Below are 144,179 nucleotides of genomic sequence, written 5' to 3'. Positions count from 1 at the left end.
GTTCCCCACATTCATTTATTTTATGTAAGTCATTTGCCAAAAGACGCTAGGCAATAAACAAGACCAAATATTAATAATAATAATAATGGATACTTTATTGATCCCCATGGGGAAATTACTTGTTTTTCTCTGCATTTGACCCATTCACTCAGTGAAGCAGTGGGCAGCCCACTAAGCAGGCGCCCGGGGAGCAGTGTGTAGGGACGGTACCTTGCTCAGGGGTACCTCAGGGTAGCCGTTAAGTGGATTCGAACCGCCGACCTTCCGATCATGGGGCGACCACTTTACCTACTGAGCTATCCCTGCCCTTTATTATTGTTTTGTCCTAATTTTGTTCTTAATAATCCTGACTTTGAATTGTTTTGTCAACAATAATTTTGTCGTCAAAGATCTGATGTCTTCTGCTCAGCTACAATTTCACCCTGTCAGTGTATTGCAGGCTACTCTAAATCAAGCTAATACACAAATTGTGTTGCACTAGCCATTTCACAATCTTTGAGACTTGTTTATATGTTAAGTCCCCTTTAAAACCAGCCAATGAGACATCCAGTCATTTTTGCCACCCAGTCAGGGTTGTGGGATCAGTAGTCTAAACACAGAAGCTTAGACCTCCTTCACCCTAGTAATCTCCACAATCTTTTTCAGGGGGACACTAAGGCATTTCCAGGCCAGCTGAGAGAAATAATTTCTTTAGTTTGCTCTGGAACTGCTGGGGGTCTCCTCCTGGTAGGACATGCCAATGCCACACCAGTCCTTGGTGCCTAGGAGCCATCCTTTCCAGATGCCTGAACCACCTCAACTGGCTCCTTTTGGTGTGTCCAATAGAAGCTTTTCTCTGAGCCCCTTCTGAATGAGCAACGAAGATCCCAGACATTCATCAGAAGCGAATTTCTGTTCAGTACCCACAGCTCATGGATGATGGTAGGAACGTAGGTCGACTGCTAAATCAACAGCTTTGCTTTCAGGCTCAGCTCTCCCTTTGACAGACTGGTATAGTATCTGCATCACTACAGACACCACAGCAATCTGTCAGTTTCCTGCTCCAGTCTCCCTCACTTGTAAATAACTCCAAGATAATAATAATAAAAAAAAACCCTGTGAGAAAACATCTGTCAAAGGATATTGTCCAGGGACAGGGTTACCTGGGCCCACCCTGGTCCAGGCCTGGAAAAGGGAAATAAGGGGAAGCGTTTCATGGCTGACTTTTACCCCGTGGGCCCAACTGGGCCTACCCTATAACAGGCACATAGGTTGGGGTTGGGTGTTGAATGCATTATGGATTGGGCTGCAGTCAGATCCCCACCTGCCAAGACTGTTGCCCCTTTTAAAATAAGCCAAAAACTGGTTTTAAAACTAGCAAATTTCTTATCATCTCGGACTACTAATGTACAATGTGGAGGATATGTAAAGTAAACAATTGCTTGCAAGTTTAGCTAACGATCCTCTAAATTTAGATGACCAAAGACTATAAACTCAGTAGTTTATAGTGTAACAACTGTAGAAAACAGTCATATTTACACACATGCAGATAAGTTTGTACCTCAGGGTTATTCAGAATTAGCAGTGATCTCACACACAGAAAAGTAATCGTTTATCAGTACTGTGTACTGACAAACCATAATGATATACAGTAAATCTGAATTTCACTGCAGATCACCTTTACCACATGAATCCGTCGAAATGCTGACCTACAATAAGAACTGAAAATATTCATTATTGTGTTCTTAAAGCAGGAAAAACTGTATCTCATATCAGAAAATGTTATGCAAAACAACATCTGGTACAATGCTGAATTCCAATCTTGGGCTGTTATGCATAATGTTGGTCTTTAACGCTGATATAATTATCGGATTTAGCTATAAGTTGCACTGGTTGAACAGACACATTATATATGAAGAATGTTTATCCTTTGCAGCACCCCAATGCAATTAGTTTTTTCTCTCCCAAACTTTACTTCTTCCTCAGCTCTGCTCGCACATTTCTGCGTCATCTAAGAGACTGACCTCTTCAGACACTTAAGCAATCCTTTGAGCAGATTTTCCTAGCTCTGAAATAATTAGGGAAAACGATGTGAGGACGACAAAAGACAACAGGAAAATGAAATGGGCCCTCTCTCCGGACCCTTAGGGTCTTTGCAGCAATTCTAATTAAGCCCATCCAGAAACAGAGGAGCTGGATTGAGGCAGTTTCTCATCAGAGTCCCTCCATGAGCCTCTTTTGTCATGAACACACAGCCAATTACAAAGCTCAACAATGGAGTGGGGAAGTCTTATACCCTCCACAAAGACGAGGGACTACAGAGAGTTACAAATATCCATGAGCATGGAGTGACACTCTCACCTTCCTGAGGAGTGAAATCAAATCTGCATTCTTGGTTTGCTTGTGTGCATGTGACCCAGATTGGTAGACGTTCTCTGAAGTGTGCATGCCAGATTCAAAGGAGCCGTGCAGATCCAATAAAAGTGTTTTTGTTTTGTTTTTTCCAAATCTTCTACTAATTAAATTGAAATAAATTTCCACATAAAATAAAACTGGACAGCTCTCACTTCATATCAAGACAAGCCAAAGATAACCTCGCTTGTTTATCATATTTGCATATTAATCTCGGTGAATAATAATATGAGTGGCTGTGTAATCTTCGAGCTTGCCAGACCTTAGATTATGGAGCTGTCTCTCATTTTATTCATTGTGCACAGAGAGTAATTACCCAGAGATAAGTGTTCTTCTATCAGGGTCCAGTCGCTGCGCCCCGAAAGCAATCTCCTCAGACACGGGTCCCGTCCCAGGCTATTTGGGCGTCACGGAGTGGCAAGTGGGTGAGCTTTGTGGTTGCCTGCGCTCGGATGAGGCCTCCTGACAGTCACGGCAAGGTGGGCCAATCTTTCAATCAGACACCCTATTTACCATTGCAAAGCTCTACTGCCCTGCCTCATTTATAGCAGCTAAGGTTGCTTGTGATGAAAGCAGATAAGAGGGTACATTCAGCCTCCCACAGCTTTCCTCAGAGGGGGAGAAAACATCCTCTGCTAGGGAGGGAGGGTTTGGACTATTATTTTTTTTTTGCTGCATCAAGAATGAAAGCCCCATCAGATTTGCTGGGGAAATCAGGTGACGTGTCACAAAGTGCAATTAGTCACTGAAAGAGTGTTCTATTTTCTGTTTGATTTGTGATGAGGATAAGTGAGGCAAGATCAATGCTTCAAGAAAAAAAATCAATGTGTGGAAGAAAAACACACCCTTTGGTGTTGTGCATTTGTAGCCAGGATGTTTGAGGCAGGTGCACGCACAGCAACACGGAAAATCAATGTAAGGCAATGAAACAATAATCCTTCCTCCATATGACTGAGCGGACAGGTCTGCATAGATTTAAAAGACTGAAAGGAAGGTTTGACTTGAACGGGAAAAAAAAATGAAGGTGAAATGTCAGCGTTTCATCCGTGTCCTAAAAGGTTATGATTAACAATACGAATCTATTCCTCTCCTGTGTTTGCGCATATAACAAACCAATCGATCGATCGATCTGTCATTTTGCTCTGTGGATGGGCAATTTCATTTTTAGTTTGATTTCAGCAAGTATGGAAACAATATACGATGAGATGCAAACTCCGGTTGTCTTTAATTTCCATAACAATTGTGCATTTTCACCTCTTTCTAAAATCGCAGATTCAATCAGGCTCTAGTTCAGCTCAAGGCAAGATTAAAAGAGTTTTTATTCAAGTTTCACATCTTGTACACATAATGGTTCCCTGTGCCGCTAGGCTTCTTGTTGCCACCCTGTCTGCACCCACAGACATCTTGGAGTGGAGGCAGGGGGCTGCCCTGGCAGATCAGGCTTCAGTGTATGAGTCTAAATGCCTACTAGTCATGTTCCCTACCTCTTTATTGTTTTATTTGTAATAAGAAACACTACTTAATCTAATAACATTCTTAATTAAAAGTGTGTTATCAATAACTTAACTTATTTCCATATTTCCATCAAGTTCACTATATTCCTTTTCTTGCTGGCTTGGGTTTTGACTCTTTGGGTGTTATCACACTGCTGCGCTCTCTTCTTTCCTTCCTGTGGTAAAGATAAGAAAATGGGAAATTGTTTTGCTACATCAGTTATCATCATCATCATCCTTCCTAGCTGCGACTGGGGAGAGTGCCCGCCCTATGGAAGACATCCTGCATCGTCCCGGTCCCCAAAAAGAACCGGCCCAATGAGCTGAATGACTTCCGACCGGTGGCACTGACGTCACATCGTATGAAGACTCTAGAGCGGCTCTTCCTCAACCTCCTCCGACCACAGGTACAACATGCCCAGGACCCACTACAGTTTGCATACAAGGCGGGTGTTGGAGTGGAGGATGCCATCCTGTACCTCCTACACAGAGCCCACTCACACCTGGATGGGGGAAAAGGCACGGTCAGGATCCTGTTTCTTGACTTTTCCAGTGCCTTTAATACCATCCGGCCCTGTATGCTTCAGGAAAAACTGAACAGGATGGAGGTGGACCCCTGCCTGGTGGCTTGGATCTCCGACTACCTCACCGACAGACCACAGTACGTCAGGCTGAAGGACATCACGTCTGACACAGTGGTCAGCAGCACAGGAGCACCACAGGGAACTGTGCTGTCCCCTCTTCTCTTCACCCTGTACACCTCTGACTTCGGCTACAACTCTGAATTATGCCACATTCAGAAGTTTGCAGACGACACAGCCATCATGGGGTGTATCTGGGATGATCAGGAAGAGGAGTACAGAAGTCTGGTGAGGAACTTTGTCGCATGGAGTCACACAAACCACCTGCAACTCAACACCTCAAAGACTAAGGAACTGGTTGTGGACTTCGGGAGGTCTAGAGCAGGTCCACTGCCGGTTCAGATAGAGGGGGAGGAGGTGGAGGTGGTCAACAAGTACAAGTACCTCGGGCTGTGGGTGGACAATAAACTGGACTGGTCATGCAACACAGAGCACCTGTATAAAAAAGCCCAAAGCCGACTGTACTTCCTCAGGAGGCTGAGGTCTTTTAACATCTGCAGGAAGCTCCTGAGGATGTTTTACCAGTCAGTGGTTGCTGGAGTACTTTTCTATGCTGTGGTGTGCTGGGGGAGCAGCACAGCAAAGAAGGACTCATCCAGGCTGGAGAAACTGATCAGGAGGGCTGGCTCTGTGGTCGGCATGAAGCTGGACACTCTGGTGACAGTGGCAGAGAAAAGGACATTAAAGAAACTGATGGACATTATGGACAATGCCAGGCATCCTCTGCACACGGCCATAAACAACCAGAAGAGTCTGTTCAGTGACAGGTTGCTTCTCCCAAAGACAAGAACTAACAGACTTAAAAACTCCTTTGTCCCACACGCCATCAGACTGTTTAACTCCTCTCTGGAGGGGAGAGGGAGGGGAAACAGGAGGACAAAGGAGGGGGGAACAACTAAGCTGTAGTGCCTCTTCACCTCACTGTGCAATACCTTTTGTGCAATACTTTTGTAAATAGTCAACAGTGCAATAGACTCAATACTTGAAATGTGCAATTCACTTGTATTTTTATTTTTTATTCCTATTTATTCTATTTATCCCCTTCGTATATTTTATTTATATTGTCTCTGTATTTATATGTATGTGTGTGTGTGTGTGTGTGTGTGTGTGTGTGTGTGTGTGTGTGTGTGTGTGTGTGTGTGTGTGTGTGTGTGTGTGTGTGTGTGTGTGTATAATATTCTGTAACTCTGTAACTTCTGTCGGTGCTGTGCTTTTTTGGAAATCGAATTTCCCAGAGGAACCCACCCGAGGGATTAATAAAGTTCTATCTTATCTTATCTTATCTAATCTTATCTTATCTCTCTATTTGTATACAAGTAGTGTGGTCATATTGATCTTGAATTTCGTCTGATATATTTTCTCACTATTTAAGTAAACTTTGGTCTTTGAACATTGATGGAAACATAGAAGCAAAATTTTTATTGTTATACCGGATGGGAAGAAGCTCATTTAAAACCTTCTTGTGGAATCAGAAAAAGGGTTGTGGCACTTCATATCCTTGCACTAAATCTTAAACTACCAAAGCTTAGCATTAAGAATGGAAGTGACTGCTACTGTCTGGGGGAAAAAATGCTGCTAGTACCTAAGCTGAGCTAATCAGCTGCTAGCAGTGGTTTGATAGTTTTCCACAAAAGCATGTGTGTAATATCAATCTTCTCATTCCACTCTTTGTTAGGAGGCTGAATCAATATCTTGGACTCTTTGTTGTGTTCCTCCAGCTGTTCCTGAGCAGGTTTGTTTTCAAGATGCATGCATTATGTTGGGAAACTGCTGCTATGGGAGGGTGTGTTTGGTCTGCAGCAGTGATTAGGTAGGTGGTGTCAAAGTAAAATCTGCTTTCTGTTCTTCTAGGACCCAAAGGTTTCCAAGGAGAGAACACTGCACATTGATATTATTCACTTCTCCTGTCTGTGGTTTTAATGTTGTGGCTGGCTGATGTAGTTCCCGAAAGTGTTGAACTATTCCTTTAAATCTGATTCTTATATTTTGTGGAGTGTTCCTTTGTATTCTTTTCTTTTTACTATGATTGCCCATGATGCTCTTCTCTCTGGAGCTTCTTTAGGTCATTCATTTCTCTGAGCTTCGTCTATATGTAGTGAACAGACATAAGGAGACCGTATGTGCACCGTGTCAGAATCATAGAAGGAATTCCTTTATGATGCTCTTAATGAATAGCATTGAGGGAAAGCTTTTGATTATAGAAAATAAACATCCTACCTCCACCAACCGAGTGGAGTCACCCCAACATTTGGCTCTTGAATTCCAAACGGCACAAACGGCAAATCTGTTCCGCAGCCTTACCTACTGGTACATGTAAACATTAGTTACGGAGCAACCCATTTTAAATGGCTAATTCAAACTGTTGTCTACATGCAGCTAGTTACAATCTCTCCAAACTACCTGCTGCAGTGCTTCAGTTACATTGACAGATTACCCAGCAGTCAGAAAATTACAAAATTACTTACCAGTTACTTTTGTGGATCCGAAACAAATGGAAAGCTCCAGATGTTAATGTTCATCTAACTAGTTTTTTTTTTTTTTGCTCGTTTCTTAAGAAATTTCTTATCTGAGATTAAGAAGTTATTTTAAAGTGCAAATGCTTTCAAATCATAACGCAGTTTGAGAAAAACTGGCTTACATGAAGGAAATTTTTTGAAATAAGGTCTTTGCATTATAATTATGATTACATTCAGAAGTTTGGACACGCCTCCTTCGAGAGTTTTGTTTATGTTTGCTGGCTGTATAGCCGAGGGCGGGCAGAGGGCCATGCTCACTGAGATCAGTAAGCAAAGAGCCACATATCACACAACTGGATTAAAACATGAAACACAAAGTACTGAATTATGTTAAACTTTATAAAAGTGGTACAGATTGATGGGGTATTCGTCAACACAGAAGACCTGAGTCACTGTTTCGTGAAAGAAGATTTTTTTTAAACTATACTACAACAAACAAAGTGGCATATACAGTGAATACTGGAGTTCGGGATGTGACTTTATTGACTGAGGTGCGCTGATACATGTGGGTGCAGCCACAGACAATTGAAAGACTTCATCTCTGCTAACCAGAAGCACTGAACTGGACATCTTAGCCATGTGTGTTGTTGCTGCCTTCTTGAACAATTTTGTTATTATGTGGCACCTAATATGATGTCATGTGTAACAAACAACAACAACAGGCTTAAAAATTTATCGTGTAAAACCACTGAGTAATATTACGTCAATCTAAAGTTTATGGTACAGATTGACTGCAGTTATTCACCTGGAGATTGACTAAGACAGTGCTATCTTTTCTTAATTCCTCAAAGTAGACACTGTTGTTAACAGCTTTTTACAGTATTTTTAATCCCTGAGCAGCTTTGTGAGTTCATGTGGGAGGTTTTTAAGTTGACAGATGAGCCTCATCAAAAATTAATTTACTACTGTATGCTGTCTTGCATACTATGATCTAATTAGTGTTATGTATCATACTACATTTTCCAGTATTTCATAAGTAGTTTTTATGCTATTAAAGTCGGCTATATACACAGACTAAAAGCAAAGTATGATCCCTGCAACACAAAGAGCAAAAATGTAGGGGCTCAGTGTTTTCTGGAGAGAATGTATAATACGTAACTCGAGGCTTCACGTCTCTCCGAGCAGGATCAACACCCAGCTTCTCCCCTTCTTCAAAGTTAAAATCGGTTGTCTCAAAGTCAAAACAAGGACATTTTCTTTTATCAATCATTTCCTGTGTACTGCTGGGCTTCAGCTGATCCCACTGAGAGTCCAGCAGTCCCACTCGGGCATCCAGAGCAAAGACGTCTAGGGCAGCCATCCCTGTGGCTGTGTATATTTTTGCCTATATTTGTCATGGGAAATATTTTGCTAAGCATGCATGTTCTTTTCTTGCTCTCGCGACTGCCGACATCTAGTTTTTGCCCTCTGAGCTGCATTAGTGGAACAAATGGGAGCAAAATGGTTGTTTTTGGAGGCGAAAACATTACTCATTCCTTTTCTGCAGTGAGATTTTCCCAGCTGGCGTGCAGAGTCCAACACACACAAACCTACTTCAGGCTACCGCTGCCTCGTGAAAAGTTCACCCAAAACACGCTTTGTGCGTTTTAGCATTTATTATTGTTCTTATGTGTTCATTTACATTGCATCTTCAGTAAGTCCTGCAAATAGCCAACTGCTTTTCTCCCCTGCTGCTCCCATTCTGTCCAACCGCTTTCTGAACAGCATCATCACTTATTTCTCCTGCCAAGAAAAAGACGCTGCCTCTCTCAGACAAGAGAGTAACAGCACCAAACCATTTCCTGGTGTCAGATGTTTCAGCTCTGTAAAGCTGAAACAATTCTTTCTTTCATTACAATGAAACACGAGATGCCACATAATCTTATAAATATGAGTTGTATTTCTTTTTCTGCACTCCCGCTGCTCGGGAGAAAGAGGCAGACCTTTGTTTGGGGCTTCCTGGCCCACAGGAAGTGATTGCAGTGGGACAGTGAGGGACACTCATCTCTTGGAAAGGGGGAATGCTGGAAGACGTATCCCTTTTTGATCAAGGCTTGCTGACGGATCACCCGGAGAAAGGCAAATGGGATCATACCAGGGCCCGATGACAAGAGGCCAATTTTGATGTCCCTTTTCTCTCATTGCGGTGCTTCTCTTTCAAGCCAAAATCTGCTTGAGCAGCCTGGGAAAATGGTCTTTTACCCACCTTCCCGGTCTCACAGTTGACAGGACAGCTAAGCTTAATGGAATCTAGATGAATGTTGAGGCTGAAGTAAAATGAGTTCTTTAGGTCCGCGCGTTCTTTTGTCTTCACGGTCGCAGGAAAAAGCAGAAAATGCTGTCGTGAAACTGCAGAGAGAGCAAAGAGCGAGGAATAAAAGCCGTCTGCGAGCAAAAACAAGGGCGCTGCTTCGTTTCATCCCAGATTGTTTAATTCAAAAATGTTGACCCATGTGAGAAACATTATATCTGAGCAGCATCGAGCTCCATATTCAGTGTAACTAGAACCTCAAAGGCCACATGTTCTCTCAGTGTTTATAATGCATTAGTGGAACAAACTCTACACTGTACTCTCTTTACAAATCCCACCTGGCCATGTATTAGTTGCAGATGTGGCTCTCTAATTCATAATGAACTAATAATGGTTTTGTTAGTGCAAGATTGTTTTCCTTTCCTCCCTCGCGCACACATAGATGGAGCTAATCTGTGCTGGAGGTGTGGCAGGGCAGGAGGAGATATTGCTCTCTGCATGAAACACAGACTTTGGAATGTGTTGTTGCAGCTAGCAGGCTCTGAATTGTCTTAATATGACTCACTCATCGTGAATGGATCTGTATCATTAAGTAACCGCCGAGATTATAATGAGTCAGTGTAAGCTCTCCAACATACACAAGAGACACCGCACAAGTTCAGCACCTTGTTTTATTGAAAGTCTTTGACTATATTTGCTGCAAATTTAACTGCATGACACAGAACTGCAAATTAATGACTCCATATTTTGATGGTGCGCTGATAAAAAGGAGAGCTCAAGGACTAGACAAACGAGATAGAAGTACAACAAAAGACGGAGATCTAAAGGCATCAATTAACAGCCTGATCCAGCTTTTATGTCAAAGAGACTGCAATAACAAAAAAAACCCTCACTAACTCACTTGCAGCTGCTGAGATGGATTTATATCGACTATGCTAATGCAAATAAGTCTCACTTTTAAATTATGCTCAATCTGTCTTTTAATATGTTAATGATCTCAATACTACTTAATGAATATTATGAATGCTTCATTTGAATGATAACATATGGGATTCAATTAGAAGGTCCCACGACTGCACCTATAAAAATAAAAAATAAAAAACTTGCCTGTATAAATTTGGCTGTCACCACCTTCACGATTGTCCCCTTGTGCACCTCTGAACCATTTCCAAAGCAGCTGCTACCTTTAAACCCTGAAAGTCGCTTTCTCACCCTTTGCATGTGTGCTCTGGGAATTTTACCACAAAGAGAGCAAATTCCAGCTTCTGTGTCAAACCGACCAAAGTTACCTGGGTTTCCACTACAACTCAAATACTGGTCTTCAGTGGAAGAGTTTATGTTGTCATAGCCTGGAGGTCTCATATCAGGTCAGGAACATGAGCAGGATGTTTTGCATTGTGAATTCAACCCCAGGGTCAAGGGGTTTTTTTTGCCACACCAACTCAATCTTTGCCCACTGCATGTCATATTTGCCTGATCTGGCTGACTATGAGTTCATCCTCTTCTCCAGAATTACGAGTGATCATTTTGAGACAGCAGAGTGGACTCGATGGACGTCACAGATGGGCTAATAATCAGAACAGAACTTGTACAGACTAAGCTGAAAAGAGAAGTAGTTTTGGTAGCAGTTGGGAGGTGCAGTGAAACACAACCTTGAAGAATAGATTGGGTAAAAAGGTTTTTTTGTGTTTAAACGCAAAACACACGTTTGCTTAATAAAGGCTAGAATAAAAAACAGTACCCTCCAAAGTCTTCACATGCTGTTCTTACTGTAGCACCAGCCACACTGTGCTTGGCACAGGACGAGATCCAAAGCTCAACAGTCCTGCAATCAGTCTCTAAGCTATCTACTGAAGGGTCAGTTTTATGTCACATTCATGTCAGGATAAACTATCAACATGGAAATCCCTCCTATGGTCCATGCTGCCAAATGTAATATCAGTATATTACTCTTTAGAAAAAAAAAATCTGCTTATGATTTTAAAATGCCACAGACGATGATGCATTATGTATTGAGCAGCTTATTTTTGTGATTTATCTGTATGGATTTGGCCAATCGCCCCTGCTCGAATCGAGCTCTGAGGAAAATGGAGGGAAGGTCTGCGCGCTGGGTTGTGTTTTAAATTTATATGTAGTTTGTCTACAGAAAATGACTTCTCGTGTATCCAAACTCAGAAATAAAGCCTGCTATTTGAAATATTGGCGATCGTGTGTACAGTACAGCTAGTGCTACTAGAAGCCAAGAGGTTTCGTATTTTTCAGTGCACACCGAGGTAGCTGTGCAGGCTGTCTACGTGCAAAGAGAGGCCGTATTGTACTGAGGAGCGTGCTATCCTGCTTTCAGTTTATCAAAGGTTTGAAAGCGCATTAATGACGTGCAAAGAACAAAGCCGTAACACGTGTGGCGTGAAGTTATTAAATTAAAACGTCTTCCTGTTACTTCCCTCCAAGTTTTCACCTCACCACTTTGATGTCTGACCTGTGAGGAAGAATGGAATGAAGCCGCAGCTCTGCACTATACAGCGTATGTGTGTGTGCATAGAAGAGTCTCATTAGGGAATTTTACCCCTGTGAAAGATTTCGCAATAAGGTAAACAAGGGTGATAAAGAAAATGAAAGAAATGGAGACAGCAGGAGGAAATCCAGAGGTAAGGAGTACTGGGGATATTGTAATTAGTTGCACCTGTTTCCTTTAACCCAGCTCCAGTTTCCCTCTACAAACGTATGCAGATTACCCATCAAAGCCCCTCTTCACTGCCTCTGCTCAATGGTTCCTTTGTTGCCAGTTGTCAGGGAGGCGGCCCACAAAAGTATGTAACACAAGCAGGCCACATTGCTCTGGAGCTTACAGTACATGCAAGCCTCTGTCGGCCACCACAGGAATAAAAAGGGAGCGTTTGTAGACACAGAGTCTGCATCAGTCTGCATGGGAGACGCTGGTGGTGGCACTTTTTTTCAGTGTGACCACAACAGTTGCGTTGTCTGTCAACACTCTTAAACGGGCTTGTGTTTGCTGTGCCACACATGGCTGATGTCAGGAGTGGAAAGACGACTTTTTCTGTCTACATGTTCACAGAGACACATGCGTAGCACTATTACTGTCAGCAGCAGTGAACAATGAGGGACTAGTCCTGTATACTGTAGGGAGTATGCAACTGTTCAATAGCTAAAGCAACTTTTATATTTATATCTATCTATCCATCCATATATGTATATGTATATATATATATACATATGTGTGTGTGTGTGTGTGTGTGTGTGTGCGCATAAGTTTTGGCTGTTTGGGATCACTTTACTGATAAGATCTAGGTTTAGTTTATTTCAGGTTAATTCCACTTACATCAATTTAATTTTATTTATATATAGACTCCCATGTTAAACTATCCAACATTACGGCTTTAAGAAACACGTGTGTGCTGTTGGTGCCTGCTGTTGATTTTTAATGCAGTTATCTGACTAATAATGTGGCTTCTGTGCAGTAAACTGTACTAACAGATTGTCCAAGAAGTGTATGCCTGATTTTTTATTCCTTTATTTTTGTCTGTTACTCATGAGCAGATGTGTATGATACAGTTTATGAACATTTTATTCTTAGCACTTCCATCTTTCTTGTCACAAGTTGTTACCCAGATGATAAACCTGGATAATCCCCCTGTCTGAAACATAGAATTACCAGATTTTACAAAGTGAACTCAATAGTTTATTCAATATTCCCTGAAATGACCAAGTGAAATGGTAAACTCATTGGGAAAGAATTTAAAAAGGCCTAGTCATAAAGCTCTTTTCCCCATAGACTTCTACAGGCCTGGAAATCTTTTTGTAGCGACAGGTATCGCCCCCTGGGGGCCATTAAAAATGATGCAGGTTTAAGGCACTTACTTAGCTCTATTAATCTGTTGTTCCTTCCGTGACAGTAACTCTGAACTCCATTGGGTAACGTTGCGGTCATTATCTCATCTTTTTCTATTATTTGATGTGTTCAGTGGCTTTTTGGTTTGGTTTGTGCACCAAATCTATTTTCATTAAAACACACCCTGTTACAAGTGCACATTATAAGGATTCATTTGCTGTCTTACCCTGGTTTTTACCACTGTTCTACGTGCATTTCACAAAACAGATGCCTGCATGATATTTTGCTCTTTTTGTCATTCATTTTAAAATGGTTCCTAACAGCCTAATCAACCTGCCAGTAGGCAGAGGAGGGCAACACGGAAATTGATAGTAGCCATTCAATGGACTGATAATGTCCAGTTTTGTTGTATTTGCCAAGAAATCTGTGGCACAGTTGTTTATGGACATTTCTTTGACCCCCTTAAAATTGAAAATACATCTCTGTGATCCCGTTTTTAAAAATCTGCATTCTTCTGTAAGAAGTGGTGAGTTTGGGGCTTTAAATTTCACAAAGTATTCAGACAGACTGCATTGTTGATTTCAGCCTTTTCAAGGGATTTGCTGACAATAAAAAGAGTGTAAAATATTGCCAGCCTTAATCCTTAGGCAAATCTGACAACAAAGGGGGGGGGGGGGGGGGGGGGAAACTACAATGATAATAAAATGGAAGATTTAACGATTACATTTTTGTCAAAGGACCAGTAATCTGGATTTGTTTATTTCTTTGCTGTTGCTTCTCATTACAAACTCGTGCTGTGCAGCCAAACATTCAATCAATGTGTTAAAAGTTTATTAAAATCCAGAAAAAACGAAGAAGAAGAAATCAGATTAGATTGAATTTTGAGCATGGGTGCATAAAATAATGCGTCAGTTAAGAAACAACAACCCACCTCCCCCTGCCTAACAAATCCACCCTGGACTGTGGTTACATCTCTTGCAAAGTTGGGAATTAAATGTTGAATTGCATCATTCAAAGATCTCACCCTTAAAGTCCAGCTTCCTTCCTTCCTGTTTGTTTAAAAAAAACACCTAGAGCCAAAAATATTGATTTTCAAAGATCCCAAACTCTGTTCTGAGTAGTTCTGTGGCATGTTCAACCCATCTGTAGTTTTTGTCACTTTGAAAGTGGAACACAAATTTAAATAGCACTCTGAGTGTGTGGTTAAAAGATCTCAAAAAGCATCATGCCATGACCCATAAAAACAAAGAAACTATCTATCAGCTGTTTCTAAGGCTTTAGGATTTAAGTGAACTAGGGCTGGGCCATATCATACCATTCACGGTAATACCGGTATAATGTTGAGCTAAGAAAATGAAATATCGCGATAGAATATGGGTAAAACGCGCATGCCTTTGTTTTCATACGCACATGGCGGGAAAAAAAGCATGGCGGCGATGGAGAATGAGAAGGGCGAAAGCGGATCGTTGAATGAAACGGATGAACCAGAATTGGTTTGTAAAAATGCTGCAACTTCAGTGGTGTGGAACACAACAAAGCACTATTTTTGGTAGAGCATGCTAGCGGGCCGTCATTATTACCGTGTTGTTTGGAAAATACGGCACACTTAAAATCAATCCTTTGATTTTTCTGAAAATCGACAGTGCCCCTTATAATCCCGTGTGCCTTATGTATGAATTCTGGTTGTGTTTACTGACCTCGAAACGATTTTATGTGTACACGGCGCTCGAAAATCTGTCAAATGTTTCAGTACGACTTTGCTAAGCTACGAACCCGCACCGCTTGATGGATTGTCGGAGCATTACGGCTATCGTAGGCAGGAGCCTCGCGGAGTGATACGTACTGTGCTTCAACATAATATTACCGTATTGTGTGTGTGTATAACCTCTTTTTAAGTTTTGTGGATATTCTACATGGTTATGGTTTTCACTGGAAATGCCTTTTGGTTAAACTGTCAGCAAGGAATTTGCATTTGCACTGTTAAATTTTTATATAACTTTAATGCACATAAAAAACAGCTGCTTGTTTAAGTGAAAATACATTGATGGGGGGTTTTTTTGCACTAATAAAGTTGTGGAGTTGTAAAGTATTTTGTCTAGTGTCAATTTTATCGTCAGAAATATCGTTATCGCAAATTTTCAAATGTATATCGTGATAAATATTTTTGGTCATATCGCCCTGCTCTAAAGTGAACCACAGTGAAAGCCGTTATCCACAAATGGAGAAAACTGTGATGAGCCTTCCAAGGAGAGGCATGCCCACCAAAATTACTTAAAGTAATGACGGCTCATCCAGGAGGCCACAAAAGAACCCAAAGAATATCTAAACAACTTGCACATGCCTCATTAAAGACTGCATTTGCCAAAAAATATCACGATGGTTCCCAAGACCTTTTGGAAAATAGTCTGTGGCCTGCCCAGACAAAAGCTGAACTTTCTTAAAGGGTTGAGCACCATTAGTATCATGCACTCAGAGATGGTGGTTGCAGTCAGAGATGGGCAGTAATGCGTTACTTGTTACTGCCAAGTAAGTTTTTCAAGTAATGAGTAAGGGATTACTATTGCAAAAAAATGTAATTAGATTACTGTTACTTTCCCGTAAGCACGCTGCGATACTGCGTTACTAAAACCGTAATTTTTTTGCGAGAGTATCTCATGACAATGACGTAAGCAAGTGCAACGTTCATGGCAACAGCTGTGTGCAGATCAACAATGGATAATATATCGAGTGCGGGAGAGAGTATGAGCGTGCAGCGTTTAAAGCGTGGAAGTACTGACCTTACTTTGAGTTTGATTCCATAAAAAGTGACAAAAACATTAGCGTCGTTGTGCGTGGGAAGAAAACTTCTCTTTACAGCGAAAAAACCCCTAAACTTCCAAGCAAGCACCGAGTGCGCTACCACGGAATGGGAAGTTTACAGAGAAACTCGCAGATTCTTCCACTGACCGCTGCGGCACACCTGCACCAGGGCAAACCTCCGCCTACCGTAGTAGTAGTATAGTAGTATTTATTTATTGTCATTGTCAAGAACAATGAAATTGCGTTTGGGGCTTCCATACAACCCAAAAAAAGAAGAAAATAATAAATACCCCTTAAAACCCAAGTGTACATATTTAACCCAGTGTGACTCCAATGCAATAAGACAATCCTTAGCAATAATGTTCGTAGAAATTCAGACAAAGACCTGAGAAACATGACAAAATACAACAATGCAACCCATTCAATATTATTGTACTGTGAGATATGATATCAGATATGATAGTTATCTATTTAAGAAAGAGGGGGGGGGGGGCAGGAGGGGGAAAAGAATAAAGATATGATGCACCAATGCAGACCAGTTCATTGCTATTAAGAAGTTGGATATGGTTATTGTCCGTGAGAGGGGGGCAGAGAGTTCAGGAGCCTCACAGCCTGTGGATACAGGCTGTTGGCCAGTCTGGATGTTCTGGCCTGTATAGACCTGTACCTTCTCCCTGAGGGCAGCAGATGGAAAAGGTGGCGCGCAGGGTGATGTTGGTCCCGCAGAATACTGTGCACCCTCCTCAGACAGCGAGTGGGGAAGATATTACTGATCTCTGGCAGACTTGTTCCAATAATTCTGCCAGCTTCTTTCACCACCCGCTGGAGTGCTTGCTGATCGGCCTTGGTGCAGCTGGGGAACCACACTAGAAATCCATACGTCAGAACGCTGCTGATGGCACAGTTGTAGAAGTTCAACATCAGAGATCTGGGAATGTGTGCGCTCCGCAGTCTCCTCAGGTAGTAGAGGCGCTGTTGGGCCTTCCGTGCAACTGAGGTGATATGGTTGCCCCAGGACAGGTCCTCGGTCACAGTTACCCCCAAGAATTTAAAACTGCTCACCCTCTCCACCGCCTCACTGCCAATGAAGAGAGGCAGATGGTTGTTATGACCCCTCTTCCGGAAATCTACAATGATCTCCTTGGTCTTTTTGGTGTTTAAGACCAAGTTATTGTCGTGGCACCATGACTCTAGTTGTTGCACCTCTGTCCTATAGTTTGTCTCATCATTGTTGGATATAAGTCCGAGCACTGTAGTGTCATCTGCAAACTTAACAATGAGATTGGACGTGCAGGAGGAAATACAGTCATGGGTGAAGAGAGTGTATAGCAGAGGGCTCAGAACACACCCCTGAGGGTCACCGGTGTTGACCACAAGGGTGCAAGAGGTGTTCTTACCCACTCTGACACTCTGTCTACGGTTAGTGAGGAAGTCCACAATCCAGTTGCACAGAGAGGAGTTAAGTCCCAGTTGGTGGAGTTTGGGACGGAGTTTGTATGGCCGGATGGTATTAAAAGCCGAGCTGTAGTCTACAAAGAGGAGCCGTGCATAGGTGTTCCTGTGTTCCAAGTGCTTCAGTAATGTGTGCAGCACTGTGGCGATCGCATCCTCGGTTGACCGGTTCTCCCTGTATGCAAACTGGTGCGAGTCCAGGGATGGTGGAAAAGCAGCTCTGATGTGTTTAATGACCAGTCTCTCCAGGCATTTGGCGGGAATGGGGGTGAGTGCCACAGGTCTGAAATCGTTCAGACATGTGACATTTGACTGTTTTGGGATGGGAACGATGGTTGCTGCTTTGAAACAGGATGGTACCAGTGAACAGGACAACGAGGTGTTATATATAGAGGTGAAGACGTCCGCCAGGTCCGCAGCACAGTCTTTTAGCACCCGGCCCAGCACTCCATCTGGCCCGGCCGCCTTCCTGGTGTTAATGCTCCGGAACACACGCCTCAGCTCATGAGTGCTCAGGACTGGAGCAGGATCGGTTGAGGGGAGAGGGGACAGGACAGGGTCGGTGTTCTCCCTATCAAAACGGGCATAAAAGAGATTTAGATCCTCAGCCAGAGTAGAACTGTCGGCTGAGGGTGATGGTGTTCTTCTTTTGTAGTCCGTGATAGCCCTGATGCCCTCCCAGACCTGCCTTGGGTTTGTGTTGTTCTCAAACCTGGCCTCGATACGCCTCCTGTGCTGCTGCTTGGCAGTCTTGATGCCTCTTCTCAGGTTGGCCCTGGCAGCACTGTATGCCTCCTGGTCCCCGGATTTGAAAGCGTTGTTCCTTGTTCGAATAAGTTGTTGAACTCTGTGTGTCATCCAGGGTGGATTATTAGGGAACACACGGAATCGTTTCCAAGTTGTTACATTGTCCACACAGAAACAGATGTAGTCCAAGACAGTGGAGGTGTAACTGTCCAATGCGACACGATTGTCAGTGTCCTGCACCTTGAATACATCCCAGTCTGTGCAGTGGAAACAGTCCTGAAGCATCGGAATAGCATCCTGCGGCCATGTTCTCACGGTTTTGGTTGTAATCCCAGTGCTCTTGATCTTTTGTGTGTATATTGGGTGTAGCAGAAGGGAGAGATGGTCTGACAGACCCAGGTGGGGATAAGCCTGGGCTCTGTACGCATTCGCCATGTTGGTGTACACCTGGTCCAACGTTCTATCTCCTCTGGTAGCACACTTCACATTACGGTGGAAATTGTGAAGTACAGATTTCAGGTCCACGTGGTTAAAATCCCCAGCCGCAATAAAGACACTGTCCGGGTGTGCTACCAGGCTGTTATTGATGCTGCTGCTCAATTGTGCTAACGCTAGCTTAGCATTAGCATCTGGTGGAATGTAAACAGCGCAGATGTAAACGGCAGAAAATTCCCGAGGGAGATAGAATGGACGGCACTTTAACACCAACAGTTCTACCTCTGTACTGCACAGTCTTTCCGTTACCGTGACGTTCGTGCACCAAAAGTTGTTAATATAGATGCACAGCCCCCCGCCAGTCTTCTTACCCGAGTCCGCAGACCTGTCGGCTCGATAGGCGGTGCGGCCTGCTAGATCAATAGCCGCATCGGGAATGGCGCTGTCCAGCCAGGTTTCAGTGAAAATCATGCACGAACAGTTATTAAAAGTCCGTCGAGTGGCGATCTGCATACCGTAGTCCTGCTTTACAGGTGAAAATAGAGCAACAGGACCGCTAGTCTTTGATTTTATTTATTTTCTTCTGTGTTTTACTTGCATCTATTTGAAAGACTGAGTGTAAACACAAAAAAATTATTTTATTTTATGTGCTGGAATGTGCAGAAAATAGGTTTAAATGTTAAACAAATTTCTTCCAGTCAGAGAATGTTGCATATAATTAAATCTTTGCTTGATGCATAAAGTTAAAAGATTAAAACTAATAAAACAAGTTTTAAAAAGAGACTTTTCCATTTGATTACATTTTGTATGATGGATTATGCAGAAAAAGTATAATTGGGCTGAAAGATCTATTTCTTTATCACCTATTCAGGTTGTAAATTGTGTTTTCAAAAAGTAACTAAGTAATTAATTACTTTTGAAAATAAGTAATCAGTAAAGTAACGGGATTACTTTTTGGGGGAAGTAATCAGTAATTAGTTACTGATTACTTTTTTCAAGTAACTTAACCAACACTGGTTGTAGTCTGATGGTCTTGGGCTGCTTTAGCTTGCTCTAAATGATGGAACTATGAATTCTGCTCTGTACCAGAAAATCCTGACGTAATATCACTTAATGCTCTCAAGCTTAAGCACACCTGGTCTATGCAACGGATGCATAAATGCAATGGAATGGATGACTGAAGTCAAATCTGGACTTAGATCTTCAAAACTTTCTGATTGAGATGCTTTGGTCCAACTTTAAACAAGCTGTCCATACCCAAACCTCTGCAATGTGGCTGAATTAAAAGATTTCTGCAGTGATGTGACGGAAGCACACACATGCACAAAAAAAGTGAAGCCACCTCTTGTTTTCCTGGTGACTACATTTTAAATGGGTTTTATGCTAGCCAAACGATGGGACTTCATATCACTGTGAATTCTGGTTGTACTTTGCAAAGCCAGTGTTATTGTTGGCTGAAAACGCCCCAGGTCTACACATTCATCCATTATGACTGTGTCTGATTTAAAAGAAACAAAGGTACAAACACCGTGGCGGCAGCTGATATGTTTTGTATGAAAGATTTACTCTATATAAAATTTTTTCTGAAAGGTCTAAACTACAACTCAGTGCGCCAAGAAATATCACAGTTAAATTATCTGACTATGTGAAGTTTTTTTTTAAAAACTTCTTAATCTTTTTTGCTTCATTTTAGCTATTACTTTGAGATTAATGTGAAAATATTTATTTAGTATCAAACAGTATGATTTACTGTAGTTCCTTTTTCTTCTTCTACCCGTCTGATACGATTTTACTGGCTTTTGTTGATTTTAGAACTTCCGTTGATTCATTTAAAAAAGTTTAAAGCTTTCTAAATGGTTCAATCACTCAATTCTGTTCTCTTGTGACTCACTTGATTTTAAAGCATTTATGCAACTTTGATTTTTGTTTAATTTTTTACATGTTTTGGGAGATGTTTGAGATTTTAATTGCACTGTTAAAAATGAGAGCACGTTAGAGTTTTCATTGTTAGACTGAAAGCAATGAGTAGCAGGTTACATTGGTTTGAAAACTGTGGATAAAGACAGCTGGTGGCCATTGTTTACATGTTTGTCTATGGTTCAGTGTGAATCCAGGAGCCTCCGTATCATCGCCAGCTAAATGAAAACACTGAGGCATTTTGGTAACAGATCTCAGATCAGCTAGTGCTCAGCTGCTGCAGTCTAATTCACTCATTTAAAGAAACTGTCCTTGATTAGGTTATTATCAAAATCACTTGGCGGTTCAATAAGAGGAGTATGATGGCGATGTGGTGGTACAGTGATATTCTCTGGCATTGAATTGAACGCTGATAGGTTCACATGCTCACCTCATGGAATGCATCTGACAATGAACGGCACAGTGGAAGCAGGAGGTAAAAAGGGGGAGAGACCGTTCTTCATTCAGGCGCTAATTAGAAAAATTAGATCTATGAAAGGCAGGGAGTGATCGAGGCCTTCAACCTACGTCTGTGTACCGCTGTAGCAGCACAAAGAGGAGGCAACAATGAGCACTGAGGAGGAGGAGGAGGGGGGATAAATAATTTAATCCATTATCTACTCTGCAAAGCTCATCAGCACTGCTACACAATGGCCACGATTGAATTGCTGATTGCATTTCTCTCCTACCCTCCAGGAGAAAATGCCCATGCTCCACAATGTTCTCTCAGCCTGCCGGCACAACCAAGAGCAAGAGAAAGACGGAGAGGGAGGGAGGGGGAGAGAGAGATGGAGCAGTGTAGAGTGTCTTCCACCAAGGTCAAACTACAATACAGCAATCTAATTAAGAGTATCAGAGAGTTTCCTGTATGGGGTCAACCTCCCTGTTGTGCTCACTGGCTCATAATGTCCATTAAGAATTAGTTTATGTACTTCAACATGTAAATGACAGAAATGATTTTACTCTGATCTTTATTACAATACAATTTTAAATGTTACAAGTTTATCTATAAAAAGGCGCATAGCCATTGCCTGTTTAACAAGCGGTATGTTTGCATAGATTACCGTAGAGAGGTGTGTGTGAGAGCTGTACTTTAAACCATGTTAACAGCATGCTATATGAAGAGTCCCCAGAGGAGAATAATCCTTTTTTGTGTCACCATGGGGGACATTTGGGTTTTTAATATTTCAGCAAGTATTAGATGGATTGCAGTTGACTTCAGTAGTACTAGTCCCTCACAGTTTTCACTTTAATAACACATACACTCACTGGCTATTTCAGTCAGTCCAATGTTCAACTGCTTGTTATTGCAAATATCTCATCTGCCAATTACATGGGCAGCAACTCCACTGTTGTCAGACAGGCTGGTGTGAGTATTTCAGAAACTGCTCATCTGCTCATCCTACACATGCATCCGTAGTGTTTACAAAGAGTAGTCAGAAAAATGACAATGACCTATTGATGCTAGAGCTCAGAGGAGAATGGCCAGACTGCTTCGAGGTGATAGGAATTCAGCAGTAACTCAAATAACCACATGTTAGAACCAAGGTATGCAGGAGGGAGCATCTCTGAACACGCAGTAGGTTGAACCTTGAAGCAGATGTTCTACAGCAGCAGACGACCACACAGACTGCCACTTCTGTCAGCTAAGAATATTAAAATGAGGCTAGGATTCACACAGGTTTGCCAAAACTAGACAATATAAGATTACAAAACCGATCCCTGGTCATTCAGATTGCAGGGTCCGAACTTGGCACGAACAACATTAAAAGCATGGATCCATCCGGCCTTCTGTGCATACTTTTTTGCATACTTTGAGCCCCGTATATCTAACTAAGTGTTGTTTAAGGAAATCAGCCTACCTGAGTAATGCTGCTGACCATGTCCATCCCTTTGTAACCACAGTACACCCATCTTCTACTTACCCAGCAGGATAATACTCGCTGCACAAAGGTCGGATCATCTGAAACTGGTGTCTTGAACATGACAATGAGATCACCGTAGTCAAATGGCCTCTACAGTCACCGGATCTTGGTTAATGGATTTCCATTAGAGGTGAGTGTTTCTGTGCCTGCTGATACTTTAGGGGCCTTTTGGGTCTGCGTGGAGCAAACTGTCATCGAATGTTGATGATTTCCTGAGTTGACAGTCACAGCTCATTAGCCAATTAACCAATATCTCCAAAGCTATTACATATATTGCCATTATGTTTGGTACATTACCCTTAGAGGCTGAACCCTACTTTGGTGATCCCCCAGACTTTTCCTCCAGGTTATTCCAACTTTGTGCTTTTTATTAAATTTTTGAAAGTTTGATGTCTGCCTCGGAATGAACTCTAACAACCTTAGAGAGCCTCTTGCTAAAGCAAAGGTCAAAGCATCACCACCAGGCAAATGATAGACCTTTTATCTGATTCAATTTAATCCAGCCATTGCTCTATCAATCACTCGATAGAGGATTGGTATTTCTGTCAAATTAGATTAAATGTCCTGAATCATTTCTTTTATTGCATCATCATTTATTGCATCATGTTATCAGCAATAAAACAAAGAAACATAAATTTCAGTGTGGACCAAAGAGGTAGAGCAGCTGAGCTACCACGTCACCCCTAAACAGACCCACAGTGAGATATGATGAGACTTAAATAAAACTAAAAAGAAAAATGGTCAAACCTGAAGCACCAGAGACCGAGACCTCCTGACTTTTAATCCGTACAACGTCTCTCGCTCCAAACTTCTTGGGTCCTATACTCAGTAGCTAAATGTCTTTTATTTTAAGGACAATGGCAGTGACAAGTGATTATTTTCTTCACAGAGCTAAACGTCTATTACTGGTGATATTTAAAAAGTTTGGGGTATTCACCAAGAGTTATTGCTGTTCTGAAAGAATTTCTGAAACCCTCAAAGACTCCTCCAACCATCTGGATGAAAGAACATTTTGTTTGATGCACACGGCATCCATTCTCTACACGCCTTCCCTTCCCTGTCACCTGCTAGAGTAATGACATCAGGCTCGATTGCAACATACTGATGCTAGCATTTAGCTCAAAGCACTGATGGTCCCTAATTGGCAACGCTCTTGTATAAGTAAAACATGAGTAACACAAAACAATGATGTCCTGTTTTGATCAGCACTTACTATATTTTCTCACTGACACCACAGTAGGAGACATTTGCTTGTTCCTGTCATCCTGGGAGCTGTATTGTCTGGAGCAATAGCTCCAGGTAGGATCTCCCATGCCAAATAAGTCCCAGGGTAGGGACCAGACAAAGAGCAATTCAGAAAAGCCCAATGAAACACAGTTCTTAGAGCTAGTTAACCTCACTCGGGAGTGGAAAACTGGAGCCCTCACCAAGAGATGGGTGCCAGGCATAGTTTTGGGGTGTGGAGCAGCCTGGGCATGTCCCTTTGGATGTGTTCTGGGATGGCCAACTAGGAAGAGACCCCGGGGTAGACCCAGAACCTGCTGGAGAGATTATATTTCTCATCTGGCTTGAGAATGCCTCAGGATCCCCCGGGAGGAAATGGAAAGTGTGGCCAGAGTAAAAGGATGTCTTGATTACCATGCTTAGCCTGCTGCCACCATGAGCCGTCTTTGGATGTGGAAGATAATGGGTGGACTTTTTTTTGGAATTCATTTCAAAACGTTTAAAAAGTCTTTCTGTGTGATGAAAAGCACACTTAAATACAATTTACTCCAAAGAAGATATTTAAAAAAACAAAAAACAAATACCCAAATCAAACTGGTTCTTCCAAGTCTAAATAGTGAGGCTAGTCCAAGACTGTGGTAAAGCGACATTCTTTCTACAGCCAGCAGGGGGCGACTCATGGTTGGAAAAAGACGTCCAGGTAAATATAATAGAGAACAACCTTTTTGCTTTTCTGATGACTAAGGTTTAAATTACTGATTCGAGGCCTTATTAAATGCAACATCATGATAATTTTGTAATTTATGATCCTCATTAGAGGCCACCAGCAAGATAAATGGTATTTCTTACTGTGATTGATGTCACAGTATAGTTATGTCAATGTTTTGCATCCCTTCATTCATCCATTTTCTTCTGCTTATCCAGTTCAGTGTCACAGAGGCAGCGTACGCCCCGGACACATTGCCAGTCTGTCACAGGGCTAATGCACAGAGTCAGCCAACCATCTATGATCACATTCATACCTATAGCCAGTTAAGTCTATGATAAACAGTACAGTGTTCACCGTAGTCATGTTCACCATTTCAGTTTGTGTAGCATACTGATATTTTCTCCTTAGACAACACTGTTGCTGACGGGAATACTTTTCATTTTAGCACGTGTTTGGTGATGAACCACAGCACAGAAATTCTGGTCTGATGATACAGGGGTGAAAGGAAATTTCATGGCATTCAACAGTTTGAGTAAGATCTTTTTTTTTTTTTTTTTTTTTGCGTTGACACAATATATTTAGTGTGATGGTTATTGGTGTATTTTAGGATCACATAAGTGTTTTCAGGCAAGCAGTTTGTGAGTTTCCCCAAACATTACCATGTACTTCTCCTCCATAGAAATGGATGCTTAGCCCCGTGTCTTAAATGTAATGCTGATACTGGAGGGGGTAAACTATCTGTGTAGCCTCAAATAGCTGCTAGTGTGGCTGAAGAGTCTTTGTCTTGTTCAACTATCCTTTTCACATCATGAAATGTCAATGAGTAACAGGCCAGAAGGCAAGAAAGCATTAATGGATGAGTCTGGCGATGCTTTATGATGATGATGGCCTCCATCATTTTCTCTCCCTCCCATCAACTACAATCTATCATCTGCACCAGGCTCCAGTAAAATATCAGGGACACTTGAGGTTTTCTTGGCCCAGAGCCTCTGACATGCTGGCTTAATTTTACCTTCCACTGCAGCGTGGCGCATTTACATAAAACACAGAGAGAAGTAGTACACATAATGGTCCCCTTTGGCCAAGCGCTTTAAGGTCCTGTCCACAGTCCCAGCGAGGGGCAGTCAAGCTGCCTCTGCTCTGCTCTGTTTGTTTTATGGAGCAGTAGTGAAACCACTTTGAGGTCAGCTAGCTGCAAAAACTGTGCTGGGTCTCCTATGGTCTGCTGAAAAAGGCTTCAAAGCCAATCCAGAGGGCCATTTGGAGAGGTCCAGCCAACTTCCATTGACAAAAAGAGGTCATTATTGTGCATACATTAGATCATTTCACTTATATCAAAGCTGCTGATCAGTTCTTCTTGCAAAGGAAGAGACAAACCACTAAAAAAAGCCCAACGTGTTCCTGTTTGCAGGGAACTTCAGTCACACATCCTGAATTAATTTGAGTGCCGTCATTATGCAAGTACGGCACAAATTGTCCAAGACCAAGTGAAACTATTTATAGCCGTCACTAGGCCTGTGAGCCAAGTGTGCCTAATGGTGTAATTTGTATTGTTAATGGTAATGCACTGTTAGTTTGTTCCATTTGGCTTTGCACAGGTGCATTAATGTGGGCCTGTTGAAGCGTTGCAGTCAGTCCAAGAACCCATGCTGCTATGTGCAGGTTTTCAGCAGCACCACGGCTCCCTCTTGTGGATCAGAGTGCTTAGAACACAGGCTGGCTTCAAGGTTAAGGAAGAGCAGGTTATTTTTGCTAAACGAAACAAATGAAGTTTTCTTATTGTGATGGGAAGACCTGCTTTAAACCAGAATGTCAACCACAAACAGCTACAAGAGCAGCATAGACTTTTGAAAAATCGTGTTCCTATTTAACCTTCAAGCTCATCAGGCACAATCAATATAGAGTGTAGCCTTTTTTCCTAATTGAGATGAAGTAATTATCAGACTGTATTCATCTCATTAATGAAACAATGTTCCAATATGCCTGCAGCAAAACTGTTAATTGAGTTCTATTTTCTGAGACAGGCAGCCTCTCCTTGTGTCCATGGCCACAAAGCATCAAATGTGGGTTGGGGCCTTTGTGCTCGTCTCTGTGCAGACACAGGAACAGGCTGTGGACTGGTGGAGCATGGTAGTGCTCTCCCCCCACAGACACTTCCCCTCCCCACTGCCTATTCTCCCATCAGAGAGGAGGCAAGAGTTGGTAATACAGCTGACTTCAGCAGATCATCCCGTCCCAGTGTGTTATTTCACGGTTTCAGTGGTTAAGTGCTCCCTGTTGAGTAAGATATAGCGAGGCAATTATTCTGTAATTATGGAGCCAAAAGACGAGAAATAGAGTCAAGAGTTACTGGGCTCATGTAAATCACTGTAACGGATCTAAAAAGGGTGCAAAAACAGGTTGGATTGTCCACAAGTACAGTCCAGACCATAAGTATGTGGACAATTACATTTTTCCTTCCTCCAAATCAAGTTGGAGTCAGGTGAAATGACAGAGTTCTCTACTAAAAAATTTAGTAGCTAAGGATCCAGTTATTTCTGAACCTCTCTTGTATGGGTTTAACATGTTTAAAGCTCAAACATATTTCTATCCAATATCCATACTATCCCTGATCCAATAGAATGAAGGTACATAAAGCATACAGAGTATTTGAAACTGTATGCTGATGGATTCTGCAAAACATTTGGCTGCGAAACTCTCAAATATCTAATTTAACGCAAATTCCTATTAATGCGACTGTGAATGTCACTACACTCTACTCATCACCCAACCCACCCATGCAGTTGATACCTGCTCCTCCCCGAGCCAGGTTCTCCTGGAGGTTTCTTCCTGCTAAAAATAGGTTTTTTCTTTCCACTGACGCCAAATTTGGCTCGTGGGGTCTCGTCCATTCATTTGTCTATAAAACTACACTGATGCAGAATAGCAGACTGAGGTGACTGTTGTCAGGTCACACTATAAAAATAAAACTGAACTGATTCATTCACCTGGCGAATATCCCCAGATAGTGATCCAGCTGTTAATGCAGTCAAATGGCTGCTCCAAGATGCCAGTTTCTAAATACGCAATTAGGGGAAAAAACCATCGGTTCTACGCCAGAAGTGGAGAGTGGAAAGTTAGTATTATCCACTAATCCACAATAACCACATTACCAAAGAATACAATTGAAAAACCATGGAAAAATCCTTTATATACACAAGTATTAAGTGAATTTAGGTGAACCTTGATTTTTTTTTTCCTTCTTTTTCTTGCTTACTGGCTGCAAAGAATTTTAATCTCAACTGTTCCATGCCCCTGAATGCATGATCCTAAAATGAAGCATATCATTTTCTGGACATAAATTTTTAATAGATTTTAATTCTAAAACTATCTTAAACTCATATAAATATCAATTTTAATGAAATAATCAATGTCTCCAGTATTAATACACAGTCAACTTTCACAGTCTGCATTTTTGCAGCTTTCTTTCCTGGCATTTCATTAATACAGCAGCTCCTTTCTCCTTTCTAGCTTTACCATCCATAAACATTTACACAGAGCTTTTGCTGTTCAAGACACTCATACTGCTGATGTGTCTGCAGCAGCTGTGCCACTTTCAACGTGTGTTATTTGTGTAATTTCTTCATGCTACTGTAATGTTATAGTTTTATCTTCCTTTGTAAAAATCCCTCGCTCTGCTGTCAGTGGACTTGTCTACATCTCAGGCACACAGCCAACACCCCTTTCATATGAACGTGCTCATAGCTTGGATGGAGTTTATCAACACTTTTGTGTTACTGCTTATAGCTCGATTGCCACTGTTACAGTGTGTGAAATATATCCTGGGTATGTCGAAGTCATTTCATACTGTATCATTTGGTGAAAGTTGCATAAAACAAGTAAATCACCTTTTAAAAGCCAACCAAACTTATTCACAAAATTCATCACACAAACTTGCAGTTATTTGTTTATATTCAGAGTGTTACTGTGGAGAGTGGAAAACAACAGTAATCATAGAAGCAATGCGCCAAAATAAAAGGAAAGTGAATGTGGGATCAGAGGAAAAATAATATTAAAGAAATGTTCTATACATTAATATAAAGGCACTATCAGTTTCTTCTTGCTTGCAGTAGTACTGTACTCAAACATTCCAGCTGTTAGTCATTAGTACCTTTCTCCTACTCCAGGTTGTCCTTTCACACTAAAAAAACCCAAAAGAACAGCAGCTGTCTTTTAAGAAAAAACATGCACATTAATATCTGTGATAAATCACTGAAATAATGTGTGAAACATGTAAAAATTGAGAAGATCTCAGTGGAATAAAAAATTACCAGTCACGCACCAAAGGATGCAATGATCCAATCTGTTTTCTTTTGCTACAATTTGGTCCAAAAACATGTTAACACAGCATGTAGGAATGTAGCCGTGACCATCTGCACTAAACACTGTTTTGAAGCTGCTGAAGTAGTTGAGGTTTCCTGCTTTTATTTTGAAAGTCCACCCAAACATCAAACATGGTAAAAAACTCTTCTTGTCTTAAGGTTTGGGAAATTCTTTCTCACAGTATAGACTGACACCTTCGTTTTCTCAACAGCTGCTCTAGCAATAAAAAAAGTAGAAATTTCACCACAGTGTCTGAAAGGATTTCCCAACTAGACCCCAGTGAAACCAGCACTGCTTAATGTCTCGTACTTTCCCAGTGTACACGACTTGTCCCTGTGCAGCTTTGTTAATGCTTTTCTGTTGACACTTTTAGTTCACTTTGGGGTAGATCTTTTCATAGAAGAAGCTCTGTGCAAGGACAAAGAGTTCTCCGTCTTTTTCCCTGACGGCGTGGGCACGCACAAACTGAAACTGTTCAAGTGCAAACTCGTAAAATTCATTTTCGATTTTCCAGATGTTTGACTGCTGCAACTTGGCTATTGTCTCTTTGGTGGGGGGCTTCTTCTCTGTGGTCTTCCTAAGGTGGGATTTCTTTCCTGGAGGAACACAAGAAGGTTTAATGATTCCAGGTAGCATGTTGTTACTGCTCTACTAAAAAAGCATTCAGTCAGTTAAGTGTAAATTGAGACCAGGAAAAGGATTCGTCATATAAAAGTAACTCCAGTACTGACAGGGCTCGTTTTAAGGGCATCACAGCCACAAATAAGAAGTAACAGTATGAAATTGTGTTTTGTTGCTACCTGTTCTGTAGAGATCTGTGGCTCCCTTAAAGAAGCGTGGGAGTGCTGCCTCCAGGATCATGATGAAGTCCTCGAGTTCCTCCGTTACTCCCACTAACAGGTACTCGTTTACCAGGTTGTATTTGGCCTGTTCCAGAGCCCATCTACTGCCCGCGTTCCTGCACAAGAAACGGAGATCACAGTGTGAGTGAGTTTAATTTGGATCGCCTCATCTGAAGGCCAGGCTTTTCTTCTGTTACTTATCTACGTCTTTGACATCACTGCACAATACTCCCTAGCGATAGGTGGGTATTATGCAAAGACTGAGCAGCTTTCTTGAATTCTGCCGTTCTTATTTTCATGCTAGCTCTCTTCCAGCAAACTCTAAATTTTCTCAGTGATGAGCAAAGCCGTTGTTGCATTTAAGGAGCACAATGTCCAGGAATGCTGATCATTAAAAGAAAATGACTACATGAAAGGAAAAATGTCAAACTGCATGCATTAGTAACAAGGTTACTGTGATCACACTCATTTACTGTTTAATTCCTAATAATGAAAATGAATGACTCAGTTTATTTATTATTTATTTGAAAATAATCAAAATAATCTCCAAAGGGAATTCAAAGTCATTTCCAAACTGTACACAAGTTTTTTTCCTTCTTTTTATAACAGATGAGTAATTATGATTTTAGTCACATTTCTAATTTCACTGTACAAAAAGCTAAAAATATACATATTCCTATTGTTGAGGTGAAATTTTAGAATAATGCTGACAAAAAAAAAAATCTGTCTTTGGCTTTCAAAAGACATTTGAGGGTTATGAGGATGAATGATGAATGTTTTTCTTCTTTTGGAGGATAGGGAGGCTTTAATGAGAAGATCCTAGGTTGGACATATATAAATACTGCTTCTGCCACAGGCTGTTCAGTCACTAATGAGTCTGAGTACACAGATTGTGGACTATATATCTATATATGTGCTGTTTACATCGTCTGTGTAATATGTGATTAGTGAGGAGAAAAAAACCCTAAACAGAACTATACCATATCCTCATCACTGTTTACAAACAACAGATGGAGCCTTTTCTTTCACTCAGCTTGGAGAAAGAATAAATTGTCACACTGCGACTAATTCAAAACAGTCATCTAACATTTTATAACAGACACTGACAGTGAATTACACTTTAGTAGATAGTTAATTACATTACATTCAATTAATCCTTACATTAAGATTCTATTAAGATGTAATGACACTCCTCCATGACTCACTACCTTATTCGTGTTGGAGGGGTTTGTGTGTCCCAGGGGCTATCTCTGGGTGAGGGAGCAGACAAATAGCGATTCAAAAACCCCTATGAGTGAAAGATCTAGGAAACAGCTCACGCTGCCCGGGATAGGGTTACCAGGGACGAGTATTTCAGTACCCCTTCAGCTTGCTGCCACTATGTTGGAGTTTTTCCCAGTGAACAGGAGGGTTTGGTTCCCTGAGCCTGTTTCCCTTTCGTTTGCCCTTATGCCCCGAACGACAGTTTAGAGTACCAGACCTTCTTGGTATCCGTGGGTGGAGTGCTTGAGGGTGTTCCACCTGGGGGCTCCGTCGTCTCACTTGGAGACTTGAACGCTCATGTCAACAACGACAGTGAGACCTGAAGGGGCGTGAAGGGAGGAACGGCCTCCCAGATCTGAACCCTAGCGTATCCATAAGTGCACGTGGCATCACGACACCCTAGGCCACAGGTTGATCATCAATTTTGTAAATGTATCATCAGATCTGCAGCAGTATGTTCTGGACACTTGGGTGAAGAGAGGTGCTGAACTGTCAACTGATCACCACCTGGTGGTGTGTTGGACCCTGTGGCAGGGGATGATACTGGAGAGACCTGCGGGCCCCTAAAGGTATAGTGAAGGTGCGCTAAGAATGCCTGGTAGAGGCAATGCTGCAAGGCTGTCTTGGTTATCAATGCCTCTACAATGTTGTTGGAGGTTAGAGGCCATACCTCTGGAATGGATCTTTAAGAAGAGGAAACTGGACAGTGTGCTCCAACTATAGAGGGATCACAGTCCTCAGCCTCCCCAGGGAAATCTATGCCAGGGTGCTGGAAAGGAGAGTCTGTCCGTTAGCTGAACCTCGGATACAGGAGGAAATATGTGGTTTGCGTCCTTTTCACGGAACACTGGACCAGCTCTTTACCCTCTCGAGATTACTTGAGGGTACACAGGAGTTTGCACAACCAGTCTACATGTGTTTTGTGGACTCTGAAGAAGGCGTTTTACCGTGTCCCTCTGAGTCTTCTGTGGAAAGTGCCTCGGAAGTATAGGGCTTCTGGCCCATTGCCACGAGCCATTTGATCCTTGCAAGAGCTTGGTCCGTATAGCCGGCAATAAGTTGGACTCGTTTCCAGGTGGGTGTTGGACTCCGCCTTTGTCACTGATGCTTTTCATAATTTTTAGGGGACAGAATTTCTAGGCGTAGCCAAGTGGTGGAAGGCTTTCACTTGGGCGATCTCAGAATCTCATCTCTGCTTTTCGCAGATGATGTTTCCTGTAAAATAGTCAGATGTCTATTCATATTAATGTACAGAATTCACCTGCTTGCTGCTACTACTGCACATTCACCCAGTGTATATACTATATGTATGTATGTATATATATATATATATATATATATTAGGGGTGCAACGATATTCGTATCGATATTGAACCGTTCGATACAGTGCTTTCGGTTCGGTACGCATATGTATCGAGCAATACAACATTTGTAATTTATTTTATCAATTTTCCTTCTGGCGATGCTGTCTGTGTTGAGCGCTCAGTGAATCTGCATTCGACTACTCCGCCTAGGCTCGACAGTGCAGCCTAGGCGGAGTAGTCGAATGCAGATTCACTGAGCGCTCAACACAGACAGCATAGTCAGAAGGAAGAGCGCAGGGCAAGCTAGCGAGACAGAAGTTAAGCTCTCCTTGTAACAGGCAAATTGAACCTCATTCAGATCTGGCGTTTGGAACTATTTTGGTTTTCATGTGACGTATGACCCTGAAGGTAAGCGAGTCATGGACTAAAGTAAAACAGTATGTTGGATGTGCCATGCAATGCTCAATTACATTGGTGTGAACTAGTGTGTTAGCGCAGTTAGCTCGTTAAGTGTTGGCCGTCTAGCCCCATGCACGGAGCGATTGGCGGTAGCTCGTTAACGGAGATTTGCCGTGTTGTGGCGTTAAGGTCATTTCAACGAGATTAACCTGAAAGCACTAGTGGGAACACAACGAATATGACTGCACATTTACACCGACATCATCCTAGTGCAAAGACAAAAACAACAAGCATGCTACTAACTTTAGCCGAGTCATTTAGACAGCTGTTAGCACATGATTCTCCTTATGCTGCTGAGAATATAGCCCAGAAGAAGCGGATAGTATAGCTTTTATTTTGGAAAGAGCCATTTCTCTGTAATAAACTCTCTTTTCCAAAGATGAGTGATTCCTCAATCAGATACAGGGCTCGCAATATCGCTAGCCCGATGTCCCGGAGCTAGCGATTTTTTCAGTCGGGCTACCAAAATCTATCTCTTCCCTGCCCGTCGGGCTATTGTAGGAAAAATAAAGGTCAATGCTTTTGCATTCTTTCAGAAATGTAGCTGGGTAATTATGTCATTGGCATCGGTGAGCCACTGTCAATATGTGACATATTGAAGTCGCGTTTGAATTTGCGCTTGTTTTTTTGCTTTCACTTTGCAATCCTGCGAACTGTGTATAGAGAGCGACAGCACTGATCTGTGAGTGATGATAATTTGTGCACCAATTCCTCTGACATCGTCTTATTAATCGTTAGCTTACTATGCAAACATGACAAGTGAAATCTCCCGCAGCTGAGCTTATGTGAGTGCGTGTGTAAAAGCATTTCAGTTCTGCTGAGCCAAATAAGACAGGTCAGGGTGAAGAAGTGACAGCCAAAGAAAAGCTTACCAAAAAACGGAGAAGTTATGACAAATCAGACTATAAGGCAAAAAGAAAGTGCAGCTTTATGGCTTCATGGACAAAAGAATTTCTGTGGCTGCAATATGATGAGCTAAATAACCAGGGCTGCACATAAGTGGTCCGCAGGTGCGCATTCGCTGTCAAAATAAAAAACACGCACAAGGGTTAGGGTTAAATTTAAAAACTGTACTTTTGAGTTAAAATATATATTTATAATTTTAATAAATGACAAATAAAAAAATGCATGAACATTTTTTTTGTATCGAAAAAATATCGAACCGTGACACCAAAGTATCGAACCGAACCGAACCGTGAATTTTGTGTATCGTTGCACCCCTAATATATATATATATATATATATAAAATGTTCTTCCTCTACACCCCCCCCAATTTTTGCACATGTCGGGGAGCGTGTCAGGCTACATTTCACTGTGTGTTATACTTGTATAACTATGCATGTGACAAATAAAGAACCTTGAACCTTGAACCTTGGTTCTGATGGCTTCGTCAGGTGGTGGCCTCCAGCTCGCACTGAAGCAGTTCGCAGCTGAGTGTGAAGCAGTGGGAATGAGCAACTCCAAGTCTGAAGCCATGGTCCTCTGAAGCTCACAATTGATGGGAGCGGGCGATCGACAGACGGATTGGGTCCGTCGTGGTGAAGAGAGAGCTGAGTGTAAAGGCAAAGCTCTGTATTTACCGGCCGATCTACATTCCTACCCTCATCTACGGTCACGAGCTTTGGGTAGTGGCTGAAAGAATGAGATCATATATACAAGTGGCAGAAATTTGCTTTCCTCAAAGGGTGGCTGGCGTCTCCCTTAGAGACAGGGTAATGAGTTCAGCCATCTGGTAGGCCCTCAGAGTAGAGCCACTATTCCTCACTTTGAAAGGAGTCATTTGAAGTGGTTTGGGCATCTGACAAGGATGGCTCCTGGCTGACGTGTTCTGGGGATGTCCCATCAGGAGGACGCCCTGTGGCATGACCCGGGACATGCTGGACATGCACCCTCTCTACATTTATTTGTATTTCCCATTTTGTCCCTTCGAAACGACTTCTGCCCTGCGCCACTGCTGCATCCCGTTGATGCTAAGCTAGCAGCCTAAACAGGAGTTGTAGCAGTTCAGAGAAAGAGAATGATCGGGCTGTCAGGTGCAGCCCACTCACCAGCACTCTGAATAGTGACCACAGAAGAAAGGGATCTGCAACCACAGTTTCTCCGGAGCACAGTCAGACCCACCTGATGACACACACTCATCAAAGGTCTGAAACACAATGCGAAACGCTTGTCATTGTATTATCCAGACAAAAAACAGGTCATTCGAAAAGGATGCAAGCTGTAAAAGAAGCACCTTCTTGTCTCCTTGTTTCCTTCGTCGAAGGCCTGGTCTGTAGTCATCTCCAAAACGTAAAAAATAGTAGTACGATACAAGGCGCTCTATGGGATCACGCACCACATTGATGTACAGTGGTTTACCTTTCATGCCATGTCTGAACAAAAAGAAAAGGGAGGGCACATTCTTTAAAATCTTTCGAGACTTAATTTATACTTCACTGCAGCAGCACATGAAGCTGTGCTGCTGAATTTTATTGCATTCAAAAAGCATATTCTCCCTAGTGAAAGCATGGAGCAGCATCAGGGAGTGAGAGTGCAAGTTAACCGAATCTCTCTCACTGAGAAACACTTAGACCATTAGAATAATTACCTGTGATCACAGAGATGATAGTGTCAGGGGAGATAAGGACAACAATGCCATTAATCAACACTAAAGCACATGTTAGCGATCAATACGTGACCTCCCTTTATCTGCTCTGCTGGCTGTTTGTAACTAATCTGGATATTAATGGTATTACAGGAAATGAAGGGCCTTACTTTGAGAAGTCCAGATAAGCTACATGGCCGTGGTAGAAGCCGGGCTTCATCTCTCTCCATGAGGTGACGTTCCTGACAAAGCGCACCTGGAGACAAAGATAATGGAAACTAATTACGGAGCCGCGGGGAAACGGAGCCACAACAGAAATGTTTGTGCTACATGTTGCTACAAACTTTACTCAGTTACAGCGCAGAGTTCAAATACAGCAAAAGTGTCAACCCTTCCCAATGAACAAATGAGCATTTGCATTCATATTTATAACTGGAACACATTTTGATAATGAATAATAAATACTAATAATTTTTGGTCATGTGACAGGGTGGAGCCCTGTAGGTCAAAACGCTGTTATAACATGCAGGTGAATCCCAAAGAAGTACATGCCTGTCACTTCTTCGTCTGTTTTCAAGCACAAGCTCTGAACAAGCTGCAGATTTTGAGCACTTGAATTTCACATACAGCTCCAGTCACTAAAACATCCTTGACAGAGTCTTTCCTCTTACACTGCGCCACTGAATGGACAGAATATTTATCCATGCATGTTTTTGGTCTGGATGAGTCACAAAAGCTGCCGTTTAAGGAGAAGAAGTTCAAAGTAGAATGTCAAAGTAAAAACAAGCGTTAAGTAGCTAATGTCCATCCATTTTCTAAACCACTTATCCAATTTAGAGGGCTTGAGCCTAACCCAGCTGTCACAGAGCCAGGATACATACCGAACAGGTCGTCTGTCAGTCCACTGAACGGCTAACATAGAGAGACACAATCGCACTCTGATCTAACATGCGTGTCTTCAGCTTGTGGGAGGAAACTGGAGTACAGAAATTCTTTATCATAAAGATACTACAGAAATGAAACATGAGTATTAATGGTGTACACATTACATGATGATAACGTAATGATCTAAAACTCTGAGATTACTTAAAATGTGTTTATGTAAGCTTGAAAAGAAGTTCTTACTTAAATAAGGCACATAATCTGGTAACATTAAAAAAATTATTTCAATCAAATTCTGGCACCGACGTCTGTATAAAAGGTTCCTTAAGCTGTAACATTGTGTTCAAACAGTGTTCGGATGAAATGAAGATGATTAAATTGTGTGTCTACTAAAAGGTTTCTAAGGAAACTGCACATGGAGCACTAAAACACTGGAAAGTGGATCAGGTGGAACCAAAGCACAAATCACTGAAAATTACTTCATAGATTCATAGAATTTTCTAAATAGAGAACAAAAGCCTCTAAATAGAAAGAATACTGTCAAAGAAAGGCCGTTTACATGCTGAGAGGACGAGCAGCATCTGTGACCAAATGCTGAGGAGAGCAAACAAGGCCAAAAACTTTGAGAGGGTTAAGAAAGACAGATTTAGATGTGAACAAAACTTTATTACAGAAAAGTGAAATGTAAGGACACATACAGAATTATACCACAGCATATCAAGCCCACAGGGAAACAGGGTGATGGGAATATTGAAATCTTCTGGAATAAAACTGGTTCTTGAATGCTGCAGTCAGGAAAACAAAACAGAAGCAAACAAACACTAAGCTAATCTGAAGTTCAGGGACTTTTTGTGCCCAAGGCACAACACAAGACCTCATTCACATTTGCAATCATATCTGCTTGTATGAACAATATTCAGTATACAACAGCCCACAGTTGGAGTTATAAAACCAAGCATGACAGAAAGACTGCAAACATACTGGCGACGCAGACGGTGACGTGCTGAATCACAATATGTAAACACTCTTAGCATATAACGCATCTCTTATAAATGTATTTCATCACAGACACCAAAACCAGCAGTGTTGATAAATATAAACCAAATCTAACCTAATAAAAACAGTCTAATATGTATTACACCATCTCCCTATCACATCCACCACCTTCAGAGCAGAGAGAAGGCAACTGGACTGCGGGTTGATATCAAGCTGGTGGCAGGGTTCAGGAAAGTCTGGTTTGCCTTATATATGATGCTTATTACCTTGAAAGACAAATTACCGTAATGAATTTCAGAAAATTTGAGAGCACTGAAGAATGTTAGGGTCAGTTGGTTCCATCAGTATTTAACTGTATAAATGACCAGGATGATGTTAAGTTTTCTTTCAGATTCTGCAAACATGGCCTCTCCACGAATACACTGGATGCGCAGTGGCAGCTCTCACCTGCATATCATCACCACCTGCACATATCCACTGCCTGGTAATAGATGTTTTTATTATAATGCACCAACTCAAATAAAATACACTCACCAAATTACGGTGACACACATCACTGCAGTAAGAAGAACCAATGAACACCAACCTAAATATGATCCAAAGATATTCATGGGGTGCTTTGACCATTTGTGGAATGAGGGTGGTAAACATAAAGAGGTTTAGATATGAGGCTGGTGTAGATACATTCCCAGATGGACTATTATTATTATTATTATTTACAAAGTGGAATATGTACCTTTTTAAAATCTGCCTTTTATTTGCTCAAACTATTTTTGTTTTTTCTGCTCACGCTTAATATGGAGCCCATCCACTCTTTGATTAATGAGGCCCCTTGGACTTGCTTTAGGGTACACCACCAGTCTAAACCAGCGGACCAGTACCGGGCCGCGAGAGTTGAGGCTCGGGTGTGAAATCTATGGTTTTCAGGGTTTTTATCGTTAACTCTGTTTCCCTGGGTCTTTTCCCGTTGTTGTACTTCTCTGTCTTATTTTGAAAGAAGTATTTACGTGTTACCATAGCGACCAGAGAGCATTAAGGGGCAGAGAGGAGGATGTTAGTCGCATTTCAGGAGGACGCTGCTAATAAAGTTACACAATTACACTGTGAATTTGCATTTATTATTATATTTACAAATACCACCGTTTTTGTCTTGGTCGTATCATTTTATTATGTCGTATTTATCCACGATACCTTAAAGGCAGGTCCGTGAAAATATTGTCTGACATTAAATCGGTCCGTGGCGCAAAAAAGATTGGGGACCACTGATCTAAACTATTAAATAAATAAACGCCTTAGACGTTATAAACTTTTGCTTCTAGTGTAAATTATGCCACTGATCAACAGCATAAAAACAAAACACATTACACACATGGACAATATTATGGACAATTAATTATGACATTTGAAACACACACAGATTAATATCACCCTACACTATTAATAAATATCACAAAGTCAAACATACCTTGGCTGGACTGGATGTTTTAACTTGATACAAAAGTGTTCATATGTAAAAATGAATCTTGGCCGTGACGGGACTGCAGACTGTTGTTTACCCTCATACGTGTGTGTGTGCGTGTGTGTGTGTGTGTGAGGTGGGGGTGGTGAGTAGGTGCGAGCCTGTTGTGAGACGGCAGACAGGATATTACTTTGGCAACTACAAATAACACCACTATAGCTTCAGGGCATTTACACTGTGTGAACTGAGCTGCTCTCAGCAGTAAACATTCACTAAGAGTAACAGGATGCGGAGAAAGACACAGACAATTCTCAAACCAAAATATCATCAGGTTTCATTATTTTCAACGTGCAAACAAACACACCGGAGAGAGGGATTCATTAACAGACAACAGCCGCAGATGATTTTCCCTTCCACCACCACAGAGTACCTTTTTCATGAGTGATGTGGATCATCAGAATAGCGTGAAATTGGCAACTCTGTTTATTACAAGTGTTATTAATGAGAATAAGAGATGCAGCAATGTGCCAACACTGGCACAAAAGCAGGAAAGGGGATCGCTTGCAAGTAAACAAGGAAGCAAACAGGATACTAAATGTTAAAACACATTTTCTCTGACCTGAAGATTGCACATTCTTAAATATTCTCTCTAGGACTTCAGCATGTAAGAGTTGCAGAAATATGTCAAAAACAAAGTTAGCTCAACCTAGTGAGATGAGGGACAATAATGAATATTTCTAAGATACAGAAGAAACATTAGTGGAAAATACTCCACTGCGATCTGTCTAGGTATAGAAGCATAAACAGAGCCTTTAAAAATGTATTCCTGCGCAAAATATAATAAACGTTACTCTGTCATTTTGGCTGAGTGTGTGAAGTCTTACTTGGTCTTGTAGAGACATGACAGGGTTGTTCTTGGTTGTGTTGATGTGCAGAACGTGGAAGCGATTCTTCCCACACAGGTCGTAGGCGATGTTAGTGAAGGACGTGCTGGCTGTTTTGGGCACTCTGTTGTAGATGATGACCGTGTCGTCGTTTTCTACTATCGGCGAAACTTCCCGCCCACCCCCGTATTCGCTGTGACGCTGCTCTACTTCGGCCACCTCGTGTCTGGCTATGGTGCGTTCTGAACAAGCAAGTAAACACAGTCTGTTGTTAACATTTTAATTAAACAGCGCACAACTGAATAAGCACAATATTATAATATTCGATTTAGCACTAAAAAAGGACAGTCACTCCAGCTTATCACACCACCATGAAATAGTCAGTCAGTAGTTTTAGGGAGCAATTTGCATGCCAGGTAGCTGGATGTTGTTCGAAGAGATTTATTTAACCTTTATGTCTTCCTATTCGTCTTCTTTGTATTTGCTGATTAGCTAAACAGCTGGAATGAGTGAGGAGCAGGAGCAGACTGGCAGCTGCCAGATGAAATAAACCCTGAGATGAGATTCTCCCCTCCCACAGGAACATGGCATAAGGCCAGTGAAGCTTGTTAGTTAGCATGCCTTAATTAAAGAAAACAACAAGTCCTTCAAAGCACAATAACATCAAAACAAGTAATTAGGCTTTTGATGATAACATTGACAGGAGGCATAATTAAAGGTGTTTTCTCCCTCTTCTTTTCTCCACTGCAATGTTAATTAAAGACAATTACGCGAATGGCCTTGTGTCTCTTAGACCGGATGTGTGGCGCTCAGTATGCTGCAACATCCAGCAGTCCAGCAAATCCTTTACTGTCTGACACGATGAAGGCTGATGAAGCTCGGGGGGTGGAGGCTGTTTGAGTTCCTTTTGTCTCCATTTTAAGGCAGATGGATGGTCACTTATATTAAAGATTAAAGAAAATGGGATGTGTGCATATTTTTCTGTTAGGCGTGTGTTCCTGGTAACTTATTTACGGGTTGATTAAATGGAAGAAAAAATAGTCAGACCAGTCTTTAAGCAAGAACGACAGTGAAAGCAGTCCAAATTGAGCACAGTGTAAGTGGTGAGGTTAAACTAATGCATTTGTATTTAATGAGAGCCGCTTGAAAGCATATTTTGTATGACGTAAAAATGTCAAAATGCTGTTGAGATGGCTATGGAGCCGAATCTGGAACAAAATCTTTCTCAAGAAAAAAGATTAAACTAAGTACACTGGCAGGCGTCAGTGCTACTCAGCATCCTAGTAGATACACATATGACTTCTTGTTATCGAATTCAGAAGATTTTCAGGGAACCTTTGATGGCTGAGGAATAAAAATACTGAAACTACAACTTCAACAGTTTATTCAAACTAAAAAAAACATGTACAGTTATTTTTTCTGTGCTAATTTCCTGTAAGCATTAATTACTTTCATCTTTACTTTGATACAGTATAACTTTTGATATTTAAGATCATGATTTTTTCAGTTGGAAATTTTATGTTTGCAGATTTGGGTGTGTTTTTAGCCTTTTAAATCATCTTTGATTGATGAGTTTTGGCCTTGATCTCGCAGGGCGTCAATGTGGCATTAACTGAGAGAAGGGTGGAATCATGAGCGATGACTTCAGATATGTTGTGGAATGCACACAATGTCTGTGTAGGTTCTCAGTCATCCAGGTCATGGAAATTTAAGGCACTTGGAAAGAAAAGCGACTGGACTTCCTCTTTGAAGAGAAAGGAAACCTCAACATTGAAGTTTACCGGAAGCCCACACACCCAGATCAGTACCTATTCTTTGACTCCCACCACCCTCTGGAACACAAACTTGAAGTAATCAGGACCCTGCAACACTGAGCCAAAAACATTCCCTCTAAGCCAGAAGGGAAAGAAAGGGAACACACATAGGTAAAGAAAGCTCTTAAAATATTACACCAACTAAGGAGAAAATGAATGACAAACAGAACAATATTGTTATCTCTTATGTAGCAAGTTTATCAGAGAAACTCGGGAGAATCTTCTCCAACTATGACATCCCAGTATACCTCAAACCCACCAATACACTCAGACAAACACTGGTTCTTCCCAAGGACAAAACTCCTAAACAAAAACTAAACTACGTAATATATGCTGTTTTCTGCATCGAGGAGCGCTCAGACCTCTACAGTGGAGAAAACAAAGAGCCAGTCCATAAACACATGGCACAACACGGAAGAGCCACCTCAACAGGACAAGACTCAGCTGTACATCTGCATCTAAAAGACAAAGAAGACAGATGGACTGAAAGAGCCATCTACAGTGGCTTGCAAAAGTATTCGGCCCCCTTGAACTTTGCAGTTATTTATTTGTAAAAAATGTTTGGAATCATGTATGATTTTCGTTCCACTTCTCACGTGTACACCACTTTGTGTTGGTCTTTCACGTGGAATTCCAATAAAATTGATTCATTTTGCAAGCCACTGTATGTGCACAGAGGGGGTGGCTTCCAACACCAACTGTCTGCCACCCGCAATCCAGTGTTGAGATCCCTTCCGAAGCACCTTAACACCCACTCACGTCACTTGATCTCAATAGGTCACAGGACAGGGTGAGGCAAGGTCTTAAAATGGTTTCACCCAATACCTCTGTTAATAATGACCCACACCCTTTTTCATACCTTGGCTCATGTGATGAGTCTACGACCCTCTTAAGGGACAACTCCCAATACAGCTTAAAAAGCTGGGACTCTCTGCCATTTGGACTTAAAACTGAAGAAGCTTCTCAAATGAGAGGTGAAACATCTTCTATTCTATTGTATTCATTTGTATTATTTTAAACATTAAAATACTTAATTATCACTTCCACAACATCTGCTTGATTAGGCTTATAAAATGCAGATGACCAGGGTTAATTTTCTTGGTTGCCAGGGCGACACATCCCCTCTGAATAAATTTAGTCAAAAAAAATGTGATAATTATTATCCTTGAATATAAACTAATAAGATTTATTATAAGTCACTATTTCACATTTTGCTGTGAGCACATATTCCCGATATACACGTGTACAGCTCGCTTCAATCAAACTTTATTAGTAAGTGATGAAAAACACTGTTTGTGTTTATCTTAGAAGTCCATTGCACAAAACTACTACTAATCTTCTGGTTTCTAAACGGATATAGCCTCCAGTGTCAGCGTTTTTCAGTGTCCCAAATTTCTTCTAAAGTTGGGAAACGAGCTCAAACTTGCAGACACACAGAGCCAAATGAAGATCAGATCCTGCTGTAGATGATTTGGCCTCACAGAGCTCTGATCCAAACAAAATGATTCATGGCAGCATTTCTGTGTTCAACCACGCTTGACGTTTTGTGCTTGTAACCCAACATGGAACTTGTCTGTGTTTCCAGGAATCTTTACTGAATATTAATGTGGAATGTCTGGCAGTCTGCGCAGGTGATGGCTGCACTCTGTTTTCACATTTGAAAGGTACAAGTGAAAGAAGTAATTGTGCAGTAAGGAAACAACATGGCTAGATTACAAAAAATTGTCATCACTTGTGTGTACTTTTCTGCAATAAATGTTTCAAATTACTTTTGAAAAAAATGTCTATATATTATATTCTTATGTTGATGACCAAAGATTCTTTGGTGGGTGCCAAGTTTTTATTTATTTATTTACATAAACAGGGAAAACCCTGTGCTTGAAGGGATATACTTCTGATGGGTGGAAAAATATGGATTTCCATCAAAATCAAAATTAAAACATACTGGCGTTGTTTTCAGGTTTATCCTTTTCCAATTAGGTCAAATCCGTGTACACAATTAGCCTGGGGAGGCTTTGGTGCATAAGCTTATTGAGACTGGAATATCTATGTATGTGTGTCACATGTCTATGTTGATAAACACTACTCTTCTAAATTATCTTACAGTCTTACAATCTGATGATAATAACAAAGAGTATAATAAACACTGAATTCAATAATAAGCAAAGCCACTATGGAAACTAGCTGAAACCAAACTGAACTGAAAATAAAAATGAAAATAAATTGATCACAATAACGTCGATGTTTGAGGACTTTCAGCATTGTTATGTAAATGATTTTTAAGTTTTAAAAATCTCCTGACTTTTTTCCTATAATGTAATTTTTGGTAAAAACTTGTCCGAATGTTTTCACTTTTTATAAATTACAAATTCTATGTTGCATTGCCGCAGTTTTCAAGCCTCAATAAGCTGGGTTACTAGGTGAACCCACCTTTGCTGTGGTCTTACCTAGTTTGGCTCTGGACTCGTCCAATTTCTGGATCTGATTCTCGATCAGCAGCATCGCCACTCCGAATGCCAAAACAGCCAAAAGCTGGATCTTCGGCAGCATCATGATCCTTAAAATCCCCATCAAACAACCGAATGAATCATGCCGTGGATGCCGGTAGCTTCAGGTTTCACATCCACTGATAACGTTTAACCCAGCACAAGCGTCTGCTGCTGGAAACTGGACTGACTCGGATGTTTTGATTTATATATTGCAAATCGAAATCCGGACGCCGAGGTTAGTTGCTGAGCATCATTAGTAGATATAGAGCTCAGCAGCCATCCTGCAGGGTTAACTCAGCGTTAGCAAAACAAACTAACAGCAGCTAGCTCCGTGCTAACACTGGCCAACCTCACACCACCGGCATATTTCAAAACCAGCTTCGCTGTTCGTGTTTTATTTTGGACTTAACCTGCTTTGCCAACCGCGAGTTCGTGCTGAGCTCACAGACATGAAGGCAGTGAAACACAGGTGACTGCATGAAAGATAACCGAGTCCAAACTAAGCTTCTAGCAGGAGTGTCGCTTCTTCTTCATCCTGTGTTTTCATTGGACAACCTCAGAAGAACTCTAAAGGCTCATGTCGCCACCTACTGGACGGCAGTGTGTGCAACAATTATTCCCCACAATGCATAGAGAAAGTTCACAAGATGTTAGTGAGACAAGCTGTTTTGTATGATTTGGAAATGGTGGCGCTGACAAAAAGAAAGGAGGCTGAGATGGAGAAGGGTCACTGGGAGTGACCAGAATGGACAGCATTAGAAACATGTCAGAAGGACAGTTCAGGACAGGTGCTTACAGAGTTAGAGAGGCAAGGCTGAGATGGTGTGGACATGTGCACGGAAGAGAGAGCGCATACAGTGAACAAAGGTTGCTGAAATAGAAGCTGCCAGGCAATAGAAAAAGCAGAAGACCATACAGAAACAGGAGGGTGCTTGGGGTAGGGTGGGTAAGGTAGATGATCCATTCCTGCCCTAAAGGGACCAATCAAAAGAAGACAAGACGGAAAATAAGTAAAGGTTAGAACCACCATGCTTAGCCCAACAGTCCAATAGATATATAAAACCTTAATTTTGCTGTCTTTAAAGATGGTTCATCATCACTGACTATACAAAAACCATATTTAAATTCTTACACTGCTGTTTCTGTCACAATCTAAGAGGTATAGTTATGCATGTAATTTAATAAATGTAGTATTTGTTTAGTTTTTTAGAAAACAAAGTCAGTAAATAAACTCAATACAATAGTTCAGATATACACGATTCATTAAAACAACCCAACAAACATATTTGTGGTATGTAAATACACAGAAAGTTTTAAAGATGTGCAGAAACTTTGTTAAAACACATCTAATCTACTACAATCCAAGGGTTGATCATGTGACGCTCACACATTTTAAGTTACTTCTGACTAAAAAAAACACACTGTTGCAGTCTGGCTCTCATGTGAGGACACAGGACAACCCCAAAAATAACAGAAGGTTTGCTTTACATTCCATTATAAGTTCGACTATCAACCATGTGTCTTATTTTTGTATTTTTCTCTATATAAATAAAGACATTTCCTTCATAAATTAATGCAAAAAATGTACCAGAAATTAAGAAAGGTAAGTTTGACAAATTTCCACAAGGAAGTACTTGAATGAAAGATGCTACTCTGTTTTTAGCAATAACTTTTCATCTGATTTAAAGGTTTTTCTCCACTATGATTATGGTAGCAAGGTAGTAAACGGTTAAAAATATTATTTATTTTATAAAAGGTTACATTAAGCTGGAAACAAACAAGGAAAAAGAAGTTACTTTCCAAATCTGAAGAACTACACCCCTGAACCCTGGATAACTGCAACCTTAGCAAGAAGTGTATTTGCATAATTGCAACAGAGATCCTTCCACTTGAACCTGATCTTGGCAGATTTTGGGAAAAGATGAGAATTTTGGTATTTTATTGTTATTAGGAGGAGTTAAGAATCTATTTTTATGAAATGTCTTTATAAATCAAGAACTGTTTTGGTGGCAGTGATGATTTTAATCATTTGGGAAATCCATGGTTTAAAAGCTTGTAAAATATTTCATGTTATTTATTTAGTATTGTTTGCATGTTATGTTGTTACTGGCTGTGTATTTTGCTGTTTTATTGTAAGCACAAATCTTCTACAGATCTCTTAAACTGTTTGTTCTGTTTTAATCTCTTAACCTCATCCAATCTATCACCTGCTTTATGAAGATGTTTAACTTATCTCACATCTCCATCTCAAAGAGTTATTAAAATGCTGAACATGCTCTTAGTTCTCCACTACATTGCACAACTGACATAGTGTGGAGGCCTCTTCCCAATTAAACACAGAGGGGAATGAATGTAATTTGGATCTGTGGGTGAGTAAAGATGAAAAACCTTACAGGATTTTTGAATTTCAGGCAAAAGCCAAATATTTAGAAACTTGAGATGATTATAAAGAAACTCAAGTTTTTCACCATTGCAGCTATTCAGAGGTCTGACAACTGATTTCTGTAAGTGAATGCATGTTTTTGGTATTGTACTGATAACGTTGTCAGCAGAAGTTCAGGTTGCTGACGGAACTCGGGCTTAAAAAAAAGCATGCATGAGGTGGTGGTAACAGAGCTGATCCACACCTCAAAGGTCAAACAGAAGTCTCATTGCACGTGTGCTGTTCACAGATAAGTTAACTTCCTTGTCCAATGTGAGTAGGGAAGAGGGGGGAGATACCAAAGTGAGTTATCAGAGCATTGAGATGTATCAGGTAACCTTTAGTTTCCCTCATAAATCTGTGTTGTGAGTTGGATCTTGACGCTTCCTCTCAGTGAACACAGCAAACTCAAATTGTATAAGCGGCCATTGGATGCGAGCTTTGACCCTAGAAGATGTTTGAGAACAACTAAAGTGTAGTAAATGTATTCCAGCCAGTACCCAGGGTTTTAAACGACACCTCACTAGAATGATAAAAACAAAAACCCCTGCCACATGACAACATCTGCTCAGATGTTGATCACAATATTTTTGAGCATCTTAAGGATACAACTGAACCAGCCCGGGTCAGAGAGGTACCACCGCTAAAGCCCACAGATCCAGAGGTCTAACCTCCAACATCCTAATGCAAAGCAACCAGTTTCAGAGATCTGCTGTCCACTCAACGACTGGCTACAGCTGTTTTAGAGTTATGGAGAAGGTTTTAATATTGTGGCTGATCTCTCTTAATTATTTTCTACATTAAATAGTGTTAAAAGTAGTTATTGTTGCTTTTGAATTTTTACTTCTATTTACTTTTTTTCCCACTACAATTCATATTTTTTTCAACTACGGTGGTCATGTAGAGGTTCACATTTCTAGTTTTTAGACTTTCAATTAAGCTTAGTATTTCTGTCAAATAACTAACAGATCTTTGGCTTTGCTGGGACATGTTCTAGAAAAACTGCATCATTGTGCTTTGGTCGCAGCTGGACTTGGATACGCAGTAGAATCATTTACTGATTTCTTCATGGTAGTGCTCACCAAACCCACTGTCGCCTTATAGATGTGGAATGCCCCGTGCCTCATTTTAAGGATAAAGGTCATCACTCATAACAACTTCCTATTGATTTGGAGTAATACACTGGGTACATGGATTCAAATTATTTATACTTTTACATTTTTATTTTATGGTCCTGCTATTTTAAAATCAGGAGTGTTTGGATTGCACTGTCATACAGGGATGATTATTAGGCTTCCAACATTGGGAGAAAGAAAAACCGCCCAAATATTTTGTTTTCCTGCATTTTTTTAAGGAAGGTACTGTAGATAAGATCAGATTCTTAGAGTGATCAGGAAATAAGAACAACAAAAGGAAAAAAGATCTTCAATCGTGAATTTACGCTTCATTAAAAAAGCAGTGATGCTGAACTGATCCGCTAGGTGGTGCCAGAGGTCCGGGTATGAGGACATGTTTTCAGTAAAAGAGCCATTTTTCAAAGACCAGTGTGATGGAAACTGGGCCCTGTCCGCTGGACGTTACTGAAGAGCACTATGAAATGTAATGGGTCCATGCTCGGCCTTGTGGCCCCGGCCTTGCAAAGCTTTAGATTACTGGTTTTTGGACCCCCAATGGACTTCAGGCTAGAAATCCTCCAGAAAGGTAATATTTTTCATAGTGAACTTCAAGACTGCAGCCAGTCGTCAGGTGTATTTGTAAAACATCTGAATATGTGAAATCTGTCTGTGCATAAAATGTCAGAAAGAAACGAAAAACAGGGATTATTATTCTTTTAGTGCCAAATGAACCTATTTAGACATCTTTAGTTGTCTGACTAACTTTCAGAAACTTCCAAATGTGGAGTTTATACCACAGAAACATGCAAAATGATCAAATATTCACATTTAAGAAACTAATTTTCTGTCAAATAACTAATCAGCTAATTTATTCAGCTCTAGAGTAATCCCTGGTGCCTAGGTGTCGGTGAAAATATAAAAATTTTCATGCATTGTAAGCAAGGGGCAAGAAAAAAAAAGCAATACATTATTGTAATCATATTATTTGTCTAAAGAAACACTGTTCATAAAATCATTGCCCAATTTGTTATTATTCATCAAACAATTGTATCACTTTAGTTCAGGCCTTTTCTGTTGTGAGTGGCTGTGTGCAGACAGGAATAGGACCCAAGGTGCAGACTCCGGAGACAGATGTGAACTCAAAACAACTTTAATGTTAAACTCAAATATAACATAACTGGAAAAATCAAAATAAACTTACACCGGCAGACTGACAGAACACACAGCTAAGTAAACGGTAGATCACAACACAGACACAAAGAAACACAGGGCTTAAATACACAGAGGAGCAATCAGGGAATGGGTAACAGGAGGGAAACACAGCTGGGGCAAATCAGAACTGACGAGACAAGGAAGCGTAAACTGAACACACTGAGATAAGACAGAGACCTTCAAAGTAAAACAGGAAACACAAAACACAGACTGAACAAAAGACACAGACTCACATGCAGGCACTACAGTGGGACCAGGGCAGACACAGACACTGACTGGACACGGGGATATAGCAACTAAGGATACACAGAGATGCGAACTAGACAAGGGAATACAGCTGACAAGGGAGACAGAGCAACTAGAGAAGACAGAGACATAAACCATAAGACAGAACTCAAAGAAACCAAAGACTAGAAATGATAAATAATATAATAAACTCAAAAACCCTGGGTCAACGACCCAAGCATCCTAACATTTTCGTGTGTGCTTTTGCCATAATTGTGACTTTAGATCAAAGTACTGTGGATTTGCTTTGCAGAAAGGACAAGATTGAGATTGCAAAATTGCAGTGATCAGGTGTAACATATGAACACGCGAGGTTTCATACTGTTAATGTGCCACATTACTTTTCTTAGGGAGTTAATAAGTAATGCATGAGCAATACTTTGCAATCCCAACGCAGTTACATTTACTTAATAACTGGTGAAGCTTTAGGAAAAGAAAATAGAACATGATTCTGCTGTGCCAAAAATTGTTAAGCAGAAAAGAAGCTTAAGAAGGGTTGTCTCATAGTCTCAATAACTTCCTTTAAAATTAAATTAAAACAATTAATGACTCACTTTAAGAGTGATTAAATGTTATTAAATGTAACTACTACTTAATACTTTCATTAATTTCAATTATCAAGAAATGTGATTTCATGCAAATCACTGAAACTCTCTTTGCTGGATTTAAGGGCATAATCCAGCAGAGTAACAGACAGCTGTGCTGTCGTGGTATGAAAGATCAGTCCTGTTACATCTGAACAGTCAGCAAGGATTATACCAAAGACACAGCATCTATCTGAGGAAGGAGCACAGATTTTATTCAATTACACTGAAACAATGTGGAAGTAATTTTATTTATCATTGGGCGCTGCAGGGCAAGAGATAACATGTAACTGATGACCACTTGTTTTGATAACGCTAATAGGATAAACAACACAATAATCAATATGAGTGTTGTTTCAGATGGTTGGAGCATGACTTGTATGAAAGCAGAAATAAACTGTTTTGGCTTTTGATAAATGTAATTTCATTTTTCTCAAGATTTCTTTCAAGTACACATTTTACAAAGTGCAGAAAATTTAATCATGTTAAAACTTTCAAAGTATAAGAGTGTCAAAACTATGGTGCAGTCTTATGAAAAATCAGCTGTCCCTAAATTAATAACTACATTATATGTACATTTCACAAGCCTCTTCACACTCATTTTCCACTGGTTAGTTTCAAACTGTACAAACCTACTAAATGTCGCTGCACCATTAGAACATAACCAATGTCCTAGAAAGTAAACACTTCAGTATATATGGCTCATAGACCGTATGGTGAGGAGGGAGCTCTGGCTAATAAAGTCCTGTCTGGAAAACAGTAGCAGATCTTGGTATTTTATAACACTTGCTGAGTTGTCTATCAGATTCTGACTGAGATTATTTCTTTTTGCAACCAGAAGAGTGGCCCCTTCAAAATACATTTGCATTTGTTTTACTTTTCAGACCCAGAAGCTATATTCATGCTCAAGAGGAGAGTAAACTAGCCTCTGTAAAAACAAAGCCATTGTATTTTTATAGGTTGTAAAATAATCCCTAAAACAGTAGTTTTAGGTGGATAAAAGGCCTTAAGGTTAGTCATGTTAGAGCAGGTATGACTTTGCTGCATGTATGAATGCACATTAAAATAATACATTCATAAAATAAACTTTAATTCCATTTAACCAATAGTACCAACAACAACATTTGGTCAGTTAGGCAAGAATTAGACATGACATTTTCTATTTCTATTTATTTATTATTTGTTTATTTATTAAAGTATCAGGTTAATTTGGCAAACATGTTGTCTTTTCCACTCCAGTTCAAAATGGGGATGCATTAGCAAGCTAATGCTAATTTGCTAATGCTAACGTTGACTAAGCTAGCTGGCAACAGTAGCTGCATTTTGAAAAAAATAGTATGATGTTAAGGAAGGGTCCATAAAGAGACTCTGTAAGACTTTGTAAAGAAAAGAAAGGTTCACTTAAAGAGGCTCTCAGATACAATTTAACCGTGGTTCCACTGAGCTGATGTGTGTCTAAATTCCTCGAAAGGCATAGCAAAGGTTTGTCTATTAAGACTTTGACTGGAAAGCCCCAACCTGGAAACAGACCTTCATCCAAGTAAGTAGAAGATACGTTACTGACATAATATCACAAACAAAACTGTTAAAAAAAAACTTGGGAGCATTTAAAACAAGAGGTGGGTCATGTGAAAAAGAACGTTTTCGCAAGACTCTGTTCCTGTGAAAAACTAAACTCCACCTCATGATTCAGTAACTTGAATGATTTTCTGTATGACTCAGTCTCACGTTGTTGTGGAAGAATTTCACAACAACTCATCAACCTTCACACACCGTGCTGACGGATGTATGAACACCTCTGCTTGGAAGAGCCATACTTGTTCAGTGTTTTTCTAATTTAACTGTCATGAACTTTAACATTTACATAATAACTAAAGACTGTGGATTCTGAGATGTAGCTGCTGGAGTTTTCCAACATCTCTGAGCACTGTACAATCTGACCTTGAGGTGAATTTGCAGGGACATTATGTCAACACACGTCCGACAGCTCGAGACCAGCAAACTGCCAAAACCTCTGCTTTTGTAGAGGCGCTCACACTTGCTGATAATCAGTAAATCAAGTACATTTAATTAGCATATGGATTTCTTAATTTCTGTGGGAGCAGTAGGTAGTAGTAGTTGTTGTATTGCATCTTAGTGCTTCCCTACTGGGTAGATTTCACAAGAACCTGTGCAAATATCCCTTTGTTTTAATTTTTTATTTTTTATCCCTGTCAAACATGACATTTGCACATTCCTCCACTGAGTTTAATATATGCGTTATGTGTTGTGCTACTGAATTTAGTGTCAGAACAGGTAAGAATCACCTTTTATTTAACACAGACACACATACAAAATATACAGCACAGACTTTATAATTGTGATTACATTTGAAAAAGTAACATGAAATTAGGCCTGAAACCGGTCTTCCAAATTAAAGTAGAGAGAAATAAAAAATGAATGCTGAATGTAGAAAAGTTATCACAGAGCGTATTAAAACAGACATGGTTCTACACGTAGTCAAACCTCTGGTTTGTCTGCCTTTCATCCATACTCTGAGCTTTGTAGGAGTCGTTGTAGACGGGCCGGGATCTGGTGTCAGGCCTGTACATCGTGTTCTGGGAGGCAGCTTTGTAGGCCATCCCATCATACCTGAGGGATAGCGTCACATACATCAAACACTGAAAATATAATCTATGTGCGTACTGTATTTTGCCCTATTTTGCAGTTTTCACATCTCTGCTACTTTATTGTTCAGGAACAGAGAGGTTACTGTCCCTACCAATCTTTTTAAAGATCACAAATAGTTATAAATTACCGGTGTTTCTCTGGTGTCATTGCACGGCAGGCCAGGCACATCAAGATGCCACCGATGAACAAGATAGCGCCACCGATCCAACCCACGAAAAGTGCAGGGCCAAAAGTATACCTGAAAGATTATTAAGGTTAAACATTACCAAAATTAATTCAGCAGGTAATATATTACTATATATATATATGCTAATTTCAGTTTATCTTTACCTTGGCGTCAGAGCTCCCGTTAGTCCACCAACATTGCCTGTACTGCTGAATCCACTGGCAAATGTAGTGAACTGAAAACTTTGTACAATCAAATTAGCAAAGGCTGACACCCCAGCAATCCCACAGACACCTGAAAAAAAAACCGAATTAATGCTGGTATTATCGCAAAACCGTTCTTCTTCGATATCACCTGAGCATTGTTAGTGAAGTAACCTGCAAGGAGAAGCATGATCCCAGCCGACAGAGTCATGGTGGCTTTCAAGTTGTCCTCCATGTTCCCCATTTTCAAGCACTTCAGCGAGAATATGGCGATCAGTAAGCCGATAGCGCCAAGGACGATCCCAACAATCATCAAGGCTCGGACGGCTTGGAGCAGAGCTGAAAATCAAAGTTATGACATTTAGCATATGTTTAGGATATATCTGTTTGTGAGATTGGTATTACCTTGTAGATACTTTAAGATTTATCAAAAAGAAAATGAAAAAAGAAAAAGAAAATGCTGCCAATTAACTCAATGAGTTTAAATAAATAAAAGATATACAATATTCAAACAACCCAAACCTAAATATATTTCAAATGAGTAGAAAATTGAACTGTATTATAATACATAAGTTCAAATTTTAGGTTTAAATATTTCTGGAGTGTTGCAAGTTAAGCATGCATGTTAAAATATCTTCTTTTTATGGTTAATGTACTGCGCTGTATGTTTTAGAAGGCAACACTGTGCCTTGTACAGCTTCAGTTATTATGTACTAAAGGTAATATATACAAAAAATGTGATTATGATTTGACTACGCAACATTATATTAAAAGGTTTAAATTAACTTTTACTCAGCATCATTTATATTCATCCAGTCATAATCAGCTCTTTTTAAAAACCACTTGAAGTTTTGACAATACATTTCGCTAATTATATTTTTGTACTTTTACTTCTGAGTACTTCTTTGATCATGGCCACCATAATACAAATCACACACTAGAAACTAATTATAACTGTAAGGTAGCAGCTTCAATAGTTCAATATATTTTGTCACAGGAAAACGGCAGGTCGGCCATCATTAAAAGTTTCCGCTGAAGATAATATCTGGCATGAAAGAGACAAGAGATATCGTCATTAGAAACTGAACTTGCTTTTATTTTCGTAATTAGTTTGAAACCGTGGTTAAAATGAGTAAAATGTAATACAAAAAGAGATCAAGGTGTTTTACAGCATAATACAATCAACCATTATGCAAGGATTTCTACCTTCTTCTACATATATTATGGAAATATATGAATCCATAGACATACAAGAATAACTGGGCTGAATTACAAGTTTAGCAGTAGTTCTAAAAAGTCTCTGAAAGGGGATCAAAATCCCCGGCAATAATAAATATATTAGTTTTACTGATGCACATGTGCATCATGAATAGAGGCAGGAAAAGCCCGACACTCACGGCATTCACTTACAATTAAAATGTTTTAAAAAGGGAGAAAAAAAAGCACATTACAGTTATTTTCCAGCACTCATAAATCAAAGCAGCGTGTGGTGAAACACACTGAACTAAATGCCATCTTTCAGCGTCCTCAGATATTGTACCTGTATTATTCTAGATTTAATCCCTTAAGACCTTATATACAATATGCTCTACACTACATTCAGCTGTTAAGTACAGAGTGTGGAAATGTACTTTACATTGTGTGACACTCTGCTAAAGCTTGTGCTTGCTCAGCTAAGCTTTGGATGTCTCATCAAATTTCTATTTGATTCCGGAGAGACACCATCTTTTCTGCAGTCGACTGCATTTTTATTCCAGGGCTGGTCGGAAAAGTGGCAGGGGGTGGAAATGGGGGGGAAAATCTGCCCTAAAACCTCCCAAATATTCTAAAGTACCTTCCGAGGTCCTTTAGAAAATGTTCTCCTTAATCCGACATGTCGAGAAATATTTGATAAATGTCTTTTTCTCTTGGAGTGTAATTCTCTTACCTGGCAGGCCAAGTATGGTGAAATAAGGCCGACACTGTGTGGTACCGTACGTCGTCCCTACACACGACTTCCATAAACCAGAATAGGTATAAAAATTTGTTATTACTGTAAAAGATCGGTCTTGTAAGCTCCACTCGTCCATTGTTGTTGCAGCCGATATTAAAAACAGGCCCAACGTCGACAACATGAATCCTATTAACTGGGTCATTGTGGCAGCCATTTTAGATGTTCCACTCAAACTGAGTTACCACCAGAGTCAGACAGTCATGAAATGGCAGTGTTTGACTGCTGCCTGCTGTTATGTAGGCTTCGACATGGAACAGACCTTATCTGATGTTTACCCAAGACTTACTTCCAGGTTCCGGGAAACTGTGGGGAGCACATTTCCCCTCCTTTCGAAACAGGGTGTGAAAACACACGCCAAACATGGTTCTTTGTATTGTTCTTCTTTCTGAATTAATATTTAAACCACCTACATGTATTGCATAACCCCCCCCCCCCAAAAAAAAGTCAATTTCATTTTTTTGCCATGTCCGTTGGTATTATTGATTTAAAACATACCTGGCAGGCCGAGGATGGTGAAGTATGGTCGACACTCTGTGAAGCCGGAGCTCTGCCTAACACAGGACCTCCACAGGCCCGAGTACGAGTACACGGCTGTCACAACGTTGTCAAAGAGGTCTTGTGTGGCCCACTGGTCCATCCCCGTCGCGGCGATTATTCCCGCTATTCCTATCAAACTCAGAACGAAGCCTAAACCCTGACACAACGTGGCCGCCATGCTGCCGTCTTCTTTCTGCCGCTGGAAACCGTCAAGTGCTCTCAGCTCAGCCTTTCCTCAGCACTGCAGCTGTGTTTGAATATGATATCGTCCAGTATGAAGTCTAAAAGGACTTTACCAGTAACCCCGCGTGTTTGCACTTATGTACAGATTTGGGTGGAGCGTATCAGTATCAGTGTCGATTAATGTTGGTAAGGAGTGTTCGTCGTGTAGAGGGTTGGAAGTCTGTTTGTGAGTTTGTGTAAATGGTCTTTGAAAATCTAAAATGAGGAAATGATGATGGTCTGTTGGTAAATTGGTAAAAGGAGGTCATTCAGCTTCTATACCAGATTTGTTGGGTAGAAATGGTAAACAGACAGGGCCTTATATAGCGCTTTTCTACTCTTTTGGAACACTCAAAGTGCTTTATACAACAATCATCTGAGTGTTCGTTAATCTAAAAAGAAATAAAGTTAGACCACTTCATTTGATTTTAGATTAACAAACACTCAAGGTCATGTTTTAGTCATGCCATGAAATTGATCCTTTTACACTATTTTCTTCTGCTTTAAACACGTCACCACAATAAATGTGTCACAAGAATGACCTACTTCCTGATTCTGAACGAATCTGAACACATAGTGTGCAGACTGTTTTTTATAACTAAGTCCAATAGGTTCTTTCTACCTGGACTGTTCAGACTTGGTTTGGTCAGATTTGAGTGACAGTAGCTGGAAAATGAGGATCATACGTTGCTGTTTTATAAAAGTAAAGCCAAAGCCAAACAATCCAGAACAATACAAGACAGTCAGATTGTGGGGACTTGGCTCAAGAGGGGCGTGCTCACATTTGGACCTTGAAACTGCACAGTCAGGCATTACACAGCAGACTCTGATTGCAAATGTCAGCACACGCCTCTTGAAAGTTTCAAAAAACAAGCAGTCTTTTAATATTTAATCGTAACGTCATAAGCACTTTCTGCAAAGTTGTTAAGCTAGCCAACATGCTACCATTCAAAACTGACAAGAATCTTTCAGGGACCATTGATCCATCTACTGTTTGCTAAACCCTCAACAGAAATGGTCTCAGTAGAAGGGCGACTGTCACAAAAACAACCTCAAGAATATTTTAAGGAAGAGGAGAGAAAACGCCAAGAGGCCAAATTCCCCAAGAACTAAATTGAAAACCATAGCAACAGGAAGTGATGAGTATATGTGAAACTTTTGGATTGAATCATCACTTACACCCCCCCCAAGAATGATGCAGGAAAAGACAAATATTGGAAAAATCCAAATTTACAGTACAAACAATACAAAAGCTGTGTAAACAATTTCATATTGGTGAGATGGGATCCAAAGTATTTAGCTAATGATTACAAAGGTTTCAATGAAGTACGACCCTTTTTTGTTGTAACATAACATCATCTCAGTTTCTGGTCATATTTTTGTCCGAGATATGTTGTTATAGTCACGACATAACAAGAAACAATAACGAGAATGATATCATTAAGACAATCTTGTAAAGATGAGGACAGTTTTTCTGGTTTAATACGAATCAGATTATTTTTATTCTGTTATGTTATAATTGAATAGATCAGTTTTGAAAAAACTGCAATAAGCTGCCATGTACTTGGACTTGTTTTCTTTCTTTTAAATAACTGACAAAATTAGGTTATTTCAGAACAGGGCATGCGGGTTTAGGCCATGTCCTGAAGATGGGAAGCCCGGCGTGTCAGTAGCTGTGAGATGTAAATATGCTTCTCCCACTTACTGCCGATTACTTCTGTCTGTCATCCAAGGTAGCACTCAAGCATTTCACTCTGTTGATTCACTCTGAATCTTTCCCCAGGAGAGGTGAACAGAAACAGCGGTCGGAAATAAAGCATTAAAATGTGCTTGTACCCACAACAGTTTTGCTTTCATCAGCTTAGATGATTGCATTAACATGGTACTTTCAAGATTTATTTTGAGCGTAATTCTTCACTAAACTGTATGTTAGACTTGTAAAAATGATTTCAGTTTAGAAGCACAACATCTGCAGATTAAATATTGTTCTATGCCTCTGCCAGGCTGTTAAACGATACTGGATGACAGCATTGTTGGGGTGGGTGCTGCGTATCGTTGTGGCACCAGCAGCCAGTCAGGCGAAAGTAAATACTGATACGATTGTAGTGAACTGAAACCAATTTGCCTGTGGCTGATATGTCGGGGAGAACATTTGAGACACCGGGACTGAATCGAAACTGGGTTGGGGCCTTGTTCGGAGTAAAAACACAGCCTCTGCCGCTCAGTATTCACACATTTATATATAATTTCTTTACTTTTTCATCTTTTCATTTGACATTAAAACTGCTGTTGCCATGATTTCGTAATTTCAAAATAACCTAAACACAGTTTCAGCCCTTAGTCTCAGTGCAAGCACACAATTAATACACAAACTAAAATAAAGGAAATTAAACCTAATAAAATACAAGAGAAGAACATTGTTAAAAAACATTAAACTACACCGCCTCTCTGGCCTCTTTTCCCACACAAAAATTACTCCTGAAAGTTTTCTGAAAACAAGTCTAATGGCCCACCCAGTGAAATGTACCCTTACATAGGCGGCCAGATTTGATTAACATCCTTTGAAATACCAGCAGCTAGTAACAGGGTGTACTAATGATTTTTGCTGTCTGCTGGGCAAAGCCATTTATCCCCCAGCAGGCCAAACCTTAAGCAAATAACTTCTCTAGCTTCTGCTAGAACCACTGTTTACTTATCACGAGCTGCCCATGAAAATGCACATAAAAAGAGAAGGTACTTCACAGAGATTTGTTCACTGAAGGTGTTTGTTCTGCTGTGAATAAGACTGTAAGAAACAGCTGACATTGCCTCCACATGTCAGTAGGTCTGCAGCCACAAACTCTCACTGTACCACTCAATACTCAATACTCAATACTCAAAACCTAAACATCTACATTAATGCACAAAATGTTGATATTTTCCTTTGATCCATATATAGCTAAGCAGACAAAAGAGTAATTAAGAAACATGCATTTTCTCACAAAATAAACAGCTGTAAAAATCATCATACCAACAACTTGGAAATAAAATACCGGCTTATTACTATAACATATTTGTGTCCAATACTCCTTTTAGCCGTGTTTGGGTTATAGCAACTTGGGGAAATGTCTGAGGGGTTTAATGGCCAGCTACAAACTTCTTCTGGATTGAAACAGGGATGGAAACCTTTCAAATGTCGGAGTCGAAGCCAACTAGACTTGTTTTATAGCTTCATGAAGATGTTTCATCTCTCATCTAAGAGGCTTCTTCACCTCTAAGAGCCGAAGTGAAGGAACAGGTATTTAACACCTATGCATTTCAACCTTGGAGGTAGTCCTGAGACATGTCACATGATGACCTAGGCTGTCCTCCTGTGAGTTATTAAAGTCGTGAGTGGGGGTTGAATTGCCAGGGAAGGGATCGCAAGACTGAGTTATAGCTGGTCTCAAAGGCCACCACCTCTGTTCATTGATGGTGAACCATCACTACCTCACTGGGAGTGAAATTCTTGGTGCTCCCCATCACCTTTTAGAACTGATAAAGCCTCCCGGATGAGAGTGACACATCCTCATGAACCTGCCTTGAACTCAAGTATTCAGTATTGAGAACTTACACAGACACAGTTGAGAAGGTAGATTAAGAAAACCCACATGTGTCAAAATCTTTTTCAGTAAATTTAGGAACGAGTTGTACTTGAATACCTACTTTAGCACAATGTAGCTAAAGTAGCTCACGTTTACCCATATCTGGACCAATGTTTTTACTCAGCTAGTGCAAATTTGGTCTGAGGTGGTGGGTTGATAGTGTTTTCAGAGTGTGAAGGGCAACAGCTGCACTCCTTATAGACAGTCCTGGCTCCTATGAGAAATGATGGTGAAGACAACAAGCTGCAACTCTCCTGGGAAGAGTCCTCCCTGGTGAAAGTAAACGTCTCTCCGTCTAGCTGCAGTTGCTGTTAGCATTGCAAATCCTTGTTTGGAAAGACATGTTCGTGATTCTGTGAATACAAGAGGTTTTCTTGTGGTGCATAAAAGTCGCAAAAGATCATCAGAACTCATACTCTGTTGACTGTGAATGTTTTTCACTGGTTTTTGCCTGGATTCAAATGTTTAGTTGAGGAGTTTCAAAACTTGTATAATGACTCTTTGTTGATGCAGTGGATATATCTCATGTAGGAGGGGATACAGCACAATCTGCTGCTGTCATTTTCTATAACTTTTTTTTTAAAGGAAAAAAAAAGAGAGAAAGTTTGGAGACAAACCTTGAAAGAAAATTTCCACACCAACTTCTATTTTGAACTCCAGTCAAGAGCTCCATTACCACTCAGGCTACAATAAGAAAACACTAGAAAGAGATGTGCTGAAATGATGAAAGGCTGTCTCAGAAAATGGTAGAAAAATGGCCCATTTACTGTCCTCCACCTTTTGGGAGTCTAAATGGATTTTTATTCAGCAATCAGTGCACTGCCTCCTGACGAACACTAGAGGGCAGAGTGAGTGCAGAGAACAGAGGCTGCGATCACAGCAGGGAGCTAACTTGCAGGGAGTGTGATAAGGAGGGCTTTCACGTTACAGGGCCTGGAGTGCTGTTTCTCTGAGGGCATCGAGAACTTCAACAAAATATGAGCAGGTCAGAAGGAGGACAATCAGCATTTCGGTGCATTTTCCCTCCTGTGAATAAGGCGGCGCATGAGCGAAATCAGTATGAATTAACAGTGTTGGTTAAAAAAAGAAAAAAAGCAGCTTTAACAGGAGCCAGAAGGCAGTGTGAGTGGTCTAGCTGTGGTAAATGAGTAACACTCACCCACTTCAAACATCCTAACAATGAACGCTACCTGGGCAGCCAGGGAGATGAGCACAGCCCCCACAAATCTGCTACATTTGAAGAATGATAGAAAACTTCAAAAATCCCTGAGCAATTAACCAATCACAGTCCAGCAGGACAGTGTGACAGAGTGCACACATCATTGGTCGACAGGCTCACATCCGTTATGCTTTCAGTGGGGCGAGATCTAAATTAGAGAGCCAATTAACTCTGCTAATAGCCCTCTCCTATTTAATCTGGAAGACAATGGAGATTGAAGAAGAAGCTTTTACAATATCCTCTTTCTGCCACGATTCTGAGGGCCCGCGTTTGCCTCCTTGTTTTCACTTCAATTAGCCCAGTGCTTTCTATGATTAAGTACCTATAATTATTTTTCAATTAAGGCTTTGATCTGGTGTGTACTGTATACAGCTCCTTAGCGTGCTTGGAAGAATGAGGATGAAACAGTAAATTTGTTCTCTTCTGTGTTGTGTTGATGAGGGTGCAAGTGAGATTAAGCTGCTGAGAGCGAGTGCAGCCCCAGAACTCGATCAAGATTCTCACCAGCGTTAAACTTTCTTTGGTTCTTGTTCTTTGTTGGCATTTACGGAAGTAATGTAGCGTTTATTTATTTTTCCATGCTGGAAAAAGTGGAAATGGGGGAAAAATCAAATTCCCACAACACCATTATTGGAAAAAAAAAAAAATACGATTTATAAGCTGTTGGTGGAGAATGTTTTCTCAAAAAGGAGTAGAAGCAAGCAAAAAAAAAACCAAAAACAGAATACAGCCAACCAGATAGCTCCAGAAATAAGCTTGAAATTATTCAAAGTAAAAGTATTGCAAGTTTTTTTATTTGTTCCACAGAAACATTTGAGACCTGTGAATATGTGTAGGTTGTAGCAGCTCCCATGCATAGACTTACCTGAGTACCACCTTGTGTTAATTTGATTACTACTATCAATAATTCCAATTTTATAGAAACTTCATGGCTCAACCAGTTCAAATTTTTAAGGCATATGCAAAACAAAATAGCTCATTTAAGGGGAGCTATCTGCTTATCCAAAATCAAATACAGCAAAATCCAAAAGGTCAGAGGTCAGGTTAAAGGTGACAGTGCCACAGAAAGGAAAGCCGATCTATAACCACAAGATAAAGTAAGGGAAGTTACTTTATCTTGTGGTTCTAAAATCACTTCAGCATATTTCTTTTAAATTTTCATTATAAAATATGATTCATACTTTTTATTAATGATTAAGTACTAGTACATGAGTCAGGTATCAGATTAAATAAGAAATCATGACAAAACTCTAGCCTTTATGCGAGTGGTAGATAGGTACAAAACCATTATAATAAGAAGCAGTTTTATGGTTAAAGGATGTGTATAACATGGTAACTGGTAGGTAATAAAAACAAATAGGTTATTATTACAGTCATTTTATGCACTTCCTTGGATGCACGTTCTGTAACAAGCTATTTTTCAGGTAAAATTTTAACCTGTAAAGTAGCTAACCACTGTATAATATTTCCTTCTGAAATCTGGAGACTTTAAGTATGAAGTTGTATGAATGTTTTTAAACTAAAGCACTGTCTGTCTTAGTTTCCTGAAAGACCACAGTGTGCTCTTTGGTGTTGCATTATAGGCAGAGGTAAAGATCAATAAAGATGTCAGCAAAACAAAACAAAAAACAAGAAGAAGTGCTTGATCCGCTCATGCACAACACGGCGCTTAATAACACTTATTATAATTCCTCTGTTTACCTATAGCTACCTGACCCAGGAGGTTGATCAAAAGCGGCGTGATGTGCAGGGTAAAATGACAGTCTGGGTTAATTATCTGTAAAGCCGCTGGGATTAGAGGCATTCGCAGTAAAATGCAACCCTCGGGGTGGTGAAAAGGTAAAACGCGTTTTCTGAAGGGAAAGCCCAGGATCTACTCTTAAACACACTCGCCCAAACAGAGAAGCTGTGTTAGAATGACTGGATTTTATCTCAGCATAAACCAAAGATAGCACCATGCATTCATTGTGTGATATTGTATTTATTTATTTATTGCAAAAGTAATTAAAGCATCCTTAAAAATATTTTGTTTCATTGCAATGCTGCCCTGCAAGAGGGTCATGCAGTGCATGCCGAAACTCACCAGCATCTGTTATTATAGTAAGTAGAGTTTATTGATGGAGATGATGATCCAACATATTAGTAATTGTTACTAATTAGTTAAAATTTGCAGTAGCCAGTCACTGAAGAATTCAAGATGTGCACATTCGTTTTCTATATAAGTAACACAAGGCTTAGTTATATACGCACAGAATAAAACCAGTGCAGCTGGTAACATCATCACTAAATGTCTCCTTATTTCACATCATTTAAAATGCAAGCGCCTCTTCAGATGAAAAAATAAAAGTTTACATGTTGTTTAACAGTTCCTTAAACACAGTCCTCCCCCCAAAAGTACACAGGAATCTCACAAGTAATAATTTAAGATCTTAAGACGTGTCTGAGGGAAGAGTTAATACACGGACAAGGCAGCATGCACGCTGCCAGTGCAGCCAGTCAGAATAAAATGCAAATGAGGGAAAATCTTACATGGATTTAACAAGAGCAAGAACAGTTTTTCCCAACCAAAATCCATCGCTTACACAACATTTCAAGTTATTGATACATAACTGAGGGAGACCCTGAGTTCATAGCTGCGAAGCTCTGAGCACTCCAACTCAGCTCTCTGCTTCTTTGAAATGTTGCTTCATCTTAAGAACGTTTACATTACCTGACTGAGGATGCTAAGGGTTAAAGGTGTCATCGTTAACTTCAGCTTGAATTGACCTGTTTTTCTTTTCTTGCTGGTTTTGTTTTCTCCTCCGAGCAGGTAGTTGATGTAGATTTGAACTAAATTTAAGCTTTTGCTAAAGTGCCTGAAGTTTTATTTTTGAATCCTTGGGAGCAGAGATCCATTCATCTATGCGGAAATCATTTCCTAATAGATTTAAAGAGAAAGAAAAACTTTGACTAAAATTCTAGCAGTAAGAAAACACTCAACACAAGCAAGATCGAAAAAAAAGAACATCAATGGCATTTATGAGCACGTCAACCTCTTATTCTTACATTCAGGCCTACTTCCCGTGTTTCAAACTTTTCTTCTTGCTAACTGAGGGTGAGAAACTGAAATCCGCTGAGAGATGAGTAATTAACTCCTTTACTGTAATTAAAACACTAAAGTCTCTAAAGGGTGTCAGGCTCCTAATGAGATGTGACATTTTAGAGTCTCTGCGTACCCAAAACTGTACTGTCACCATGCACTACGTAAGGGAGAGGAAGTGTTCGCAGCTGGGCAAGGAGAGAAAAAAAAAGAAAAAAATAAATAAAAGAAGAGTGGAAGTAAGAGGAAGATGGGACGCTTTCATTACCCTAGAAGGGTAGAGAGAGGAGGAAATAATGAAATATCAGGCCTTTGTGAAAAATAGAAAAATAAAAATGGGAGGTGCAGGTAGCGAGGAGGAGGGGGAGAAAGGAGGGGAGGCAGGAATTGTGTCTGAAACATTTTGTATGACCTCCTCCCTCGCCCATCCATCAGGCAGGCTGGCTCATTATTCTAACTAGCCAGTTCTTTTCTTCTGTTGCGGGACGCCATCAGCTGCAATCTGCATGCCAATTATCGGCCAGACCCCCTGATACCCCTGCATGGAAAATGATCTGTCAAGGAAAAAAAAAGAAAGAAAGAAAGGAAACGAAAAAGCGAGAAGGCTCGTGCACTGTAGCCCCAATCTCTCTCCACCCGCCCACCCCCATCTCCCTCCTTTTACACTCCATTCCACTCGCTCTGCTTTCCTGTACAGCAGTGACAGGGCTTCCTAGAAAATTAATCTATGGAAAGAGAAGAAAAAAATTATAAATGTAGCTATTCTCCCACTCCGGCCGCTCAGTTCTCTGGGCTCCGGAGGGCAGGGGAAGTGGAGTTTGTGATAATTGCCAGGGAGAGGGGGGCGATAACAAAGGGACACTCTTCCCCTGAATGTTACACTAAGGGCAAGAGGAGCGGTCATGAAGCAACCATCATGATTTTTACGCTCCCAGGTATGCACTCTTCTTTTCCCCTTTCATTCCCTTCTATTTCATCATCAAATTACAGATGAGATGAGCAGCCATTCCTGATCACTCTCTTGATCTCTTTACTGTGCCGAATAGACAGAAACAAGAATAAAAAAAATCGGATGTCAATGGGCCGTGTTGTAATCGCTAAAACTTCATGAACTCTGCCCCCACCAACAAACAAAGCCTGAATGTGTATAAAGAGAACAACTGACCATTTTGTCGAACCCAGCCTCCCCTTAGGTCCTGTTTCTGCACCTGTCACCTTCATATTCTTGCACAGAACCATTTACATTCATAGCAGTGCAAAAGACTTTATAAGATCTGTGGTTTCTCTCATGTTTAATGTCTGCCTCGTTTTCAGTTGTTTGCTTTCCTATAAATGCTAAAGCTAAATATCTGATTTAAAAGATAGTCAGTTTTATAATTTTGGAGAACACCTGGCAGGTGCATTTAGGATTTTTTTTTATCAACATTTCCACCTAATTAATTTTAAACAAATAAGTTCTTAGATGCTTGATAAAAGATAAACTGAGAAATTCAAATACAGATTTATTTCTGTTTGTTGGACCTGCTGAAGCAAAAACAGGATAGTGTTACACTGAACAAGGCAAATGCCTTTGAAGAACAGTTTAAAGAATGTGGCAACAATGCAGTTAAACACTGTTTAAATCGTTCTATACAACTTTGATCTATCATTTTATATTGTAGGTTAAACTCAAACTCAGCCAGTATTGATCTGTTACAGTGCCACCGCAGAGATGCGCACTGCAGTGGCTCAGATCCTATTTGGCAGAGCGAACGTTCTCTGTGAAACTAGGGGAGTTTGTATCCTCTACTGCTTCTCTTCAATGTGGGGTTCCACAGGGTTCAGTTTTAGGCCCGCTTCTTTTCTCTCTATATCTCCTACCCCTTGGGTCTATTTTCAGGAAACATGGGATTTCTTTCCACTGCTACGCCGATGACTCCCAGATTTATTTCCCACTTAAAAAGATAAATGGCTTCTCAGTAGACCCGCTGCTCAGATGCCTTGATGAAATAAGGACTTGGATGGCTTTGAACTTTTTACATTTTAATGAACAGAAAACAGAAGTGATGGTTTTTGGTGGCGCTTCTGAGGCCACTATTATAGATCTTGGTTCACTGGCACAGTATGTTAAACCAGTCATCACTAATCTGGGAGTTAAAATAGAGGCAAATCTTAAACTTGAAAGCCAGGTCAGAGCTGTTGTAAGATCTAGCTTTTTTCATTTGAGGGAATTAGCCAAAATAAAGCCTATCTTATCGAAACAGCATTTTCAGACAGTAATCCATGCCTTTGTTACTTCTAGGCTGGATTATTGTAACGCACTTTATTTTGGGATTAGTGATGCGTCCATTAGGCGCCTGCAGGTTGTGCAAAATGCTGCAGCACGTCTTTTAACTGGAACAAAAAAGTTTGAGCACATTACCCCTATTTTAATTTCACTCCACTGGCTACCTGTACATTTTAGGATTGTTTTTAAAATTCTCTTATTTGCTTTTAAATCTCTTAATGGCCTGGCCCCCCCCTACCTCTCGGAGCTACTACAACCATATACACCTGCCCGTTCCCTTAGGTCCGCCAATCAGCAGCTCCTTAAGGTACCGAAAACTAAGTATAAATTTAAAGGTGATCGTGCTTTTGCTGTAGCTGCTCCAAAGTTGTGGAATGATCTGCCCTTGCATGTTAGGCAGGCCTCTTCTGTCTCTGAATTTAAAAGTCTTCTTAAAACATATTTATTCGCTGAAGCCTTTGGCATTGATTAGAGGGGTTGACTCAATTTGTTTTAACATGTTTTAATTTATTGTATCTATTTATTTTATCGTATCTCATTTTAATTTTCTTTACGTATGCTATTAACATGTACAGCACTTTGTGAAACCCTGGTTTTATGTTAAAGTGCTTTAGAAATAAAGTTGGTATGGTATGGTATGGTATCTGAGGAGAACAGAGCATCACCTTACTGCATGTCAGAAAGAACCAAAGGTCCAAAGTACCTGGAGGTTTTATTGTCATTCCAACCATGTGCAATGGTACACGTTCCTCCTAGACCACGGTGCTACATATGACATATACAGTTTTTTACAGACGCTAGGACACATTTCTCAATACTTAGGTCACGTTTGCAAAACACAGTGAGCACAACAGAAGTCTATGTGGGCTAAACTGAGGACCAGTTATCATTGTTTTGGCACAAAATGCATTCAATGACTACATCTCTCAAATTTCATGAATTATCTTCTCACTCAGACACAACAACTGCCAAAAATCTTTGTACGGACAGGACATTTTGCATGTGCTTACATACTGTTTTCAAAACTGTTAAACTTATGGCCAAAACAATAACACAATGCAAAACTTGAAAAGACAGCAAAATCCAACAGCAATATTTTATTGAAACATATTTCCAATCTAAAAATGCAGTTTAACCAGCCACAGCTGATTCTCATTGTAGATGAACATCTACACAGATGTTACTCCTTCAATTTCATTACAAAAGGAGACAACTGCTGAATAGGTTTTTTTGTGATGTAAACATGGACCCAGCCAGAAATGGAGTAGAATAGCATTACTATTGTATGTGTATCAGTGGATGGTGTGTATACAAATTCTTGTATTTTGGGATTACTTAGTGCAAAAAAATAAAAATACATAAACAAATATTAACGAATTCTGCATGATGTCTGATTCATTCCAGTAACATATATTGAAATTATAAACAGAGATGTGTCCTTGTTTTACACAAGAAAACACTGTGTAATGCTACATGTTGTTAGTGTTTTTTAGGTCATTGTTTTGTGGGTGACAAAGTGTATTTGTCGGCTGTCAACCTTTGCTAGTGTTCTGGAAGAATGAGGTTATTTGAGACCTGAATGAAGTGTTTTGGTAGTTGTAGTGCATTTTGAATGTGAAATGAACTGCTTTGCCAAGCTGACGGTCAGTTAGGAGGATTGTGTGAAGAGTTTTGCAAAAGTGACCTAAGTATTGAGAAATGTGTCCTAGCGTCTGTAAAAAACTGTAACACACAATCAACACAGAACTTCATAAAGTGCAATGTGCAAAAATTGCAAAAATACAAAGACAGTGCAAAACCAGACAGGACAGAACAATACAGACACAAGAGACAGTGCAGAAGCAACAGTGCAATCGAAATGTGCAAAAAACTGAGTATCGTGCAAAAAAAGTCACTTGGAGTATGAAGGTGTGTGTGTGTGTGTGTGTGTGTGTGTGTGTGTGTGTGTGTGTGTGTGTGTGTGTGTGTGTGTGTGTGTGTGTGTGTGTGTGATTCTGTGGAGAGATTTTAATAAACTAGCAACGGCATTTTGACGCCTTGGTGCACCTAAAGGCAGCAAGACCCTGTGCAGTAATCAGTTCATAGAACATTGCATCTAGCTAACACACATCTTCTGCATTTAAGTATTTGTACATGTAACTCATTTACTGGTATAGTCAGGGCAGTCCAGGTTACCTAACCTAGTTCTTCACTCTTCAAACCTTTGCTAGTAGCTGTGAAGTTTGTTTTAAATGTGACAGGCTGAAAGAAAACGCCCCAGAACGACATTTTCTTTCATTTAGTTTGCTTAGTGAGTGACCATCCTGTGACTGATATGGTCAAGAAAGAAAATGATAAATTTGCTTAATGTCCAACAAAATCATGTAAGTTTATAGATGATTTATAAATGCTGTGATTTTGGTTGCTACTTGTAGCTAAAGATTTGTATGAACAGCAAACCAAGAGAGGCAGTTTCATGACGAGACCTGATAATGTTTTTTTGTGAAGGAGTTTAATTACTGAGTCAATGAGAGCAATTTACAAGCAGTGTGAAATGTACATTCATTATAATGTTATGATGCTCTTGGCTACAGACTTGTAATCTGTTTTTTGAGTGTTTTGAATATTTTATATTTGATTACTTGTATTTGTTTAGTCTCGGCTCTCGATTGTCTTCTGGTGTCTTGTCGTCATGTCTTTGTCTTTGTTGCGTGATTCCCTGCTTGGTCACTACCTGTTTTGTTGGCCTTCTGTCTCTTTTGCCCATCATAGATGGCAAAACACATGTAGAAATCTCATTCACCCTCTTCATTCACCTATGCAGTGAGTTCTATGTAGAAGACTAACTGCTGAGGTCATCAGAAAGATGCTCAGACAAATCATGACAGATCGACTTACATCAAATTCTTGTGACGATGCTTTGACGCAATACGCTGCAATACCAAGCCTGCTCTTCATGAGGCATGTGCACTACATTTGTATAGCAATACTCACAATAAATTCAATAAGGGCTACACAATTTTAGACACAACAGCAGTCCACATGAGCGTATTATTCAGTCTGTGGTCAATTTGATTTGCTTTATGACTGTATTTGTATTGTCTTCTCATTGAAGCTATTTGTTTGCGAGACGATTAAGCAAATCATGACTTCTGAATGGATGAAGCGATCAAACAACAGGACGCAATCATGACAACACAAAGTTTACCGTCTTGTCTTAAAGCAAATCCCCGTTGTCCCTTCCTTAAGAGATGAGGCAATGAATATATGAGAATGACAGCGGAAGAAAAACACACATACACACACACAAAGCCAACCTGATCCTGATTTCTAGCACTGAAGCCAAGAGAGGAACAGCCACTCGGCAGAAGCAGCGGAGAATTGGGTTTGCTCTGTCTGCCTTTGTGGTGCATGTGTGTGAGCTTTGATTAAAGACAGAAGATTCTTTAAGCACATTAGGGCCATTTTGTCCAATTGTTTCACGCCCTCTTCCATATCCACCCGCACAAAAGATACAGACTGCAGCACAAAGCGATGCTCACCCTCTTTACTGTGCTCTATCACACTGAGCAGGCCCAGCGCAGGCAAGGACCAGAGGAATTATGCTCTTGTACTTACTAGTAGCAGCAGGAGCCTCAGTGTAATGTCTTATCGCTTTAAGGGCAGATGAAGTATTGACACACAACGCCAAAAGAAACCAAAGGTACCACGTAGCCTCATGTTACGAGCCAAAAGTTCTATATTCTCAACTAACAGCTCTAATCAGACATTTACATCTGATTAGAAATTCTCACAAGGAAAACTGTAATATATTGTTGTTAATACACTTGGTTGCACCAGCACTGATAGGGTCAGGTATCCTATAGCCTGCAGTGCACTTGTATAAAAAATGTGCAGCGTTAAACCCACAGCATGTGCATTTCATTTGCAATCATTCCCTAAATTCAAAGTCTCGGGGTCTGACGTGGAAACGCAGCGAACAAAACTACATTTCAATATTCACAGAGAAGAGGAAAAATGACTCTGTTAGCATACTCAGTAAGAGAGCTGAACCCCGGCCGGCCAGCCACCATACCCTAGAGTAATAATTAAGAATCCTGTCGCCGAGTTGTCAGTAGTCAATTACACCTCCTGTTCACTCGGGCGCACAATCTGACTGCAAGCAAAACGAAGACACTGGAGCTGTCATCAGAGATGGAGAAAGAAGGAAAATGACTGAAATGAAGATTACTGTGGAGTGGGGATTTTGAGCAGGGTTTAACAGCCTCTGTCAGGAGGTGAGTGCTGAATGCGAGTGACCAAACGCCCTCCCAAACATGAAACCATTATTGCCGATTACACAGAACGGGGACTTTGGTGGTGCATTAATTGAAGCTTTGGCTCGCATCAGTTTCCAATTACTTTTATGCTAGCCTACGGTTAATGCGGTGACAATGGATAGTAGGAAGACGCTCCACAGACGGAGGACTGGATATGAAATGAGGGAGGTTCTTGTTCTCTCTGTGAATATAGTCAGATTTGAGAGGCAGAAAGACTGCAGTGCTGCTTCTTTGCTGATGGCTATGAGAATATTCAGCATACAGAAATGGTTTAGGCCAAACACCAACAGCTTCAGCTCATGATGGCCCAATATCCTGCTGCACCAAACAGCTTCCACTTGAACCACATCCAATCATTTAAGAAAAGAGTCACATTATCTTTTTATTTAGTAGAAATTAAAATTGTTCTAATTTATCTCTGATTAACACAGTTGCACCACACAAGGTTGCTATTATGTAAAAATTGGTTTGAAAAGGTTTTCACCCACTAACTGCAGGTGCAACTGAACAGCAACTTAAAAACAAAGCAAAATTGGTAATGCATGACCTTTGCAGACATATGAGTATAAAAGATATTGTGAAATACAGTCAGCATATCGTAGCATTATAATGGTAATGAAAAAAGTAAAAACTGTTGGTTAGCAAAGTCTTACGAGCTTTATGTTCTTTCTTAAATCACACAAACAGCCAGTTTTAATATATGTATGCACATATAGATAAAAGAAAGTAATGCTTTCCTTTACAAAAAGTTTTAGTTGAGTTTAATCTATCAAAATGCATTATTTCTGGTAACAGTTACAGCTTGAGCTTTAAAGTTTTTACTAGCTCAGCACTTTCTTGTGTTTCAGCCGTGCAGCCTTTACACTACACTAACAAATCAGTGGTTGGAAACAGCATCACAATCCAAGTTTTTGCAACTGTTTACAATTAGTTTGCAAACTGGTTGACGGCAACAGTCAGCGTCAGTCTTCAAATAAGTTCTGGTGTCTCAAGATGGTGATAAAGGGCAATGAAAGGGTGCCAGTTTGCCATCAGTTTGTGACAGAATGGAATCAAGTTAGTAATTCCATGCAATCCGTTTGTAATGATATGGCAATTAAATGTGTTAAATCCACAAAAATTCTTTCCTCTACATAAAAAGAAATTTGTATTAAACAGAAATTGACATTCACTCTTTACGTCCAGAGTTGAGCCAGAACCTCATAGATTTGATACCAAAATTCAGAAACGCCTCCAGAAATGGCGATGTAGTTGCTGCACGAATGCAATTTAACCATAAAATAACACGGGCACTCAGCAAGCTTGATTTTATAAACAGAATACAACCAAGTGGCAACCAATCGAGTTGCTGCGCAGATGAGTTGCGCTCATCTGTTTGCTTATCTGAATTGGACAGCAATTATTTGTTAACCAATCTGAGAGTAACTGCAGTCAGTTTAAATCAGACCACGATTATTTGGGGCAAAGCTGTCTCCCATCACATGACCTGTGCAGTCGCCTTGTATCAGAAAGTGGTTGTCCAGAGGTTTAGTGCTGCACAGTCAACCTCTGGGCAACCAAATGGTAAGTGTTACTAACTGCAATCACCTGCAAGGAGGATGCTGTTTTATACTTTAGTGTCACTGAGCAGTTTGCTACATTTCATCTATAAAAGAAGCAAAATACTGGAAAAAACACCATACAAGTACTTCAAGTCTGATACCTTAAACTTTCCTCAAAATGTAGTTGTTCCTAATACACATAAACTAAGCAGCATTTTGCCCCTTGTGGTCTGAGCCAACCTGTTGTTTGTGTTCTTGTTGACACTCAGTGTACACTTTTCTTACTTGAAATCGTGACTTTTTTCACTTGTACCCAGTCTTCGTGTCTCAAATACACATGAGAAGCAGAAAACCAGGGCTAAGAGGCTGCTAAATACTCACTGGGGATTGTGTGCCTTGCTCATGGGTACACTTACAACACAAGTATAAAACATTTTTCCTCCCTGCCTGCAATATTTCACCACAGCAGAGTTTTCACACTGACCTACTTTTGTTCACTCTTTTCCCACTGAAAGATGAAGTGACTGTAATTATTACCACTGCAGAGGGCCACATTTATTGCCCTAATGTATTATTAGCTGGATTTGCTACAAACAGATTAAACAGAGGCAAGAAAGGCTTAGGTAATTTGATAATTGCTTTCGGCACCTGTGTTTTGTTCTCCTCTCCTCTGTAACCGAGCAGAAAGAATCCCTCAGCAGAGTTTTTAGCTTCGTGGCAAAGGCAAGGGAGGGTTGCAGAGGAGTGGCTCAGCACCCCGCTGTGCGATGCGCTGAAAAGGCTACGCTCTCACGTCTGCTCCACATTTGCCCCTGCTCAGCATGTCTTAGATTCAACCGCATCCAGATTTTTATCACAATATGAATTAAACCTTGATTTTCTGTCCAGTCAGCAAGTGAGCTCCACACCGCTTCCCACTCTGGACAGGCAATCGGCAAAGGTATGCAGAGAACCACAACACAAACTGACTACTTTTTCCTTCCTTTTTTTTGGTGATGGCCTCAAAATTGCTATAAAGGCTCTTGACAATGATTTATATTTATTTATTTCATTTTTCATCCATCCTCGCATTCAAAGCCTTTCTGTTTCGACCTGGTCTCTGTGGATTCCTGCTTGCAGTAGGGAAAAAAAAAAAGAAAATTAAAATCCATCAGCTAATGTGTCGCCTGGTAATGAAATAAGAATCTGACACTCTCTCACATTGAAATGCAAAAGAGGTGTCCTGGTGTTACCCTAGCAATTTATCATAAAAGCCAGTGAATTTCTACTTAATATACATGAGGTACAGTGAATTATTACAGGGCTTGCCATTATAACAAACTTCTCAAAGTGTACAGACAAAAGGGTCAAGTATATTATTTTCCCTTACGTCACTCGGATGGATGATCTAAATGGCTTTCTGAAGTTGGAGAATTTCATACTTTCTTTGAATATGTTTTATACTTTGTCCCATTTTGCACAATGCAACCCTTTTTACCCTCTGTTCCCTTTTTTGCTGGCGAGAAAATGGAAGAGAGAGGGAACAGAGAGGCAAGGCGAAAAATGTCACCTGCTAGTATCTGAGTGCTTTTCCACAGCTCTAATTCATCTCTGCCAGCAACGTGTCTCTGCTGCGTTCCTTTTCTTCCCAAACTGCACTGAAAAGAGTCCACCAATCCGCCCAGTCATCAGCCTCTCTGCTTCTGTTTATAAAACGCAAAAGTTGATATTAAGCACGGAAAAAAATCCCACTTCTTGCAGTAAAAACCCCTCAAAAAACTCTTGTGATTAATCATTTGTTCTTAATCTCGCGATTCCGCCTGTTTAAAATAATCAGCATTTAACAAAGCTTCTGATTGATATATGAGCTTACCACATTCAAAAAGTGGAGTCATTGAGGCACAATGGTGAATAATGCTCAATAATATCAAGTGTGCTGTACTGTGTCGTTTGATTGATGAGTTTTGTCAAGCGATGGCCTAAAACAGTTTATGCGTCTGTCAAATTAATGATAAATGAAAAGAAAAGCTAATATCACCTCAGCCAGGATTCGTGTTCATGTTGCCAACATCCTCCATCGTAGTTGTCGATATGTCCAGCTCATTATAGTAAAATAATGATAATGTTGTAACTTAAAAGAAATCCCGTGTATGGCTTGATAAAATCCAACAGCGTCAATGAAGTGTTATTCAGCTATAGTCAATTATACACATTCCTTTATGAATATTTAATTAATAATCAAAGACCACACTTGAGCACTGATAGGTTAGCTAACTGGAAAAAGGAAAATGCATTATAAGTGACAGGTCTAAGTGTTTTTCCTCCAGACTGAGAACTGTCACATCAACACATAGTGCATGTAGGCACTGTTAATGTATAATTTATATGACAGGTTTTCCGAGGCGGGTGTAATGGCATTATCATATTGGAGAATATCTTTAGTTCTCCCAGGGGGCATCTCAACAAATCACTGTGTCTCAAGCAAACCAGGGCCAAAGATTAATGATAAACATGACAAGGACAAATTAGAATATGCAGAAGTTAGCATGTGCGAGCCACGCAAAATATCCTGGAGCTGAATAAATAGACATGAGTTCTGATCTATTCCCTGTTGTCCCAATTTTATAAATATTCCTATGAATATTCCTGTTTATGAACTACTACAGTATGTGTTTTTAAATGGACAGGGGCTTCAGCTGTCACATGTAATAACACTGCAGACAGAGAGTGAATGATCAGCATTTACACATCCAGTCGTCAGCAGCACTACATCAAAACAGAAACATCAAGGCAGAGTTTAAGGAAGGGAGTTTAAGAACTAATGTTAATGTAAAAAAAAAAAAAAAACCCTCACAAATTCAGGTGGAAAAAGAGCCACAGACCATAAGTACTAAAGACATGATAAATAGAAAATATGACAAGGAACATTAGGAACATCAGAGGTACTGTAGGGTGGATGTTTGGTCTCAGTATGGGGAAGGACGCAAAAAACCTAGATTGACATGGACAATTGCACCCCATTTAAAATCGGTGCCTTATTACATCAACAGCCTTGTACATTAGCAAGAAATAGCAGAGCTAATCACCAAAATTGGCCGAGGGAGGCAGGAATATGGTTTATGTACCAAATCCATAAATGCAGTTGGTATTAAATTAGTGGTTGGGGACAATTTTAGAAAAGTGGTAGGGACACAGCTACACCATCCTTCCCATAAATGGCACCCATGAAGGGAACAAAAGCATTGAGATATCATACGTAATGTTAAAAAAGAAGAAAAAAGATCAAAACAAGAGGCAAAACAAAACCTGATAAAGGAAAAGCCATTACAAAGTAAAAGAAGAAACAGCTAAAAAATAGTCATGGAAATTCTGCAAAGACAGAAACACACATGGAGGTAGATACCAGGAAAGCACAAAGGAAGAAGAAAAGGACAGCTAAAGTGCACAGCAATGAGCAAACATAGTGAAGTGCTAACATTTTATATTATAGTAAAAGAAGCGGTTCAGCTATGCGCTAAAGTCGAAACACCAAACATTTTGCATTCGTGAGAAAAAATTAGCGCAATACTACCCTCATTTCAGTTTGGGGCTACAGCTAATTGAACTCTGTCCAAATAAACGAAAAATAATGCATGCAGGATGCTAAGAATTACATATTTACCCTTTTGCTTCATCTATGCAAAAACAAAATCTGTTTGCTTTCCAAAAAATATCTGTTTTTATATGGGTGGGCTGAGTTGAGTGGCTGAGTTGAGACATACACCATAACTATACAACACTGCCGTTTACATATGAAGCTAGCAGATATAAAAGATGACCACATAGAAGCAGCACAGGGGCATGCAGGCTCACTATCCTATCAGTTAAAACAGATTTGTATATAGATTCAATAGCATGCATTGTTTCAATCGTTATACCTGTATCTTTGGACAATCCTAGCTGATTCCTCCTGTTCCAGTCTTACACTGTAAGCTAAGCTAAGCTAGCTACCCTCTGAGCCTTGCCATATCATGAGAGTGATATTGATCTTATATACACTACTACTACTAAAAGCAAGTTAACAGGTAAGTACATTAGTACCAATATTAACTATAACTTATTATTTACATATATTTTTAATTTATTATTTACCACATTCCCTTTTTAAGAGTTGTTTTATCTAATGTATTGAATGAGTTGGCTCTTACAGCGAGACTCTACATCCTTGTGGTTGATTCGATTTATTGTTTCGGATGGGAAGTGTAAATCCCAATAACAATCAATAGTGAGTGTTGAGCCATTAGATCCTCTGAGTGACTGTCACATCCAGTGGAGAAGCCACTCCTCCATCTCCACCTGAGGCCCTGGAGATAGATGGCCCGCCACTCCATGGTGCACTGACTCATTTCTGCCCCGGTACAAAAGTCAGCACTGATTAAAATATCCACACTGGGTCCTTATTTCTATTACCAATTCACTCAGCCAGCCCAGACCCTCTCAATTAAAGTGCTTGAGCCCAGATGAATGGAGATGAGGGGGTGAATGGTAGCTGACAGAATTACAAACGCTCACAGTCACAATTTATCCTCCTGACAATTAGGAGCAATTTGTTTCATGCTAACTCATCCTTAAGGTTTCAGAAGGTCTTATTTGATATCAACAGGAGTGGCTGCAGCTGTCACAATCCCCTAAGTGCCGCTCTCTGTTTTGATTATACACAGTTGACTGCACTTTACAGTACATGTAACGGTTTGCTCAGTCCCGCTCTTACAGCTAAATTAAATGGGTTTGAAATATGTTTATACAGGCGGTGTATGCTAGTCAGGACTCCAGGACTTTGGTTCAGCCTTGTGGATAACGTACCTGAGATCTGTGCGTGTTTTTCTTTTAATAAACCAGATCTCGCTCTGTCTCATAGTAAGACCCCAAATAATTAGATTCACAACAGTAATTATTCTAACACTTTATAAGGCAGGAGATATATGTAAGCTTTCTCAACAACCTTTTAACTCCAGCTATGAAAAGTGAAAAAACGATGGCGACTTTTCAGCGAGAATGTCTTAGGCTCGGGCACAATGGGGAACAGCTCTCAATGACTGAGCCACTCTCTTTAGCGGAACCACTAAACTTCTGTGGCGATATTCTATTGTGCTTTGAAAAAGGGCTTTTGAAATGCATTAGCACTACACACTTTCTGAAGAAAGACGGAGCACGGATTTGAAACACTGCGACGCAACAAAGAAAATAATAAATAAATAAAAACGATATGCAATCTTTTTCTTTTTTAAAGATTCGCCCGGCCCCCTTTGAGATCTCCCTTTCATTGTTTGCTGACGACTTGATACTGCAAAGTTCTATCTATTTTTTTTCTTTTTCCTCTTCTTTTCTTTCTGCCGTAGCAAATTTGTTTTCAGGCTCCATAAAATAGCCTTTTCTTATTTCAAGCAGCAGTGTATGCAGTGGAAAATCTTTCACATAATATATCCTTAAAAGCACATTACTGTGTCCCATACACCGTTAAGAGTTAAGAACACAGTTAATATTTACAGCTGAAAAAAATGGGAGAAAGGGAAAGGATTTTGCCAAGGAATAAAACACCCCCACCCACGTATACACACTCACTCTCAGTGCAGCAGTTGAACAATTGCTATTCACAATCCTATCCTTAATGCCTAAGACCAACATAAAAGAGGGGAGTTTAAGAATATAGGGATAAGCCCTTTCAGCTTTTCTAAGTCTTAAGGCTGGTTTATGCTCCATGAATACTGAGCATCGGCAGCCAGTGCTGTTGCCACTCTAAATAGATATTACAATGATTTGGGAACAATGCATTCGACTGATTCCCTCAGACACAAAAATACATATATGTGTATATATAGTGAATAGGAGGCAAACATTAGCGCGCGCTGACAATACAAGCATTTTTGATGTAGAAGGGTAGAGCAAGATTAATGTCTGAGCGAGAGAAAAGGCGAGATACCACTTTGGGTGTTTGCTGGGAAAGCTGCAGCGGGAAGATGCTTTGAGAGTCTAAATCCCCCCCCGAGTACAATGCAGGGCTGCTGATACAACCAACAGACACGGGGTCACCTCCCCTCAGGGAGACAATGGAAGCACAACAACAAACTGGAGTGAGGAAGCACCGGGGACTGTGGCGGCACAAAGGCATCGAGGGGAAGGCGAAGAGGGGCGAAATAAAGCGGGAAAGAAAAAATGCAACGTGCCGGCGTTTTCCATCATGATTATTATTGCTAATAAGCGTCAAGGGCTGCTGAATGTCAGCAGAAGAAAGTGACCATTCTCCAAGAGTCTCATCCTTTCTGAATATTACAAGCAAGAAAATTAGACTTCGGGGCGAGTCTGCTTCTATGGGAGTGAATGACAACATGTGGAAGCATTTAATATGCTGAAAGATGGTAGCGTTGCGTGATTTTGAGGAGGGCCGACTCGCAGCACAAGAGAGGTGTGGATAAGCGGTCCTCTTTTTTTTGCCACTTAAGCTTTCCAAACGGCCTCAGGGCTCCAGAACAACTCCGACCCTTGTGTCTCCTCTCCCAATCCAAGATTAGCCTGTCTTCTTGTCTTAATCCAGCAGAAACGCTGCATCCTGACTCCAACACCTCTCCACAATTACTGCACTCCATAATCCCCTGCCTGCCTCCATTTTCCCTACTGCTTTAAGAGGGGTAAAGATCAGGGGTGAGCACTCATCCCCGAGCCCTCCCCTGCCTCTCACCATGGCAGTTAAGTGTCTGTGGAAATCATAGAATGAGTAAGCCTTGTGACAGCTTATTAATACTTCTCTCTTCTCTGGGGTTTACCAATGGTCAGTCCTTAAGTATACTGTACTGGATTAAAAGGATTTGCTTGTAGCTCAGGTTGGCTTCGGCAAAGAGGTATTTCAGTGCAATTCTGCCGCTCTGTTCGTACTAAGATGTCACTTGAAGGGTCTTGAGTCACATTGTGCGCCGGCCTGATGGTCTATGAGATATAATGTGGAACATGAGGCTAAGGTCTTTTTCATGGTCACTACCTCCTATGATTTCAAGAGCCACTTGATCCTCTTTGGGGAGCAAAAGCACTCGAGCCCAGGTCTGAAATACAGCAAGCAGACGAAGTGAGCGAGCAGCTCTTTATTCAGCAAACTTTGATAGTTTTTACTGTTGTTCCAAAGAATGACCACCGCAGTTCTCTTCCACTTAAAGCTGCTGTTCACTGCAGTGTACGCAGCTGAGCAACAATGACTGTGGCGCTTACAGAGATGTGCTTAAATGAATCATCCTGCTGGCTTAGCATAGCTTGGCTGCCTCTGTGCTCTGGATGTCTTTAATGCGTCTGTTTGCCTGCAGGCCCTCCGATTCTTTCTTCCCGCTTTCTCTGCTTTCTAGCCTGGATAGATTATATGTTTTTATATATATATATTTATTTATTTCAAAACCTAAATGGACTTGAATCGATCAATACTGCATTGTGTGTGTAACGAAAGCTGCACGGGAGGGGGGCACCCAATACGACAGATGTTACAATTCAGATTTTCTTTTCATTCTTTTTCAAGTAAACACAATGGCATATCGAAAGGCATTTCAAAAGCTGTTTTAAATTGATTTAAGTTAGCTCCTTGTCATAAAGCTGTGTGTTCACAAGTATCACAAAGATGACTGGGAATGGAGAAAGAGAGTAAAAGAAAGCTGCCTCCTCCAAGGAGTCTAAGCCATTGTAGGCTTCTACCCAAGCCTTAGATTTAAAAAGGGACCAAGCCTGGACAGATTTGCTCAGAAGTCTTTTCAGAAGATATTTTTTTTTTGAGCTGGAGATAGTCATCATGGAGAATAAACAACTTACTTTCAGAGAAGGGAGGAACATGAAAGAATACGGAGGCAAAAATGTCCCACTGGTAACGAAATCAAGGAAAATAGAAGGGCATCAGAATCCTCTGAGCTTCCATATCAAATGTCCCACCCGATGTGGAATTCACAATAAAAAAGACAGCACTTGTGCATAATGTAACGATTGACATGACATATCTACAGCTGAGGAAGTAAAATGGGGAAAGGAGAGAGCCTTTTATGTTCCGAAAATATGATATGATTAGGGCTTTTGATGCTGGAAGCTACTCGTATTTTTTTTCGGCATCAAAAGGTGAGATCATAAGTTTTCCATATTTCTAGTCCCCCATCATATCGTTCAATATCTTCAAAAATTATTACTGCCGCATAACTGAATTAATCGACAGAAGTACAATTGAGTCGGAACCTCAGTTGCCCTAGCTACAGGGACAATACCGGGGCTTTTCATCCAGTCTCATCTGTTCCATTTAGTCGACATGATTTTGGGAGCTTCTAATCCGCCATGCCTCATTCAGACAGAACGGTGACCACAAAATATGCTGCATCCTCAAACTGTGATAGATGGAGGAGGAAGAAGAAAGGACGAGCGAGTTTCTTGGAAGGGAAGGGGAGAGATGCCTTCCACTGTGCAGCGCCGCAGCCTCACAGAGAACAAAACATGCAATTAGAGCAGCAGTACACTGTGAAGTGGTCATTACTAGAGCTAATGAGCGCGCTATCTGTCCACACATTAAAGTGCTCGCTAACGAGGGCTTGTTCATCATCGAACAAACACAAGTCATCGCATAATCCTATCTCCTGTCCTCTCATCCCCACAGCAAGGAGAGAGGCTTATTTGGGCAAGCGACGGACAAAAAAATCCAAACAAGGGCCGAGGATTTGGTTCGGAGAGGGTGACTTCGACTCTTCAAACTTTGTCAGAACATTCATTTCTTGGTAGTTCTGCTGCTTTGCAGGCCTTTAAAACTGTACTTCAGAGAGATTACCAACATTTTACTCTTTAAAAATGTGTTTTAGTGTCTTAGTTGAGTACAAAAGGAGAGTTAAAGACATTTTTTAAATAACTGGTTGAAAACAACTTTAGTCATTGCTCTTTCTACTGACTGGAGAATCTATCTGAAGACCTCAAGGAAGTTTCAGCAACTGAAATGCCACCAGCCACCACAAGAGGGCACTGCAGCCAAGCATTTTTCCCTCTGACGTCTGCTCTTTTTGCTGCTGCTGCTGCTGCTGCTGCTGTGTGGCATCCCTTACTGTAAGCTGATAAAGGAAAGACAACCGATAGTTGCATCAGATAAAAGGGGAAGGGAACGCACTCCATAGGGTTCAGAGATTCTTAAACATTTGTTATCTGTTTGATTCATTCCTGATTGCAAAATATGTCAAATCCTCCCACAGGGTGAGCAACCTCTCGTTCACGTCCCCCCTCCACCCCCTCTGATAAAAGAAAAAAAAAGCACATCACCTCCCCCAACACAACACTTTGTGTCCTTCTATTTAGAAAAGAAAAAGAGGAGTTGGGTGTGTAAAAGAAAGTTTAGTCTGTCACTGTCTCCGAGCAGAAGCGGGAAATTTGTCACAATGAGAGCGAAATCTTTGCCATTCAGCATCCCCAAACAGTAAGTACAGCTTTACTGTACAAAAAAATTCAAGACGGGTATTTTTTAAAAAGAGTGACTGACACAGGACTGAATGCATCTGTATTCAAATAAAAGAATGAAAGAAATAAGGAGATGAATTTGGATTTATTTTTCCTTCCCGCGTGTTTGTTTCCCTCCTGTCTCCACGGGGCAATGTTCTGGCAGTCACAATCGGATGAACAAGTTTTTTCCTCCACCATTGTTGAGCCTCAAACGCTCCGCTGTGACTCATTTCATACCCTGTAATTATGTTGGGGAGAAAACAGACTTTAATTCTCTTTAATTGTGTAAAGCTCAAACAAAAACTGCTGCCTGACACAGAGTGTTTAACCTTGGGCAGCGATATCCCCACATAAACCAGAACTGCTCCACACCTTAAGATGAAAGATAGAGAAACTGGAAATACATAAAAAAATGGGTTTTTTTCTACTTTGGAAACATCTTCTGATTTTAATTTTGATTATCTGAGAAGAAGAATCCAGGTCAATTTGAATTTCTTTTGCTTGACATGATACATTTTAATGAGAATAATACTATTAATAAAACCTAATTGTTATAAGGCACTGTAGCAGGCCCTGTGGAGAAAGCGTATCTGTGGTGCATCTCAAGAGTGCTTCTGATTACTTCCTCCCTATTCATCATTTTGTCGTCTGGCCCCAAGGCATCAATAAACAACTGTCATGGATCCAAGTGAAGGCAAATCAGTCAGCTCTCACTGCACAAAGCCACTAATGCAATTTTATTGTTCATTACTTTATCATAATATTATATCTAGCAGCCAGATTAAGAAGTCTCGTGTTTGATTATCTCGCGAGTTTCTCATAAAACTACATTTCCACGAAGGAGATTTGCATCTCGCAAACCCGCTGCTATCTCAATCTGGGTTTTTTTTTTCTTTTTTTGGTGGCATAATAGCATGCGATATAGTACATCAACTGCACCTTCGCAGTGTGCCGATGTGTTCGCGCGTTGTATGCATAGACAGATAAACACAAACACACAGACACACAGTGTGATGTGTGATCAGAAGCATCAGAGGGTTTAGCTGCAAGTAGCATCGCCCCCGAGGGACTGCTGCTGTGCCTGTGCAAACATGTGGACCTCGCTCTGCCACCTGGGAGCGCAAAAAAAGGGAAGACAATCAAGATCGGCCGGCCAGATAATCTCTGTTTAGGACACTACATGTATTTAGGCTGAAATGTGAGACTGTTTTTGATCTGCACATGTTTGTTCAGCATCTCTATCAGACAGCGACTGGTATTAAGGCGCACTGGCCAGAGAGACTAGGAGAGGGGGTGGGTGGGAAGGAAAACTAGAACTTGCAAACAAGCTGAAGTGGGTGATTTTAAAGTGAGCATGCATATTTGGTCGATTGAGCTCAAATAAATTCACTGTTTAATAGGACTCCAGACAAAATCTGTGCGCAGAACCAATTTCAAAGCGCCCATTTCAGGGTCAGCCTCATCTCAGCTGTGCTGGGCAGCAATCATGCTTCACGCACACAAATGATGCTTAACCACAATTAACCTGAAGGGTGTGCCGTGTACACCAGGACTATTCAATCTCACTTTCATATCACCAAGAAGTTAGAAGTTGAGAGATTGTCTTGGCGCCTCTCTCATCAGGCATCAATAATTGATTGAGGCTTCTGGGACACATTGCACATTGTGTCGTTCAGGGGCGATCGGCAAGCGGACCCTCCGGTGCTTTGCTTGACCCAACCGATCCTCTATTATTCATTACAGCAAAAAGGATCCTGGTGGACGGGTTAAGGAGGTCAGTCCACATTTAGTGCTTCCTCGATGGACGTCCGTGCAGTTTAGATTAAGCATTTCGCGCTACGCTGCCTCTCCCACACATGCCCTGATTTGATATTAATATCAATCTTCTTTTAACACTTTTCTTCATTGAGATTAGTACCTCTCCCTTTTTTCTCCCCCTTTCTGACACTCATTTTGGTCTAATAGGGACACTGTGAAACGTACTTTGCTCTGGAAGAATAAAATCCTAAATTGGTATTTTGGTGAGGCTACACGAGTATGCAGATTAACTCTTCTCCCACACACGAACACACAGAAGATTCATATTTCTTCTTGCAGCCATCAGTTGAAGCAATGTTAGGAATAAATACACAGTTCATCAGCAGTTTCAGTTTTAAGCCCGATTTGAGTATTCTGATTGGTGTTTTTTCTTTACTGACAGCACAAAGATTTGACCAAAGGCCTGCGGCATCGGCCTCGACCACACCATATCAGTCCGCCCTGTCGCACTGCCATTGTTCAACACCGACAGCAGCATCCCACTCAGACACAAGCAGGGTCAAAGTTCAGACCTCCAAACACTTGTGCAGACACTAACAAATGGCATTTAAACGTGACCCTGGGCCCCAAGGCTAAACAATGAGGTGAAACAACATGGTTTCTTCTGTGTAACAATTCTCATGTATGAAAAGTTAGACCTGTGAAATAATGCATAAAGTCATCCATCAAAGGCTAACAAAGCTGAGGCCAAAACGCTGCAAAGAAGACAGCGAGAACAAACCTTTAAGTCTCTTATCAGCCGATGAAGGAAATTACACGGCTGCGACCCTGAAACATTTAATTAGCAGTTTATGTACTATCTAGCTGTATCACATCTCTGCCACCACTTCTCTACAATCACCCTAAATGCCTGGAGCAGTTTGCAGCAGGTTTGATATTGAACACTTCTTTCAAGTCTTTTGTTTCTGCTGGCGTCTGGGTTCTGCCTCTGTCCCATTGTCAAGCCTCAGATATCCTTGTCTGAAAATACCACAGAAGCCGCAACTATTACAACAACTGTGGAGACACAACAAATTAAATTCACCAACTGACAGATTTAGAAGATGTTCCAAAAGGAATATCCCTTTTTTATAGCTTTCCTCTGCGATCACAATCAAAAGTGTGTCCGCTGTGCTGTGTGACTGTGTGAGCGGCTGGTAAATTTGTCTTGCCGGGTCACCTTGAGCATTGCGGTGCACATGGCATGAGGGTCCCGTCGCTGTCTGTGGCGCGCTTCGCTGAGTACTTCCTCAAGCGCGACACTCCCACTCCAGCAGGGATTTCCACACACCAACGGTTGAATCTTCCTCTGGGCCTCCATTGCTAACCATTAGCGCTGGATTAGGAGAGCGGGTAAACGGAAAAAGAAGGGCCCCGGGGGCTAGCTATCAGGTGGCTTTCATAACCGACTTCCTCAGATGACCAGTCAGGGCTTCGGGTTTAAACTTGCAAATAAAGCTGTATCAATTCGAGGTGTACAGCTAAAAAAACAACACTCCTCAGGGTGAAAGTGAGCAGCTTTACTCTTGCAGTCTGCCTTTCCACTCAGCATTTTACTCCTATCCTTGACAGTGTCAATACATTAGCAGAGCATAAAAGCAAAGTGGGTGGCAATTGATGGTCAGGGTATCGCCCCATTTAACAAGTAAAGAGTCTTCACTGGCTTACTGACACTTGGCTTCGTCTTAATAAAAAAGCAGTTGAGACAGAGCCATAAGATTTTATCACTAGCGACTGGTAAACAACCCGATATAACTCAAGTTCTTCTCAGACTTTTAATCAAGAGACTGAATAACTTAAAGCTTTTTGAAAGAAATCAGTTGGGACAGAGAAAATGATAAAGACTGACTTCAAATATTGAAGGAACCTTCAAAAAAAAAGAAAGCACAAATCGTCGCAAAGACCTTAAAAGTAAGTAGCAGTGAAGCGGTAGTTGGAGCTTTTTATTTCATTGTTTCTTTTAAGGTGTGAGAGCAATGTTTAAGCAATTCTTTTTATCATTATGAAGTAAATGCTTTTTGTGCAACGTAGTAGAGGTAGAATATTGACCCCTAGGAAAATTAAAGTTGAAATGAGCAACTAAAACAATAAAGCTTCTGCTTTCCCCTTTAGCTTTAGCATTTCCCAGATGAAATGACTTATGCTGGAACAACTTTGGAAAGAAGAAGGAATCGTGCTCTTGGAGGAGGCAAATAAGGTGATGGGAGGCAGTCAGAGACTTTATTTAGCCGAGACATGGCACTAAAAGTATAGTGAATAAAAATCTAGAAAAGACCAAAAGATGGTACGTGTCCTGTCACTACCCCCAAATGAGCCAATCGACAGATGAATCGGGAAACATGTGATCCAATTATGTTGGGACTCTGAACAGTAGAGTTCAACTGAGTACTTGTAACTATGTGCAGTCATGTTTGGAATAAAGATGTAAGCATACGTTTCCTTTTTTTTTTTTTTTGCTTCATGCGTAACATGAATTTGCGTGACATCTGGTCAGTGATCTGTTGATCTGATGAACTAACACTGATTGTGTTTGTGTTGGCACTGAGTGCAGAGACTTTAGAAGGTTCATTTAGTTATTTTTTCCACATCTGAAGACAGTGGCACTAAAAAAAAGGAGGCTGAATTGAAGGTGGCAGTGCTGGAGATGTTAAGATTTTCGTTGGGAGTGACCAGACTGGACAAGATTAGAAAGAATACATCACAGGGACTGCTCAGGTTTTAGTGGTTTGGAGGCAACTTTAGAGATGGAAAGGCCAAAAGTTTTGAAGCCTAATCTAAGCAGATATTTTAGCAATTTTTAGCTGTGGTTTGTTAAAACTCATGAAAGCTCTTTATATCCTGTGTTATGTGTTCATCATCTAGTTCAAAGGCTGGGTGCAGAGGAGTCAACTTATGGTGGGCTTGCTCTAAGTGTTTGAAACAGCTCTGTTTCACTGTTTAAAAAAGACTTTACGTGTAGTTTGCAATTTATGAATTGTTTACAAATTTTAAAAAACCCTATTCATTTCAGAAAGATCATTTCTTCAAACTACAATGTTCAAGATTTTGCAGATGATAATGCATAAGTGGTTTTCAAACCTGTCGACTGATCAAAAACCCAGGTCCAAGAGCAAAGCTGTTGCTGCAATATCTTCAGCACAGACAGACATTGTGACTACAGGAGCCCGCAGGTCTCGCAGCTAGAGGCCACTGAGGTGCAACCAAGCGAATCTGAACGTTGAGCCTCTATTTGTCAAGGAGACAAAAGTCTGGTTTTCACGCTGAGGTCACAGTTGCATGGAGAAGAAAGCCGGACTCCACCAGGTAAATAGGACGTTATTGTGCCATAACAAAAGCATAGTCTTAACCCTGTGACCTCATCAGCTTTGGGGAATGCTTCTCTATTCTCAGTCAGTCATCAGAAGAGGGAGCTTGGCTCTTTTCAAGACACTGCCCAGATACCACAGGTATTAGTACCCCGAGGGCCCACTGGTACACTTGTAGAATGGGATACAAACACAGCAACTTGTGGCAACACGAGCTTTTACTTTAATGGTTCCAAAAAGGAAGCCGTTAAGACACCTCACCTATTATTGAAGAACATGCATTTATGGAAAGGTTAATTCCTTGATGTGGTAATGGTATTTCTCTGTCATATATCACCAGTTTAAAGAGGAACAATGTGCGGGCTGCAAAGAAAAATCTGCACTCAAAAACTTTGAGCTGCATCCATCTGATTTCTTGTTCCTTTACAGCCCCACATTTCCTTCAAAGCCCATCAAAACGACTTTCAGAAAAATGCAGTATCACTTGTTCTGTGATCACGCTAATCTGAACGCTTTAGCAGATTGAGAGCTTCGAGTGCTGAAAGCAAAGGCAACTCAATCTTAGAATTTAAAAGGCTTTTTTTTTTTTTTGCCTCATACAGCCTGCAGCCAAATGGCACTTGTGTTCTGACACGGCACATAAACACACACAAAAGAAGTTATTAGCGTAGATGCAAATCAAATTACTAGCAGTGTAAACTGCTATTCCTCCCTGCACTTGGGCCTGTAATTACTCTGGCTTATAGGACTATAATGAATGCTAATGACACACTACTGCAAGGCCATCAGCCTAACACTTGTGTGAGGTTGGCTGATTTTCACTTAAGTTACGAAAGCCCATTTTGGTCGACGTAGCTTCTCCTTTGCTCAGTGCGAGATTAAAGAGTACTAAAATTTTAGTGAGGAACACTTGCCTGGAATATGTTTCAAGAGCAAATCATTTAAAAATTAAAGGCCATAATTGGATGCATTCAACCATATCATATATAAAGCACATTTTTGCATTTCAAAAGGGATTACAAATTCAGCTACACAAAGAGTGCTTGTGGAAATGACAACAGTCGTGAATGCCTCAGAACAAGTATTTGCCAGTGTTCCTCATTGAATCTAATTTCATTGAGCTGATACTCATTTTTGTGGCTGGAAAATCAATATCCAAACAAACAGCAGTGATGCAACTACACTGCAAAGACTGAAACTTGTGCGTGTTAAGTCGTTACATTGCAATGTCCTGCTGAGAAATCTCAGATCCTGGCATTCACGTGGCTGTTACAGCATGTATCCCCAGCCTAAATGTTGTTTTAGATCAAGCCCACACAACCATGCTTAAGTTTCAGTACCTGGTTTCTCCCTTCTGTTTGGTAGTGTTGGTATTAACTAATACTTTAAATACATATGCTAATCCAGGAAGTAAACTGGATGTTAGTAAACAAACAGGTCAATCAGATACTTTTTACTTTACTAAATATTTATAAATAATATGAAAAGGGCTTCTCATTTTTTCCCTAGTAATCCTAAAACGCAGTTGCAATCATGTGGTAAACTAATTCCACTCTTACTGTTTCCATAGGAATTAAGAGAGTAAGTAGTAGTCAAGTGCTGCTAATCAAATGTATGTAATGCACTTGTACTGATCATCAGCCACTGTGACTATCTCTATAACAGTAGACGTTTTAGCAGTTTGCCAGTGTGGTGTGTGTTAACACAAAACCACAATCTTCGCAGGAGAGCATGTCCCAGTAAATTCACTACAAGGTCAGACTGTGCAATGCCTCTTCTTTGTAAAAGGATGTGGCAGCATGGCTTAGGTTTGCAAAGTTGCATCTGAACAAACAGCAAAACTCCTGGAACAATGTCCTCTGGACAGAAATGGAGATCTCTGGCCATAATGCAGAACACACCAAACACAACATATCAACACAAACAATTTAAATCTATAACAAAATGGCTGAAAAATTCAAGAATCAAAGTGTTGCAATGAACAAAGTCAAGTTTCGATTTACTCAAATTAACATTGATCACTTGATTCACTTAAATCAAATAAAGCTTGGAGTTATATTTTTAGTCTTTATACCTGAAGCCATGTAAGGAGAACTGGGTACAAGATGGTGCCCTTTTTCTTGAAAGAAAGTTCTTCACCCAGCAAGGACAAACATATTTTTCCCCGTGTGCATTAATATTTCACTTATCCACCACAGTTTCTTCTGAAATTCTGAAAATACAACTTACTTTTCCAGATGCTACAGAGGTTTCAGCAATATAAAAGAGACAAAAATCACACTAGAGAGAATAATTTAAGCCTTGATTGCAGTTGGAAGGTTGTTGTTTTTTTGTCACATGGTGTTATTTAGGGATGTTACCAGAACCAACGTTTTTGATACCTTGCCATAAGAAAAATCTGAAAATGAATGGTAATTGTTTTTGGTTTGTTTGGGGTTCTGGAACTGACAGGGGCAACATAGACTGACTAGCACGTGTTGTAATCTAGCCTTACATCGTGAAGAAGAAATAGAACCCCAACAACTACAGGAAAAAACTACACATAGAAGATTGTGACTAGGGCAGCTGCTGTGACAGCTTCGGCCTGACTTATTAACAAGAAAAGCAGTGAGAGTTGAGTATGAAAGTACTTTGCATTTTTATCCTTAAGCACACCTAAATAATTTTTCTGTGAGATAACTGGCATTGCTATCAACCATAGGCCAAAATATTTGGAGGGGTTAATGCAATTCAAGTCAATTTAATTAAATTTTATTTATACAGCACCAAATCACAACAGCAGTCGCCTCAAGGCGCTTCAAGTAAGTAAGTAAAATGTATTTATAAAACGCTTTTCACAGATAAAAATCAAAGTTCTTTACAACAAAGAAAATGAAAAGAATGGAAATACAACAAATAATAATGTAAAACAGTAAAATACAACAAATTAATTAAAAGCTTGCCTATATAAAAATGTCTTCAGCTGCTTTTTTAAAGAATCAATGGAGTCTGTACAGCATAAAACCAGTGGAGAGAATTCCACAACCTTGGCGCCACTGCCTGAAAGGCCTGATCACCACGAGTTTTGAATCAAGTGCGTGGGGCCATCAACAGTCTCTGATCTGATGACCTTAGAGCAGTTTCAGCAGGTCAGATATGTACTGTGGGGCTTGACCATGTAGGGCCCTAAAGGTTAAAACTGAAATTTTAAAATGAAACCTAAAACTTACAGGCAACCAGTGAAGGGAGGCCAAAACTGGAGAGATATGAGATCTTCACTTGTTGCCTGTTAAAAGTCGTGCTGCGGCGTTCTGCACAGTCTGAAGACAATTTAAAGATGATTAGTTAAAACAAGTAAAAAGACCATTACAGTAGTCTAAACGTGAAGAAATAAAAGCATGAATAATCATCTCAAGTTCAGCCTTTGACACCATTAGTCTGAGTTTTGAAATATTCCTTAAATGATAAAAACAGCTTCGGACCAGCCGCTGCTCGAGCAACATCGAGCTGTCAAATGTGACACCGAGGTTTCTAAGGCTCGATTTTATATAAGGGTCTAAGAAGCTGATATGCTGACTAATTTCTGGATTCATATGGTCAGGAGCAATAATTAGAGTTTCTGTTTTATCAGAGCTTTATATTGTAAGGTAGACCCTACAATAATACATACCAAGAAAAACCCAACAATCATATCACCCCCTATGAGCAAGCACTTTGGCGACAGTGGGAAGGAAGAAAGAACCAGGCTCAGGGACGGGCGGCCATCTGCCTCGACTGGTTGGGGAGAGAGAAGGAAGACAGAGTAAAAGACATGCTGTGGAAGAGAGACAGAGATTAATAACAAGTATGATTCAATGCAGAGAGGTCCTATTAATGCATAGTGAGTGAGAAAGGAGACTGAAGAAGAAACAATCAATGCATCATGGGAATCCCCCAGCAGCCTACACCTAATGCAGCAAAACTAATGGAGGATTCAGGGTCACCTGATCCAGCCCTAACTATATGCTTTAGTAGAGATAGTGTCTGTCTCTCGAATCTAAACTGGAAGCTGGTTCCATAGAAGAGGGGCCTGAAAACTGAGGGCTCTGCCCCCCATTCTACTTTTAAATACTCCAGGAACAACAAGTAGGCCTGCGGTGTGAGAGCGAAGTGCTCTAACGGGGTGATATGGTACTACGAGGTCATTAACATAAGATGGGGCCTGATTATTTAAGACCTTGTATGTGAGAAGCAGGATTTTGAATTCAATTCTGCATTTAACAGGAAGCCAATAAAGAGAAGCATATTTGGAACATTATATAAATACTTAAGGTCTCAGCAACTTTTGCAGACAAGCTGGGCAAGTCTGTGTGACTGTGGGGATAGTCCCCATAGTCTTCACTAGTGGAGATAGTTACAAAGCTTTCTTCGTTATGAATTAGCGATACATGTTTTTATTGAACATTTGAAGATAAAAAAACAGAAACTCTTGTAGAGGACATCAAGTCAGAGATAGAAACGACAAGGAGCAGGTGCATCTAGTACAGGTAGAGCTGCTGCAAAAACCCACAGAGCTCAGCAGCCAGCGCGACAAATTCTGGATCCTTGGCTTTTAGTTAGCAGTTAGCATTAGCAGCACACGCTGCGTCGGATGTGAAAGGACCTTTATGCTGCGCACTGTGACTCACAGCAATGGTCCCGGGGCAGCCCTGACCTTGTGTTAAACTAATCCTAAAGTAATAATGGTATTTCTAACCACTGATATACCACAACTTTATCCTTTCAACAGCTGCTGAAAGTTAGGGGACCTAGCTGCTATCGGATATTTATATAAAGATCCTCCAGCTTCAAACTGTATTGAATTCAAACTGTAAGTCCACACACAAATCTTTTTTACGCACACACAAATTATTTTTACACATACAAATCCTAATTTACAACTACAAAACTGATTTACAAGTAAAAAATATTTATGACCACAATTTGAGCCCACACACATCCATCTTTTATATACAGACCATGGTGTTTAGCTCTCTTAATGCCATACTGAGGTCACACTGGCAGGTAGTTGTGTAACAAATACCTGACTATACTACAGACAAGTTGCATTGTGGGTAAAAAGAAAGTGTTTTGGAAAAAACTGGAGAAGAATGTAGAGTGACGTTGTTTCTAAAACATTACTTTAGACATTTGTTCCATTGTAAGTTCAACTTTATTATAAGGGATAAATAATACAAGTAATTCAATTACATGTTTTGTGATGATTATAAACCACTTTTTTAAATACGAAACTTTATTTAAATGCTTTGACAGTTAAAATATCTCGGCCTTTGCAACATTTCAAAGATCTCGTAACAAAACCTACACATCAGGTATTTTTACACACACATCTTGATGCCTAAACAGCACATTGGATTTGAATATACAGTAACATGTCTTCACCTTGCTCTGCTGACAATATGCTTATTGAATGATATCATCGACTTACTGGTATAACAGCCACCACCTCTGTAGATTTCTTAGCACAAACAGAAAAGCGAGCTGAAGCTCCCCATCAACTGCCTGAATAAGGGATTTCTCTTGACCCGAGTTAAAGGTCACCAGTGCAGAAGAAATGCTGCAGTAGAGGGAATCCAGGGTCTGAAATCTGTGCGGATCACCCAGAGATAAGGAGCGGAGGAGAAAGCGGAGAGGACAAGGAGTCAGTGAGCAATGCATCACAGGCTTGTTGGTGGCACAAGCGCCTCACAGGCGAGAACTGGAAGCTTCCCAGTTTCCTTCTATCGTGTTACTAAGAGCACTGAAGATAGCAGCGGCCGGTCAAGGAGAGGGGCTGAACATCTGAGATAGCGACGGCTAAGATTAATGGTACTGAAAACGTTCAGTTTTACATAAACGTGTCCACTTTTTCTTAGAAAAGATCCACATTTATATACAGTATCGATACAGGTATAACACATTTGTGCTTCTCAGTTGCATTTGTCTGGTATTTTTTGGCTGGTTTGTCACAGCATGTTCCATAAGGCTGTACATAGTATGAGTGATGAGAAATGGTAATCAATCCACTGTCATACAGATAGAGTGATAAATAGGTCCACCTACGTCCAGATGAACAGAATCAACCTTTTGGGGTGTACATAGGTTGCATTTTATTGTACTTGCACTGTCAGTTAATGCAGTGCAGTGGTTAGGACTGCTGCCTCACAGAAAGACAGTCCTGGGTTCAAATCCACCATTCTGTAGGTGCATGTTTTGCATGTTCTTCCTTCGTCTGTGTGGGTTCTCTCCAGGTATTCTGCCTTCCTCACAAAGACATGGAGTTAATTGGTGATTTCTAATCGCCCTTTCTTTTAAAACAACTTTAATTATCTTATTTTCAGATCTTAGAGCGGATTTATGCTTCTGTATTAAATATATACTGTAGGTACATAAGAAAAGAAAAAACCTCCTGAAACCCAATGCTGTAACTTATACTGCTGTAACCTGATGTGGACGTCCCATGAAGTGAAACTGTGTCACACTGAAACAGTTACTGTGATTGCCCCGTTCAGTGTCGTCATTCCTGCTTCTCTGGACATTTTAATTTTTTATATGTACTAGAAGAAAATGGATCGAAAAAGAAAAACTACACTGCAAGCTATTGTTTTGGCAGCAACCTTGCAGAGAAACACCAAGTATAAATACTAGGCATTGGTGGTTTGCACAGGCTACATGATAGGCTCCTCTATGATTCAATGTAGGAGTGTAAAATAAGCTTTAGATTCAACATGTTGAGTTGTGTTTGAACTCAGGTCAAGAAAAAAAAAACATGCTCTCTTTTTGTGACTGATTTTATTATATGAATTCCACATTGGCATTTTGATAATGTCACACCTTGACAAATGGAAAAACTATATGATTTCAATAACTGGCCTAGTTTACCTCAGACAGAGTTGATGGCAGGTTGTGGCAACCTAATATATGTAACAGTGTCTGAAACCAGCTTTATATTTGAGGGTTAAAGATCTTCTTACGGTTATGAAATAGTAATTGAGTTTTTCCTTTTTCGAAGCCACTGCTGAATTAGACAGAAAACGCTCCAGTGAAGTGAAAAAAGATGCAATTGGGGTCATAAAAACGGGCAATTTTCAGTGTAAATTCTGTGGAACAATGGCAGCATTCATCATAAAGAGAAAATATAGTTTCAGTTCTAGCCACAGAGGCAGAGAGAAAGAGACAGCGGTGAATTAAAAAGACATTTCAAGGTAAATACAGCATGGCCAGCATCAGACCCAATCACAAAAAATACATTCTCACATTTTGAACTTCAATTTTTTCTAAAGCATCACCTCTTATGAAACTTGTTCAATTAATTACTGAAAGCACAAAACCTTATTTAATCCAGCCTCATCTTTGTGCTGTGAGTTAACATAATATTGAGCACATTTACCTCGATGAGCATCCAAGGACAGCAGCAGCAGCACATTTCCTCTGTCACAGCTGAGGAACAGGGTGATTTTTCAGATCTCAGTGGACAAAGCATCCGCAGTAAATCTCAGATCAAACAACATGCTGAAAAGTTGGGTCCCAAAATAAAGAGCCACCGTCAAAGAGCCAGCGGGTAGGAAGAGGAAGGGAAGATTGTCTCAAATGAAAGACACTCCATTGAAATCCTATTGAGCTATTTTCAGTGAGAGGCCCCAAAAAAGCGAGAGAAAAGAGTGCACTGGTAAAGGTCAGCGTGAACCCAGATCATAGAACCTGAAACATGGCACACAGATAAAGAGCCCACTGAGAAATATCAATTACGCCTTGACATTTTCCAGGGAGACAAAAGAGGCTTGTATAATAACACAAGAGGGTGGGGCTGTGGCTACTATGTAAAAATGTATGCAACATTAATTCATTTTACATAATAAATATCCTCAAAGATTTTCTCAACTATCAAAATCTATAACAAATGTGGCGACATCACAGCATGATTTCATTTCCCGCTAAAACATGAAATGTATCTGACCTGCCAGTGAATCCAGAAGATTTGGCCATTTTGAAGAGGAAGTTTGAAGCTTTATGCACACAGAAAGATGTTTTTCCATTCATTACATTCTCACAGTCGCCCTGCAAGTTGCTCATCTCCGACCTACAAAGCCCTAAGTCACCGCAAGTTCATCTTGACAAAATGTTTTTCATGTAGTGAGGAACCTGCACTTCACTGTATGGAACAGTTATTCATCCATTCTCTTCCGCTTCTCTCCTTATCAGGGTCTCAGGGAGGCTGCACCCTATCCCAGCCGCTATAGCGCAATAGGCAGGTTACGGGGTACACTCTGGACAGGTCACCAGGCTGTCACAGGGCTAATAAAGAGAAACAGACAACCATTTGCACCCACATTTACACTTATGGGCAGCAGTGCTACCAAACACCCAAAAGATAAACTGCTTGCATTTGTGCACAGTTCTACATATTTGCACATTGAAGAACATATCCTGGTCAAAAATGGCTTCAAGATTCCTCACAGTGGTGTCCAAACCCAGGCCTCGAGGACGGTGTCCTGCAGGTTTTAGATGTGTCCTTGATCCAACATGTCTTGAAGTTCTCCAGACACCTGGTAATGACCTAATCATTTGATTCAGGTGTGTAGACCCAGGGTGAGATCTAAAGCCTGCGGGACACCAGCCCTCGAGGCCTGGAGTTGCCCAAGACATTCCTGTAGTTTAACTAACTGATGTGTCATCTGTCTTCAAGGATAGATAAACCTGGGTATCATCTGCATAGCAACGAAAATAATATGCTATGCCTTCTAATATTGCTGCCTGAAGGATGCATGTAATATAAATAAAATTGGTCCAAGCGCAGAACCCTGTGGAACTTCATAATTAACCTTAGAAGAAACTGAATTGTATTACATACAGCACAGTACCTTTGATACCTACCAGAGTCCACTGTCAGAGGGCGTAACATTGTTCATAATCTCTGGCTAATATGCTGTCAGGTCATGACACCACATCATCCATGAAAATCCAAATGTTACAACCTTTGCCTGTTGGTGGATAACCACTTACAACACAAGTACAACACTGTTTCTTTTCTTGCTTGTAAAATGTTGCCTCGGTGTCTCCTCCAGCTACAACCAAATGACATTTAAGAACTGTGGTGTAATTTTTTTCATAAATTTAGTATCATCTTTGGCCATGGGGCATCTTTATGATGCTGAAATGGCGTGAATGGTGCTTTTTTTTTTTTGGATCAAAACAAGACTACCTCATTATGCTGGCCATTTGCTCATAAGGCCATCCTCCACCTCTTAGCAGGAGAAAACCGCAAACTTAAACTAGACATGAGCCACCATTAAATAACACAAGGGGGAAAAGATGACTCTGTATTAATTTGGTGTGTCTTTATACCTGGTTTCCATCCTCCTGTTGGTATGTTCACGTCACACGTGGAGCTCCACACTCGATAGATTCTTTAGCAGGACAGCTCTCACAGCTTCCGTTTCTTTGGATCTCTGTTGGTTACGTGCATTTGCCCATGGCTTTCATTTGCATGTTTGTTACATGTATTCACTGGTCTCTTAACGCCACACTGTACTGCATATTTTTCTCATTCATTCATTTGTCATGCACAATATTCTTGACACACTTTCATCCCATTTTGACAGTCAAAAAAGAGCTCATTTATTTAAGGGGAGAAACAAGTTTACTATTAGAAACAACAATAATGAATAAAAAAAATAGTTTTTAGTTTGTTTTTTGTCATTTCAAGTACAATTTATTGGTTAAATAACATTAAATATTTAAAGTGAAAGTCCTTCTAGAAGCAGGTCACTGCGCTCAGCATTCATTTGGCTAGTTATCGTGAAGCTCCTACATTTCACAGGTTTTTGTGGTGTACTGCTAATTATGTGACAAGGAATTTCAGGTCATGTTACCAAGTAATGGTAAAGTAATGTAAATCATCCAAATTTACTATACTTCTAGCACTATCTTTAGCATTACTTAGTTCTCACACAGATTTCTTCGAGTGACATTCTCCTCTCGTGTAATATTGCTGGTAAAATAAACGTGACTGGGGAAGCAAATTACCTGAAGACACTACAGAGAATCAGATAGCGTGAGTCATCCAGGGCAACAGCATAACTGCATTCAGTGACATATTAAATAAGATAATACCTATTTCAGTACATCACATGGTGCAATTTAATTCGTATTTAACATGACACTTGAGCTCTGAAGGTTGTAATATGATGATTTGGACTCTTTTTCTTCATGAGGTCGTCCCTAGCAACAATGTAACAATTGAAACAATGTGAAATTAACCGTGCATCTTGTATGAAGCCCCCTATCATGTCATGTACTGGGAGGCACCTGAATCTTACATTATTCAACAATACGGAAAATCAAGCCTCTCTACAAGGCTGATATCTTATTCATCTGCTGCTCTGTGCTACCTCAAGTATTTGCTGGCATAATTAGTTGGCATAATCAACCCTGTACAGCTTTGTGGTGATAACAGTGTTGTACAGTGCACATCATTTTATGGTGAATGAATGTAAAGGGGGCACCTCTCATACAGACTCTTATTCCATTCCTGAGCCAAGGTAAATCAGTACAGCGGACAAAAAGATTATCGTATTATTCACATATAAGACTTCCTGCAAACGATTTAAATGGCATGCCGATTCCATCCTGGTACACTGGAGGACTTTGAAGCAATCAATGTGATTATAAATCACAGCTGTAAGGCACTCAAGGCCGTTCTTTTGGTTTCATCGGATGCCGTGGCTGCTCAGTTCAGGGTGTGTCAGGCCGTGACTGCTTGCATTCACTGGAAGTTAACAGCATGAATAGGCAAGGACAAACACGAGGTACAGTAGAGCAGCATGGTCAGGGTAAATAACAACAGACTGAATGTTTAATATTCTGCATCAGCCTCAAGTAACTCAACGACTGGCAAATGTTACAAGCCGGTAAAAGATCCCGTCTCCTCAAAGTTAGCTTAATGTTATAGAACATCTACGGTGATCCTATTAATGAGCTAACAGAAACTGATCCATCATCTAGACTGATTTACTGAGGTGAATGATGGGCAAGCATATGACGTTTAGCTGGAGGTTGGCGAGAGAGGGGTGGGGTGGGGTCACATAATTTAAGCCTGTGTTGGATTTCCTGCATGAAACCTCTTATAAAATATATGAATTAGAGATGCTAAATCAAAATAAAATATTTTCCAGGAAATCAAGATGTTGAAGATCCCAGTTTCAGTTAAGGAAAAATATTAGTCTGGACTATTCAAGCAGATTCCTGCAAAAAAATAACCACGATCTGTTTCCAAACACAACACAATCCTGTTAAGTGGGGAACACGTTCCCTTTGAAACACCATGCACAAAACAAAATGTCCCGATGACCCATGTATGACATAAAACATATCATCGCCTGCATTACTCAAGTGAAAAGTACTTTTACTAACACCAACCCAGAATACAAAAAAATGCCTTCATAGTGCAACACATGCCTGCCGGTACAGAAGCTCTTTAAGATGATTTTGGCACAGATTTTTGTGACCTTTGCACATACATCTGGAGCCTATCTGAGCATCCTTTTTTCTCTTTTTTTGGCTTTCCCCAAAATCAGAATCAAGTCATAGGTAAACCGAGGTAAATGCCACAGGATTACTGACACAAAAAGTCATACGCCTTCAATGGAAATCACACTCTTGTTCGAATGCTGGGTTGAGGAGCTGCTATTCGTAAAACATACAATGTATATAAGAGGAAAGCATTTAACCCTATTTGGTCATCTTTAGCAGATTATGTGACGGGCCTAAATGTCTGCGTGCGTTCAGATCAGCAGCTGACTGAAGCCTCTGAACCCCTTGATGGATTGAGAAGAAGAGAAGATGGTTAATCAGCTCCAAATGTCATATAAAAAACGTTTTCAGACGTTACATTTGCAGCGCACACATGCTGAAAATTCTAATTGCCTGCAGACAAAGTAAATTTCCTGACTTCAAGCATCTCCGAGCTGTCAATGCGAAAGTGAGCAACAAAAACCAATTTCAAATCCTTTGTTTAAAATATGTACCACAACTTTTAAAACAAGGCTATGTTGACTTTGGCAAAAATGTCAATAACATGATGCTAAATACAAATATGTAAACTGTGTAGTATAAGGTTTAACAATCTGGCAACTGATCAGCTAATCTGCAAACTTCAAACATTACATCATCGTCACATGTTACAAGCCCGGCTTCTGGTGTGGTCAAGATATCTGGTTCAAAACAGATACATTATTAAAAGATAATAAAAAGATCAATTTTTGTCAGACGATAGCTGATAGTGTTTCATTTTATTGAACGGCATCTGTCTTTTGTTGGATGAACTACTTAACTAGATGTGATTATTCAAAAGATACTGGAGTGGACTACAACTGTAAATCAGAAAACTACCAGAAACAAAAGTCTGGTTCTACACATTCATGTGCGCATCTGTTTATAAAGATTAGCGGTTTGACAGTGGGAACAGTGGAGAAGCGTGATAGAGTCACTGAAGTGACTAATGCTAGCTCAGCGTCTGCGGCATCTGTTGTTTGTTAGCCTCAGTTTCTGGTCAGACCATGAATTCAACTTTTAATTTGATAGAAGACTTTCAGTTTGCACTGATCTGCTTTAGCTGCCACGTAGGACCTGCTGCTATCCTGTACCAGAATTATACGTTAAAAGCTGTTTTCCAGTACTATCCTAATCATTTTTCAGTAGCATTTTACCCTTTTCTACATGTGCTGTCATTAGGATTTTCAATTGTTTGGAATTATTTTGTCAAACAAGCAACTCAAACTTGGATTAAATAACTTTTTTTAATCGAGAAGCGGAAGATAGACTAGTCAACTATCCCACATCCCTTCAAGAAATAGAGATTAATTTGAAGGTAATCATAAGTGTGAAAATTGCTGTTATCTTCTCACTATTCCTTTGACTGCTAACGGCCTGTCTGGCTCTGAAGTCATCCCGGTAATAAATATTCATATACCTTTCAGGGTCTTTGTTATGTTGACTACCTTCCATCAGTCTGATCTGCTGTGGCACGAGAAACAAATGGTGGAAATAAATTAAGAAAAAAAATCTAAGTAAATATATAAATAATAAAGACAATGAGTGAACGAGGAGGGGAAATTTGGAACATCAAAGGCTCCTCTATCTTTGCAGCATGTAAACAGTGCATGCCTTCAGTGAGTGGAAGAGCCCTTTTTAATGATTCCATGGAAGATTGCCACATCGACAAGCATTCCTGTAATAAATAAAATTAACAAACATTTCTGTAGGGTCTTTTCAAAGGGAAAGAGAGCCCAATGTTTTTTTTTCAGATAAGTGGTCTATACATCCCCTGCTCCTTCCTGATTAGTCTAATCCAGTGAGAAGTGCGTGCAGGGTTTTGATTGAGTCAGCCGTCGAGGACCCCGAGGGGAACCCTCCTGATAAGTGCCTTTACCTTTCACCTCCAGAACCCCACGCACATCGTTTCGCCATATCCCACATCCCTCTAATCTCATTTGGCCCAGGAAGACATGCTCAGGCACAAGAAGCTACGATTAGCATCCTCTTTACCGAGGGATTCCATTGGCTCGGACTGCCAGTGCTGCCCTCGACCTGAGTCGCTGAAGGCACTAAAACAGCCAGGTAGTTCTGTGTGTGTGTGAGAGAGACAGAGTGTGTATGCATTTGCATCCAACCTTCACAACTTGACGTCAGAAGCTGACTTTCTTCTGTTTACTTGCTTTGTAGTCAGTGAGCAGCAATACTCTCCTTTATTTTGTGTCATGAATGAGGCAACAATCAGGCTGCACTAGAGACCAGCCAAAAAAAAAAAAAAAAATATATATATATATATATATATATATATATATATATATATATATATATATATATATATATATATATATATATATATATATCAGGAGATTTACCCCATCTTTCCTTTTTTAAATGTGTTGTTTTTGTCTCTGCAATTCGGCTTGGTTGGAAAAAAATCTTTTGAGATACTTATGAACTCAGTAAATCCTCAGTGAGCTACACCCTGTGCAGTGGGACAAATACAGACCACTTCATGCTTTAAACTGTAATCAGCTGCTTTGGCCATACATGTACAGCATATTCATCTTTCTATATTCAACACTCATCACTTTTCATTATAGCGGGAATTGTTCTCTGGTATGACGTATCATCCGGTGGTGTGGCATGTTTCCAAAAGGGTATTTTGTAAAGATTAGCTGAGGAGATTGTTTGGTTAAAGAAGTAACCGTGATTAAAGAAAAGAGTCACATGAGCTCATAACAGTATAGAGGCCTCCACTGAACCGTGCACAGCTTACGCGAATTGAAAAATAAATCCAATGTAACGCAACATACAAGAATAACTGTTAAAAATGAAACAAATAAATGCAGTAATTTCACTGAAAAACGCAACTTTATTTATAAATAATGAAGGAATGAAGAATGCTCATTGGTCATATCAGAGTTTTTTTTATCAACTATGCTTCCATATATGTAACAAACTTACAACCTTTTCCTTCTAAAAAGACCTTCAAGAGTCTTTAAAAATAAAAAACATAAAAATTACATTATATAGAAACTGAGTTTTACCAAGAATTTGCAGTTTTGCAAAAGCAAAGGTTTATATCAAATATCAGAATATTTCAAAATTGTGTCATTTAAGTATAAGTTAGCTTTAACACTCCAGACTCTGCATTTTGTAATTAATGTTATATTTTTCTTATTGATTTAAAGTGTGATGTCTGAAAAGTCATCTCAAATATTAAAAAGCTCACATGCATGACTGGAAAGTTTATATGGCATGAACATTCAGGACAAAGACAACACAATGGCTTAAAAGTATCACAAGAAGCATACACACAACTGTGGAGGTGTGTGATGTCTCATTGTACATCACGACATCAGTGTATATGTAAGGTATCTGAGCATATGCATCGTCATCATTATAATATAATGATAACAAGGATGAATAACTAAAATAAAGCAGGTCACATGGCTCTAAAACAACAGCTCGTCTCAGCTAAACAGTCTATAAATCATGCAGATAAATAAAGAGAGAAAAAGAAGAAAATCAGAGAAACAAAATAAAAGACAGAAAAACGTTTGATGTAGAAATGAACCTGAAACAGTGGATTGCAACCATTAAATCTGAGAGGTAACAAGGTAGGAAAGAGGGAAATGTAAATCCAGGCAGACAAAATTTTTATTATTTTTTTCTGATCTGAGATCTTTATCTGATCTGAGATCATGAATTTTACCTCATTGTGTGTCTCACTCATTGACATATGCAGCATGAAACGGTGGTCAAACGTGATAACTTTTAATAAGTCAAATTAAAAGATTTATACACTGGCATGAATGAGATTTTTTAATGCTCTCATTTGGTGGCAAAAGTGTGCGATCCATGTCTGGGGGCATCTTTGAGTTGAGGAGTTTAAATTATGATTTGATTTAATATGTGGAAAAAATTATTGAGCAGTATTCAAATAAATACAGGAAATATTTCTGCACACAAATCATTTTAACGTAAAATAAGCACGAAATTTATTTCATTCGTTTATTTTAACTTCATTTATTTAAAAATAATTTAAGAAATTTAAAAAAAAAATAAGACAGGCAAAAATGAAGTTGTGGCTTTTGAGGGTTCCAGATGTTGCAGAAATTACAGGACGTACAAAATAAAAATGAAAACTATCCGAAAATGAAGGGGTTAACTGAGCGCAGAATAAACTTTCGCGCAAACTGTCCGCTGCACAGACTGAACCTGATGGATGCAGTTCGCTTCTGTGGGTGAAGCATAGCGTCCGTATCCAAGCAATCTGTATCCGATCATCTCCAGAAAACTGACCGCACAGGCCCACGTGCACGTGTGCGCGCCTGCATGTGTATATGTAAACAATAATGCAAAAGAAGAAGAAGAAGAACGCTCGCGCTGTCTCTCCATCAGTCGGGGGGAATAAAGTCTTGGTGTAAATCACTTTTCCGACTGGTGCAGCGCATTAAACAACCGTGCCATGATTCCTTTTCTCTCAGCTCAGCCGCCCCCTCCCATTTTTTTCTTTATCAGCTCGTTCACCATTTCATTTCTTTCAAATGAGAATTCAGGGACCCCCAAATTCAAGCCCCCGCGTCTTCAAACAACAAAACTGTACGGTTTTACTTTTTCTCCCGTCAAAATGGTATCCCAGATTCAATTTTAGATAGACCAGGATTTAGCCAGTGATGACTTCTTCCTTTTTTATTTTTTTAGACAATATTTAATATGCTGAAATGAGATCAGCTTTTACACAGACACACACACTCACTCACAAAAATGCTTTTTTTTTTTATAAAATGTGAAATCTCGCGTTGAAATAAAAATGAATTCAGCTGTGATAAGCCGATCTGTGTCTTGGCATATTTTCCCCTTCTTCTATCATCATCATCGTCATCATCACCATCAGAGAAGCAACAACAATGACACTACCATCATCATCTTCATCATCATAATCTTCGACCTCTGTTTTAGAAAATTAGCACGCCTAAATACAAAACCACATCCTCAAAGCCACTTATCAAAGTCCATTTCCTGCTGATGATTTCAGGGTGACATTAAAACACAATAATGTAAATGACCCATGACTTTTAATTAAAAATGTCCACCTCCTCACCTCCTCATCCAATTATTGTTTCGTCTGTTTTACTTCTTTTTTTATATACTTTATGTTGCTGAGAGAAATAAAATAATAATGAAAAGAAGTCAAAGCGCCTGCTTTACTCGGTGTTTCCCCTCCTCATTGACTTTTATCACCAAATGAAGCATATAAATGACCTGAAAGCGCTGGCTGTCGCGTTAAATTAAATAAAATAAAGAACAATTATCCTCTCCTTTTTCCTCTGATCTCGCGCTGAAAAGGAGTCCTGGAGAGATAAGGCAGATTGAATTCTCTCTGTTGTGCTCCAATAAAAACGTCAAGGGGGGGAAGAGAGATTTAAACACACACACACACACACACACACACACCCTTTCCCTCTATAATTCCAAATCATAATTTCCCTCCCATTATACCTCTCACATGCCGTTTATCGTTATTTATTTCAGGGCGTTGTAACCGCACTCAATTTCCGTGACTAAGTTGGATAATTACAGGTAGTGAGTGAATCAGTCTCTGTGATGTAAAACTTAAAAATAAAAGAGACTGCAAACAATACTGTCTTAAATATATTTTTAAAAATGAATGATATATATATATATATATATATATATATATATATATATATATATATATATATATATATATATATATATATATATACACACACACACACACACACACACACACACACACACACAGACGGGCCTTTATCCAGCTACTCCTGAAAGTAATTATAATTGTCTCATTTCAAAGTTGAATTAGAGCGCTTTAGGGTTTTGATGTAAAACTTCACATTCGGTTCAATGAAGTATCACCCTAATTTACAGCTCCAGATAAGAAGCAAGTCTGTCATAAAAATCTGCCCCCCTCTCCTCCTTTCCCCTGCCCTCCCTCCTCTTCCTCCCCAGGATGGAATTGCACCTTGGGCAATAGTGCAGAATGGTAACTTCTCCCCACATATGTTCCTGGCAGATAAGTAAACAATTTGGATGTGGAATGATTTTTTTAATTATTACTACAGTATTAATATGGGCAAGCTACACACACTCACACACGTGCGCGCGCGCGCGGTACGCAAATCCATCAGTCTCCATTAAGAAGAATAGAAGAAGAAACAGACCCCCTTGCACCCGGCGCTGGGTCGAAGTTTTCTTTCTTTCCTGCTTGTTTTTTGGGTGAGTTGTAGAGCTGTGCTCACTCTCTGCTGTCTTAATGAGAGCCGGGGCCTTTTTCATTCACAGGTCGCTGCAGGTTTAAACACGTGCAGATGACTCGGCGCTGATAGAGGTTTTAACGAAGTTTTTTGGCTGCAGCAGAAATCGCACACGCAGAGATTTTTTAAACTGCATCACAGTCGAGTGGTAGGCTGCTGTACAACCAACCAAAAAGTCGCAGATTGGGTGAAAAAACAAATGGAGCGAGAGAGAGAAAAAAAATCAGTATTCGCCATTAGTTAAACCTATAATTAAGCAGCTTCTTGAAGTGATTAAGCAGTCAGACGAGTCGGACGGGCGGAATCCCTCCAGGGAGGCCTCTCCTGAACTGTCAAACATCAAAAACCGGTTCATCCCGGTGTCACAAACACACCTTCATCATGCTGCACCGCTGAACATGCCTGAACCCTGCTTCTGCAACACGAAGCAGAGCAATCATCATAATAAAAATAAAAAAAGAAGAAGAAGAAAGAAAGAAAGAAAAAGAAGCAGTTAAGGAATAAAGCTTTGTGGAATGATCAAAGGGCCGGGAACTGACAGCTTTAACTACCGCACACGGGAGAGGGAATCGATGAGGGAAAAGAGGATTGATTTGATGTTATTGTTCTAATGTGCAGACTATCAACAGTATTGATTAGCTCGGGTGTATTTTTTTTAATCTTTAAAAAGATTAAAGTATTTTCTTAATTTATAACTTCAATTTTGTATATTTATTTTAATTTAAATTTTAAAATAATTATTAGTTTGTGATCATTAAACCTTTTATATCTATTTAATCGAACTTTTATTTTGGCGGTTTAAACGCCCCCGCAGCACGTGCACATTATAACGCTATCTCTGTGGTCTCAATAACCTACAAATACAGGAAATTGATCTGGTTGAAGACAGATTGTCTTTATTGAAAATGTCTTTGCTCGGCACTTGAACAAAGAGCAGGAGGTATCAACCTTCTAGATACATTATCCTTTCCATAACATGACAGGTTTTAAATTACCATCTTAGATAGAAAATACACATAGAACTCCTTGAATTCAAATAGAAGTTATCCTTAAAAAACAAAAAACAAACTAAAATGACGCGTGTGACTATATTAGCACTGAACCACAGGTAAAAATGCAAAATGAAACATCTGGATGTAAATGATTTTTTTTTCCTCATTTGTGTCTTCTTAAATAGACCGTATAGTTTTATGTGCCAGTTTTCTTTTTTCTTTCCTCTTTTTTTGTGATAAATATAACAATATAACCCGTATGTAATCCAGCCTACATGTCCTGATTTTGACCCTATGTCCAGAACATCGTCATAAAATTGCCAAAAATGTGGACTCCTTAGGCTGATACAGGAAATATGAACGCTAATTGTGCAAGCCAATTTTTCAAAATAAAAGTGAAGCCTATCAATAATCAACACAAATCAGCATATCAGCATTGAAATGTACACAATAAATAAAGTTAAAGGCCTCCTTTTCTGGTTGCCATAAACGTTATAACATTTACATTTCTTACAGTTCACAGGGCTCCGTCCTTTACACCAAACTCCAGCTCCTTTGCTCAGGCAGGAACTTGGTGGATTTCTGCAAAAGTTTGTTTTTTCCTCTTTTTTGTGCCATAACAAGTCCAAGGCAGTTAACACTGTTCATGCCTTTTTAATAGGGCGCGCTGTCCATAATATATTTACATGCATTTCAGTATTCAAGTGAATTATAAAGAGCAAATGAGTCTTGAGGGTTACATGGCAGTGGCATGTGCGGATGAATATGGGTCTATCCCAGTCTTGGTCATACCTGGAAAAAGTATGTAGGCCACCGGGGGCTGTAAACTTGACGTTGACCAGGCTGTGCAGTTACACGGGACGACATAGCCCGGGTTTGTGGGCGACGGGTGGGTGTGGGTGTGCTGACTGGGGCACCCAAGGGTGCCGAACGCGCCGTTTTGGTATCCCAGTGAGGATGCGTACGGCAAAGTGCTGGTGCTCAACGTGTGGGGCATCTCGGTCATCTTCTGGATGGCGCTGGAGCTGAACTGACTCGGGTCGAGGAAGGAGTATGGGGCGGATGTCGGCGGCAGAAACGCTCTGGCTTTCTCTGAAGAGCCCAAAAGAGAGTCCGCGGCCGACACAGGAAGTCCCTTCAAGTGATCGGTGTCCCCGAGGTAAGGCAGCGGAAAAACGTACCGGTCCTTCTTGAGCAGGTTTTTGGGTTTGCGCCTGGGTCTGTACTTGTAGTCGGGGTGCTCCTTCATGTGCTGAGCCCGCAGCCTCTTGGCCTCATCGATGTAAGGTCTCTTCTCAGACTCTGACAGCAGCTTCCACTCAGCGCCCAGTCTTTTGCTGATCTCCGAGTTGTGCATTTTGGGATTATCCTGTGCCATTTTCCTCCTCTGGCCCCGGGACCAAACCATGAACGCGTTCATGGGTCTCTTGATATGATCAGCAGGCTTTGACATCTTAAGACTATACTTTTATCCCCAATTTTAATGACGAGGAAAAGTTCTGATCGGAAAGAAGGCAAACTATTCACCTGTCTAGATGCCCGATACCAGTCATGCCCCGCCTGGGATCTTCAGATTCTGGAAAACAAAAGCAAAAGAAAAGAAAAGAAAAATCCAGCGCCCGGTGCGTTTTCCCCGAGTTTAAACACTGGTGCGCCTTCGTTTAAGTCCAGTAACAACTCTGTCAGACCTGCGCCAGGCAATACGGGAAAAAACACATGCGAGACGCACACACGTAAAAAAAATCCACAAAGGTGAAAGCGATGTTCCGCAGTCAGTTTGCTGGAGTCGTAAAAGTATTAGGTGTTTTTTTTTCTGCCACACACGCGCGCTCTCTCTCTCTCTGAGGTTTGTCGTCAAGCACCTGGCTTGGAAATGAGCGGAAGAGCGTGAATACGAGCCAAAAGCGGTGAAGTTCAAAGGCTGGGCTGGTTTGGTTTCTGCACGCAATCTGACATAATCTGCAGGGCGTTCACTCACCAACCTGAGCGCCCAATCAGCACGGAGAGCGGCTATTATAATACCTTCACGAAAAAATATGTACATTACAACATAAACAAAGAGCGGGAGGTAGTAGTAGAAAAAAAAGAAGAAAAATAAGGAAAGGGGTGTGTGTGTGTGTGTGTGGTGTGTGTGGAGGGGGGGTAATACCCAGGATCCCTTCCCGATTCCATTTAATGTAATGAATCGCAACAAACATGGACCTTCAACCTCTTTTCCAGTTAAAACCTGACTTCAATCCAGAGAGGTGACTATACCGTGCAACCAATTTACTGTACAGCTTTACGCACGGACGCCGGGGAGCACTCTGGATGTAAAGTCCCCCAAAAATGCACACGTATCTGTGGGCCTTTAATACAGCGGAACCCGGTTTTATTCGCATTTTCACATAATAAAAATAAATAAATAACATTAAAAATAGTCATTATAATAATAAAAGCACGACAGTTCATTTGCAACCGAGAGGTCTTCCACTGTTGCTCAATGACACTTCAGCCGGTTTTAACCTCTGTTATCCCGCTGCTGGTGGGGTAGCTGGGGGGTGTGGACGGGGTCACAAAAACCTCTTACAAGTCCATTTTTTTGTTAGCATTCCCTTAAACCACCTAACTCCCACGAGCACGCACATATGATGATAAACACGGGCGCGCACACGGTTTGGGCCCACGCGTGCCAATGTGTAAAACTAAAACTAGGCATCGGCAGAATTACAAACAGCGAGGAAATATTACATATAGCAATAACTACAAACGTTAAGAGGAGCCGTCATTGTGCGTCTGTAATTGCTGCATTAGTTCACATCGATTTGACAGATTGTTCTTTTTAAAGAGGCGCAGAGTGATCGTTTTAAAATGCAAATGTCAACCAGGACCACTGCCTAATAGCCCTCGGGCTAATGTGCTTGATATATGATACTTTCAGCTGTGATTATTAAGCGAAAGGCAGGCGGATGATTTTTCCCCCCTCTACACACACCGTCAAAATGCTGTAAGTGGAGATACAACCCCGGTTAGTTACACTGCTAAGCAGATTTATTTAAGGTTGTCTTTGGCCTCCATCTCTCTCTCTCTCTCTCTCTCTCTCTCTCTCTCTCTGTACATATGTGTATTTTGCGGGCTGCGTATTATCATCTCATCTTCCTCTCTTCTTTGTGTGGCTTAATGTAAACAGATACTCTAAAGATGGTTTTCGGTTCTTTAACATGTCATCACATCACACTCACACGCGTGTTTCTTATACAGAATGACCCGTCTAAAAAACCCGCAGATTTTTGCACACGTCCGCGGGCAATACATTGACTATCGTGACCCAAACCTCGTTTTATTTCGAGACCCAAAATAAAGCAAAGCGTAGTTCGTTTTTCTGTCTGATTTTCCCACATTTCATCCCCATCTCTGTCTCTTTTTCACGCTCTCTCTACGCTCCCTGTCTCCTCGCACACGCATGCGTCAATCGGCAGCTTGGAACAAGAAGATTTCCATCACATCTGTCTTTACAAAAAACAAACCAAAAAAAAAACAACTTGAATATATCGTCTAAAATATGATCGTTTTGGGAGAAAGATCCTCCTCACCCCGACCCAGAGAACAATCAGTTGAGAACGTCTCCGACTTTTTTTTTCTTCCCCCTCCCAGTACATCCGCGATGGCAGGATGGCAGGAAAAAAGGGGGGAAAGAGGTAGAAAAAAGAGAAAGAAACAGCTCCTACACAATCCTCCCAATCGGCAGGCTATATGACGCTCATCTGCAACCGCGAGGTAGTATGCCGCATGTTTGCACTGTATATTTCGGCTTGCATTGAAGTTTTAAATTGTGCTATGCTATCTATCGCAGAACAGCGCATGCAATTTAACATGTAGGCTGCTGCTGCTGCTGCATGCTCACACCGGCTTCATTTTATGATCAATGAATTAGATAAGAGGAAATTATTTTAGGGGCTGAGCCTCCTATACTCACGAGGGAGAAGTCGGCTATGTTTCTTATTCAAAAACTGATTGTCTAAGAAATGCACGCCTGAAAGTTCCCTCGACAATTTACCGGGATAATGAGAAATGCAATAGGGTTTGATTCGTCAAGGACTCAGATGATGATTATTATTTCCATCTTTAGTTTTATTACATGCAGCCGCGGTACATTTTTGCTCTGAGATAATAATAAAAAATGCAGTAAAGAAATTTGGGGGTTTGGGTTTTACACCTGAATGTAAAAAGATGTCCAAACCTAAGTTATTTGGAAATGCCAAAAGATCTGATAACAACATATAAACAGAATTTTAAAAAGTGAAAAAAAAAATGCCTGTAACGGAATATATTTGGCTTAGAAATGACTCCCAAAATGAAACACACTATCAGTATTGTACACTGAAAATCAGCCTACTGGGAAGTTTAATGTTGGCTTTTATGGAAATAGAACAAAATTTAAATTTTGAGTCTAATAAATTTAAATCACACCCAAACATAGAGGGGCGCGCGAGACAAACACAGCACACATGCGTGCGCACACACATAAACTAGGATTATCTGAGGACACATGTCCATCCATCTCGCCTTAAAAAGTGAATGGGGAGCGGCCTGACACACGGAGAGCCTATTAGCCAACTTGGGTTCCCGTGGAGAGCATTGAGGTAAGCTCCCCTACCGTAACTGTCCATGGTGCTGAAGCGGTAAGAGGTTTTCTTTACTGCACACTTGCGTCCTCCCCTCAAAAACTCTTAAAAGCTAGGGTTGACATTTCAATGCCTTTTATTGTATTTCCATCCTATTTAGTGATGGTTCTCTGTAAAAATAAAATATTAGAAACCGAGACAACTCACATGGTCTACAACTTTCCTAACTTTTTTCCTTCTTCCCAGCAGAATGTTTTTAAGCCTATTTTTTCCACAGTGTGGAAGAACTACTGCTGAACCATATTTGGAACTAATAAATTGTGGCAACAGAAATTATCTTAGGCACACAAACATTTTTATGTTGTCAGAATATGTCTGCGTGTCCTGTACTGTAGCATCAGTGCAGGATTAAGTCTAACTCGGCCAGTGCATGTTGGATACAGCATGTATTACAGCATCATCTATTATGTTATTATATTGAATCATTGTTCTCCAGATGAATGGCTCATAGGTGGTGACGATCTGCTAATATAAAAGTAGAACCATACAGCAATTAGACAATGCCATTTACAGTTTTGCTTCAATACTTATTCAGTAGTTTGCACAGATAATAGTGAGCTCTCCTTGAAAGTTGTTCTTTCGCTTTAATTTTGCAGAACCTTATATGCACACATCTCTATGAAATGTTCAGTCTGAATGTAAAAGCATTTAACAGTTAAAGCACAAAGTAGAATGTCTTTTTAACCATGTATAGACAAAATGTTCTATCAGCTTCATTTATAGCCTCATATATTGAAAACTGAGTGTTCATGGTCAAGCTGTTTATCCCCAGCAATGGCACAAAAAAATGCATATTCAGACTTTGGCTGTTGATAATTATACGTGCAATGTTAAAGACACAAAACGGGCTTTCTTTCACTCATATAGAAGCGATTCTAAAACTCAAATTCTGCATACAATAGGGCAGATCTTTTTACATTATTCCTTTACAAGTACCATTCACTAACACTGAGAAGCAATCAAAACAGCAATGAGCCGCATTTGAGATGTACTGCCAACATGCAGACTATATTACTAAGCTCAATATATATCTTTGTGGTGAAATTATTTCTCAGGAAGATAGAGAAATCAGACTTAAATAAAATTTGAAAATGACTGAACTTAAGCTGCTCTCTCCTTTATTCTCCAACACTGGATAATGCAGAACGGAGCTGAAAAAAAATTAACGGAGGTTCAAGGCATCAGGTAATAATGAAAGGATAGGGCCAATACTTCAAAGACCAAGAGGTCCACATCACACAATTATACAATACAATTAGGATTAAAGGGGCAAAACAGAGATAACAGGAGATAGGGATAAATTATCACAAAAGGAAAGATGTGACTCTCTCCTGACCTTCATTAAGAGAAAAAAAAACTCATTTAGAGCTGGCCTTCCTTGCAGGGGGATTTCAGCCTTTCACATGAGACTGTGACTCAGTAGATAAGATTTAACCAGCATAAATGAGAATCTGAACTGCTACCAAACAATAATATAAGATGCATATTCAGAAAAAAATTCAATAAGTAGTGATGCATATGTATATACGATTTAAACAACAAATACATCCATTTCAAAGCAGGGTTAACTGGTGTTATGCAAACCTTATTATTTTGACGCTAAACAGTTTATTTAATAATCTAAAATATTTCAATAAGCGGACACGTTGACACTGCTGGCTGTTAACGTGGTGTTCCGGGGTTTTCTAAGAGCTTAAACACATCCAGAATACAAGTCTATGCGGAGTTCAGGTAAAACCAAAAGACGCTCAACCTTAGACATCTTCGTCACTCAGATCAGGTTAACTGATGAGTATGTTTACTGGGTATGCCAGACCTATCAGGTAACTCTGAAATGGTCACATGATGCCCGGGGGTACTAAAAAATATATCCAGAGTCAGTGGGAAGAACTAACCAAAAGAGCTTTGTTTGGGAAGCTGCCATGTTGCAAGATGCCATAGTTATTCAGCATGTCTTCAGTAGTATCAGAACCTCTGACGCACAACGCTCATATTAGTCTTTAGAATTTCTATCCAGGTCCAGATGTTTTTCTTGTCATTTCAAAACAATAGAGGATAGAAATTAAATAGAAAATGTTAACTACTGACCTGGTTGAAGGTACTAAAGTTATAAGGACAGATGATAAGAACCTAGCCTTCAGGCAAAGACCCAAATAAATCAGTTTATGGTAGCCTGTTGACCAACTCAACAATGTTCAAGAATTAAAGAACTGATCTGAGTTCTCACTTGTTAAACAACTCTACAAGGCCCTAGAGTTAGAGCTTTAGTCTTTCAACATGCCCCCTCACCTTACCCTCAGCTTTCCGCTCTATGCAGCAACTATAGTGTCCAGACATCGTCAGTCTCTGCCCGATGGCCAAGCATCTCCACTGACATTCATGATCATCATCTCCCTGACATCTGCTTATTTTGCCTGGTACTGTGATTGTCTTCTTGCCAATGATGGAGTTCAACTTAAAGCGCACACAGAAAACGAGTAACAGCAACACAGTGACCAGACTATGGAATGTTAGTGAAATTTGCAACTTATAGAAATGGCTGAGTTACACTAACCTTCAGGTGTGTGATTAAAAGAAACAATCTGTGGTAAAGAATACCGCTGAGTAACGTATGAGGTGAAGAGAATTGCTTATGGAAATGAATCCTGTAAACCATTGATCTGACCTTCCTGCAATGGGCAATGAGCAACAATAAAATACATGTATATAGAAATTCTGCTAGAAGAAGGCTTTTACAATCACAACTTCTAAATTCCTGACATACAGTTCTCCTACGACATGTTTTGATTCTGTGAGGTTAGATCTTCTACCATCTGTCCTCACTTCCACACATATCAGACAAATCACCACGGGAATTTCTTTTGTGTTCCCTGGGTTACCAAACAACTTCTAAGGACTTGGGAGTGAGTTTATGGGATCATGTCTGCCGATCCTTTCTTGCAGATGGCGGATGCAGATGCCACAACAGACTTGTGCTGGATTCATCACGAAGAAACTACAGATATCAAACTGCATGTGAAAAACAGATCTGTCACAACTGTACCACGTCTAGAATTCTTCCTTTTGACCCAGTAAGCCCCGATTTTTTATTTACAATTTAGATTTCTACTACAAAAATGACCAAATGCCACAACTTTATATTGATAAGAGAAACTTGCGATAAAGTTTTAATACAACAAATAATCTTTTCTCCATCAACAGGATAAAGAGTTTTCAAAATCAAAACAAAGCAAAAGTCCAAGTATAGATACTTTAATTGTGGATCTTAAGAAACTGATATTCAGCTTTAGGACCATGTATGAAATACCTTTACAAAATATTCACTGTCAAGTCCTCATCTGTCCTTCCCAATCTTTTGGGAACAGGTGCAGAACTTCAGAAAGAAAAAAACTTCATCCTACGATACCAGAAAAACCTTCACCATAAAATGAAGATGGAGTTCTTTATAGCTCCAACATAGCTTTCATTCCATGTTGAGTTCCAGTGAGCTTGCATCATTTCACATTCAGTTGTTCACTTATTGCTTCTATATTGGAAAGAAAATCAGATATGAGAAAGCTTTACTTTGCTAATGCCAAGCAAAGCTTGAGGTAAAATTAATTACTAAATACCAACATGGTTAACAAGATGATGATGTACAGAACTCATTTCTGACAAGAGCTCCCAAATCACAGCTTTTTTTAGTCACACGACGACATTTTGTATTTGGGGACGTTTTCAAATTAACAGCTGCTTTACAACCTTTTAAGTAAAATATTCGCGATAACACCTCGGACACATTTATTACCTCTTATTATAGCCACGAGCCATATCTCATCAGTGGATGTAATTTGTCTGTTGGAGTGCACGCCCAGCATTGGCATTCAGGCTCTGTCAGACCTTTTTAATTATTGAAAAAATGCTTTTTAATATGGCACTTTATGAAATATAATGTTTTGATTAATTGGATTTGCCGGTTATAATGTAGACTGCCAGGGGTAAAGCAAAGGCAAGCGAGCACATTTTGCTGGTCGACTGCGCTGTAAAAGTGTCTGGCCCAACATATAAAGAGTCAAGTAAAGGCCAGATCATCCTTTACATCCTATAGCCATATTCATAGATTCCTGTTCACCTAGGGCCTGTCGTTTTTTATCTTTCACCACAGGACTGATCTGGGACCTGAACCTCAAGATGTGCTGCAAGGCTGCTGGGAGTCAGGTGATGAATTCAAAACTGAAATTAAAAATTAATATTCCACGTCGTGACTCTTTAACACCACCAAATTCTACATATCAATCAGCCTCTGCTGGTATGTTTTCTCTCTGCTTTGTTTACAGACTTTTGCGTCCTGAATTATGATTCCAAAAAGGCTTTATTGGGGGAAAGAAAAGCACAGCCAGTAAGCTGCACTGTAGGTAATGTAACATGAAAAAAAATCAAATGTGCAATAACGTAGAAGAGACAGCTGAAGAATCCAAGAGCTTTTGAAGCCAGGAAGAGTGACAGAGCGAGAGAGTAATACAATTCTCCAAATCTGTATCAGTGGATGATTAATTAATTTTTGTTGAATGATCTGTCCTAGTCTTATGAGATATCAGTTTCCATTTCTTTTACACTTTTGCAGAAGATCTCAAGAGACTGGTAGTTCAAAAGGAGGTTCAATTTAGAGCTCCCATTGGAAACGGCTTCAAAAAGTCTTTGCCATACATCGGGCTTTGATGTGTTTTAACTGTCATAATCTCAGTGTTCAGAAATGGGGAAAATAAATGCGGTCCATTGTAAACGCTCTCTTTTTTTTTTAATACTTGAGCTACATCTTTCCTGACATTTCTGTCTCTATTTTGATTGAATCACAGCTATCTCCTGACCTACATCAGACTGCAGCAGGAAGGCAGCCTGATGTCAAAGGCGGGTCATTTATTAATCAAAGGAAAGATTGATTTCCTGTCATTTATTCCACTTTTTTTTTTAACTAGCGGTTGTCTTTGGCTGGTTTGGCTGGTGCTGCCCCACACATTATTTTCTAATAAGCGGCGCATTTCGATATACGCATTTGCAGGTAGGTGATAGCTGTTTATTCAAAAGCAAACTGAACTTGAAAAGAGGATATAACCTCGAGTCAGAACTCTGGAGGGGTGGACTAAGATTGAAATTGGTCTGACTCTCCCTCTCTTTTTCAAATTGAGGGGCCATTGTAGTACGTCAAACAAAAGGGTTTTATCAGAGGCTCTTAATGTAACCCCTCCCCTCGCTCTCTTGGCCACCAACTCGTTCTTCTCTTCCTCTCTTTTCTCATTCATTTATTCCACTGTGTGTGGAAATAGGCTGGGCAACAATTAATTTCAGAGTGAATTCAGGCAGGATCTATTACCCCTCTCTGCCTCTATTGCTCTAATGGAAATCTATTTCACTTCTCTTTTGTGTCCAATATAATTTAATGCCCATTTTATTAATGGCCTGAAATAATTACGGAAGGCTTTTGTGATTCTTGAGTATGTTTCATTTAATTGTGTAATAAATGTCTAATCAGAGCTCCCATCTGAAGCCATTATGGCATTAAAATTAACAATTACGCCACAAATGTCTTGGTGAATGCGTTGGGGTCTATAGAAATCGTTGCTGATAACAAGACACATATAAATCATTCATGAGAATTTTTTCAGAGAAAAGCGGTCTGAGAGATAGGAGGATGGGAGGGAGAAAAAAGAAGTGGAGGAAGAAAAGAGGAGAAGAAAGAGGCTGAGTTTTCTTTATTCCATTGAAAAACGGGGATGGCCAAAAGATAGGGCATTCTAAAACTGTGTCACCCTCTCCAGTCCCTTTCTTCCCCTGTCTCTCTCTATCTCCCTTTAATTTGCCTTCCTCTTTATTTTTGAAGTGACAGATTTCACTTTGGGAATTCATTAACCGTTAACTTGGGCGATAAAATATCTATCAGGCCCTCTGCCCGGTTCCTTTGCTAAGCTGCGTGGCACTTCGGTTCAACGTTGTGGGTGACCGAAGGCAATTAAAGAGGCTTCACACTCTCTCACTCTGCCAGTGTCACTTTCCCTGTGAAAACAGGAAGGCTGCTCAACGTACCAGCAAGAATTGTTTTCTTAGTAGCCAAGTATACAAATTTCATGGTATGGGGAAACTCCATCTGCCACGAAAAACCCTCATCAGTTCCTCCGTGTCATTTCTGAGCTAATATACTACAATTGGTTTTGGTGAATCTATTTTAATAGCATAAGGTTTTGGCCTTCTTTGTTCTCTATTACCATGATGCACAAAGGACCTCCCCGGGCAGCGGATTGCACCCTGGTCCTAACCAGACTCTTTCAAGTGACAGACTTGAGGAAGGGACTTTGATGTAGATGATGTCTCGTGTTAATAAGAAGGTTGATTTGATTCTCAATTGAACGCACCCCTTTGAATCGAGCAATCTTGGATAAGTTGGTTGATATCACCCATCTCGGTCTCCGTCCCATCTGAGCGCAACAAACCGCAGCTACTGGAGAGCCACTCAGTCACAGAGTTCCAGCACAGAATGAATACAACTGAACAAAATGATTCGATAGCTCAGACAGACTGTTACTATAAGAACTGTATGTGCACTGCAGTTTCATATAAAGCTTCAAAGACTAAAGAAAACCAAAGTAGGCAGTTGTTTTAATCGTTTGCTGCCAACCATTCTTTCTATTTTTAGTGGTTTCATTTTCTGTATTCTCTTTTTACTGCTATTCTTCTTCTTACCATCAATGATCTTTAATGTATAGCTAATAAATATGATTTTAAAGGAGTGAGGCTGCAGCGTGTCCAAAGAAGTTGTTTTGCTAAGTAAAATGGAAACATACATAAACAATGGTGATTTGTAATCATTCCAAAATGTGTTTAAACTTGTAAATCTGTAGAGAAAACATCAAACTGTAATCTTCATTATAGCTGCCAGGCTCAGTTGCAAGCGCGGCTGACAATGTAGCCTATCTGCAGGTCAGAGCTGTGCCTTGTTAAAGGCATTTGGTGGAATATGGAACAAAATACCCAACAAAGAAGGCTGTGAAGTGTTGATGAAATCCTAAAACAAGGAGGAATGGAAGAAGACTTTTCTTTCAAAACTGCCACATTTGTCTCGCTTCCACAGGGCTTACAGAGTGTTGTTAAAACAGGTGGTAAAACAACACAATGGGAAACATGGCCTTGTCCCAACTTGTAGCTAAAAAAAACCCGGACCAAATAAAATTTCTGATTCAACTGTGGCTTTTCACAAGTTTCAGTGAAACTATTTTTTTATTAACATTTTAAAGAACATCCCAGCATTTCTGGAACAAAGTGATCTCGCTACAGGACACATTTCCTTGACCTTTTATTGTCCAATCACAGAATTACTCAGCACAATTCAAGTCAAACCAATAAAATGATTTGAAGTACAAACTGTAAGTAATCAGTGAGATAAAAGGACGTGGCTGCTGTAACCCAGACCCTTTCATTTGTATATTGTTTGCAGTGTGCTGTATGCAAATGAATTTGAAGCAAACAGTAATTAAATTATAATTCGATTTTGAAACATTCACCCTTAAGTTAAGGCTTTAAAGTGTGTCTTAAAGATCTGCCCACATCAGAAGCAATGAGAAGCAGGGCGATTGTGGCTCAAGAGTTGGGAGTTCGCCTTGTAATTGGAAGGTTGCCGGTTCGAGCCCCGGCTCGGACAGTCTCGGTCGTTGTGCAAGACACTTCACCTACCGCCTACTGGTGTTGGAAAAATCACTATCATCATTTAATTCTATGTATTCCCATTTTTAAAAACAAATGTATAAAGGAATGAGCGCAAAACAACAGCCACACCGTAAACTGATTCCTGGGGTTGTGGAACTGCTTTGCTGGGTTAGTGATCCAGCTCCATGGGCCTGACCTTGACCACACACTACACCTGAATAATGGTCTATGACCAACAAAAGGAGAAAAGAGGCATGTTTGCATCTTTGTCAACTTCCAGCTGAGCACTAACCGGCCCAAAAATAAAAAAGTAAAAATGATTGTGCTGGTTTTTCAATTTGAATCTGACAATTCAAAATAAAATTTGACAAACCTGGAGCATTGGAGAGCACCTTGAGGTTCAGTATCTTGCTCGTGCAGACTGGAGCAGCAGCCAGGGACTGAACTGCTAACCTTCTGAAGGGCTGCTCTACCTCATGAGCTGCAGCTACCCCATTTCAATGCAACATGAGTTCTGTTCTGTGGAATAACAATGCATATACAGAAAACACATGTTGTGTTAGCTTTCCGCCATCTGCAGGGATGCACAGATACTGAATCGCCTAAAAGCCTAAAAAGTTCAAGAAACAAAATGCTTCTGATCTTTTTAGTATGGATTCTTGTTAAGGTTGTCTTGGTATCATGTTTAAACTCATCGAGTAAGTCTAATTTTTCAAGACACAGAGTTAACAATGTGAAAGTGCAAGTTTAACTGCAAACCTAACAACAACCAAAATGAGCTCTGAAGTGCAAAGCTGAATCTAGTCTCCTGGCTGACACACTTGTGATCGGCTCCACTGCCATCCCTTCAACCTCCTAATGTGGACTGTAGCTCTTTAAAATGGGGTTGTTATCTCTGGGCATCCAGTACTGCCATGGCGGGCAACAGTGACAAAGAACACCTCGTACGATCTCTGTATCTCTGCGAATCCAGCCGTGCCTGACAGGCCAGCTGCATTTGACGGCCTGCATGTGAACGCCTTGGAATGTTCGGGATTAAACTTACATTCACCTTTAAATGCAAATGTTGAGCAGACCCTTCCTTATAATAAACAAAGATCTATAGCTGTACTGAACATTTTAATGGTTTTAATATTAAATGACATTCCTGAACATTTACATTAACATTAAGTACTTAAAGTAAATTATCAAGTACAGAAAACTTTAGCAGTTTAAAATGTTTTAAGTAAACAATGGTAAAACACACAGATAAGGGGTAATATACCTCTGACATCAGACACTTAACTAGACTTTCACCTGTGCAACATAGCGACTAAACAACAATCAGAATGATCTGTTCTTTCTCAAAGTATTCCACAGATTTTTTAAGATGTTGAAAGCGCTTTGTATGAGATCCCCTAAATACTAAACAAAGCACAATTTTTAAAAACTTGAATGCAACCTGCAATGAAGACCCATCATTGCCTAAAAGATGCAAAAAAAAAACAGAACTTTTATATTAAGAGAATTATTTAAGGAACAAAAATAGATTTTTAAAAATATATATCCTATATTTTTCAAAACTTCTCTTGTATTCTGCATGCATTTCTCACCTGTTCAATGAAAAATAAAAACATTTTCAGCAAGTTCTATTAGTCCTACTTTGTACTATTATTGTATGATTTTTGATATAATGAAGTTACATAGAAATAACATGAAAAGTTCATTTTCCATGTTATCATAAAGCAGGAAATGACTTCTCTTTTAGCTTTTGAAGTTTCACCCTTTTGACTTTTCTTCAAAACAATATTTCAATATTACTCTTAACATCTAAATTTTGAAAAATACACTTAAAATAAAAATCTTAATGTGGCTATAACTGCCTGATGCAGTGTAACTTGAACTATAGAAAATATATTGTGTTTGGAACAATCCAATATAAAAGCTTCTTTATTACTGTATCATAATACAATAATAAATAAATTTATAATACAATTTTGATGATTTGTATTAATTTATTTTGCTTTGTAATTGTCATCGTGTCAAAGTTTGTTACTGGCAGATAAAACTTGGAAGATCTTTAATAACAATGCTTCATCATCATTTTTAACAGTCGTAAAAAATCAAAGGTTTGGACAGCTGAGCCTTCATGTCTGTGTTAGCACAACGCAACAATCCTCCCAGGAGTGGACATCCCAGCAAAAGCACCTCCAGGCCAGACTGTGCAATGCTGAAAGAAACTGGAAAAAACCCAAGAGCAACAGCTCAAACTCAACAGGCCTCGGCTATCATGTTAAACGTTAAAATCGTGAAAATTAATATGGCTCGTTTGGAAGGGTAGCCATAAGAAAGCCTCTAGAACTGGTGGTGGGACAGGCTTGCAAAGTTTCATCTGAACAAACCACTTTTGTACTTTGACAAAATGTCCTTTGGACAAACAAGATCAAAGAGGACATGTTTGCACAGCGGCACGCTTGGAGAATACCAAACACAGGATAAGGCTGAAAAATAAAAGAATCAAGGTGCTGCAATGATTCAGTCAAAGTCCAGACCTTACCCTGATTGAAATGCTGTAATTGGACCTTAAGAGAGCTGTGCATAAACAAAAACCTCAATAACTCAATGAAAAGACGCAAAAACGTAAAGAAGACTGGGCCAAAATGTTTGCGTAACAATGTGAGAGGCTGATAAAGAAAATTATTACTTCAAGTTATGTTACTAAATGTGGTTCCGCAAGCCACTGAATCACGTGGTGGACTCCTGAATGTTGATCTAAAACGTGTGCATGCGCCAACTGTTGTTTCTGTATCATGTCCAGCACATGTTTGTATGGTTTTCTGACATACCTGAAAAATGTGCACTGATCCAGCACAACTCTTTCACAACCATTTACAGCCATTCCTCTCAGCCTTTCTTCTTCTTTTGCCCCACCATAAAAATAAAAAAGTATTCCCTCAAGTTGAAAAAACACAAATAACAAAATAGAGCTTATTGCTATTAAATGTGAACTATGCTAACGACTGTGGAAAACTGTGGGTGAATTTGAATGAGGACGAACACTGAGAGACAAACAGCAAAGCAAACACAAATTGCTATCAGCATCTCAGCTTTTTGCTACATTTCTCCTGATTAGGCTTTCCTTCAGCCAGACAGATCTCCTCTTTAATTATGCATTTAACTGATGTGCAAATTAAACTTGGCTTTTTCACAAAGACACTTATGTTTTTGTGATCACACATCGCACCTTTCCCCCTCCTCTTCTTCCAGCCAATTTAATTCCAAGCTTCAGATTTCATGGCCAATTTTATCTCGCTCACTTTCAAAGAGTCCATCATCAATTCTTCACAACTTTTCATGTCCCCTTTCTCTGCAGATTCACTGCGAAATTGCCCATTCAGGTTAATAAATAACTGTGACTGCTATAAATTTATGGCAACACCCAACACTTTGAACATGCATTTGAAATGCTGACCTCCAGCAGCAATTAGTCTTAGTTTTTGTTTATCCTTTTCAGAAATCACACAGCACTTTTCACTCTTCATTTTACTCTCTTTGTTAGCATTAAATGACTGAATCAGCCTGCGCCCACAGACAACAGCTAGTCAGTTCTTTTCCTTACACACACACACACCAACTTTACATTCAAAAGGTAAACAGTTATAAGAATGCTTCGAGCAGTAAGAAGAGCTTTCAAAAGCAACACTAATGACTGTAAAAAAAAAATTGTTTAATCAGTTAATTGAAATTTCATGTTTTTCCCAAAACACAACACGTGATCGGCAACAGCATCGATCGAAGACTGTATATCAAAGATGGATGTAGCTTTGCTGTAACAGCAGCTTAATCAGGCATTTGTTCTAATGGCCATCAGGGGAGCAACTCCTCTGACTCCAAAAAGGTCACACCGTTTAAAAAAGACCTTACTGTCTACTTCATTATTGGCTTTAATTACAATTTCCATGATGACTTTATTTGCTGTAAATAAGGTCTTACTTAAAATGTAATCAAAAAGAAGTCCAATTATACAGAACTGTATCAGGAACACAACTCGCTTAGCTCGCTTAAACTGTGATTTCAGCAAATATTTTTTTGATTAGTTTATGGTAGCAAGCAAGGCTGTTTGTCAGTCAGATACATTCCTTCCTCATTTCGCCTGTGTTCGCTGTCTGATGTCTCTGAATGCATTTAGTAAACATCTTTGGCAATAACAAGAAGAAGAAAAAGAAGGAAATAATTTATCATGGCAATAATTTGTCAAATATAGGTGTTATTTTATCAAATGTGAGGAAAAAATATATAGCATTATTATTTTATGTATGTATTTAAATATATTTCTTTTATATCTATCATTTATACTGTCATTACATTGTAATAACAAGGTTTCTACCCTCCCATTATTGACAGGACCTTGATGAACATGATACAAAAAAAGTTTTGTTTATGAGGTTTATTTGCCATTTTTGATTTCTCAATCAGGTAACTGAACACTGTCACATGTTTGTCTGTCTTTATTACAGACAACTGACTTATTTTGTTTCTTTCGGTAATGCTACCCTATACTTCTGGTCAGAGTAATTAAGATAAAAGCAATATCTTTATGACATTTAGTCACACAGTCTGAGTCCTTTTCTTTGTCTTTAAAGACACCATGGGCTATAATTGGAGACCATTGCACATCATCTCTCGGCTGAGAGGGTAAATGAGGGATCCCTAGACTCCAGGATTACCCTATTATTGAGAAGACGTTCCACTAAGCCTCCACCACTGACACATATTCCTGTTCTATGGCCTATTCACTTTGAAATATGTCTTGTCAGGGAGGCTTACAGAAATCTGCATAATCCTTTTTCATCACAATTAAAGATACCACTGAACAATAAAATTGCTTGCTCTCTGGTTTGTTTCATGTTGCTCTGAGAAAAAAAGGTGAGGAAAAGGCAGCTGGGTGTCGCTGAGAGTTGCAAAATGCTGGGGTGAGTTTTGTGTTGGCATAGAGCACGGAAGGAAGGAGCCTGATAAACATCCAGCCGACCTTTACAAGTTTACAGGAGACCTTGTGAAACAGAAGGCGAAAAGGTTATTCCACTGTGCAATTTGTCGTGAAAAACGGTTTTAAAGAAGAAATGTGTTATAAACTAATGTTATTAAAATGTAGTTGAAAGAAAAATGAAAACCCGGTGGAGAACTCTTTCAAGAGGTTCAACAGAGAATGAAAGATATACTTGAGGTTTTAATTCATGTGAAAATTTGATTAAAATGATTTAGTGGCCCAGTTAATAACCCTGCAGTATTTGTAACTGATGAGAAGGATTTACTGGGTGAATTGGAACATTTTGTTTCCTTTACTTGTCCTTTTGTGTTCTGAAGAAGACTTTATTTGTAGACGTAAATTGCCGCGGATTGAAAAGAAGGAGAGAGTTGTTGTTTTGGTTTGTTTGTTTCTTTTTATTTGTTTGTTTGTAATTATTATTATTATTATCATTTAAAATCAATAAAGATACTCTCAATTAAATATTTCTTTTGCCTTCCCACCTGTCTGCAGTAGTCGTATAGTACGAATGACTAAAATTAAAGACAAGACAAACAGGGTATGAACTCAGGATAGGTTCTCTTGAATGTAATCCTCACAGCCATAATCTTTAATTTCCTTCAAGCTATAGTGGTGACTACATGATGCTCTGTGACATAAATGAAATTTGAAATCGTTCAGAGTGACAGATTACTCATATTTAGTCAGAATCCAGTATTTGCTTTGGCACCACTTAAATTCCATTTGTTACAAATGACAGTAATTAACCTAATGTTGAGAAAATATAGCTTATTCATCACAATCTGTCAAAGGCTTCATCAAACCCATGTGATGAAGCACATGTTCTCATTTCAATTATGTTATGAAAGTGCAGGTAGGCTTTGGGGAAAGTATGGAAATTCATCAAATAGAAAGAGATTGAGAGCGACATGAAAACCAACATGGCACATCGATCCCATATGTTCCAGATAAAAGTGGAACGGCTACTTTGCTTAGTTGTTCGCCTCGATCGATCGAAACAATAAAACTAGTGATGAATGATGAGCGGTGAAGAACACTCATCATATCAATAAATTTAAAGGTTATGCTGGGAAACCTTGGGTCCTGGGATTCATTTGGATTCTTAGCAGAACAAGCACTCAGCCCTGAAGGCACTGACACTCCCTAACAGCAACTGTTTCCCCAACAATACGTCCCACCCTACATAATAACCTGATCAGGTGCAGCATAAGTAACATAACAAAGAGCCTGATTCACTGACACCCAAAAATAACTTCGATCAAGTCATCTCTCATAATGCAAGGGCAAAAAGATCAGTCGATCTACAGCTACGCAAGTACGGCAGCATGAGCAGGTGTCTGAAAGTAGCTGTTCGGATCACCAAGAAAGCCTTAAACTAAAGTCAAGATTCTGTACTAAACAGTTTGAGGCAGATACTGTTACACTGTTAACTTTGAGGCTAAATAGTTTTGAAGGAAACACCATGTTGACCACCAGTTTTTCCTAGTTGCAAGGAGGTTGCTGGCCGGTAGCGTGACTGAGCAATAAGGGACTGGCTTGTTCACATTTCTGAAATTGTATTTCTTGTAGAGTTTATTTATGCAAAGTAATGTCATTTTTCACTAGTCACATACTGTGTTTTAGGAGCTCTTACACACGGCCTGCAAGCTTGCATTCTCTGGGGTGTGTATCCATTCACAGCTAAGACGAAACACTGAATGTGTCTTGAGGTTGGGTTGCGGTGAGCTATTGAAGTCTGTGCAGGAACTGGTTTGTCTTCCTCCCTGTGTGACAGCAGCGAGTGTATGAAGAAGTCCTTGCACTTAGACTCTGCAGGCCTGACACCAAAACATGACCTTTGACATCCGAATTCTCCTGCTTTCCTGTGACCTGTAATGAAAAATTCAAAACCCGCTTCGGGGTGTCAGCCACGTTTATTCAGGCTGTACTCCTGGCATCCATTCTATGAGTCTATAACCTTTTTAAAGGACTAGTAGCAGTGAAGTTAACAAGTAAGACACAGTCCGCAGACTGCTACAGGATTATTTGAAGTACAGTGCATTGGGGAGGGCACAGGGAGAAGGGCAAGCATAATCTTGCTCAGAATGCCCAAAAGCCCGGGTTTTACATCTGTCGCTTCTTTCATCTCTTGAATCCGTATTCTCCGAGTCCTTACCTACAGTATGAGGTCAGCTGGTGTCATGACAGAAGCACGGGGCCTTCTCTGTTACCACTCCATACTCCTCCACCTTCAACGTGTCTCTCAAAATGTGCCCCTGCAGAGCTCCACAGTGCTTTTGGTATTCTGTTTGCTTGTTACATGGTAAGTCATTGCCATTAGCTTGTGGACCCTCAAAATAAATGTGAATGTATGACCTGCGGTCACACATTATAGGTTTAGTGTTCACATATGCGTTGACATATGTTGCTAGAAGTATAGTTATTATCCCCCTAAGCTTGTTTCAACAAAGTAAACGAAATGATCCTGTGTACATTTTTATTATATGCTCCATCTATCCTCATGTGAGAAGTTTACTTTGGGATTCCCTGGATTGCCCTGGGAGGCAGATTGAGAAAGACTGATATGAAACGTACGCTGCTGTAATAAATCTATAACAGGCTACGCTGAAGCTAACACAAATAAAGTGGGTAAAATACTCTTATCTCCGAGCCTTGAACTTGAACCGGTTACCAGTGGCAGCAATAAGCTGGACTAAGATCAGGAGCAGCAGCACTTAAGAATGTGAATCATCAACTATCTGTCGGAATTTTGAATTCTTCCATAGGTTTCTATGGGCAACTGTGGCAACCCAGTTCCTGCAGTCTGTATGCCGAAGTGTCCTTGGGAGAGATACTGAATCCTTTGATGCTTTACTCAGGATGTGAGCATGTGATAGATAGGCATTTCCAGATCAGCGTCCCTTAGACCTGGAAGCTACATCCATCTATGAGATACAGTCTATCTATCTATCTATCTATATTTATACCTTTATCTATATCTTTCTATCTGTCTGTCTAGTCTATGTATGGGCTGAGTCCAGACAGGATTGTTGTTAAAATTAACATGTTACAATAAATCATCTCCTTGAAGTTTTTCTTGTTTGTTATTAAATTTGATTAGCTGTTATTGCTTTGTGCTCGTATAAAGGATGTGCAGATGTGCGAATATTATAGAAAAATCTCAACTCTTGATTCCTACAGAGAAAGGAAACACTGATTGTTGCTGTGTGGGCATTTTATTAATGGCATAGGTTGAGTCTACTTGTTCCCCAAGAAGGGAAATGCACTCTAAATCAATGAGTGATCATATTATTGCATGGTATAATAAAGTAAGTATTCCTTTTTGTCTCCATTGCCAGAATAAACAGCAATCGATCAACAGAATAGACAATAGAGGTCTGTTCTATTCTGTTCTATTCTATTCTGTTCTGTTCTGTTCAATTCTGCTGGAGTATCAATGATAAAATTCTTTCTTTGCCATTTCAATTATGTTTTATATAAGAGCATGTGCTATTTAAGAATATAGCTATACTTCTATGCTATGTGTACATGAAAAAGATTTTCTGGCATGCTGGTATGTTATGAATAGCAGGATGCCCTGATGGTTTCAGCCAGCATGCTTTTCTAGCCATTTTGACCCACATCCCTCTCCACAGCACAGTATGTTGTATATGTTGCAAGAGAACACAAACAGATGATTTAAAGGATGTAGCCAGATCATTTTTTTTACTTACAATTTTATGCCACAAATAGTGAGGTCAAAGTTCAAGGCTCAATGTTGTGATGCAACGGTATGTTCCAGCTATACGGATCCTGGATGCAGTGCTACTGTGTACAGGCAGTATTCATTTTGGAACATTGGGAACGTGTAATTGCACTTTACACTGCAAAGTACCAGTGTGAAATCATATCAAATCTGTTATCTGATATATAATAAAGCAGATAAGCTCATAGGTAGGCTGCACTGTTTTTGAAGCACCACACATGGCGAAGACTGTAAAGTGTATTTTGCTCATACTTTTAGCACTGACTATCTCCATTGTCTGTTTTGTTGTGTCAGGACCATTGCTCATGCATTATTTTAGTATGAATGCAGTTTCGGGCACGTGCAAGTACAGATTTAATAGTTACCTTGTAACACAAAGCTTTTCTAACCAACCCTTCAGTCTAACCTCTCTTTGTGAAATCTCAAATAGTACAAACTTTGAAGTTGTAGTATTTCTGCCTGCAATCTGCCACCCTCAGGTCTTGCAAATTGCAGTTCTTGTTTTGTTGTCGACAGTGTAATCCTTGAAAGTAAAGCTAATTATCTTCAGAAGCATGTCTTCCAAATACCAATTTGTAACTGTCTCTGCAGCTGGGTGGTGTCTAGAAGGGATACAGGAGATTTCAGGAGGTAATCTCCACTCGTGCTCTATTCTGAATGGCTGCTGGTGGCTTTGGTTCAGAGGGGATGTGAAACTGAAGAGAGAAAAAAAACCACAGTATTTTATTTATCTGCCAGCTAAAGAGAGATTGTCAGAACAGGTGTCAAGGTGTCACAGCTGCTGTCAAGCCCAAAGTGAGTCATGAGTCACAGGCATTGAAATTAAAGTAGAGTCGCAAGTCTGATTAAATTTGAGGAGTCGAGTATGAAGTCCTCTAATTTCTGAGTCTGGGCCATATGGAGCGATTTTACATCAGTTAATGAGAAACCTGAAGCAGTCTATAATGCTTTTGCCACAATATTAGACTTATGGAGTTTAAGAGTATTGAAAAAAACACGTGTAAATAAGCCCCATAAGAAGTAACATCAGAAAAGATCATATCCAAAGCCAGGGAAGAGGCTTTGTTATACATAACAAAAAACATTTTTATGTGTCGATCATTTTTATTATGTTTACCTCCCTTAATTTATGCTTAATTTATGCATTATGTGTTCTTGTAATAAGTGACTGCATGTTTGTCTGTACCATTTTATACACACCAGAATTCTGAGATAATTCTGACTTTAATCTCAGAATAAAGTCAGAATTATTTCAGAATTCTGGAAAAGAGAAAAACGTGCCCATGTTTTCCCCCAGTGGCACTAGTCCTCTTCCGTAATAGTAATACTGTTTTTAAATAAAATAAAATTTAGTGTGATTCCAACTTGAAGCTACAAGCTGAATATGTTGGATAATAACAAGGTAGGCCCAGCATAAAACAATCTCCAGTTTTCATCCATCAAGTTGTATTCAAAAAGTCTTTAAACTATTGATTAAGGCAATAAACCCACCAGGAAAGCATTTATTGAGAGAAGAGTCGTTTTCCCAAATCAACAGTCAAACTTCTTTTTCTATTTCCAGGTTTATCCAATCACGTTCCTGACATCCAGTCACCCGATATCCGCCACACCTTATCATCCCCTCTCTCCACACCCTCTCTGTCTTCCTGTGGGCTCACTTCAACATGACTTAGCACAAAATCGAAACTTTAAAATCACTTCATTACGACACGACATCTCGTTAATTCAGTAACATTAATACTGTTTCTCACATAAAACGTTTGCATTTCTCTTATTAAATCATGTTAAATGTTAAAACCAAACTTTCTCTGAATATTTGCTTAGTCATTCACACCAAGCACTGCAGACCTCAGATGAGCTCGTTTATGGCTATGAGCCATGTTTACATTCCCTGCTGGTGCAAAACAAGCCCACACACACACACACACACACACACACCAAATCACAGTAAAAGGTCAGAAGGTCAGGTATTACAACCATTTCATTTCACTTTGGTTAAAAAAAAGACAATTTACTATTAGCAATGCACATACAGATCAACTTTATTATAGCACTCTGTATCATTTAACACGTCAAAAGGATAAATATTACGTCCTTCTATTGCACCTCTGGATGGGGCTGAGCTGAGGGATCTCAATCTCATTGACTCCCTGCTGACTATTAAAAAAGACACAAGCTTAAGGTTTATCAGCATCACTTTTAAGACCCAGAGGCCAGGTCTAGTTTTAAAATACTCCACGGTTCCAGCCTGGACTAACTAACTCAATAGAACGAGTCTCTAAAATCGAGGCTGTGTGCCCATAAATAAGTAATCTCATCTGTTGTTTGCCTTTGCCACACAGCTATGTGTTGTTGTGGATGATGTGAGGTGTTTTCTCTGACCTGGAAGATTCACAAAGGGAGGTTGTCTGGGTGGATGTGTGGGTTGAACAAGCTTCAGCCTTCTACAAAAGATGGTTTTGCTTGTTTGTTTGTTTTTTGTTTCAAACAGAAAGTTAACGCTACTTTCAACCTTAACCACTCCAAAATCTTAACCGTCTATTGCTGTAACCTTGACATCAAAGTATTTTTGTTTGTCTCCAATGTGAAAATCAATCTTTCTACAAGAAAATAAACAAAACTCTAAACCCACAGCAACAAATTTCAGTGCCTGTACAGTTCTCTCAATCAAAATGTAATCAACGATTGTCGTGAGGTACAATAGGATGAGATCATGATATTACATACTATTATCTAGCATTACTCAAGCTGTTACGATGTTCACTAATAAGGAACTGTATTAAAGTCATATTGACATTATATTTACTTTTTGTTACTTCATCCTAATAGCTGCAGACATGGTTACCTAATGCAATGTTAATTTATAACATACTACTAGCTAATGCTATGTAGAAGATTTATTTGCAGGGTGACCCAGCACTGTAATCCATGGTCAAAGCAATCATACTGAACATTAATCTAACATTTGTGGAAAAAATAGCAACTACTAGGGATACTCTGCCACTGACAGGCAGGTGACTTCAGCTATGTAGCTTTCAACCAGACCTCCAGTCTTTCTTTAAACTGAGTTTTTACCCACTTAATCCTTTAAAGTGAACAGACAAGGAATAATATCTGTGCTGTATATCTTCCAGACCAGGAAGCTTATTCAGCAAGAGCTCCCATGGGTCCTATCAGGCGATAGGGACTGTGACCTATATGACTTTTCAGGTCAGATGACTTGAAGGATAAAACAGGTGCCAATTTACTTACATAATACAAAAAAATAATGACAAAATACAGAACTTGTACAACAACATGTGGCTACCATTTCTAGTTGCAGAATAAATTTTTTTGTTGTTTGTGAAATATGATTCAAGGCCAACAACTGTACTTACTTGGTTAAATATTTGTGGTACTTATTTTTAATGTCACAGCGCAATGTGACAAGATCTTGATCATATCGACAAAATCCAAAAAAAAGGGGTTGTTGACTTTTCTCAGTTGGAAACAGAAGAAGACAAGCGGAGGACCTTGATACTCTTTGTCTGTTTTACACACGACGCTCAGAGCCAATCAAACTCAACTGATGACTTTTGACCTTGATAAAAGGGACGCTGAACCCCTAAGGTCTCATAAGCTTTGTGTTGATGGGTCAGAGAGAGCGTTAGCTTAGCATATAATTAATGCTTAATAACCCCTGGTTGTTTGTCAACACTTTTCCCACTGTCTTTTTCCATGCCTTATAATCTTCAGAGTGCCTGCAGGCACAGCATTCGCTGATAACATCTTAAGCCTCTTGTTCCAATACCCTGGCCTGGCAGTAACAACACTGGCCAGTCACTCATTTACAAGCAAAGATAAATGCACAGTCCTTAATCTGTCTCCAGTTAGGGCTTCAGCAACACAACACAGGCCAGGCCCACGCCTTTCACTCCTCCTCAGGCTTAGCTGCTCCATCATCCCTGCTGCTGCCACGTAGGCTGCCTCCACTCTCACCTCTATCACCTGCCACACAGGTACCGGGTGATAAGCGCACACAGCCACAGAAATCTCTCCCAGTAATTAGGATGAATTTTAAATTTGACAGCTTTTGTGAAAAGCCATTATTTTAGCACTGCTGAAGACTTGCTTTGGAGTTTCTTTCTCTAGAAATATCATCTGGATGAATAAAACTAAGATTATTTGATCCAAACACTGAGTTAAAACACTAATCACTTAGTTGATTTAGCTTCATCAAATAGTTATTTAAAAAATTGCCAAACATCATTTCAGTCTGTCAGTGGTGCAGATTTGATGTTTTCGTTTCATGTACACTAAAACCTATACATTATTCCACGGGTTAAGGGTAAAAGACATGTTAATAAAGATTTAAAGATTCAAAATTGTACATATTAAAGCTGCATAACACAATCGTGGATGTCTCCCGATACCACCAAACAAAAAACGATTAATTAGTCCTGCAGCCCAAGAAAAGAAAGTGAGAGTCAGGTGACAAGATAGTTTCAAGAACAAGTATATTAAAAAAAACATTATGACATAAAAGTATCTATACAAATATTTGCAATTATTTTCACTGGTATTTAATTTTCAACATTAACATCAACTTACAACAAGGAAAACTTAAGGTAAACCCCTTAACCTGACTCTTAGATAAGTTAATGTTATGAGGGAAAGATAAAGAAAATGTGCCGTGGTATATTTGTGGTTAAAATGTGTCAATTATCTAATCACGGTGACCAAGTAATTATATCAATTAACTAAAATATTTTACCCAGAGCTCCATACCACTTTCATGTCTGTGTATTATGTGTAAAGGCTGGGCAAGGGTAGCTTATCATACAAACAGACAGCCTGACTCCATACTAACAATGAGCCAAGCGGCATCTCCAACTACTGACTTGTGTTTACTGTTTCTCTATCCTGCTAATATCAGGTTAGCCATACATTTACAAACAATATGCTAATCTATTTTTTTGTATGTTGAATAAAACTGTTGTTCCTCTAGTCGGTTTATCTCTCATATCCAGAAAAAGCCAAACACTCTTCACCGGACTCGAATTCCTCCTGTGTTTGATCGGTAATATTTCTGTTTCAGTCACTCTTGAGCTCAGGCAATTTAAAGTGTCAGGCAAGCACAACAAAATCACTGTCAGTGCCATATAATTATTGAGAAGAAAATAAAGAAATAATTAAATGTGAGTCAGTTACACAAGCTCATTAAAGCTTATGGTATCCACTCTATTTTCCTTTTGGTTTGAATGAGACAAAGAGAGAACAATATCCCATTAAAGGCTGTTTCCACATCCTATTCATTTGAATTGGTAGTGAAGTGTCAGTGTTTTTCTGTGGATTAAAGTCTGATAGCACTCACAGGAAGAATGATTCCCCCCGTTTGAAGACTTGTGAATACACACAAGGCGAGACAGACAGTGAGAGGCAGAGGAGAACAGACAGAAAGAGAGACTGAGTGAGAACAGATGAGTGGGAAATATAATGGAAGAATGCTTCTAATGCACTGTCTGTAGAGGGTGAATTAGGAGGCAAATGGTGTGATTATTGTGTGATGTGGTGGTGGTAGTGGCGGTGATGGTGGGATCTTGCCAGCCCCAGGATGCAGATAGAAACCACCAGGGGTACAGAAGGGGAGCAGGCAATTGTGATTTATGGGTAGCAGCGGGCTGATAAGGCAGCTCCCTTCATTTAATGCCTTATCGGCTGCGTTAAAGAAAGGCCACAATTTGCAGCATTCTTAAAAGCCCCAGATGTGACTAATCTCTGCAACCTTCCGCACAATCTGTCTCAGGAAAAAAACTATAGATCACTCACTTGTCTTACTGATCTCAGCCTCTTCTCCCTTTAGCATAACCACGGAAACGTGATGGAGAAAAATGTGCGTTTCAGCTCTGAAATAATATGCTAAAGCTGTACAAATAATAAATAAAAATTTAAAAAAATAACACTGCAACACTTAAACCATTAAACTAGAACTTTAATACGAAAAAAATAAATGTTTTTATAATAATTTGCAGATGCACATTATAGATGCTGAAAGAAAATGTGCCTGAATTATGTTTTATATAAGAAGCGTTCAACGTATCAGCACAGATGCAATGCCCTTATGAGCTGCTGTCATTTGTTGACATATGTGCGTACTCAGCTCGGTCGATACGATGCCTGAGAGGAGCTCCCGTGTTGTGGAGAGGCTGGTATTTTGATGGTCGTGACTGTATTAGCCAGTCCAGATGACTGCCTGGCTGTTAGCAGCCGCCTTATTTGTGCTATCAGGTGTTCATGAAGAGTGCCGATCATGTCAGGTCCCAGTTATGTGCAGCTCTTCATTCGTGAGACCTGGGATGTTGACTGGTTTTTGTTCTGTGAGGTCGCTGTGGTCTGCTCTTAGGTCCACCAGCCACATGTTGTTGATGTTGCGTGACATTCTCTTATGTTGATCATGGCTTTTTGGTCATAGTATGCAAAAACTTGTAGATTCAACCTAAACATAATAGGGCACACAAGATTGTCTCAGTCTCCTCTGAATGGATTAAACTTCCAAAAAAACATTTTTCCATGCAAATGGAAACCACGACTTGGTCATAAAACTGCATAAAAACTGCAGTGAAGTTCATGCAAAACTTAAAAACTCAAATGAAATAAAGTTAAATGAAATCATCACTCAGTCCACACACAGAAAACAGAAACTTCTGCTACTTTGTCAACTTCCTGCTTTCACTGTCAGGATGCAGTTCCCAGTGTCGTGCTTCATACACCCACCATCTACTCTGACCTCCACCCTATAATTCATGTCATATGAAAATATAGAACTTTGTCCACTTAAAAAAGGACAAGCAAATTAGAATACAGATAAAATTTTTGGGCAACAGAAAAAATGGTATCTTTAAAAGTGTGCAGAAGAAAAGAAGCAAAACTTCACTTGAGTGGATTAAATATTCTCCTCTAATTCACTGCATGCAGACACTTTATGATTGAATTTCTATTGCAGACTCACACACACACACACACACATACACATCTCCAGTGTCAGTTGTCTCACCAATGTTCTACCAATAAAATGGAAACTCGACATAGCGGCTGATCAATACTAATCACAGAAATAATTACTCACCAGAGCTTAGTATGTTATTGATTTTTAAGGCAGTCGTTTGCATTACTGTCATATCTGATCCTAATAATCTTAAAGGAGTTTTTTCCCCTTCAAGTTTAAGGTCCTTAGTCACGTTGTGTATAATGTATGAATGTCATTGCAAGGTCTAATCAATGCATACTGATGTCTTGAACAGCAGCTATAGTGACTTCTATAAGCAGCCGTATGCTTTTAATGTTTGAACTGCGCATGAATAACATTGCTGTAGATTAACAGTGTCATCTAGGGGAAACTTATTTATACAAGAGAGCAGGTAAGTATTGATCAGTTTGGTCAATACGGCAAATAAACAATACAGACTTTTTCCTGACCAGTCTCAAATTAACCGGACTAGCCAAAAGAGGCGCCCCCACACTGGTCTGCACTTGTTTTTTCACAGATCAAACTGTGACTTACCATCAGGCTCAGTAAACTGTGGAGTTCTCTTAATAGTTGTGTGCAAATAGGCTGAAGGAACTGAAGCAGTGTTCATCTTCAGGTCACTGATGTGCAACGTGACATTGCCTGGTAATCCCTCCCGTGCCGTCATTCACCTCTGCGGTTAGCACAAGCGGCGACAATCCTCCAAATCTATGGGATTTTTGACTTTAAAACGCTTCTCTTTCTTTAAATTAAGTGCATATATTAATTTGTTCATATGCCTCACTGTGTTCTACAAGTGTAATTAGTCTGGGATACTCAGCAGTAGATTTTTTTCCCCTCCTTCATTCTTAAGTATTCATGAAAGCCAGTGATCTGACAAATGGAATTTTTCAGCACGGTAGCATCTCGCATCTCAAACCTTATTCCAACAGATAATCCTGTTTAAATATCCAGCCTGGTTTACACAGCCCAGGTAGGGAAAGATCTGCAAATTGCTTTTAAACACTTGGACATGCATACTTATGCACGTGTTTAACCTTCTTCTGTCACATACCTACATATAATGAATGCAACACAAACAAAAGTGCACATCTACGTTGGTTTGTGATCAGTTCCTATAGGAAAACAAACAGAAAGGATGCTTGCTGTATTTCCTGTTCCATTTGGGGCTCGGCTTCCACCTGACCTCCGCGCTTCTGTTATATGGAATGTCCTACAAGCTAACAGTATCTGCCCCTGGGCTGCTGCAGCCTTGACTTTGCTGTGTTAGTCTATTCTCAGTTCGCCAGACTAATTCATCACGAGCACGCCGCTAACACCAAGGTCGCTCTCATAATGAGGCGGGTCAGCGTGATAAAAGGTAAAGCTCTGATTGGATCGCAGCAAAGGGCCCAAAGACGACCACCTTACAGGTTCACATTTACCCTTCAACCTCTGCGACTTAACTTAACATGTCCCTGTTGCTGTTACACATACAGTGCACCACCCACCGCAGCGCTGGCAGCCTGCGTATTGTTTACTCTCCTCTCTTTGTTGTCACGGTCCATTGGGGAACATGCTACAAGTGAACTGGCATTTGACGGGGGTCTGTATGATGTGGGAGGAGGAGGGGGAGGCGGCAGCCCAGTGCGCTGGGAGTCACCTATTTCCTCGGGAGGCAGGGCCTTTTGGTCTGCTGGTCCGCGCTGCGTGTTTCCTGCCCCCTCCTCTGTCTCTGTCTCCCTGTGTTTCCCCACCGCTCCAGCCCGCCTGCACGCCTGACAGACAGACAGATGCTATCTGGCGTGCATCTCCAGCTCTGGGCCTCTATCACTCTCCACAAACAGCCCATTGCTTCCACACAGGCTGCAAATTTCGCCTGCCTCTCTCCCTTTAGATAAGGGCCAATATCAGTGACAGAACATATTTTATGTATGAAATGTAGCTCACAACAAGCAGTCAAGCATTAGGTTTGTTTAAATAGATGATCCTTATCGGCATTCTTTCAACACAGAGTTTTGACATTGTTCTCTGTTTATTTTTCTTTGCACACAATTCTTTTTGCGCTATCTAGCCACACAATTGGCTTTTAGAGAGGCTCCTGTCCAGGGGTTGAATTCATTGCTATTTTAATTATAGCCGCTCAGTGCAGCAGGACCGACTGAGTGAGGAATATTTCCTGCCCGACTGCAGTTGTAGTTCTTCTTCCTAAACCCATCCAGTCAACATTCCAGCGGATTATTTGCCAGGGATTTCTCTTGTCAGAGAAGCGACACTTTTCCCCCTACTGTTGGCTGTTGTTAGCATCAGATATTGGATGATTTCCATTTAGTGCTTAGGTTATGCTTGTCAGTTTGTGCCCAGCATTTTTGTAATGATGGAAATAAGATCTCACATATGCCATGAGTCGAGCTGACATAATAGTTTGGTTTTGGCTTGTGTGAGTGTGTGTGTATGTCTGCATGTTTGAACTGCAACAACAAAAAGATATGTATTTATGTGTTGCAATGAAATAAACTCTATAATAATTATTACTGTTTCTAAAATTCCCAAACATGTCATAAATTATAATGTACAGTGGGGCATCTTTTCTTTTTTATTATTATGTCTCAAGCTTTACCTTGTCATAACAAGCCCTGCCCTCGTACATCCTTTTGGGTTGTCCCCTCTAAACACCCCCCCTAAAAAAGAGCAAAGCCTCACCCCCAACGGCACACACAGAATGGTGGGGGGGGGGGGGGGGGGGCATGCAGGTCATTACCATAACAAGCTGGCGTGTTTCTGAAGATACACTTGTTCAGAATAGACGGGGGCAAGAGGGGGGCAGGCCGGGGTGGCAGCGCAGGCCCAGTTTATTTCAATAACAACAGCCAGACACAAGGCCTATCTAGTTGGACTTTGAATGAAACACTTGGGCTCCGATGGAGCGATAAGACACAGATGCTAAAAAAGGAGGACTGCTGGAACGGCCCCTTGACCCTCGCCTTGCTTGTTTTCATGGAGCAAATGAACGTGGTAAATACTGGTAAAAATGGCATATAGTTTAATGAACTGGTTCATGGTTCATGAACTGGTTCATCCTTTAAGCTCAATCTATTAACATAGGAAAATAGTATTAATATCAAGTTAAAAATATTTTTAAGCTACATCCTCTCCACCAATATAGCTTTGTGTAAACCTGAATTGTTAATTACAGAGCAATCATTTTCACATGAATGGCTGTGTTTACTGTGGGGCAACTGATCTATCCCTGGGGAGGACGATGTCAAGTGCTTTACACATAAACAGATGTGTACCCCTCACTCCCACAACCCGTTTCTTTTTTCCCCCTTTTTTTTTTTACACTCAGGTAATCCTTGAGGTTAAATCTGAGCTAAACTCAACAGTGAAAAAGAACCAGCGTTTTATTATTTGTACAGATAGAGCTCGCACACTTAGATTTAGAAGGCGATGTCCTAAATCTCAGCTTGATTTCCTATGTTAACTGTGGCTTAGCTGTGGCTGGGCTGGATGCAGGAGAGCCTGTTGAGAGTTAGTGGAGTAGTTGTAAATATGTGGTAACACTTTCAGTGGTAATCCTCCTGCACAAAGAATTGCCAGAGATTATGGACCGGTTGTCTGACAGAGAGAATCCTCCGGCACAATCAAATTCCTATGGCTGCTGAGATTTGGAGAGGGCACAATGCTGTACTGCTCGGCTCGCCGGTAATGTGAGGGCAAGCTTCTCCCTCGATGGAGAGCTAAGAAGCAAATATAGCATAAAGTGCAAGTAAACAGGGGGTGGCTAAAAATATAGCATTATAGCTGGGAATGGTGGCAGGAAAACGGTGTTTGAATTTTTTATTTTCCCCAAGTAAGATGGCAGTTGCGGTCCACTTCACCGGGACAATCTGACCTGGGCCTGTCTTCCCCTGTTGATACCGCCGACCATCTGTGCTGACCCGAGCCGAGAAAGACGTGAGAACCGGCAGCCTCCTCCACCTCCTCCTCCTCCTCCTCCGAGTGCTACACAATCGCCCTCGCTGACACATTTTGAGTGGGGTTTAAGGAAGTGAAGTGAAGAGAGAGTGTGAGGGAGCGAGAAACCCCACCACAGCCCCGAGGATGAATAGAAGATAGAAGCCGTTTCATTTCAAAATCGGCCTCTGCACTTGGCTGAACCTACAATAAAAGTTGATAATTGAGAAGTGAAAGAGTAGGATCAATATGACTGTGAAAAAAAAATGGAGGCTTGGGCTTATGTTTAATGCAGTTTAACTGATATTTAATATTTTCTGCTTTCTCTCTCTTCTTCTCCTTTTGTCCACATTAAAATACTTCAAAAAGAATTCTAATAAAGTGGAAATTAAAAGGAGCGTAGATTGGGGTTGGAAAGAGAGGCCTCTAATCCTGCTATCTCTTAATAATTCAAAGTCTCTTTTATTTTCTGAATAAAAAGCGGAATTAATCTGGCACTGTGAAGCTGTCCTCTCTTCTCACTGTTTAAATAAATCCCCGTTCGTACATTAGACGCGAGGAGGCCGGCTCTGGCTCCTCGCCAAGCTCTGTGTCAATTCCCTCCTGCCTCCTTCCTTTCTCTCCCAGCCCCTCTTTATTCCCTTTCTTTTGCTTTCTGCCAGGGAGGGACCTGTGAGAGAAGCCATGCCACCAGAGAGCTGCTATCTCCAGAACCTGCTCAGCACACAGGCCTATCACAGGCAGCTAAGACCACTTAGCTCAGGCCGCCAAAAGGCACCCTTATGAAACTTTACCCAGATATTAGGGCACTGTGAAGCCAAAAGATATATTACAAAGGCATTGTGTAAGGCAGTGACCATTTATAGTATTTATATAAGGCTGCCCCAGCTGTCAGAAGAAGCAGAGTTACTATTTTGGAGAAAAAGCGAGGTGAACATTTTATCATTTCAGCCCAAGGAAAACTGAGAATTTTGATTGTGCCTGTAATAAATACAGAAGAGAACAGAGTCATTTCTAATAATGAATTATATCATTATTTGCTTTGTTTCACTCAAGATTTAGTCAGTGTTTCTGTACAAGAGACAATTTCAACAATTCAACAATAAGTCCACTCCACAAATGGATGGCTAAGTCACTCAGCTTTTCATGAGACAAAAGACGAGCCTTTGAAAACTGACACCATGAAATAAAAGGAGCTTAGGCTCCGAGAGCAAAAGCGAGTGAACGCAGCAGACGGAGGAGTGGGGATATAGAAACAGGCCCGAGCATGAGCACAAGGGCCTGCAGGCTCCTTGATTAGCGCTGCCCTCTCTATCAGTTTGCAGGCTGTCTTCAGAAACCTCTTGGCAGCAGGCCCCCCCCTCCTCCCCGTGTCCGTGAACTCCTCTTCTGGCGGTGCTGCAGGGTAGGAAGCTGATACAGTCGACACGCCGGCACTCTCTGCATCCCAATGATGCATCTGTAGAGATGAGCGCTGAGGCTGTCCTTGCTCTGATAGACGCCTTTTGTGGTACTCTAGAATCTAAGATCCTCGGCTCGATCCTGGATCAGCCTTCCCTCTCTCCCCTCTGTGGTCAGAGATTTATGGCATCGCTTTCCCACTCTGTCTTCCTCGCTCTCTGCATACGCTCCGGCTCAAACTGCCCACACTTCCAATTGTGACGATACTTTCCTCCGAGACTCCGGCTGAAAGACAGACAATGGCTTTAGACTCTTTGCTTTTTCTTCGGCAGACATTCATCCGGCAAGATGCGCCGTTTGAAAAGCACACCCGTGTCAACCAATTGGCTGTTTATGATTTAACAATATGCTGGAAAATATCAGTATCTTCTCAAGGTGAAGCCTTGGACTTGTGCACCCTATAACCAATACACACATCTAATTTATGTGTTGAAAACACGTTGATTTTGTGAGGCTGTTGGAAATGAGATTGACATGCCCGGTTCTAGGGCCAAGCCTTTCTAAAACCCAACACGATTTTTTTTTTAACTGCTATATTGCTCCTTGCAGAAATCTCTACTTTATATGTTATCAAATGATAAAAAAAAATATCAAGAGAAGGAAATAGAGGAGGCCCAGAGGGAAAGTGTAAAGGTGTGTCTTAAGTTCCCTGAAGGCAACAAAAAGTCATTTTCACTGAGGTGCGTGCTATTTTTATTTATATACCTCCTTTGCTCTGTTTCTTCATACATACTGTTTGTGGGGCTATCATTATACCAGACAGAAAGGTGGGGGTAAAAACCATTTGCATTAGCATCACTGTCTGACTCCAGGCACTAAGCAATGATACTTTATTCCATACCATTCAGAGAGGCCATTATCACTCTCCCCCCTCTGTCCCCTCTTCCAACAGGGAACTCACACACACACACGTACTCGCAATTACACAACGCGCCGCGCACACCATTCCCATCCAACGCTATCACGGATAGCATCTCCCACAACACTGGCACAGAGGTACAGGACGGGTGAGGGAAGTGGAGGGGAGGGACATTTCCGGAGGGGGGTCCTGGCATGTAATTGTCCTGGTGAGCACTCAATAGCACCTTAAACCAAGCAGGCAATCTACAAAGCTGTGCAGTGAAGGAGGGAAAGGCCCCGTGGCTATGGGGACCCTAATAGGAACTTCTTTCTCACAGAGATAAATGGAGAAAGTTCCTTTTATTTATCGGTAGCTGCTGTTTGGGACTGGGGCTATCAAAGCGCAGCAGTGCTATTTATCCCTCCAAAAAGGATTCGTCCGACACAGGGCTGAGGGCGAAAAAGGGAAAGAGAAGGCTAAGGAGGGGGGCGACCACTGGAAATTGGCAGAAACAGAAGGTCGAACTGTTTATCTTTTTATTCCCATGTCTCTCGCTCTCCTTCATTCTTCTCCAACTGTCCTCTCTCGGTTTACCTGTTGTGGTAAGATACACAGCTGCAATAAAAAACTCTTTTGGTAGCTGTTACTGTATGGAAAGCAGACAGGTTTACGGCCACAGAAATTCAGTCAGAGATCAAACCGGCAGGGTTATTCCAATATATTACAGCCAAGGTGAGCAAATAATTAGTTTTCACTCTTCAGATGATGGAAGTTGCAGTGACAGTCAAATTCAAGAGTAAATGAACAAAAAGCTCCACGCCATCCATATCAGGCCAACTCCACTGCTTTGATAGTGAGTATAACATCCTAATGCATATGTTAGGTTATCAAATAAGTGGGCCCTCAAGCGTCAGTCACCTAATTCACTGAAACAACAGTGAGTGAAATATCACACCCCGAGTGCTTGTCCCTTCTGTGTCCTGAGCATTGCATGGAGAATAGCTCCACTGAGAGGCATTCGCTCTGCCGTGGATGAGTGAGCATTGTTCAACAAACGCCTGTCAGCACTCGTGACCCTGCATACATATTCTGTACTGTGCACACAATGCAAAGGGAAGTAAGAGTGTGCTTAGTATAAAGCCTGTTACTGAAAATGCCAGCTAAACACAATAACAGCAAAGCAATGACGCATTCAGGAACAACTGAAGTATCCAATAGTTCGACTGTTTCTTATCTTAACTTCCACAATATCTCAAATATCTCTCAAAACGATGTCCTAAAAAATTTGTTTATTGAACAGTTTCGTAAGTGTATTAACTGCAAGTAAACAATGCACGATTTAACCAAAAATCATTGAATCATCTCAGCACACCCACCCGTGCAACCTGACCGGGCAGCCAGAGAAATTCGCCCCCTTAGCGATGCTGGCGCTTCTCCCTCTATAGCCTGTGGCGATAAATCTATGCAAGCTTTGACTGATCAGCAGTTTCGAATAAACTTAGTAGAGTTTTTATCAAGAGTTTAATCGTTTATGAATGTGCAATGAGTGACTATTTCTATATTGAGATCATAAGGACAAAAGGAGACTTTTTTTTGAACATGTTAATCTAGAAGCTTTGCAATGTCAGGAAACAAAACAGGAAAACTTGAACATTTACGACTTTAGCCTGGTTTTTTAAATGCTGTCACGATAGTTTTAAATGATCTACACAGGCAACACAACTGTGCTTGTAGTGATGATATTGAATGTCCGCATCAACTTCAGCAGTCACATTTGTTAAATGCTAACAGCTGGTAAACAGTGCAACAGTGCTAACAAATGTCTGTGAAGGTTCTCAGTCATCCAGGTCATTGTAGTGGCTTCTTTCACTCCTCTTTGAAAGAGGAGTGAAAAAAGCCATTTATGTCCACTGTGAGTGACCATCTTTGAACAGAGGCGGTGGTTTACGACATAAACTGTCTGCCATCTATAATCCAGTTTTGAGATCCCTTCCCAGACGCCTTAACACCTACTGACGTCAGGAAATCACACGATAGGGTGAGGCTAGGTTTCACAATGAGCTCACCCGAAACCCTGACTGATTGTGACCCACACCCGTTTTCACACCTTGGCTCATGTGATAAAGTAGAGGATGATCAGGGGGTCCTTTTGTCCCTCTTTGGGGGGATACTCCCACGGGGTTTAAATCTGGGACTCTCCACCATTTGACCCTAGAACTGAAGAAGCTTCTCGGATGAGAGGTGAAACGTCTTCAAGCAACTTAAAGAAGTCCAGACACTTTTCTTTCCAAGCTCCTTAGAGTGCTAACAAATGTTAATAAGCAGCTAAAAAAATGCTAACTGTAGTTCTGTAGCACGTTACACAGTCTAGCTTCTTTGTATCGGAATAGTCGCCCCCTGCTGGTCTTTAGAAACAATGCTATTTTATAACCTTGAGGCTACGTCCATCTTTTGTACACTGTGTTCCACACACACTCTTTTCTAAAATTATCTTGACAGTTTGAATATGTCATGTACAACCACTCTGTTCCCTGTATTAAAGGCAGGTTATATTCATAGCACCCACCTGATTATATCAAAACATATCTGAAAAAAAACTAAAACAAAACAAAATACTATTAAATAATACAACTTCTATTTTGACTTAAAGGCCATTTTATAAATTCTGTAAAAGAACCCACAACTTACCGCTTAGTTCGGTCTCTCGCTCTGTTAAGCTAGCATTGCCTAGTGTATCTTCTGAAGTATGAAAAACGTAGCAATTTATCGCAGTATTGTGTATGTACATTTCTGTTGTGGTTAGAAACCCTTACAAAGACACAAATTCTAGACAATCTAACATTTTTATAACAAAAAAGCATCTAAAGCAGACATTATTTGGAAGTCACCTTATGACAGCGATCGATCACCAAACTGATCTGAAATTAAAGTCATCGCTTGTCATTAACATCAGTCTCTTCTCCAGCAAGTGTCCTGGCAAAAGAAGCTCAATTGATGGCTCTCTTTGAAGCCAAGTGTGGTTTAGGAGGTGAAGGAGGACTGGGCAAACCACACACTGGTGATGAATGACTTCACTGATCCATTACTGTCTATTTTAGTCCAGTAATCCAAGTGGGAATGCCCACATCAAAGGCTGGCTCATTCCTAAGAGGAATTCCCCTCATACTTGGACATGCAAATGAGCAGGGTCTCCTCCAGGCCCCCACACCTGATTGAGGCGTGCAACGCTATTGCCAACGACGTGCCATGGGAATTACATACCAAGGGATGGCATCCAATTGGACCAAACTCTCCCTAAGCAATTTGCTTTGGCATTATTCACTGGCATAGTCAGGCATGGCAGCACTTCCTTTATTTCACGGCCATGCCGCAAGATTTCTGGCTGGACCTTGCTTGGAAGCCATATTATGGCTGAGAAAGGAGGAAAAGAGGGATTTGGTTTTTACAAAAGAATAGCACATGGATCTGTGTCAGTGTCTCTGCTCGTTCAGGTTTTGGGGGACGATTCACTTGTTGCCTGAGCTTATGATGAGATGTTCATGATTCTCCTGCTGCTACTGATCCTATTTGAACAAAAACAATTGTCGCTGCTCCGAGTTAAAGCTGCCAAACAAGTTTTTACTTCCATGAAACAAAAGGAACATAAATGTGGAAATCTACAGCTGCTGATACAATGCTAATTCATTTATCTGATTCCACGGTTGAAAACAACAAAATCTGGGCGTGACACAAATACGGTGCATGGGAGAAAGAAATGTAAATATGGAAGTAACCAGACTTGGCCACCTCCAAGTTTTAGTGATTATATTGTCCCACAAAGAGAAGGTGGGATTTTACTGCTGCACTGCAGACAGGACTGAGTGCAACAACATGAAGGTCACTTGGCTCCCTGGACAACCCCTGCCAGTAAAATGGCAAGGGAACAAGGGAAGAATAATAGATATTTCAATGAGTAATTCTTAGCTGAAAAGTGAATTTATGTACATGCAGATGAGGAGAAGAAAAACGGGTCAGTGACTGCAATGGACCCTGGCTGGGGGAGCAGGAGCACAGGTTTAATTCCTGCTCAGCCATGCATTCGCCAGCCAGAACAGCAGACGGCCACTCTCGCTGTGTCTATAGTCGGGGACTGAGGGTCTCTGTACATCGGGGTCACAGGGTGGAAGTCCTCTTCCCTTGTAGATAATGAGATAGCAAATGCCCGGCCCTTTTTCTTGGAGGGTTCTGATACGAGGCTCCGATGCCTCTGCGAGTTCACGCTTTAGCGGGTCTTGCTCGTGCGCCCCAACCATAATTAATTTGTTTTAATTGCCTTGCTGCTCTGGTCGCTGTCCCAACATTATTTCTCCACTCTCTGCAGAGTTAACGCTTAAAAAAATCTCTCTGATCAGTCAGCAATGGGACCGCAGGAACAGTGAGCCTTTTGTGTCCCGAACAAAGTAGACAAAACAACCACAACGTGGGCTTTTGTGCTGTCATCACAGGAATAATGTTTATTACTTTTAGAAAAGAAAGGACAGTGTCATCCAATTAATATTAATGTATTGCAGCATTTAATGTGTTGAATGGTTTCAGCGGTAGTTACCAGGAAACGCCATAGAAATATATTTAACTTGTTCGAAATGACAATATTTAGTATTCATGTAAGTTAATGTTATTCTCAGGCTTTGATCTTTCTCTACCTCTCACTACGTCTCAGGGCACTGAGATTGAATTATCAACACTAATAAATAACCAATTTCTTCTTATTTGGGGCATCACATGTTAAATTTTTATAAATGAACTTCAAATAAGGTTTGAACCCTTTGCTGGGAATCAGCTGTAAAGAGCAATTGAATTTTAGGGAGCTCATTACGCATCTCATTACATTCAATCGGGGTCATTTTAAAAGACAGGCAAGTCACATGTGAGCATACCCCTATGTTTCTTTAATGTTATAATAATTTGGGATGTGCCTGTATTTTATTCTGCAATTCATCTATGCATATGTCATGTGTATTATTGAGCAACGACTGCTGATTGAGCTATTCAAATAAGAGTTAAATAAAAAATTCACTAGCAATTACGGAATTAAATAGATATTTACACTACAAAATGGAATATTATCTGTCTCTCTCTCTTTTTATATATAATATAATAAGAAAAAATCATGTTTTTTATACTGTGTTTACATCCGATGTTCTATTTTAAAGAAATATATTTAAACAAGCAAGAATAAAGTACTTGGTGTCATCTGGTTTCTTTAAAAAATTCAAAATCTCCAGTAATGGAGATAAAACATCACATAATTAAACTTCATATTAACA

At 40.2% G+C, this 144,179-nt stretch overlaps 4 protein-coding genes across 7 annotated transcripts; 1 reads left to right on the top strand and 3 right to left on the bottom strand.

The window, feature by feature from the left end:
• Window positions 1-28,301: 28,301 nt before the first annotated feature.
• hs2st1b (heparan sulfate 2-O-sulfotransferase 1b) lies at window positions 28,302-44,265 on the bottom strand. Its single transcript, XM_026159290.2, has 7 exons — window positions 43,666-44,265; window positions 39,405-39,646; window positions 35,354-35,439; window positions 34,833-34,971; window positions 34,648-34,745; window positions 29,531-29,688; window positions 28,302-29,326 (listed from the first exon to the last, which is right to left on the bottom strand). Exons 1-7 carry the CDS (start codon window positions 43,787-43,789, stop codon window positions 29,100-29,102), a joined length of 1,074 nt encoding a protein of 357 aa, XP_026015075.1. The 5' UTR covers window positions 43,790-44,265; the 3' UTR covers window positions 28,302-29,099.
• A 6,466-nt stretch (window positions 44,266-50,731) lies between these two features.
• On the top strand, window positions 50,732-121,716 carry LOC145424414 (uncharacterized). Of its 3 annotated transcripts, none has more exons than XM_080297717.1 (5): window positions 50,732-50,865; window positions 112,125-112,252; window positions 113,326-113,378; window positions 113,498-113,575; window positions 113,785-113,943. In XM_080297717.1, the coding sequence occupies exons 2-5, from the start codon at window positions 112,125-112,127 to the stop codon at window positions 113,877-113,879; spliced, it is 354 nt and encodes a 117-aa protein (XP_080153843.1). In that variant the 5' UTR covers window positions 50,732-50,865; the 3' UTR covers window positions 113,880-113,943. The 3 variants fall into 3 exon arrangements, with proteins under 3 accessions (XP_080153843.1, XP_080153845.1, XP_080153842.1); XM_080297719.1 differs by lacking the exons at window positions 50,732-50,865; window positions 113,785-113,943 and adding exons at window positions 108,102-108,273; window positions 121,478-121,716; XM_080297716.1 differs by lacking the exon at window positions 50,732-50,865 and adding an exon at window positions 108,102-108,273.
• On the bottom strand, window positions 51,622-55,187 carry LOC113016372 (claudin-18). Of its 2 annotated transcripts, none has more exons than XM_026159158.2 (5): window positions 54,853-55,187; window positions 52,539-52,703; window positions 52,326-52,455; window positions 52,123-52,233; window positions 51,622-51,956 (listed from the first exon to the last, which is right to left on the bottom strand). In XM_026159158.2, exons 1-5 carry the CDS (start codon window positions 55,070-55,072, stop codon window positions 51,815-51,817), a joined length of 768 nt encoding a protein of 255 aa, XP_026014943.1. In that variant the 5' UTR covers window positions 55,073-55,187; the 3' UTR covers window positions 51,622-51,814. The 2 variants fall into 2 exon arrangements, with proteins under 2 accessions (XP_026014943.1, XP_080153841.1); XM_080297715.1 differs by lacking the exon at window positions 54,853-55,187 and adding an exon at window positions 54,292-54,580.
• sox14 (SRY-box transcription factor 14) lies at window positions 104,400-106,441 on the bottom strand. Its single transcript, XM_026159159.2, has one exon. The coding sequence runs from the start codon at window positions 105,968-105,970 to the stop codon at window positions 105,254-105,256; it is 717 nt and encodes a 238-aa protein (XP_026014944.2). The 5' UTR covers window positions 105,971-106,441; the 3' UTR covers window positions 104,400-105,253.
• Window positions 121,717-144,179: the final 22,463 nt, after the last annotated feature.

The sequence above is a fragment of the Astatotilapia calliptera genome, chromosome 23, assembly GCF_964374335.1.
Source record: "Astatotilapia calliptera chromosome 23, fAstCal68.1, whole genome shotgun sequence".
NCBI lineage: Eukaryota > Metazoa > Chordata > Actinopteri > Cichliformes > Cichlidae > Astatotilapia > Astatotilapia calliptera.
Note: the sequence above shows the minus strand (reverse complement) of the source record. Positions and strands in the feature narration are given on the sequence as shown.

Bases quoted from the DNA above. Each gene is read 5' to 3' on its own strand.
- hs2st1b (XM_026159290.2), bottom strand. From the start codon at position 43,789: ATGGGGATTTTAAGGATCATGATGCTGCCGAAGATCCAGCTTTTGGCT. The intron at 34,972-35,353 runs GTAAGGCCCTTC...CTTTTTGTTCAG, and splicing joins GCTTATCTGGACTTCTCAAA to ACATGGCATGAAAGGTAAAC. The intron at 29,327-29,530 runs GTAGCAACAAAA...GTGTTCCTCCAG, and splicing joins CACAGATCTCTACAGAACAG to GAAAGAAATCCCACCTTAGG.
- LOC113016372 (XM_026159158.2), bottom strand. From the start codon at position 55,072: ATGGCGGCCACGTTGTGTCAGGGTTTAGGCTTCGTTCTGAGTTTGATA. The intron at 52,704-54,852 runs GTATGTTTTAAA...TTTGATTTTCAG, and splicing joins CACCATCCTCGGCCTGCCAG to CTCTGCTCCAAGCCGTCCGA. The intron at 52,456-52,538 runs GTTACTTCACTA...TTTTTTTTTCAG, and splicing joins GATCATGCTTCTCCTTGCAG to GTGTCTGTGGGATTGCTGGG.
- sox14 (XM_026159159.2), bottom strand. From the start codon at position 105,970: ATGTCAAAGCCTGCTGATCATATCAAGAGACCCATGAACGCGTTCATG.
- LOC145424414 (XM_080297716.1), top strand. From the start codon at position 108,250: ATGACGCTCATCTGCAACCGCGAG. The intron at 108,274-112,124 runs GTAGTATGCCGC...CCTTTCTTGCAG, and splicing joins CGCTCATCTGCAACCGCGAG to ATGGCGGATGCAGATGCCAC. The intron at 113,379-113,497 runs GTGATGAATTCA...CTTTGTTTACAG, and splicing joins GCAAGGCTGCTGGGAGTCAG to ACTTTTGCGTCCTGAATTAT.